The sequence below is a fragment of the Mesoplodon densirostris genome, chromosome 11 (assembly GCF_025265405.1).
Source record: "Mesoplodon densirostris isolate mMesDen1 chromosome 11, mMesDen1 primary haplotype, whole genome shotgun sequence".
NCBI classification, from domain to species: domain Eukaryota; kingdom Metazoa; phylum Chordata; class Mammalia; order Artiodactyla; family Ziphiidae; genus Mesoplodon; species Mesoplodon densirostris.
The window spans coordinates 103,951,760-104,095,938 of NC_082671.1; the positions used below are offsets into that span (position 1 = coordinate 103,951,760).

The window sequence follows — 144,179 nt, forward strand, 5'->3', positions numbered from 1 at the left end:
GAGATCACTTTTATGGTATTCCAGCCAAAAATTCATAATCAGAATCTAATATGAGGAAGCCTCAGAAAAGGCCAATTTGAGGAAAGTTCTATAAAATAATTAGCCTATAGTCTTTAAAAAGCCATTATCATGGGCCTCCTGGGTGGCGCGGTGGTTGGGAGTCCACCTGCCGATGCAGGGGACGTGGGTTCGTGCCCCGGTCCGGGAAGATCCCACATGCCGCGGAGCGGCTGGGCCCGTGAGCCATGGCCGCTGAGCCTGCGCGTCCGGAGCCTGTGCTCCGCAACGGGAGAGGCCGCAGCAGTGAGAGGCCCATGTACCGCAAAAAAAAAAAAAAAAAAAAAGACATTATCATGAAAGACAAATGGAAGTCTGAAGAACCATTCTAGGTTAAAAAGACTAAAGATACATAACAACTAAATGTACTATATGATTCTGGATTGGTTTCTAGGCAGGAAAGGGTTGACTCAGCAGGCCTGGGTTGCCCAAACCCTGCACATTTCAAAGAAAGGTCTGTTGTCAGGACTGGCCCTTTGTTGGCTGGCTCCTGGGAAATAACCTCTGGGCCCTTGGAATATTCTGCTTGGTATCCCTGAGGTTTGGGGCCATACTGTATCAGTCTGACTAGTTTATCCTGATAATGTGATTTATGGTGAATACCTGTTTTTACTGGTGTATGGGGATGGTGGGGGGAGATTGGAGTCTTAGTAGCTGAGATCAGTCAATCAGGTGCTACATGCTTATGTGACTGACCCCCAGTAGAGGTCTGGATACCAAAGCTTGGGTGAACATCTCTGGTTGGCAATACTTTACATGTGTTGTTACATATCATTGTTGGGATACATATTAAGTGTGTTCCTGTACGATTCCAATGGGAAGAGACACCTAGGCTTCTGCTAGACTTTGTCCTATGTGCCTTTTCCTTTTGCAGATTTTAGTAAGTATCTTTTCACTGTATTAAACTATAACCATGAATATAATAGCTTTTCTGCATCCTTTGAATACTTGTAGAATCATCAAGTTTGAAAGTGGCCTTGAAAACCCCTGACACAGTTCCTATATTGGAAAAATTGCTATGAAGAACATTACTAGAATGATTATTGAAACTGGAATATGGATTGAAAATTAGATAGAAATATTATATCAATGTTAAAATTTCTGAATTGATAACTGTACTATGTGCAAGAGATTATCTTTGTTATTGGCAAATGCACATTGAAGTATAGTGGGGCCACAGGGCAAGATGACCACAACCTACTCTCAAATGCTTTTTTTTTTGTATATGCATAAGTAGAGAGAAGAACAAAGCAAATATGTCAGATATTAAGAACTGACAGATTTGAGTAGAATGCATATGGTCATTCTTTGTATGATTCTTGCAATTTTTCTGTAAGTTTCAAATTATGTCAAAATACAAAGTTAAAAACCTCTACAAAGGATTATATATATACATACATATGTGTGTGTATGTGTTTAATCTTCATTTATAATTTAATGTGAATTCACTATCTGAGCTTTCTAAATATTACCCAAGGACTGCATTTAATAAGTAACTAGAAGGTAGAGAAAAAGTTCAATAATTTAACAGACAATTAAATGATTGGGCAGCTGGATGTTGACCTTAAGGTGGAAATTGTCACTAAAAAGAGAAACAGAAGGATTGAATAGAGATGTCAGTTGTCAGAATGGGTATGTGGTCTCTGATAAGGTGGGCCAAAGATAAACTGGCACACCCTGGGATGGAAGCAAAGATTTGCGGACTAAGTTGGCGAAGACAATGGTGACTATCCAGTTTTCAGTTAAGCATGGGTTTCAGAGAATATGATGACCGACAATGATCCAGATATGCAGATTGGTGGTGTTGGAAAGTCTAGGATGGGACACAGAAAAGGTTTCCAGACAGGTGGCAAAACATAGGTATAGGGAGTCAGAGAACAGGCAGTTTCTAAGGGATCCAGACTAAGTTGTAAGTATCATATAAATTTGGAAGAAATTAACAGACATCCAATGGTGGTGAACGTTTAAAAAAAAAAAGAAAGAAAGAAAAGAAGAAAGGGACTCCAGGCTTCAGAAGTATTGGTAAGAAGAGAGAACAGTATTAGGACCTAGGTACCAATTGATGGGATAGATGGAAAGGAACCTAATCAATTCAGTAATTAAGCTTATTGAGGTACAGAAACCCAACAGAATTGATAATATGAAATGCTGAACAATCAACTGTTGGCCTAGAGCTTTTTAAATAGAGGTTCCCAGCTGCTGAGAAGGGACAGAGATTGCAGGTGGGAATTAAGTGGTCCCAGCTGGGGAATGTGGAGGACTTCAAGAAGAGAGTGCCAAGCAGTCACTGCAATTACTTTTTCCAAAAAAAAAAAAATTCCTATGACTGCCAAATTAAAGAGGTGCTAAAGAGGAACATGGAAGAAAAATGCATTTGGGATTCATATAGATCTGCATGTAAAACTTGTCTCTCCCACTTACTGCCTATGTGAACTTTATCAAACCTCATACTAGTATCTAATTCAGAGGACTAATTTTAGAAATAAAATGAATTAAGCAAATATGTAAGCTTTTGGTCCAGTGCTTGGCACAGAGATTGCACTTAGTAAATGATAGATTTAATTATTATGGATGGAGCAAGAGATTGCATAATATTCTCTCTCTTGTTGCCAATTGGTAAGTGACAGAGGTAGGCATACTCTGATTCCTAGCTTCATTGGCCAATACTTAAAACAAAAACAAAACAAAACAAAACAAAAAAGCCAACAGGTAAAATAAAAGTCTTCTTGTGATACAAAAACACTGCATAGTGGTAGCCTGCTTCTGAAGTTTGCTTTCCCAATGAGAGATGGGTATACACATAATGCTGACTTTAAGGTCTACCAGGTGGACTGAGAGTTAAAGTTGGCTGGTGTCTCAACTGTTGTGGGAAAACTTAAATGTAAATGAGATCTTACATTCTGCAAATTTGAGGCCGACATACTGCTGGGAGGAAAACATTAAGCCATATGATAATGAAACTCTGTTGAAGCCTCCAGTTGTAAATGCCAAAGAATGTCATTCATATTTACACTGGGCCTAGAATCTCACCCAGCTGGGAATCTGACAGTAATATGAATTATATATAATTGAAATATGTAAACTGTGGACTGAAAATGAGAGAGTAGAAAAATAATTACAAGTAAACAAGGTTTTTAAAAAAATATTATAGCACTTTGTTTTCTTGTTCCACTTCTTCAACTCTTTATTTTCATAATTGTCTATTTGTAGTCATACAGAAAATAATCTGTTAAAGCTGGAAAATATTTTTGTGTGGATAATTTACTTTTGTTCACTTTATCTCATTTGATTTTTGTAGCAACTCTGAGTTGTGAAGGGCATATGATATTCCCATTTTGTAGCTAAAAACCTGAAGTTCAGAGAGTTCATAAGAATTGCCCAAGGTCACACAGCACATAAGCCAAATCTGGAATGCAAGTTCTCACTCCAAAAGAAGCATGGTTTCTAATTCATTATTCTAACAAAATGTCGAACAGCTCAAGGCAACATCCCTAGGATGACCCTAGCCCTCGTTAAGTGCTTGCCTAAGGAAACTCAAGGCTGTCAAAGGAATTTACTGTTTGTTTCAGCCCACGCCAGAAGATAAGGCCCCATCTCCCAGTCTCTATGGAGGGTAGGAGTCTAATTTAGATAAAGGCCAGTTAGCACATGGGTTTCACAGGGACCAACATGCCCTTCCGGCATTTTGTAATCTTTCACTTGCCTGACTTTACTGAGACTCCACTCATCCCCTCCCCATTTCTTCATCCTCCCTTTATAATGCCCAGTCTTCTCTATACAAGTCGAAGTTGAGGTCAGTTCACGCTGGACAGACTGTTCCCTACTGCAGTCGTGTCGTGCTGATTAAAATCTGTCCTTATCACTCTAACTAGTGTTCAACTTCGTTCATCTTTGACCATAACCACTAGATTGAGAAGAATTAAAAGCTTTAAATATATAAGCATACCTTGTTTTATTGTGCTTGGCTTTATTGTGATTCAGATACTGCTTTTTTATTTCCCAAACTGAAGGTTTATGACAACCCTGCATCAAGCAAGTCTATTGGCACCATTTTTCCAACAGCATTTACTCACTTTGTGTCTGTGTCACATTTTGTTAATTCTTACAATATTTTAAACGTTTTCATTAATATTATATTTGTTATGGTGATCCGTGATCAGTGATCTTTGATGTTGCTACTATGACTTGTTCAAGGATCAGATGATGGTTAGAGTTTTTAGCAGTAAGGTATTTCTTAAGATAGAAAGCAAAAAATTCATGTGTCTCGCTTTAGTGCAATATTCACTTTATTGTTGTGGTCTGGAACCTAACCGGAGATATCTTTGAAGTATGTCTGTTTTAAGTGTTGGTAAGGATAGGATCCAGTGCAAACACTCCTACATGCTGGAGGACTATAATTTGTACTCTAAATTGGACAGTTTTCAACATGTAGTAAAGCTGAGAGTTCTTACCCTGTGACTCAGCATTTCTTTTCCTGTCCTTTACAGACTTCCCTACCAGGACAGTTACGTAGAAAATACTGTTGCACACATGCATCAGGATGCTTGCATAAGAATACTACATGTGGGGCTTCCCTGGTGGCGCAGTGGTTGAGTGTCCACCTGCCGATTGAGGGGACACGGGTTCGTGCCCCGGTCCGGGAAGATCCCACATGCCGCGGAGCGGCTGGGCCCGTGAGCCATGGCCGCTGAGCCTGTGCGTCCGGAGCCTGTGCTCCGCAGCGGGAGAGGCCACAACAGTGAGAGGCCCGCATACCACAAAAAAAAAAAAAAAAAAAAAGAATACTACATGTGGGAAACATCTAGATACAAACTAGATGCATAAAAACAGAGGGAGAGACAAAACATGTCCAGTGCATTCATAATATTCATACAATGGAATATTTTATAATAATAAAAGTAAATGAACCACAGCTGCATTTATCAATATTTGTGACTCTCACAAGTATAATATTGAGCAAAAATTTATAGAATTCATGCAATATACCATTTGTATAAATTTTAAATCAGTCACCAAAAGAACAATAATACTAATAATATAAAGTATATAAAGAGAATAAAAGAATGGCAAAAGGGGGAAAAAAAGGAAAAATATTCAGGATGCTGGTTCCTTCAGGGCAGGAGGAGGAATCCAAGAAGAGATATATCTTAACCTGGGTGGTAGATACAGTAGTCTATTATGATATGTTTTATAAAGTGTATAATTATGTATGTGTATGCTCAAAATGAAGTTAAAGTCATAGGTCATAAATTAGACTTAAAAATCATAACCTAATATTCATAAATTATGAAAATGGGATATTTCTTATATACTTGTTTTTAAACTAAAGTCCATACCCCAACACATCAGTTCTGAGCTCTCAGCAAGTTCACAAAATCTTTGTAGTAAGCAGAGTCTCCCCCTCCACCCACCCATCCTCGTTGAAGAATGAATGTTTATTCTCTAGAAAAGTTGAACAGGAGGGATTATGGACACAGGGAGAGAATCTTGCTGAAAGCAGCAGGATTTAACAAAACTGTGTATACTGCACCAAGAGAGTCTGACTCTGAGAACAGAGATAACTAGGAGTTCATTGTCCCCTCATTCCCCTTGTCTTTCATCCCAACTTCTGACTGGCAGGACTGATGATTCATTGAAAGAAAAACTGAACAGTGTAAGAACACACCTTACTAACAAACCCTTTCAGGAAATAAAAAGATCACTAGATGACCCTACAAGAGTTTGCTATAGTGGCTTACTCTTAAATATGAGGGAACAGCCAAGTATTTTCAGACCATGAGGAAATTCTCTAATATTAATAAATGAGATTTTTTAAAAAAGAAAGATGCTCAAAGGAATTGAAGAATAAAAAAGTAATGAGGTTGGGCAGGGGGAATGTTGATCTAAGCTTATTTTTTCATATATATTTTTTCATAAAGTAAAAGGTAAAAATAAAAGGTAGAAATATTGGAATATATATATATATATATACACATTGCAATATATATATGTTCCAATATTTCTACCTTGTATTTGGGGATTAAAAAAAAGACTTTGGCATTTAAAGAGAATTTAATAAGTTTTATCATTCATTATTTTAAATCTTATTATTCATTCTACTGATGAAATTGATTATATGATTATATTAGGAAATTTTAATACCTTTATATACTACCAAATTTAGATTTATTTTAGATTATTTTATATCTTTTAATACCTTTACTATCCTTCTTGTCATTCATTAATTTTCAGATTTCAAATTCATATTCGTCTATTACTCCTCTTCTGTACAGGCTGTGTCTTCTTACATCATAATGATGTACTTTTTTTTTTTGTAAATTTTCTTTAGTTTCTTAATAGTAAATAATTTTCAGGGCTTTCATTTCCTGTGTGTCTCCAAGGTGCTGTTTCCTTCCTTCGCCGTGTGGTAATTCTTCCTGGGCCTGTTGTTTATTCTTGGCTGTACATTTGTTCTTCCTATTCCCAGTGAGGCAGAGATTCAGCCAAGCTCGGCATGTTCTGCTATTCAGGTTGTTCAGATGGATTTCTGTTCAAGTAGTTTTTTCTTGTTTTTTCACAGTAGGCTTGTTTCATTTCTGTGTAAGACTTGTAGCTGGACAGCATGTTGATAATCACGTGTGACCAAGTAGGCCTTAATGTTCTTCTCAGGTTGGCTAACCTTTAAACACGCTTCTTCCTGACTCTTGGCACCTGACGTCCCTTTTCTTACAGCATTTACTTTAGAAAGCTTGTAATTTTAAATCTCTTCTCTGCCCCTTGGAGATACAATTGTTTTTAAAGGCCTCTTGCCCATTTTACAACCCAAGAGTGTCTTTTTTAAGGACCTGGGAGCCATCTCTTTGAAATGTAATAATCAAGAAAGATAGCTCCCTACTTCCTGAGAGGCACCTTGCTCATAGTTGGAAAAGTACCTCCTGTCATGAAAACATGACAGAGTTTACTTTTCCTTAGAACAAGGCCAGTTTAGCAAACACAGGTGGCCTGTGATTCCACTGCCCCCTCAGTTCTTAATATTCACCAGCCCTTTGGTGCATTGGAGTTGAGCCCAGGACTCTCTCCCTTATAGCAATAATCTGGAATAAAGCTTTGCTTGCCTGTATATCTTTGGTATAATTTTTGCTTCGACATGTGTTATGACTCAGTTGTCCTAAGCTTTCATGTAGAAAGGTTATGCTGACTTCAGAAGAGATGGTCACTAACTATACCGAGCTATGTATCTAACTAAAACAGAGCTATACACAAGAAGTATATGAAAAAAAACAACCCCAGTAGACATGGCTCCCAGGGTTTTATTTCTTGTTTTACTTTCCTATGTTTGTTTGTTTCTTTTACTTTTGGCCTGTTTATTCTCAGGATGAAATACAGCTCTCCAGTTTTGTTTCCCTTGTCATATAATCTCTGAGTAGATGCAGAAAGAAGTATTAAGTTAGTGGGAGAAGAATTCTCCACCTTCCCCCTAAAGCTTCAGCTGTACAGTAAAGAGATAAAAAAAATCTCAAATTTCTTTTCTTCTTTTTATTCCTTTTTAAATTTTTAATTTCATAAAGCATCTCTAAAGAGAGGAATTGCTGCATATACTTAGTCTCTAGGACATTCAAATGTGGGGATTAACACACATCAATTTATTCCCTGCTGTTCTAAGTTCATGGGTCACTTCTTACAAATTAAGAGAACTAAAAATGCTCTTGAGAGGTCTGATTTACACTTACATTTAAATCAAAGAAAGCTGGAATATTTCAAAGAGAGAAGTAGAATTGTAGTGGTTCCTGGCTAGGAACAGGAGATCATTTCAGATACCATTATAATTATACCAGTGAGTTAATAAAGGCTTTAACTAAAGATTGGAAATGTAGCTGAATATAATAAGATAGTTTCAAGAGGCTTTTGGAGATAGATTTGGCATGAATCTGTGATTGTGTTTGGTGGATGAGGAAGAAGGGGGGAATAATTATGTCTAAACTTTCTATGTTGAGTCGTGGTAGATGATCATGAACAGAACAGGAGTCCGTATGTGGTATATTGGAAAGATAATTTGTTTCTAATATTGGATCTGCCTCAACAAACTGTATGACCTTATAAAAGTCTATTAAAAGCTGGAGTCTCCAATTCTTCATCCAGTTTATCTTGATATTCCTTTTCAGCAGTAAAGATCTAGTGTTCTTAAGGTAAATTAATCACCTTCATATTGAATGATCTCTTTCAAATCGTTAACAGGCACTTATATCAAGCATCTATTGTGGTTGCTATAACATTGAGAATTAAGAGAGACACAGAGTAAAGACAGTATATGTATAAAGACAATGGAAGAATAACCTGCACAATGCATTTATAAATTAATAAAGCGATATTATTTAAATTCTAGTATTTATGTTATAAGAAGGTTAATACTATGGAAATTTAATCATTGCAGGAAAAATTAATAAAGAGGTCATCTTCTGCATAAAAATTACCGTGTAACACACACAAAAAGACTGCTTCAAAGTTGCCAATTGCGAAGAGATTTAAGAACTGAGATACAGAGAAGAACAATGACAACACATTTTTTAAGTTTAGTGACTGGTAAAGAGAAGGCCACGTTTTAATTCAGACAGGTCCAATTCCAAAGCGCATGCACTTTAATCTATATCTTATTAGATTTTAGGATTACATAACCTATTTTCAATAGTGAAAGATTGTTGCTTTCTTACTTGAAGCATAACAAATACATTGGCTCTAATCTAAAAATGTGTGCAACATCTATTTCAGATGAACTAATATATTACTTCAAGATATTGTCTTGTCATGAAAGGTTTTGAAACAAATATTAGAAAAAAAAACCCAAGCTCCAGTTGAAATGTGTAAGAACTGAGTTATGCTGCCATCTAGTGATCATTTGGTTGCTGACATCCCTTGAGTACCAAAATAAATAAATAAATAAAATCAAGGGAATTAAAGATCTGTATATGTGCAAACGGTAGGCTAACAAAGCTAATAAATAGGCCAGTGTAGGTTTATATGGTTAATTCCATACAAGTTGAGATGAGGGTAAAAATATAAAATAATAATGAAATAAAAATATTAGTGAAAAAATTTATTATTCTAAAAATTTTTCTTCTTAAAAGCAGAAACTGCATTAGTTTACATAGAAACCTAAGTCCTTCAGTAGAGTTTCCACACATTTCATTATATGGATTCTAGGGTTTTTTTGTCTTATTACTTAAAGTACATATTCTTTATAACTTATATGTAGTCTCAGTTTAGAGAGATTATATTTTAGGGAGACATATCTTTCCACCTAAGCTGGAAGTGAGAATAAGAGCTGAAGACAGTTGGATAAAGAGAGGTGATCTCAAGAATGTCACAGGCAGAGGAGGAAGCAGCATGGAAAGTGGAGAACAAAGAAGATTTGTTCTTAAGGTCAATTGTGCTCAGTGTTTTAAGGAGCTCAATAATTGCTGGGGAACCTTTAAGAAAACATTCAGTGGTAACCAAGTAGCAGAGGTCTCAAAGCATTTTACATAGTTTGGTATATTACACAAAATAAATGTACAGGGTTTTGATTCCAAACAATCATATCTGGAAAAACTCTAGGAATATTAGATATTGATTCTCATTTATGTGTGACTCTTACATGAAGATAAAGGTCTATAGGCTTAAAGTCTTGAGGGTAAAGAGTATAAGGACAGAGAAAAAAAGATTCTACATTCTAAAATGCATTCATTTACTTGTTCAGAGAGTTGAAATCACTTAGATAACATATGAGATGCTAAACCATGTGTTAGGTAGTGTTACATACTAAATTCTCCCAGCACTTAAAAAATTTATAATTAAGTGACAGAGAAACACACCTATAAATGATTGAATATGCCAAACGTGGAGCAATAAACAGAAGACAACTTTTTTTTCTCTCTTATCATTGTCCACACACCCACTCTGCTGCATCTCTCTTCCCAATTTATTAGGGACATTTTTGGCAAATCATGACTCTCTGGTAATATTGGGGTATTCGAATAACCTCATTGTTGGGTTTAAAAGTTTACCTCAAGATATAAACTAATCGAGGTTAAAACCTTACTATCTCACTTAGTTCAATGTTTCTTCCCTAAGATCAGCTCAGCCTTTAAGTGGCACGGGAATCAACAGTGGGGCAAAGGCAAGACTTACAACTTTATTTTTTCTTGTGCTCTCCTTACTTGATTTCCTTTCCTACCATCTCTTCTCCCACTGACTTCTTCACGAGAGCATCAGGAGAAAGGATAATAGAAGTTTAAAAGAAATGTCTTTTCATTAGGCTTGTGCTGTTTGTTCTCTCTGTTGTGATAAATACTCAAATGATGGCATTCTATCACAGTGAAGTTCTGGAAACTTCAGAGACACCCCACACCACATTCTGTTAACAGGCAAGACCATCCTTTTACTTTGTGACTTTAAACGTTTAATATCGCTCGCCATGTTGGCTATAAGCTCCATGAGGACAGAGATGGAACATTCTGTCACTGCTATACGCTGAGCACTAACGCTCTGTGTCTATGTTTGACCATTCAAAGAATCAGAGAATCATGAAACTTCATATTGAAAAGGGTCTCTAAAGCAAAGGAGAATGAAAAATGGGCTGTAATTCAGGTGCAAGCAAACTGAAGACAGTTTGACTAGAAACCTTGAAATACATGCTCATCTTTCAACACATGTATGGTTATAGGTTTTATGGATGTCTGCTTATGGATTTTGGCTTGTTGATTGGTCAAGTCTGAGTTCCTCTCTCCACCCCTGTATGGAGCTTCACCTACAAAACATATCCTGGAAGGTGAGAAAGGATGGTCCACCTCTATGGTGGCTCCGGGAAAAATAACCTCAAATCGAATTTAGGTTAAAATTCATCTTATCATTCAGGAACTCTTGGGGGGCAGCATTTGGTTTGGTAAGGCCTGATTTGGGCTCATTTTGGAACATTACATGAATTTACAGCGATTTTTTTTTTGAAAACAGAACTACACATTTATTCCAGCAGTGGAGCAAAGATAGATTGAAAAATTGAGTCTGTCATCAGACAAGGTAGATGTGTTTGTAAATAATAAATAAATAAATAACAAGTAAATCTTTGTACAATAAAATTCTACAAAATATATATTAAAAGGAAAACAACAGAATGGGAGAATTATGTCACCAATATTACTGTGAAGAGCTTATTTATATATATATATATATATATATATATATATATATATATATATATATATATATATTTATTTATTTATTTATTTATTATTTATTTTTGGCTGTGTTGGGTCTTCATTGCTGCACGCAGGCATTCTCTAGTTGCAGCGAGCAGGGGCTACTCCATTGTGGTGCACGGGCTTCTCATTGCGGTGGCTTCTCTTGTTGTGGAGCACGGGCTCTAGGTGCACGGACTTCAGTAGTTGTGGCACACAGGCTCAGTAGTTGTGGCTCACAGACTCCAGAGCGCAGGCTCAGTAGTGGTGGTGCATGGGCTTAGCTGCTCCATGGCATGTGGGATCTTCCCAGACCAGGGCTTGAACCCGTGTCCCCTGCATTGGCAGGAGGATTCTGAACCACTGTGCCACCAGGGAAGTCCCTGTGAAGAGCTTATTAACAAAATTATTAAAATTGGTAGAACTGTGTAATGAACAGGTCTAGATGCTCCTCTCAGAAGCGAGCAAAGACGTAGCCAGCTGGTACTCAGGGCCGCCAGGAGCCGTGGTCTCGCCTAGAGAGAGCCTCGGACCCGTAATGAGTCAGAGTCCACACATCCCAGTTACCTAATGAGCCCACATCTGTCTCTTCACATGTAAAATGCATATAATTATATCTACTTTGCAGGATTCTTACAAGGATAAATTAGAGGGCCTGTCACTATTGTGAGCATTCAAGAAATGGGATTATTATTATCATCAGAGGGTAAAAATGCACACCATTACTGGCAATTAAAGAAATGAAAATTATGACAATTTAAAGGTAACATGACATATCTATTGAAGTAGCAAAAAGATGTCCAAATTCAGAAAAGGACTTGAACAAGAATATTCATAGCAGATCCATCCACAACTTCCAAATCCTGGAAAGAGCCCAGGTGACCATCAGTGGATAAACAAATTTTGACACATTCACACAGTGGAACATTTCTCAGCAACAAAAAGAATGACTCGCTGATACATGCAAGAATGTGGATGAAGAGCAAAATCATCATGCAGAGTGAAAGAAGCCTTACCCAAATGATTTCCTACTGGATGATTCCATTTTTATGGAATTCCGCAACTCTAGAAAAAACTGATCTGTGGTAGAAAAAGTCAAAATAGTGGTTGCTTTTGGAGGTGTGGGTCAGGGATTGACTAGGAGGGGGCATGAGGGAATTTTCCGGACTATGGAAAGGTTCTATATCATGACATTGTACAGCAAATTTTTTAAATTAAACACTTCCAACTAATTCTACATACAGGGATTGCAAGAAAACATAAATAAAAAGAAACATTTGGAGAAGAGGGATTGGCCACCGCTCTACTGAATAGACCTCTGAGGTCCAGTACAGTAGCCACAACCAAACATGTCTGCTGAGCATTAGAATGTGGCTTGTCCGATGTGATATGAGTGTAAAATACACGCTGGATTTTGTACAAAAGTAAAATATCTCTGCAATATCATTTGTAAAGATTACAGTTTGAAATAAGAATATTTTACATATATCCAGTGAAAAAGTATTATTAAATTGTTTTTACCTATCTCTTTTTACTTTTATTTATGTGGCTACTATAAAATATAAACTAACATGTATTATATTTCTATTGGACAGTGCTGGTCTAGAAAGTAATCTCCTGGCTGGAAAAGCCAGAATTTTCGGCCCTTAAAGAGGGATTGTTTCCTTATCCTCTGACCTGGGGATTTCTCTGTCTTAATAAAATGCTGATTGCTTTCCCTGTTTTCCCTCCCCTCATTTAAGGCCTCTACTTTGTTTCTTCCTTAAACTCACTCTAAATAATTTCTCCTCAAGCCCAGGCTGCATGCAGGTACATCTTGGAATGTGTATTTTGACCTTAAACTCTAGAGAAGAACTTCTAACCTGTGGACACCTGTATTTTTCAGTGTTTTTAATTCCTGCTTCTGGAAAAGAGATTGTAGGAGATTCAGGAAAGTCTTGATGTGTTAACATTTTCCATCCTTGACGTCAATGGAACTTACACCTATCTGAGACTAATGGAATGGAGAGTTTAGGCCTTCAAGCATTAATTACAAGAATTCTGACCATTTAATATACTTCCTATACTAGATATATTTTCCCATTGCATTCCTTGGTAATGTTTTGCTTGCAAATGATAGTCAGAACTCTATCTAGCAGAAATATAAAAAAATTAATTACAAGGATATTCACGTCCTGTAAAAAAACAAAGTTGTATGTAAGATAGGCATACAGCAAAACCACAGGAAGACTCAGAAGATTTGGAAGTTCATTAAAACTCTTTCTCCATTTTTAATATTTAATTCTCCCTCTCTTGTCTGTTAATTTTTTCTCTGTCTCTTGACCGATTTTCCCTAAATGGCAGAAAACATGACTGTTAAGTCTTAAGGGGAAAATTTATTTTGGTTCATTATTCTCCTACTATTCACCCAGTTTCAAAACTTCGTATTTATCTCTAAATGTACATTCTTCTGTAATGTAATTAACCTAATGATCATCTTTCTCCTTGCAGCTCCCCTTGACTTTCCCTTCCAGTTTCCACCATCCCAATCCAAGACTGCTGTACTCTTCCCCAGACTTCTCACTTTGCTTTCCACCTCCACTCGTTTTCCTCTTCCTGTGTATTGATATTCAGATTTTAAATCTTCTAATGGTAATAACTGACTTCACTTGAAGATTCCTGGAATGAGTGGATAAAGTTAGTATTAAGAAAAGATACAACGTGTTTTACAGATTCAATGTAATCTCTATCGAAATGCCAATTTTTTACAGAAATAGAAGAAAACAATCTTAAAATTCATAAGAGACTAAAGAAGACCCTGAATAGCCAAATAAGTTTTGAACAAGAAGAATAAAGTTGAATAAAACTTCCACCTTTCAAAATATGTTACAAAGCCACACTAATCAAAACAGTATGGGCCTCCCTGGTGGCGCAAGTGGTTGAGAGTCCGCCTGCCGATGCAGGGGATACGGGTTCGTGCCCCGGTCTGGGAGGATCCCATATGCCGCGGAGCGGCTGGGCCCGTGAGCCATGGCCGCTGAGCCTGCGCGTCCGGAGCCTGCGCTCCGCAACGGGGGAGGCCACAACAGTGAGAGGCCCGCATACCGCAAAAAAAAAAAAAAAAAAAAAAACAGTATGGTACTAGCATAAAAATGGACATATAAGACAATGGAACAGGATGGAAAGACCAGAGATAAACGCATGTATATATGGCCAACTAATCTTTGACAAGTGTGCTAAGAATACACAACAGGGAAAAGATAGTTCCTTCACTAAATAGTGCTGGGAAAAATGGATATACACATGCAAAAGAATAAAATTGGACCCTTATCTTACAACATACACAAAATTGCCTCAAAATATATTAAATATTTAAATGTAAATCATGAAACAATGAAATTCAAGAAGAAAACTTTGGGGAAAAGCTTCTTGACATTGGTCTTGGCAATGATTTCTTAGATATGACACCAAAAGCTGAGGTAACAAAAGCAAATATAGACAAATGGGATTACATCAAACAAAAAAAGCTTCTGCACAACAAAGAAAACAGAGCAAAAAGGTGACCTACAGAATGGAAGAAAATAGTTGTAAACTGTACATCTGATAAAGGGCTAATATTGAAAATCTATAAGAAACATTTACAACTTAGTAACAAAAATAAATAATCTGATTTAAAAATGGGTAAGGAACTGAATAGACATTTCTCCAAAGAAGACATAAAAATGGTCAACAGGTACATGAAATAATGCTCAACATCACCAATCATCAGAGAACTGCAAATCAAAACCACAATGAAATATCACCTCACACAGGTTAGGATGGCTATCATAAACACACACACACACACACACAATAACAAATGTTGGTGATGGTGTGGAGAAAAGAGAACACTTATGCATTGTTGGTGGGAATGTAAAATGGTACAACCACTATGAAAAGCAGTACAGAAGTCCCTCAAAAAACTGAAAATAGAACTACCATATGATCCAGGAATCCCACTTTTGGATATGTACAATGGAATTGAAATCAGGATCTCAGATATCTGCACTCCCATGTTCATTACAGGTTAGTCCCAACAGCCACATGGAAGCAAACTAAATGCCCATCAATAGATAACTGGATAAAGAAAATGTGTTATATACATGCAATGGAGTATCACTCAGTCTTAAAAAAAAAGAAGCTGTATGACAACAGGAAGAAACCCAAAGGACATTACACTAAGTAAAAGAAGCCATGATTCTTCCTGCATGATTCCACTTATATGAGGTATCTAAAACAGTCAAACTCAGAATAGTGACTGCCAAGGGCTGGCAGGAGGGGGAAATGGGGAGTTGTAGTTCAACAGATGTAAAACGTTCCAGTTGTGTACAATAAGTAAATCCTAGAGATCTACCGTACAGCACAGTGCTTACAATTAACAATACTATATTATGAATCTAAATATTTGCTAAAAGAGTAGATCTATGTTAATAGTCTTATCACAAAATATAATAACATATAAATAAATACAATAATAGTAATAATAGTAAAAATAAAGTGGGCAGGCAGAAACTTGGAAGGGATGGATATGTTTATTGCAAAGATAGTGGTGATGATTTCATGAATGTATAAGTTATCCCTAAATCAAGACGTTGAATACATTAAATACAAACAGCTTTTTGTGTATCAATTTATACCTCAGTAAAGTGGCTAATAAAAAGATAAAAGAAAAAAATATATATTTATAAGTCATTGAAAGGAAAAAAAAAGAAAATGTTGACTTTTGCAAAAGAAAAAGCAAGAAACAATACTTCACTCTTGAGTTATATGAGTTTCACTATAAATGAAGTCAGCCTTCAGTACCTTAATATAATCAGAAGAAAAATGTTGTATTTAAAGTCAATTGATTTCAGAATAAAACTTCCGCAAGAAGGATAAAGGCAAAGTATTATTGAATCTCAGGCAAGTCTTTATTTGTAAATACAATTTCTCAAATATGTTTTCATCCAGTTTGGTCACAGCTTCTGGGAAGTTGTTTGGTGACATATGTCTGTGCTTGAAAAGCTACTGGAAAAGTGGAAACAGAGCTGCTTTTTTTAAAGCTGCTAAAATGATATAGACACACAGGAGAAAGGAACCAATTATTTACTTTCTCTAAAGGTTAAACTACCAATCTGGAGGTAATAACAAGTTTTGTGGGTATTGGTAACATTTTTCATCATATGTTTCCATGCATGATTTATCCTCCCTATTTTCCCTTCAATAAGGTGAATTGCTTTTCTGATGAGGGGTCATTAGGTAACATTTGCACAGGTTATAATAAAATAGCTAATGATTAGAACTACTGAATATAGTCAATATAAGCAGACTTTATTAGCTGAAAAGAGAAAATGGCTTGAATATCTAGATGCCTTTTACGTTATCTATAGCATCATGAAAATCTGCTTAAAATGCAAAACAGATTCCTTTGACAGTTTGGTTGTAGGTTTAGATGAGAGGAAATGCCTGCTCCTTCACTTCCCAAAAGGTGCACTGGATGGAAAAATATTTACCCTGGGAGACAAATGAACATCGATCAGCTCAGATCAGGGACTTGGTTGGTTTGGGGCAAGATGATAGATATTATTTGGAGATTGATTTTAGAAGGATACATTCTTCTTAAGAGAAGGGACCAAATTATATTCACCTTTCTTTTCTTCATGTATATACGTACACATCCTTTGTCACTCAGATATATTTATTTTTACATAAATTAATATAAAATACCTGGATAACTCACTTGATACAGTAAGGGCTTTTGGACTAACTAACAATCATTATTATTCTGAGAGATTTAACATGTAAGAAGAAGTTTGGTGTGAATTATTAGTATGATCATTTTTATTTTGAGAATTATTATACTATGTAGCTTTTTGTGGTGGACATCTTTTTAAATTTATAACTACTTAGCCTTTGATCCTCTGACTCTATCTGGAGAATTCCTTACTTTAAAAGTATTGGTAGAGGGGAAAAAAATACCCTCCTTCTATAGAAGCTAAAAATGCTAGCTACTCCTGATCTAACCTCTCCCCACCACTGACATTGACTCAGTAGCTTGTAAACAAGCAATTCCCTTTCTTAGCTAGTGAAGATAGTAGTAAATTATGAAAGGTGACATTTACAGAAACAGAAGTGTCCAATGCTTGAAGAAATGTTCTTCAACATACCAGTTCTGCAGAGTGGTTTTATGCATTGTTCCTGGTGATTAATTCAAAAATTGGTTCTTTGGTCTTTCCAATGATTCTTTTAATAAAGTTATTTTCTTCCTTTTTAGATAGAGCCAGTTTCTATTAATTGAATAAAAACCCTGATCCGTTCCATTGCATACTTTCATTTCACTGTGACTTTCCTTCCTTTGGAATTTGTAGAGAATGTGACCTATATGTGTCTTTATTTCTCTATTTAATCATAAACTGCTTGATCATGGGGCTCTTATGTTATATATTCTTTGTATCATTCATAGTATTTTAGCAAAATGCCATCTTTCAGATGCTTGAATGAAATTGAGGTTACATAGAAAAAGTATAGACTTGAGAAATACTCAAAATGAACACTACTCTGCTAAAATCTTACCTTGCCTAAGCCACAGTATATGCCTGGGTCACAGATTCTTCACATAAAAAAAAGTCAGATAAGGTTTATGGTTCTAGAAATCTATGTCTAATTATATGTCTTAGCTTGTTCTGTTCAGTAGCTCTTGAAGTTAAGGACCCTTTAATATGATACTCCTTAATAAAATTTCAGGAGCAGGTATGCCTAAAATAGATGCACAGCCCAAATTTAATTCATATTTCTTTGTTGTTTTTCTGCCTGTAAACTGAGGATTGACTACACATGTGCCAAAATAACCTCAGCTTAGGGGAAGAGAGTTAATTAGACTATTGTCACCTCCCATTATTATCTGGGTTCCTCCAGATTTTCCTGAGACTGGGAAGCTCAACAATTATAGCAGCTTAGTATCCTCTGGATCTTACTTTCCTATAATTATTTATGTCTCCAATCCCCAGTTGCCACTCCCCAGCTGCTTCTTTGTTCTTCTCTCTGCTTGGGGTCAAAATGGGTGACAGGCATATCCAGACTCCCCCTCTTGGTATATCAGCATCTATCACTGATGAATAGTGTCACTCTTTCTTGCTGAGCCTGCATACGTTTGGCAAATATTCAGAACAACACTCCAGGACGTCAGTACCAATCAGGGCTGGCACAGTTTGGTGCAGACACTTTATATTAACTCACTCACTACTCACTTCAGTGCATTTGGGGTTTGCCTTCTTGAACAACAGAGGCTGGTAACCCCTAAGCTGCATTTTCCAAACATCCTTTTAACTAGGGTTCAGACATGGGAATTAGGTTCTGCTAAGCAGATGAGCCTGCATGAAATGTGGATGAGGACATAAACAGCATGAAGTAGCTGTTGCCTGTGGGTCTCCTGTGGCAGGTGTGGTAGAGTTTCCAGTTCCTACTGTAGGGGCAATGGCATGTTTTTCCATTGGAATACCCTCATGGTATGATTGGGCATTTTTCCTGGATATGTTGTCCTCATGTATCTCTCCCAGAAATGAAGTGCCCAGACTGAAAGGCCATCCTAACAATTCTGTTATGTTATTTCCACTAACCACTGCCTTAGTGAATAAACCAGCTAGATTAATTTCAATTGTCTGACACTAAGAACTATGACCTATACAAAGTTGAAATGTACTTTTTATCTCTGTCAATTAATAATGTGTTTGTAAGAGAACACCCAACAAACAGTGGTTTAAACATGGGGCTTATTTTGCACATGGTGCTCAAGGATGTCAACCAGAAACTATCTTCAGCATGTAATTTTCTACCGCATTGGCGTAAGATGCATTCCTATTTAGTCTGCACACCAGGTAGGAGGGAAGGGTGGATCAAAGCTTTCTTCTAACATTCTTTCATTTGAGAAACGATGTCATACCCAGGGACTACTGTTGACATTTCAGTGGCTAGAACTGTGTGACATGCCCTCCCTAAAGCATAGAGGCTGGTATTTCATTATCCTATTTTTATAATAGAGACAGGCAAGGAAGTGGAGATCAGAAATTTTGTTGAGGGAGACATGTTACAGTGTTTGCCACACCATCATTGCTTTAGTTGCTGTTGTCACCTAGGACTCCTCTGATAAGTTCTTTTTTTTTTTTCTTTTTGCGGTATGTGGGCCTCTCACTGTTGTGGCCTCTCCCGTTGCGGAGCACAGGCTCCGGATGCGCAGGCCCAGCGGCCATGGCTCACGGGCCCAGCCGCTCCGCGGCATATGGGATCCTCCCAGACCGGGGCACGAACCCGTATCCCCTGCATTGGCAGGCGGACTCTTAACCACTGCGCCACCAGGGAGGCCCTCTCTGATAAGCTCTTACCAAAGCCTCCTCACATATTTAGATGAAATAGTTAGTTATCAACTGGATGAAAGTAAACATACCAAAAGGCTCATCTGTTCAAAAGTGACTTCCCCCAAATCTTGTCATCAAATGTAAATTTTCTACTTCTGGAGTCACATATTTGATCACGATATTTGCCAACCAGAGAACATATGCTAGACTCTGCATATGTATTATTCAGTGATAGCAACTCAAAAACCCATCAGCACTCATTATCTTGTTACTACAGACAAGATTATTAAATGGACAGGGATATCTTCATGCAAAACAGAGCAGAATGGAGGCTTTATGAGAAAGGTAGGCCTGAGTAGACCATAAGGCAGCATGAGCAATTGGATAACAGGGATGACAAAGTAAACTAAAGAGGAAAACAAGTACAACTAAGCTTCTCCTACACAGATCTGATGAGATTGACATCTTTCTGTACATTTCTTCTACCTGAAATCCGTAGGAGCAACATTTCGCTTCCATATAATCATACTAAGACGTAACCAGTTACTGGCTACTCCAATTATGAAGGACCAAAGTCCCACATCCTAAACCTTTTTGCTATGTCTTAATATTCTTGAGGTCTGACTTAAGTTTATGTTCAATATTCCAATTCTATAATTCTGTGGCATTTGCTGCTTATTTAAAGATATGAATTAAAAATGTAGACCTACAGACCCCTGCATTTAATTTCTACAGAAATTTTTGTTTTGATTTCCATAAAATATTAAAATTCAGTAGAGAAATATTGATTTCAGTTTTATTCTTTTAAAGATTTGTAATTTACTAGGACCAAATTGGATGATTTGTACTTAATGTTTATTCATATAAATCAACATGTAATCACCCTCCTCACTTAGCAATGACAAAATAAATAATAAAATTGGTATCTACCAACTTAATCATTGCTAGAACCAATTTTTAATTTGAATTTGTTTTTTTTCTTAGTCATTCATGCACAATTAATCATTCTTGAATTGCTCAGTCCTAAAAAGGTTTGACAAATGTTGCACATAGAAACAGGTTTGTTTTCCAAATTGCATTTTCTGCACTACTCTTTTTCATTACTCAGAATATTTACGTAAAAATAGTATCAAATTAAACAAGTTGCCAATTTCATTTTAGTGGATCTGAAATCCTCTTGAAATTATTGCAAGTCAACAAAATGTAAACTTGCTTGCTTTAGCGTATACATGTTGAACAGCAAACACATCCAACTTTCTTCCCAGTGATACCTCTGTTAAAATATGCTTTATCTACTACTCCATAAAAGAACCAAAAAATATTGCTTAAAAACTACCTCAACTAACTTTTAAGTTAGTTTCTGCAAGTGCAAAACAGAAGCATTTGATTTCATGAAGCTTAAAGTGAACTTCTAGTAGATTTAGACCACTCCATCTCTCTGAGCATCACTGTGCAAAATCATTTTCAGGTTAAGTATAAGCATTGCAAAGAGTAGTCACCTGAAAAGATAATAAGAATGTAACCAAGATTGTTTTTATAGCTTCCATTTTAAAATTTCTTCAGTCCTATAATTTTTCATTTGGTTTTCTATATAGCAGCCATTAACGCTTCAGGATTGTCTCTGAACGATGTTTATTTATTCTTGTTAATATGCTATCATTCTATTTCTTTATCCATTTTCAGCCACCAAATATTCAGGCTAATGGAGACTGAAATGTGTTGGGAAGATATTTTCCTCAATTTGCTTATGAGGTAGATTTTACTTTTGAAAGTATTAACATTTTTCCCATTTTACTATCATTCTTACTAAAATAGATACTGATATTGTAGTAAAAGTGACAGACTGCTTAACTTTAGGATTTTTAATGGAGAAATAAAACTTTAGTCACAGTATATTCTCGAAGTTTCGACTTCTAAGTTCAACTTACATTTTTTCCCTCTCCATTGTCATCATCTCAGTTTTAGTCACCTAAAGCCTGGGTTTTGCAGCATCCTTTCTGCTTCTTTTAAAACCTCCAATTTCTCTCCTCTCCAATAGGACCTGCATAAATTTTACAAAATTATCTTATTAAAAACAGTTCTATTACTCTGACTAAAATCTATAAAAACCCTACCTATTTCCTGCCATATCTATTGTAAAATAATAGTTTCCCTGGTTTTTATCCATCTCTCTGTATTTTCCCTGCTAAGATATAGGTCTGATATGGATGTGCCGGTGATTCCTTAATTTTTTTAAACGCATCTGTTATTTTTATTTTCATTTTTCAAGGTCAGAAACATTATATCACAAAGTTATCTTGATTCTGAAAATATTTTCAGTTCCTTACCCTTTCATTTATTCCTTTCACAGGTAATGATTTCTCCAAGCATTTCTGACTTCAGGAAACAAACACTGCTTTTCTACTTTTTTCAGATTTATTAAGATATAATTGACAAATAACATTGTATAAGTTCAAGGTGTACAATGTGATGACTTGATACATGTATATATTGTGAATGTTTACCACCATGAGGTTAGTTAACACATCCTTCACCTCACATAATTACCATTTTGTGTTGTTGTCCTCATGGTGAGAACATTAAAGTTTTATTCTCATAGCAACTTTCAAGTATACAGGATTGTTAACTAAAGCCACCATGCTGAACCTTAGATCCCGGAACTTACTCATCTTATAATGGAAAGTTTATAAACTTTGACCAACATCTCCCTATTCTCCCCCACCTTCAGTCCCTGGCAACCACCATTCTAACTCATGAGTTCAATGTCTTTAGATTCCACATATATGTGAGATCACACAGGATTTGGCTTTCTCTATTTGACTTAATTCACTGAACATAATGCCCTCAAGATCCATCCGTGTTGTCACAAATAGCAGATTTACTTCTTTGTTATGGCTGAATAATGATAATAATAATAATAAGAAGGATGAATTAGATAGATAGATAGATAGATAGATAGATAGATAGATATCACATTTTCTTTCATCCCTTGACAGACACTTAAGTTGTTTCCATGTCTTGGCTGTTGTGAATAATGCTGCAATGAACATGGGAATGCAGATATCTCTTTGAGATAGTGATTTCATTTCCTTTGATAATATACTTAGAAGTAGGATTACTGGATCATATGGTAGTTCTAGTCTTAGTTTTTTGAGGAACCTCCATACTGTTTTTCATAGTGGCTGCACCACTTCACATTCCCACCAACAGTGCACGAGGGTTCCTTTTCTCCACATCCTTGCCAACACTGGTTATTTGTTGTTGTTTTGATAATTGCCATTTAACAGGTATGAGGTGATACTTCATCGTGGTTTTGATTTGTGTTTCCCTGATGATCAGAGATGTTGAACATCTTTTCAAGTACTTCTTGGCCATTTATATGTTTTCTTTGAAGAAATGTATATTCAGGTCCTCTGACAATTTTTAAATCAAATTGTTTGCATTTTTGCTGTTGAGTTGTAAGAGTTTCATTTATATTTTGGATATTAACCCTTTATCAGACACATGGTTTGCAAAAATTTTCTCCCATTCCACTGGTTGCCTTTTCATTTTGTTGATTGTGTGTGTGTGTGTGTGTGTGTGCAAAAACTTGTTATTTTGATGTAGTCTCACTTGTCGAATTTTGCTTTTGTTGCTTTTGCTTTTGTTAATGTAGTCAAAACATCATTGCCAAGACCAATGTCGAGGAGCTTTTTTCAATGTTTGCTTCCAGGAGTTTTACAGGTTCAAGTCTTACATTTAAGTCTTTAATCCATTTGGAGTTAATTTTTATGAATGCTGTAAGATAAGGGTCCAATTTCATTCTTTTGCATGTGAATATCCAATTTTTCTAACACCATTATTGAAGCGGCTATCCTCTCCCTACTGAGTATTCTTGGCTCCTTGTCAAATATTAGGTGAACATATATGTGCGGATTTATTTTGGGGCTCTCAATTCTGTTCCATTGGTTTATGTGTCCGGGAGCATATTTTGACCCTGGATATAGTGGTACAGGTGTCAAGATGTCAGCTCACAGCACTAGGATCCACAGCATTGACATGCATGGTCCTTTGTGAGCACTGTGAGCCGCCCCACAGTAGCTACTATGGCTGTTGGACTCTCAGCGGCACCTCATGATCTAGCAGCTAGAGACCAGGGAAGGCAGTGGTTGTGGTCAGAACCAGTGCTATGCACATATTTGGCTGCAGAGCCAGCTCCAGATGCCTGTGTAGTGGCAGAGGCCTGTAGCAGACAAACACGAAGTAGTGGGGGTCAAGGTCAACTGCAGGTGTTCTCAAAGGTCCATCAATGGATGAATGGATAAAGAAAATGATATATATATATATATACACACATAAATCTGCCATAATTTTATTATTATGAGTATTATTCAGTCATTTTGGGGTACAACGTAATGTCAGAATACAGAAAAACATCATCCTAATCTTTGATACCTCAATATGCCATATGCTTTATTTACAAGAATACAATGTTACATTAAGAGTGTGAACTCTGGAGCCTGACAAGTTTTGATAAAATCCTTTACCTGTTATTTATTAGTAGTAGTATCACCCTGGGCAAGTGACCTCGTCCCTTGGTATTTCAGCCCTCTCAACTGTAAAACAGGGTCAGCAACATTGCCTACTCAAAGTGTTGTATCAGATACATGCAAAGCCTATAGAACAGTGACTTGTATACATATGTGCTATACAAAAGTTAAGCTATTACTATTTTTATTATCATCATCATCATAATCAGTGGGTGTATATTTTCTTGTCTTGTGTGGTGACTCCTTAGCATTTGAAAAGAACGATTCAGTACTTCCTTCCCCTGCCTTGGTGATTAAGGGAGCACATGTTTCTGTGAAGGCCGCTGAGCCATCGCAGAGGGAGAGCTGCTACAGAGTATCTCCTGGACCTGTGGTGTACTGTGTGCATGAAAAATAAACGTGTGCTTTTATGTTACTGAGATCTGGAGGTGGTTCTTACTATATCATAACTTGGTGTTTCTGACTAATAAATGACCCTGTTGGCAAGTCAATATAGCTTGTTAAAAATTGGCTACAGTCTTCACCAATTTCTAGCTATGTGGTCTTGGAAACTTCTCCATTGCCTCAATTTTGATCTATAGAAAATAAGTGAGACTATTATTTATTGTAAAGGATTATTGTGAGAGTAAAGAAATATAAACTTTATAAATTGCCTCACATGTAGTAACCCCTCAGTAATTAGTACTACTATTTTAAAATTTGTAATTAAAAAACCCCAAATATATTAGGGGAACTTTTGATAACTGGTTAATATTGAGAGTCTAGTTAAAACTTTTTTAGACATACTATCTTATCTGTAGCTGGTGGGAGTTGGTGGGGCTATAAAGTGGAATAGTTTCTATAGAGGAAAATTAGACAATATTTTTTCAGAATTAAAAATGATCATACCTGCTAACCCAGCATTTCCACTTGTGGGTATTTGTTCTCCACATAAACACAAATATGTATGAAAATGCCTATGTACATAGATATTCATTGAAATATTGTTTGTGATAGCAAAAGAAGGAAAAATAAACCTAACTCTAGTTAGCAATAAGGAATTGGTTAAGTAAAGAATAATAAATTCATACTCTGAAATACTATCAGGCAGTTTTTAAAATGAAGTGATCCATAATATGGAAAGATCTCTAAGATATACTATTCAGTAAAAAGTGTAATATGTGGAGAAGGTTTAATGTGTTTCTACTAATGTAAACAGAAGATGTATATGCATAGAATGTCTAGGGAGAACGGAAGGATGAACAAACAACTGGTAACACTATCTTTAGGAAAAGGAGTTATGTTTTGGGAGAAATAGTTGAATGAAAGATGTATTTTTCATTGTATTTCTTAGTTTTTTTTTTCACTTTTACAATGCAAATAAGAAAAAGTAGACAAAAGTAAAGATGATGCACCAGGCATACTTTTGTCATTATACTGTCACTAAAGGGTTGTTTATGGGTAAATGAATTGAGTGACATTGAAATGAGTTTTTTTTTGATACACTCGAGTGTTATTTTTATATACAGAAAAAGCAATTTAGAAAAATTATTTTTAAGACTAAATATTAAAATTAAACTATATTTCCCTCTTGCTTTAAGCTTATTTTACAAATTTTTAATTCTATTCATAAGTTTATCAGATTTTGATAATTATTTCTAAGGAGGATTTAAATAATGTGTACTCCTGTTTCTAAATTTAATCATGTATCCTCGAACTTTAAGCAGTCTTCTATTATTATATTAGATTTCTTTTTAAAATACTTGTTGTCTATGATAAAAATATTTCTAAGTATTTAAAACATTCTTATAAGTCTAATAGATTAAACTTATATCACTATTTAAAAATTAGTAAGGCTTCAGCTTAAAGACACTAATCTAAATCAATCACTCAATTATACATTTTTAAATTTTCTTTTAAAATACTGTCACTCTAATGCCAAACTGTCTTAAACAATATAAGTGCAAGAATGCTAATGATTGTATGAGATAGAATCTTAAGTAAGGTGGGTATTGATTTTACACATGCAGAGCAGTTAAGAAACCTAAGTTCATATAACTAAATAATAGCAAAATAGGATCGAGGTTTGTCTGATTCCAATTTCCTATAACCTTCACACTATGTTACCTGCTTTACCACATGCTAGAGACTAGCAAAAAAGAATTTTATTAACTCATGTATTTAAAAGTTCAAAAAGTAGGGCTAGCTTCTAGTGTAGTTGGATATTGGGGCTCAAAAGATAACTTCATTATCCAGTTTTACCGTCATACTCTTGCAGCTTTGCTTTTTTGTGTGTTAGCTCCATTTTTAGCTGCAGAAACAAATCTTATATTTACCTACCATCTAATCAAATGCTGGTATTTCATTTTTCTGAAATTCTCCAGCAAAGACCTCATCATATCCTGTTTCTCCATTTTTACAATAGCTGCATCCCTGAAATATAACAACTAGCCAGGGAAATAAGATATACCGATTCCCTTAGCTAAAGCAAGATCAACCTTAATGTGAGGTTCTATTTTAACAAATCATGTGGATCAAGAGTGACAAGTAGGTGAGGCGAATGTGAGGAGAAAATCTGTTATTGTTGAAGGAAATTCTGAAGTGAATCCTGCCCTTTCTGCATCTACTAGGCTTATTATTTGAAGACTTTTTAGAATTCCAGAATCACCTATTAAAGTTGAAATGTCTACTTTTAACTTAATTAACCAATACCTTTAGTGTGATCTGGGAGAAGGAGGGGAGAGTGGCCTATATTTTGGCAACACAAGCTTTCCACAGTAAATGGCCACGGATTGGCAGATAGCCGGTATGAAGAATCATAGTGAGAATTGTACCAAGAGTAGATAGAGAGTATTGGACAAAAGATGCAATAAAAAGTGACACTTCCCTTAGCGGTTATCAGAGCCCCAGTTAAGCTGCCAAGTATTTGTGCAAGGCTAAGAGACTTAGACACTAATAAGAGGAAGTTGTTACACCAGTGTAAGAGGAATTGGACCACGTGGCATGTTGTTAAGATAGACAGTAAGGGCAGGGTTCTTAGTACCAGAATTCTATGAGGCAATGACCAAGACTTGGCTGGACATCAATACAGGAGTCACGGCTAGAGTAGTGAGAGCAGATTTCATAGGAAGCAAGAACATTTGCTTTTTTTTTTTTTTTTTTTACATCTTTATTGGAGTATAATTGCTTTACAGTGGTGTGTTAGTTTCTGCTTTATAACAAAGTGAATCAGTTATACATATACCTATGTTCCCACATCTCTTCCCTCTTGCATCTCCGTCCCTCCCACCCTCCCTATCCCACCCCTCTAGGTGGTCACAAACCACCGAGCTGATCTCCCTGTGCTATGTGGCTGCTTCCCACTAGCTGACTTGAGGATATGGGGAGGGGGAAGGGTAAGCTGTGACAAAGTGAGAGAGTGGCTTGGACATATATACATTTGCTTTTAATTTAAGTTTCTTCTGCCTAAGGTCAGAATTAGTTCTGATAAAAATGGCTCCTGGAAACTGGCCTCAGACTTGAAAAAATGAACTTTGGAGAAGTGGGACCTGAAAGCTTCCAATCAAAGCACCATGTGTCCTCAGGATTCTTCTCTTGGTCCCTTCTTTTAGAACACAGCTTGCCTTCATTTTCCCAAATATCATGTCTTATATTTTTTGTCCTGGGGATTTTTTCCAGCTTTATTGAAATAAAATTGGCAAAATAATAATAATAATAACATTGTATAAGTTTAAGATGTATAATATGATTACTTGATGTATTGTGAGATGATAATGTTAGTTGACACATCCATCACTTGACATAGTTACAATTTTTGTGTGTGTGGTGAGAATATTTGATTTACTCTCTTAGCCAATGTCAAGTATACAATACAGTATTGTTAATGATAGTTACCATGCTGTACATTAAACCCTCAGAACTTATTCATCTTACACCTGAAAGTTTGTACTTTTTGACCAACATCGCCCCATTTCTCCCACCCCTGGCCCCTGGCAACCACTAACCTACTCTCTGTTTCTGTGATTTCGGCTTTTTTAGGTTCCACATATAAGTGAGATCATACAATATTGGTCTTGCTCTGTCTGACTTATTTCACTTAACCTAATGCCCTGAAGAAGATTCATCCATACTGTCACAAATGGCAGGATTTCCTTCTTTTTTATGACTGAATAATATTCCATTAGATATATTTAATATATATAAATGTTTGCACATATTTATTTATAGCTAGTAAGATCATCTTCTGTTAAATAATAAGGCACCATTTATGTATACATATATGATGTGCACACAAAGAAGCAAAGGGAGGGACTTCCGTGGTGATGCAGTGGTTAAGACTCCAAGTTCCCTATGCAGGAAGCCCTAGTTCGATCCTTAGTCAGGGAACTAGATCCTACATGTGTGCCACAACTAAAGAGCCAGCACTAAGGAACCCGCGAGCCGCAACTAAGGAGACTGCGTGACACAACTAAGACCCAGTGCGACCAATTAAATAAATAAGTGAAATATTCAAAAAACCCAAAAACTAAGTAGCTGTAGAATTCACAAATTTTGCTCTTAAGAAACAGATTGTGACTTTCAATAATAAATATTTATTTAAGAAAAAGAGAAGCAAAGGGAGCTGAAATGTACATTAGTATCTAGTAAGGGAGTTTATGTGGCAGCAACTTTACTAGAAAACTAGACTATACATGTTATTTTAGATGGAACTTTTTGTCTGTGATCTTTGGTAGAAAAAAGTCTCTTTAAGTTTCTTCACTATAAAAATGTTGCATTAGTTTAAAAAATAATATTCATATGTATTTTATTTATCCATTCATTTGTCAACAGACAGGTTGTTTCCATGTCTTGGCTATTGTGAATAATGCTGCAATGAACTTGGGGGTGCATATATCTTTTCTAGTTAGTGTTTTTGTTTTCTTTGGGTAAATACCTGCAAGTGGAATTGCTGGATCACATGCTAGTTCTATTTTTAATTTTTTTTAGGAACTGCCATACTGTTTTCCATAGTGGCTGAACCAATTTAAATTCTAACAGTGCACAAGGGCTCCTTTTTCTCCACATTCTTGCCAACACATGTTATCTCTTGTTTTTTTGATAATAGCCATTCTGACAGGTATGAGGTGGTATCCCAATGTGATTTTGATATGCACTTCCCTGATGATTCGTGATGTTAAGTATCTTTTCATGTATTTCTTGGCCAGTTGTAAATCTTCTTTGGAAAAATGTCTATTCAAGTCCTTTGCCTGTCCTAAGGATTTAAATAATCAATTGAATGTATAGGTTTGTGTTAATGTGCTTTCGTGCAAATTACCTTTTTTAGGGATTAGTTTAGGCCACCATAGATCAAGGGAATAACACTGGTGTTAAGTAGTTAATTATCAGGATGTTAGAAACATTGATATATAACCTAAATACAAGAAAATCCTTGGTCATACACACATTAGTTTAAAAGCAATTTAGATACCTATCCATTGCTGAAGGTAATGAGGATAACTCTATTCTTTCTTTAAAAAAAGTCTTGGTCAAATTTGCAGATAGAGCCTGGAGCATCTTATTATGGCAGAAAATAAGGAAATGACATAAGGGGGAAAAAAAACCTCACAATGATAGTGACAGGATATATCAAAGGGTCACAGGAGCTAACTGAAAGAGTTCCTGATGGGAAAACTTGGAATAATTCAAATAACAAAGTAAAGAATACAGACATAAGACAAAGATGCAACTAGGTATAATGGAAAAAGTATTAGATTTGTAACTGGGCAGTACAGTTCTGGTCTTAAATCTGCCATTTCATAGAGCATAACTTCTTTACCTCTTAAAGACTAACTAACTTTCATAGATGATTCACTTTAGAAGAGACCTTTTCCCATTGCTCTAGCTTCCATAAAATGGGTCTTTTTCCCTAAACACTCCTAGCCTCTTATCCTGTCCTTACTTCTTGTGGCAATGGATTGAGTTTCCTTGATGGTAGGTGACAGTCATTAATTTATGATTCTTGATTGAATGGGGATAACCTAGAAATGGTTCTAAATGGGAGGTATTTGTTGTTCTATCCTTTCTTTTCTACTCTGGACCAACGTGAAACAGCTGAACAATAGCTGAAGCATTTGCTCTTTGGGCAACATGTTCTCTTGGGATTCAGTATTTTTCTTTCTTCTTTACTGAGACTTTGTTTAAAGAGATCACCAGCACACTATATATAAACTTAAGATTCTGCCTTCTAATTTCTGAGAAAATTAGTTCTTCCAGTTTTATAAACTCTCTAGAAGAGTGGAGTGTGTGATTTGATTGCTCTACAACCAGCTAGGGAGTGAGTAGTCCCATTTGGGCTTCACACTATGTCCTCCATACTAGTTTTTATCAAACATATAGGAGATGTTTTGATTTACCTTCTGCCTTTGACTTAGTGCTCAATTGGTTCCAAACTTAGATGGGAAAAGGGAGGTGTTATTTGCTGAGACTCTCAAACCAACCTCAGCATTTCATAAAACCAAATAAAATAATTTATGTTCTGGTAGCTTGAAAATAATAAATCATCATATAAATGTAACTTATTATCATAGTAAAATGGAAGCTTTTGAAACTAACAGCCATAAGTATTCTACTTCTATGTAAAAAATATTGTTACAACTTCTGTTACTACCCAAAATAATAATGAAATTCTCAGCTTGTTTAAAGTTTTTGGCAATCTTGCTTAGCTTTATAGAGTGGACTCTTACATATTCCTAATTTGCCACTTACTTCCCTCTCTTTTTGCCCCTTACATATTCAATATAAAACCATGCTTTTAATTAACTTCTGCTCAGTAAATAGGTATTCAGATGCACATTTTGTGCTTCAGAACCACAATTAAAGCTGTAGGGTTAGTTTTTGCAACGTTATTCTAATTAAAACACTTTTAGCTGTATTTGGCATGCATTAAAATGTCAAGTAATTGACAGCCCATAAGTGAAAAATTGATCCAATTATCAAGCCAGCTAGAACTTTTTTCTTTTTTCAACTGTGAAGATTTATTACGGCCATTAGAATTACAGATGTTTATATGTTTGCTTTTAGTAATTGGAATTCATTTAACTTTGCCATGCCCTCGGTGTTGTTTCTGCTCTTCAGTGGGATATACGATTCTTCAATCTTTGAAGTGCACATTTAGAAAAAGCCTCCCAATTCTCTCTTCACGTGGAGGAGATAATCATGCTTTCATTGGAGTTTAGGGAATAGATTTTTCTTTTCATGTCTCCAGATGGTCCTTTTAGTAATGAATCACAGAGGAACATAGTTTATCCTAAGATATGGCTTCTCTACAACATCTTATTTTTTAAATTAATAATATAAATCTTTAACAAATTACTTAATTTAAGATATGCAAATAGAATAAAACAAAAGAAAATATAATAAATGTTAACTTCTAATTTCAAGTATTTGGTTAGTCTCTCCTGCAAAGTAATAAAAATATTTAATCTTCTCAATAAAAGCCAGCCCCAAACCCTCCAAAATATCAATTCTATATAGGCTTGAAAGGTGTTTAATTTAGAATGATTATTAATAAAGCAGAAAAGAAAAAGATGAGGAGGATTAATATTTATTCAATTATTTATATTGAGTTATTGGACTAGTACTGTGGGGAAGCAATACATATTATTTTTCAAGAATCTTCATCAGTAAATATTAGCCAACTAGGAAAAAAGTCACTGCAGAGTATAGGTTGTAGGTATTAAATTTATTTGTACCTGGATCTAATAACTGTAACTGGAATAAATATCAAACTGATTCATTTGTTATGTATACCATAGACATATTATTCCACTGAGGGCATTTTAATAGATATATCTAAATCCTAAACAAACCTTCCCTTACCCAAGACTTCATAATAACATGTGTCTCTTTAAAGTAAATGCAAAGTTCCCAGCTTAGTACTCAGTGTCCTTTATCACTAGACCCTGGTACCTCCACTCACTTTGCCATATTACTGGAAATCCTGAGCTAGGCCACCCAATAACATCCAACACATCTTGATCAATAATCCCAGTTCTTTGCTTTTTCCTTTCCTATTTTCTTATTTCCCAGTAGTCTTCACTCTGCCCATACAAAAGTTCCAGGAAGACCAGGCTAAAACTTACTTTCACCAAGACCATACCTTCATGAACCTATCCCAGAAATACAATTCTTCTACTTCTAAATTCTACAGTAGTCTTACAGTCTGTGCTTCACTATAAGAAAGGCATTTAGAGTCAGTCCTCATTTCATGGTAGTTATGTTCTGTAAAGTCACTGCAGATATGAATTATTGCTTCTTGGTGAAATAAAGGTGAATAAAGAGAGGTCTGGAAGCCTCTTGTCATTACAGTTTTCTTAACTGATCAATAGGTAATCTTGTTTTATGTGTGTTTCTATTTCAAGACATCTTATTTAATATACATTGTTGATTCATTAACACTGAGCTCCTGGAAAACAACACTATACCTCATGAGTGAATAAAACATTAACACCTATTTTTCATAAGGCACATCACAGCCTTCTTGGACTTAAGAACACTGGATAACACTTCAGCATTAGGCTTGGGGGTCATTTTAAACAGTAAAATTGCCAAGAAAAAGCACAAAAGTGTGAAAAATGTGGCGCTAAATAGAGCATGAAAAGAACACATTTTACAGTATGAAAGCTGAAACAAGAGTTCCGGGAGAAACCTTATTTGACCTCAGCTGAGACCGTGTGCATGGGGCAACTCAATTTTTTTGCTACACTGAGCATGTGCATGTCCATGAATGGAATGTCTGTGAAAACCCTACAGTATTGATTTTAGGGTTGCAAATAAATTTAAATTGGTGAATTCATAATAATGGAATCATGGAATTCATAAATAATGAGAATCAACTGCATATTTCTTACACCATCTTGTCTTGTCTTCAGAATTACATCCTCCCCCCAATTCTGATGATCCATTGTAATACATTTAATGATACTTGCTGAATGTGAAAATAAATGTTACTTTGACACAAATAGTATCATACATGTGATACTGCTATACAAATTAATTTGATTATGTAATCTCTGGCCTTACCTGGAAACATGGATTTAAAGTGCTCTGAGCAATTTTTTTAAGAACTTTAAAAAGTAAATATAAAAGAATAAACCTAATTATATAAAATGATAACTTTAGAGGCAAATATAATGACAGAGCAATATTATTTCAGTCTTGGTAATATACTTCTAAAATAGCTCCCAGAACAGAGACCACAGGCAAGTAGAGCAATAAGGAGGCTATTGAAATGATCTAGATTTGGAATGATGAGGGAGGCTGGATTAAGGCAGGTGCAGTACAAAAGAGGGCCATTTGAAAGAGATATTTTTTAAAATTTGATTTTAAAGTTTTTCATAAGACATTGTTTTCAGATGTCAGTTGCAAATAAAAATAATTTCTATTGCAGTCTGTGTATAGCATATGATAGAATTTAAAATGGAAGTAGAAGAAAAGATAATTCTGTTAATATAGAAAACTAACATGTACCAAGACAACCAGAGACAATAACAGCAAAGCTGACGTTTATTACTAGTGAAAAACCAGGATAATATTTAATAGATTTAATTCTCATTTTAAAAATTCAGAAAATCAAGGTTTCCCTAAAGGAAAATGAATCACATTCAAAATGTTTTTTAAGCATTTTGCTGAATTCTTTGAATTTCTGCTTATAACTATGTCCTTGGGGTGCATAAATGGGACTAGCAGATGTTAGTAAAAATGACTATGACTTAAAAGTTTCTCAAATAGAAAACCCACAAAGTTTCCAAGTCCCTAATAATGGCTTATTTGTGCAAAAAAAAGATTCTGAGTCACACGTGCATCATCCTCCCATCTCTCTCTAAACTAAGATGATCCTTCATAGACTACTAAACATTCAAGAAGCTGACAAATTGAAAAAGGAAGGATTTTTTGCCTTAATTTTCCCACGATTTGTGGGATTTTGTTTTTGTCCTTGACAAAATCCAATGGACAAGTTTAATGAACCTGATTTTCTTTTTTTTAATTTTTAAAAAAATTTATTAAAGTATAGCTGATTTACAATATTGTGTGAATTTCTGTACAGCAAAATGACTCAGTTATACATACATATATATATATATATATATATATATATATATATATACACATTCTTATTCCCTCCGTTATGGTTTATCACAGGATATTGACTATAGTTCCCTGTGTGATTTTCTTTTTTAAGTTTAATTATGCCACGGGGCTTCCCTGGTGGCGCAGTGGTTGAGAGTCCGCCTGCCGATGCAGGGGACACGGGTTCGTGCCCCGGTCCGGGAAGATCCCACATGCCGCGGAGCGGCTGGGCCCGTGAGCCATGGCCGCTGAGCCTGCGCGTCTGGAGCCTGTGCTCTGCAACGGGAGAGGCCACAATAGTGAGAGTCCCACGTACCGCAAAAAAAAATAATAATAATAATAATTATGCCACATTCAAATTTGGCAAAAATGAATAAATAAATACACAAAATAAAATGCTCTCTTGTATCCTGTTTCATTAATTCACCTATTTAGATTGTTCACCAAGAGGATTCATTGCTTCCCTTAGGTAATTAATATATAGTACAATCTAAGGACCCTAGTAGAATATCCCCCAACCTCCTATATTATGCTGATATTAGCAATAGCTGGTTTGTTTTATAACAGGTATAAAAATGAAGCTGATTGCTTTTCAATTTCTTCTCTGTCCTTTGGGAGGAGCCATTGCCCTTTAGGAATAGAAGGAAGCGTGGTTACAGAGAAAGTTGTCTCTTTGTTTTTTATTTTCATCTGGTAACTGACCTTTGTGGCTCTGGATCAAATTTTACTCTAGGAAACATGGGTGTTTCAGTATTGTCTGTATTATTACTAATTCTATTCATAATAAACAACTCCACAAAGCAGTTCCTTTTCAGTGGAGGGTGCCTAACACAATGCATGCACAATTTAACAACTTTAGAAATAAAAGAGCTACATTGATTCTAATGGGTTTGGCTTTGTTTTTTGTTTGTTTGCTTGTTTTTTTTTTTTTTTTAAAGAATAACAGAGTAAAATGGGTACTGGAAAACCGTACAACAAATTGGTCTTTAAGCTTTATGTAACTCTTTTTCAGCTTTCAGATACTTCTTCACCTCTATAAATATTTAAGCATTCTTCTTCTAGAAGAATTTTTTTAAAAAAACCTTTAAATATTTGCTTGGTTGCAAGGATTAAACTGAAAATACGAATTATTTGAGAATCAATCATATACTTAATGATTGTGCAAAATGTGAAAATACTAAATTTAGTTTGATGTACTGAAATACTATACAATTAGAAATTGAGCATTGTATTTGATATGCTTACTTAGGAATTGATCTTTTGATCTTTTTCTCGAAAACTATTTATTATGGAAAACATGATGCAAAGGAGTAGGCAGTGGGGCTTAAAGCATGGACACTGAACAGAGCCAAAACACAATACATTTTTTTAAATGAATTCAGCTTACAAACATGAAAATACTAAGACCCAAGTTTTTTCAGGAATTTAAAGGCATAATAATTTATTAGGGATAAATATATAAATATATACATTTGGGAATCAACAACACAGAAATCATATTGAAAGTCACTCAATTGAATGAGACCTCTAGTGAGAGCATTTAGATAAAGCACATGACAAGAAGACAGGCAATGATTGAAGCTTGGCACAGGCAAGGCTTAGAGGCTGAGCAGAGTCTGTGAAGGCGTGACCACTGAGAGAAGAAAACCAGGAATATGTGGTTTCCCAGAAGACAAGGTAATAGAGTATCTGATGAAGGATTTGATGGAAAGTAATATAAAAATCACAGTTCTGGTTTCTGGACTGGCATGCAAGGACCTTGGAAATCATCACTCCCATCCTCAAGACAAGAAAAAAGCTGATTGAAGTGAAAGTCTACAACTTTTCTTAGATCCAGAGAATGGAGGTCATAGGGCAAACAGCTGCTCTAAAATTGTAGACAAACGAGTGAATACCTAAACAGAAACCCTGGGGCATAAACCACTTCTAGAGGCAGTACTCGGGTAATGAAACAAACTGTAGTTGACAACTTCTGTAGGCTCAGTGTGGATAAGTTTGAGAGTTAAAAACCCCAAGGGAATCCAGTCTTAGGATGGGCTGCCACAGTTTCATAAATTTTATCTCTAGATATCTTACCAGGTACTTACAGTGAAAAATTCTCACAAAGAAAATTTTTCTCATTCTTTTGGAATAGGAGGGAAAGGTAGCTATTTTGAGATACATTCATACCATTATATTTTCCTTAGCAAAGCCTTAACCAGCATAGGCTCATTCAAAGACTGAGACCTAGTAGTGCGCCACAGCTAGCCAGGAGGGAGTCCGGGGAAAAGTCTGGAGCTGCCGAAGAGGCAAGAGAACGTTGTTTCCTGGTGCGTGAGGAGAGGGGATTCAGAGCACCGCCTAAATGAGCTCCAGAGATGGGTGTGAGCCACAGCTATCAGCGTGGGATATGGGAGGGTGGGAGGGAGGGAGACGCAAGAGGGAGGAGATATGGGAATATATGTATAGCTGATTCACTTTGTTATAAAGCAGAAACTAACACTCCATTGTAAAGCAGTTATAGTCCAATATAGATGTTAAAAAGTAAATAAATAAATAAATAAATAGGGGTTTTTTAATAAAAAAGAAGAAGAAAGTAGAAAGGAGAGGAGATGGAAATGTTTTTGAAGGTATGATGATGAAAATTTCTCATCTGATGGTTTATGGCTCCTCTGTGAAATTTGTGTCCAGTATATCTTCTGAGGGAATAAGGCAGAGGTGAATGGGTTTTGTGGAAATTGGAGAAGGTTTGAAACACTTCTGAATCAGAAAAGCACGCTGGGTAAAGAAGCAATGATGTAAACATGAAAACTCTATGGGCCAAGGAGCTTTGCTTGATTGGTTCACTTCATGTACCGCACATACTAGAATTGTGTCTAACATTTAGTAGTTACCTAATAAATATTTTCAGAATAATTAATACATAGTTTGCATGTGGTTTCTGAGCTGAGAAGGCATTTCCTTTTCCTTTTCCATCCATGTGACATACAGATTTTTCAGAGCCCAGAACTCCGTGCTGGAATATATTCTTTCTCCGGTCTACTCTGATTGCCAGCAAGCACATGAAAGGATGCTGTGTAAGTGATATCTAACTTGCTTAAACAGATTCTTATGCTTTATTCTACACATATTCCTTTCTCTAAATGACAGAGCTTACATTTATGTTTAGCACTATTTAATATTTTTAATAGATTTTTCTCTATTATAGTGTATGTAAATTTTACTTATACTTTTCATTTTGGGGTTTTCTGCTTCTTCTGTCATTTCATGTATCCCCACTTGCATCTCTGTTATATTAAAACTTTATAGCAATTCATGCCTTTACATCAGAATACTTTTTATTAATTGAAGTGTTCAAATTCATCATTTATGTTTTGTAGTTCATTATTTTATTGGTCCTTTTCAGTTCTTAATAATAAATTTTAAAATAACAAAAAAAATCCTTTACAAATGTCCAAACAAGGAGTCTGCAATTTCTCATTATTGTATTGAAACTTTCAAAATAGTCTTTACAAATGGCAGTTGAAATTGAGTATTAACAACTCTTAACATGAGCCTAAAAATGTCTCTGGTCACTTCAATGCCAACTTCCTGAGAGAGGAAGTCAGGGTGGAAAGATGTAATGGTCTTAACCAATTGCAGTTAAAATATCCTACTTTTGCAAGTTTTACAATAATACTTGGTCATATGAATACATTGTTAGGAACCTTCCCATTGTCTTAGACAGTAACTGTTCAAGTAAGGAGCACAGTTCAATTTTTAATTTACTTTCACTCAAGAGTGTTTAATTCACCCGATTCTGTCACCATTTCATTGTTTTTCCCATAGATTGTTTGTAGGTTCATAAAGCCTATGTAAAATCTTTCTACGTGCTTACTTTAGAAGAACGTTATAGGAAAGAACTACCAGATCTAGCTCCATCTATTTCTCCCCCACCCCACCCCCAAGGAACTTTCCTATACTATTAGAAATTAAAACCTTTCAGTGGTTACAGGCTCTGCTTCTATAGTTTAGGTGAAAGGTGATAAATGAAGGACAGAAAATTAGCTCTACTAACACTTACTGAACTCATATAGAAATAAACTTTATCATATGAAAGAATTATATCGTTGATGTTGAAGTAGCTGTTTGGAAACTAATGTCTCTAATGGCCATTTATGATCCACCTGGTCCTGTTTCTCTGTCTCTTTTTGCTCTCGCTCTCTCTTATTACATTTATCTATCTTTTCACCTCTCTCTCTAATATCTAAAATAGTTGGATTATTACTAAGGACTTTTTGAAGATGACAAATAATTATAGGAGGAGAGAACTCAATACATATATGCAGCCTATTATAAAAGCCTCTATACAAGAAACTATTAAGAATGCAATTCTGACGTTATCCTTCAGTCCTTAACTAAAGATTTAGTGTCAACTCTCAATGCAGTGCTGGCACTCAATATGAATCTGAAATGTTGACGATAAATAATTTCAACTCAAACCCTCAAGTTCTTTGCTTTAACAAGGAATCTGAAGCCATTCTCATCTATCTCCTTATAATTCTTGAAAAAGAGGTGTAGCCTTTTCTGTTCACATATATATATTAAAAAATGAAGACAAAAACAAATAGCTCACCATATTGAGCTCAATTTAGGTGTATAAACCAAACTAAAAATCTATGTAGCTCAGCAAAACCAAGAGGCATTGACGTTTGAACATTTTTATATAAAAAACTACCTCCTGTCTCTGGCCACCATTTCTAATTGGTTACTGATTGTTAATGATGCTTTTTTAAAAAAATAACACCTCTTCCATTTGCCTAGCCCCAAATATATTTCTCTGAAAGTTATCTGTGTTTTTTTCACAAAGATGTCTTTTTTTCCTATTTTCAATCTCTATTCCTTTGTATCCATTGTTTAAACTCCTGCCAAATTAATCTATCTAGACAATTATTTATGATATCACTTTATAGGTAAAATATGTTCAATCATTTTCCATTTTCTACCAAGTAAGTGCTAATTTCGTGATGCTGGAATTTTAGACTTTAACCTGTAATTATCATCAGATATGCTAATTTGTCCCTTGGTCAAAACATGTATGTCTAACATTGATTTAGAAGACATCTATTTTGGTCTATCCCAAAATAATTCGCACATTTTTTATAGCCAGACCCCAACTTTTATTTGGAGGGTTGCCACCCTGCAGTCTATATGTTTCTAATGTACCTAACCCTAGTCCTGGTTACATTATTGGGATTGTAACTTGACTTTCTGAGCCACAATCCCCCTCTCCATAGTAGGGATGGATATGTTAGTCAGAATTCAAGAGTGAGCATATAACCCAAGTCAGCCTTGTGAAAGCCCTATCCAGTATATTTATTTTTTATTTGTTGGAAAAGGCTTTTTCTTTTAAGATAGTCAAGCCAATAGTTAAAGAACCGGTAGCCATTAAACTATCACTGGAAGAGAACCAACAGAAAATAAAGCCACAGAAAGAATGGGTAATTGCAGAATCACCAGTCATTTTGGGGGCAGAATTTGGCTTAATTTCATCTGAATTTCAAAGGACAAGTTACACTGGCTTACACTTAAATTATACCTATTGTATCGCAATGCTTCTATCAATCTATATCTTCGCTCAAATTTACTTTATCAGATCCTTCCAACTCATTTAAATATGTCTATTACTTATCCATATTGGAAGGTTTAGTTCAAATTCATCTCTTCTGTAAAGTCTTCCATGATTTCTGTAGCTTTATGTGTTAATCAACCTCTTCACTTCCCCACGGTATTTTACATATATGTGTCATGTATCACTTTTTGCATTCTACCATGCATTATGATTATTTTTCTGCCAGCTATAGCACAGTGAAGATAGCACTTTTTGTGGTATTTGGCAAGTTAAGTTGGAACAGCTTATTCCCACTGTTTATTGTGCAACCCTGGATAAGATGCTAAATTTCTCTGAACTTCAGTTTTTATGGTGATTAAGTGAACATGGGAAAATATTTAGTTCTAGAACTATAACAGAAATACTTCAGCAACATATGTACAAAATTTTTTATTCAATAATTGAATAACTATTTACTAAGTATTTATTATGTACAAAGCACTGAGCTAAGAATGACGTTGTAACTAACACATAATATGTTCTGTTCAATCAAAGTTTGTAAAAGAGCACTCATTATGTTCCTAGTTAGAATGAAAGCCTGGAAGAAAAGGTTCATAATTTATTTTATTCATCAAAACACTTATTACATTACTCTTATCATATTCAATGATGTTTTTAATAAAATTTTAGGAGGAAATTAGAAATGAAATATTTAGAGTCAGAAAAGTTGCCGTCTGGTTAACTGTACAAAAAGAAAGACAAGTACCAGATTTCCTTCTGTATTGCTTGCTTTAAAGAATTATTGATATGTAAATATCACTAATAAAGAAAACAAATCTTTAGGGAATGGCTGTACACAGTGCCAAAATATCTAAAGAAGTTGTCATTTTGTTCATGTAGTTGTTGTTTAGACCAACTGAGTTTAATAGAAGAGTATATTATTTCAACAAATTTCATCAGTAGTATTTTCTTTCTATGTCATGTTCCAATATGGCAACTGTATCATGTTCCAGTATGGCAACTTTAAATCTTATATCAATGTAACATTTCCCTAACCACTAGAGCTTTAAAAAAACATATTCATTAGACTTCTCATTTCTCTACCATTAAAAATGCTCACAGCAATAATTATCAACAGCTCTGTGTTTGTCACCAAAAAAAAAAGCCTTGGAGGCGACTTTCATTCCCTGGAATCACTGCAAATAGACTTGGGGGGCGGCAAGGAAGCACAGTTCTTGTAAATATAGAATGGTGTGTATTTGCAGAGCGTTTTTGTAATGGATATGGTCATTTCCAAAGTATGAGGGTACTTTAGAGATAATAGATAATCTTTTTTCCAAAAGGTATGCTTTTAATCTTTTAGATATCTGGTACCCTAAGGGACAACCTTTTTAACATTTGCATTACTTATTTTACTGAATTATTTTAAAACAGGTACTTCAAAGGGTATTTTAATTATTAATATTTTTATTTCCCTTATTAACATTTTATTGAGAACAGATATTTACTATCTCTATGAAAATATTGTTTCATAGAAGTACTACCATAAATTCAATGTCATTATTTAAACAAATAGACGTGTATCTTTATAAGTTTACATATATAAACCATAGCATGTTTAAAGCAATATGTCTATATATATATATACATATATATTGTGATATATACAAAATATACTATATAATAATATAACATCTATAACACATAGTGTATATATAGTATATATTATATATATGCACCACATTTGTATCACAATGTATATGTATATATATAGAAAAATGTATATATGTATATGTCACACACACACACACACACACACACACACACACACACACACACACACACACAGAGGTTGTATTCCTGGCATTCTCTTCCCTGAGAAACACAGTTCTGATCCTATAAAACTTAAAATCAATGAAAAAAGTTTCTCAAATGCTTTTCATGTATTCTGTGGCCAAGCATATCAGCATGATTGAGAGTTAGATTCACCTGTAGGGTTAAATTGGGTAACATTTGTAAGACAGTTTCAGAAGTTCTCTAGATAAAGACATTTGAAAAGGTCATGATGTGTTTAATGTACTCTATTGCAGAAGTCAAGACCACACTACTGATTTAAAATGAAATTTGGCTAATAGCTCCCTTTACAGCTACTCTCAACAACCCCAATTCATTAAGATTTAGGCAGACTTTAAATATCTAGGTAGCTTTAAAGGAATAGAGATCATGATACCAAATACTATTAGCTAATTGAAAGCAACTATCTGGAAAAACTTTCATTCATTATTGGAAAGAAAATCTTAACCATGATAAATACTTGGCTAAGCATTTCACCATAGAACATTCAGAATATTTATTATAAAATCAATACCACCTAACTACACATAGGAAATTATTTCACAAATATTTTACTGTCAATTATTTGACTCAGAATCAGTATTAGTAAAAAAGTATAATTTGTGCAATTATCTTTCTATTATGAGATAAGTAAAAAAATACAATAGTATCAGTTTCCTTCATTCCAAACCTCTATTTTGTATATAGGAATGGACAACAGTTCTCAGAGAATAAATAGGCATACCCTGGATGATATGTGGTTGAGAATATTCTGGAAAGAGAATTATAAAAAAGTAAAATACTGTAGGCAGGGAGATGAAAAATCTTTGGTTGTAATATTTCTAGGACATGTAATTCTTACCATGTCCTTATATACTAGATTGGGTCAGAGTTCCCAATTACCAGAAAATTGCAATTGAACAAAACCCCAAAACAAGAGTAAATGGTTTTTATTGGCAACACTGAGAATGGACAAATTTAAAAAAATAAAAGAATGAAAGAAAAAAGAAAGAAATGCTTTTGAGAAAACTCTATGGAGTGAGGGGATGAGTGGGGAAGAAACTAACAACCAATAAAAAGAAAAGGAAGAAGAACATAGCTCTAACAATATCTACTGCAAAATCTAGAAGAAAATGTCAGGAACGTTTTTATTTGTATCCTCAAAAGAATTTAGAATGACTTTGGCCTCTATAAAATAGGAGCAAACAATTATTAAGATAGAAAACACTAAAATGGAAATTCTTTAAGATGAGTTGAAAAGTCAACAGGATAAAAAGGATGCTTTCAGAATGAGCTGAAAAAGGAATCTGACATGGTTATGAAAGATTGCAAGAGTATCAGCAAACACAGTGGCAAAATTAAATCCTCACTGAAATCAATAAAAGGTAAAATTTACATTGAGAAAAATCAAATCACTGACCTAAAGGTCAAGCTTGAAAAGTTCTCCAAGGTTGCAAAGGAAGAGGACAAAGAGATAAATAAGGTGAGAGATGGCGTTAAACACAAGAAAAGCGAGACGGGAGAAAATATTCTAAGGAGAAATGAAAACAAGTAAAAAATAAAATCTAGGTAACATGGATTCAACATTTTTAAAATAGGATCTACGTACTCAGAGTGCTGTTTCACCTCATCAGGACAAAATCAAAGAAAAAAATATTTGGAAATATTATGGAATATTTTTGAATGATAAGCATAATAAAATAAAACCTTATAAGGAAACACTCATTTACTTTCTTAAGTTTTCCTAGGTAGGAATAAATTTCAGGTTGGTTCTAAGACTGTTGAAAGTTTTAGGGGAAACTTGAAACAGTAAGAGACTCAAAATGAGAGCTATAGAAATGAAAAATGGAAGAAAGCATAGGAAAAATTGTGCTTTTAAACATTTTTTGTATTTTTTAACTTAAAATTTTTTAAACCTTTTTTTTAACATCTTTATTAGAGTATAATTGCTTTACAGTGGTGTGTCAGTTTCTGCTTTATAACAAAGTGAATCAGTTATACATATACATATGTCCCCATATCTCTTCCCTCTTGCATCTCCCTCCCTCCCACCCTCCCTATCCCACCTCTCTAGGTGGTCACAAAGCACGGAGCTGGCTGCTTCCCACTAGCTGTCTATTTTACGTTTGGTAGTGTATATATGTCCATGCCACTCTCTCACTTCGTCCCAGCTTACCCTTCCCCCTCCCCGTATCCTCAAGTCCATTCTCTAGTAGGTCTGCATCTTTATTCCTGTCTTGCCCCTAGGTTCTTCTGACCATTTTCTTTCTTTTTTTTTTTTTTTAGATTCCATATATATGTGTTAGCATACAGTATTTGTTTTTCTCTTTCTGACTTACTTCACTCTGTATGACAGTCTCTAGGTCCATCCACCTCACTACAAATAACTGAGTTTCGTTCCTTTTTATGGCTGAGTAATATTCCATTGTATATATGTGCCACATCTCCTTTATCCATTCATCTGTCGATGGACACTAAGGTTAATTCCATGTCCTGGCTATTGAAAATAGAGCTGCAATGAACATTTTGGTACATGACTCTTTTTGAATTATGGTTTTCTCAGGGTATATGCCCAGTAGTGGGATTGCTGGGTCATATGGTAGTTCTATTAAAAATTTTTCAATGTTAAATGGCATTGTTCATTGTGTATATTCAACATACATCATTAATTTGTATCAGTGTAGAAACTAGATTTTTATATCCTACAAATTAAACTGTGACTCAGAACTGAACACATATTAGTGCACCATGAGAATAAATTATTTAATATAAATGCTCATTCCTTTCAAATGCATTCACTGAAGTAAACTTATATAAGTTTATGAAAATATTAAATGATTGGTTTCTCTTTTAGCTATTTTTACTAATGCTATATATTTTTTAAAAGAGTAGAAAAATGTTCGGAAATGTGTCTTAATTGAGTATTTTTCTTTATATTATTTCATGAATGGAAAGAGAAAATCTCACAGCTCTTAATGGTGAAGAACACTGATGCATTCGCCTTTGATAACTTGTGGAAACAATTTCAAGTAAAATTTACTGAAAAAAACGTAAATTTGTTTTTTCCATTAAGATAATTTCTCATGAGTTACACTTGTAAGCAAAATAGAGTAAGACACAATGACCTTTTTGGCTATTTGGGACAGAATCAACTTGTTCTTTCTCTCCTCTCTCCACCAACTCCCCCCATTCCCTGCCCTCGGTTGCATAACTGAATGAGTATCAGTCTGAACTCTAAGTTACAAGACTGTAATTAATTACATCACAATTGACCTGCTGGTCAGTTCTCCATTTGCACTTGGCAACCTGAACCAATAATTTTCTACTAACAGACAAATTGCATTTTGTACTTCTTCACTGTGATGCCAAAAAAAAAAAAAAAGGCTAGTGACCCAAATGGCACAGATGATGCTAGAGAACACACATTTTATGAGAAGTCTTGACAAATCCCAAGTGTGAGAAACCAAAGTGGGGCCCATGCAGAGAATTTGGGAATGGAATTCTAAGGGAATTTCATAAATGACTTTCTACTGACAAAGTAAGACATGAACTAAGTGAGACATTACTGCTCATAGTAATCCCCTAACGAAGTCAGCATATTCAAGTTAGGATAATGCTTTTACAACTAACTAAATCAACAGCAAGAAGCAAATTTCTACTTCAGAGATTAAATAAGTGGGTACACTTGAGTATTATGTTTTATATTTTTAAGTAATAATTTTGTCTGATTGTAAGAAGATACATACATGTTTAAAATTTGGAAGCTATATGAAAGACAAATCAAGAACAACAATGCAAATTAATTGTGCAAGTATAAACACAATTATTTATTTTTGCTTTTATCAAGATCATAGTCATTCTATATAAACTCTTGTATTTGTTTTTAAATTTATGTGGACCTTTATCCACTTTTGTTTGCTTCTCAACACATGCTTTTTACATCCCTGCTCATGGATTAATCCCTATCACATGGATATACCATGTGATAGCACTGAGCATAATATCTGAATTATAGTAAGCTCTTGAAAATAATCAATTATTGTTTCCATGAGCATTTTGATTGTTCAAAATTGTCTGATATAAATAATGCTTTGATCAAAATTATGAATGTAAATATTTATCTGAATTTCAAATTCCTTTAGATAAATTATTAAAAAGGATTTATTGAAAATGATCTATTTAAGGCTCTCAATATTGAAAGTTTATGATTATGTGTCCCACTATACTCTATTGATATTATTTTTCTGTATCTATATTAACCTATAAAATTATAGGAAAATTATACCTTCTTGTCTAAGAAGAATTTATGTTATTAATAAAAATTATAGAAAATTCATTAGTTTACATTTTAATTTTTCTATGCATTGTTCATCTTTGGAGTTAATGTCTCTTTTAGAGCAAAGGTTTCTAAACTATGCTTCATGGAGATCTAGGGACCTATGTTTATGGGCCCTGGGAAGCCAGGCAAGTGGGCAAAGAAAAGGAGCCCAGTGGGTGTTCAGACTCTGGAATTTGATCTGAGCAATTCTGCCCCCACCTACTTTACAATTCGGGCTTCATCTAAAGCTAAATGTATAGAAGACTCTTGGCGATCACTACATTTTAGTGTTAGTAATTGATTACTAATTTTTAACAGCTCTACACATTTTTAACATATTAACACTGTATTCTTTTTTTTTTTTTTTTTTTTTTTTTTTTTTGCTGTACGCGGGCCTCTCACTGCTGTGGCCTCTCCCGTTGCGGAGCACAGGCTCCGGACACACAGGCTCCGCGGCCATGGCTCGCGGGCCCAGCCGCTCCGCGGCATGTGGGATCTTCCGGGACCGGGGCACGAACCCGTGTCCCCTGCATCGGCAGGCGGACTCTCAACCACTGCGCCACCAGGGAAGCCCAACACTGTATTCTTTATAAATATTTCCTAGTTTATCTTTAGTCATGTTCGATGGTTTATAATGACAAGAAATTGTTATTTTTAGGTAGGAAAATGTATGAATTTATTTTATTCATTATAACCAAAATATGCAATAGCTTTATAAGCTAAGACCGTTAGGAAGAAAAGCACAAAATCTTGCCAAGGGCTATTAGAAAAAATAGTCTTAAATAACAGGAGAGTGATAGCATGTTTATGAGTACAGATAACCACTGATATGTCTTAAGTCAGGTTATGCTGGAAACATTGTCAGAGCAAGATTGTTTGAAGGCACTTTATTGCTTTTGGTAACAACTCCAAAACACCATTGTGAGGAAATGGGAAGCAGGATTAGGTAAAGGATTAGTCCAAGCCAATCCCATGGGGATGTCTGGAGCTGGGGTGGTCCTTTAGAGTTGGCTTGAATTGAGGCAAGGGGTCTGGACCTTTGTCCCTCCACATTAACCAGGCATTGAAATTGGTGCTCTGGAGGTGCAGCTTAATCTTGAGCAACATTTAGGGGAGGAACCCGGGTGTAAACTATCAGCAACCAGTATTCCCTGCAGCTTGGGGGTGAGAACCTTCCTCTGAAAGGGGATCTGGGCTGCACATCTTAGCATCCACCCTATTGTAAGATGTTAATTTCTCTCTTATGCTGCTGTTGGCAGTATAAATTGGTATAAATTTCCTGTAAGGAAATTTTGGTAATTTATATCAAAATTTTTTCCAATTTGCTTCTGGAATTTTTTTATAACAAAATTATCAAATATACGACAAAGATTTATAGGCAAGTATGTAAGATTTACATTTTTGTTCTCTATCTACCTTTAAATAAATATAAACATATAATTATAACTAAACAACATTATGGCATATTATATTCTAGAGTATATACAGTATAATAATAGTATAATCTGATATTTTATATGCTTATATGTATTTCATATACACATATGAATCATATATATTATATATATATGGAAATTTAGCAGAAAATTTATGGAAATTGCTCCTGGATCATGAAACTTTGGCTGATAATTTTTTCCCTGCTATTTATTTTTTTGTCTGTTTTTCAAGTTACCTATGAAAACTAATATTACTTTTTAATTAGAAAAAATATTAATTAACCATGATATTTAAGCTTTAAGCTATCTCTTAGCTTCTTCATGTCAAACACACAAGTAGACCGATTTTTTAATGGTTTGGTTTCAATATTGCTCTTTTCCAAATCATAACGTAAACCATACAAACACATGAAATGAATATCTTCCTACCCAAGATGCCTCACTAGAGAATGTTGTGAAGTTATTTCTGAGAGGGGAGATAGTTGTGTGGCTATTTCTCAAATTTTGATCAGATTATCTGGAATCAACTTCTCACTGAATTTAACCTTGTCAGGACAGGCAGCTGTTGGTCAAGGTTGGTCAGCACAGGCTTTTAGCATTTGACAAATGTGACCCCATACTTAGCTCTGTCATTTGCCAACTATGTATTCTGGAGAAAGTTACACATTTAATGTCTCTATTCTTCAGTCCCATCATCTGTAAAAAGGGGATAATGCTGCTTACTACAGAATTCTGTGCATAGTAAATGAGAGAGAATATGTTGCATAAGTCCTATAATTTCAGCCAAATTTGTGGAAAGAAGTGATCAAAATGATAGCTATTTTATTATCATTCTATGGAATTTTTACCCTAGAAAATCATTGGCTCTAATCTGAATACAAACCAAAGGAAAGAAACTATGAAGTGGACTCCAAATCACAGAATTCTTATAATGCTTCGACCTAATTACTACCATTTTATGGGTGGCTGTCAACAGTTTACTTTATTCAAAGTAGAGGAAAATATAATTTCTATCTAGTTCTTTTGATAAAAATGAGATGATCACTACTATAAATTATTACATTTGCAGTTGAAAATTATGAAGGGAAAACAATTCTAAAAATGGAAACATATATTCAAATATGTTGCCCTTTTTTGTTGCCATGTGATAGAAGAATGATATATTCATGCACTAATGTGTTATAGAAAATCTTTCACACACACAAAAAATGTAGATTTCTAGTACTCTGTGTCCAATGACCTGAGTTGGAGGAAGAGATACATATACTGAGGATCTGGAAAGCTGACAAGAACCTTCATTAATAGCAAGTCATGCAGAATCTGGACAAGCACAGTGCTACCTGAAAATGTATTTTGCTGTATCAAGAAATTAGCCTGTGATTTTCCCCTTAATGATTATTTAGCAAAGGTGTCAACCAATTTTATTGTGGCTTTATTCTTTAATCATTTGAGCTACATATGACTAAATCAGAAGCATAGTCTTGTAATTCAATATGAATGGTATTTCTGTTTTACAAACGTAATCATCAGGAAACTCTATATATTAGCAATATTGTATTTCTTCAATCCTTGTGCTAGATGCTTTAGCCTTTTCACTCTAGAAACTGATTAAAATGGAAAGATAACCTATTAAGCAATTTCACAGAGTCCCAGCGATGGAGATTAGCAAAGCAGTCTTCTTCAATTAAATCTGAAGGCTAGTGAAATGAAAGGGCACTCGATTCATTCATTTCTGTCTACCCTCTGTCTATGACATGAGCAAATAAATTGTCAACAAATGGAGAGTACACATTACAGTTGCTTTGTTAATAATGTTGAATTGTGAAAAGCAATTTTTTTTTTATAACCCTTCTGGAAATAGATGAGAATTCCGCTTAGATTTCCACTTTATTTTCAAAGTAGCTCTTAGTATAATGTGTTGCATAATGTATTTTAATCTTCACGAAAATTTTCTACACCAACATAATAAAACTGCTGCTTCATTTGTTTCTTCTTCATGGTTTAAGGTTTAAGGAATAGCCTATGTTAAATTAGTCAGGCAGCTTTGTATTTTCAGCTGTAATACTACAGATTTAAGTCAGATATTCAAAAAAATCTTTCTTTTTTGTTCTTGACATACAACAATTTATTGAGAAGGAAATATAATTGGACTGAAAATCAGGAGAGATGGGCTTGAGTCCAGGCTCATTTCTTGTTTAATGTTTATTAAACCACTTGGTCCTCCAGGCTCCACATGTATTTACTTATAAAATATGGTAAAATTGTCTTTCAGTTGTTTTCTTTTCTCCCCTATCAGTTATGCTAGAAATCTAGCACTTGGTGATCTACTTGCTTTCAGGAAACACAGCGTAGATAATTTCCTGGGCGCCATTAGAATCTTCTGGGGTTGGCAACCTTATAGAATCTGTATTCAGGAAGCATGCTGAGGACCTTTTTCCTTTGGTTAATAAAGATTTACTTTTGTTATGTAATATTATATGGAAATTTGAGAACTGGGAAAGATATATAGATAAGTGAGGAGTTTTCATTATTATTCATTTCCTTTATTATGAAACATGTGGCAGCAGAAATAAAGGAATTAGAGCAACATAATTAGTATATCTATCCCCAGGTCTCTGCTTTTGAAAATCAGGAAAACTCACGTAGGAGAATACATTTTTTTTTTTTTTTTTTTTTTTTTTTGCGGTATGCGGGCCTCTCACTGTTGTGGCCTCTCCCGTTGCAGAGCACAGGCTCCGGACGCGCAGGCTCAGCGGCCATGGCTCACGAGCCCAGCCGCTCCGCGGCACGTGGGATCTTCCCGGACTGGGGCACGAACCCGCGTCCCCTGCATCGGCAGGCGGACTCTCAACCACTGCGCCACCAGGGAAGCCCCATTTTTTTTACTCTGTTTTTAAAAATTCTCTTTAAGCCTCCTAAAAATATAATTTAATTATCTATAAATTTTTAAATGGAAATTACAAAAATATTCTAACCTTCTTAACTCAGTTTTATTTGGGTATGAGTCAACTTACACAAAAAGTCTCACTCAGCTAAGTTGTGCACTTTGGGGGAAGGAGTAGCAGAGTATGCATTTGAAGACTTGGAACTGATCTCAAACTTGAGACTAATAACCAGGGTCACCGATGCTTTGTCAGGGAGCTTGGTATGCAATCTTTACAACAATGTTTTTATAAAAATTAAGTAATATAAATTATACCATGTTTTTAAATGTTATGTATGTGAAATACCTTGCAAATGAAAGATACTGTTTTAACAAATCTAATATATAACTCAGGCTAAGCCATATGTGACCAGTTGATCCAACACATATCTTCTGGTCTGCATAGCTCTAGAAACAGAACAGGAAGGAAATTTATGAGATTGCCCTTGTGTTTCATGTCATATCACGTCAAACTAAACTTTTGGCCTGTCGTGAAAATCCAGTTCCTAAGTAATTGTGAATCTATTTTCCATTAATAATCTAAGCAAAAATTTTAAATGCAGATATAGACTTTTTACAAGTATAATGATGTTGTATTAAGATAAATCAAAGAAAATATGAGATGTGAAATCGTACTGTAAAACATAAATACGAAAACATAAAAAAAATAGGAAAAAGAAAAATAAATATACTAAGCCTGGAAGCACTTAAAGGCAGGGATGTTAAAAATAAAAAGTCTGGAAAGGAATTCTCAGTGGCAGAGCATCGAATTATACAGTTAGCTGGGGGAGAATCGCTTCATTGTTTGAAAGCAGTGAAAAGCAGCTTAGGATTTGTTTGTTTATTTGCATGCAAAAATATCAGAATGACGCAGGGAAAAAGATTTGAAAAGAAGGGTTAAGAAAAATTCTGGGGAAGATAGGAACTGCCAAGTTAGAGAAGACTTGAATCTAGAGGAAATATCACCCTGGTGTTCAAGAATGACATGGAACCTGCAGTGGGATGATTAAGCCATCTAATGATGAGTTATGATCATTGCCCAGGAAATAGAGTCCTAGGACCTTAAAAATCAGACTCCATAAGCTACTATACATAGGAATTAGTAAAATGAATTTTTCTTTTTTTAAATTAATTAATTTATTTATTTTTGACTGCGTTGGGTCTTTGCTGTGCGAGGGCTTTCTCTAGTTGCCGTGAGCGGGGGCTACTCACCATCATTGTGGTGCGCGGGCTTCTCATTGCGGTGGCTTCTCTTGTTGTGGAGCACCAGCTCTAGGCACGTGGGCTTCAGTATTTGCAGCACTCAAGCTCAGTAGCTGTGGCTCGCGGGCTCTAGAGCGCAGGCTTAGTAGTTGTGGCGCGCAGGCTTAGTTGCTCCATGGCATGTGGGATCTTCCAGGACCAGGGCTCGAACCCGTGTCTCCTGCATTGGCAGGAGGATTCTTAACCACTGAGCCACCAGGGGAGCCCAGTAAAAGGAATTTTTCCCTGTTTCTTTACCTTTGTGTAATTTGTACTCAGTTTTCCTCTAGAGGCAAAATAATCTACTTAGACTACTATCTGTTGGCTTGAAGAAGCTGGTGACTTCTTGAAGAGAACATGAGAAAGGAGTGCAGTCAGAAGGCTCTGCTTTTTAGAGAATAGAGCTTTTCTAAATCCATGTCACCTATTCCTCTTACTGGTGGTAGCACCACTGAGAAGAACCAGGGACCGTCTTTCGGATGTAAGGTGCATCAATCTAATGCCATCATCATTGTAGTTTCAGTTTAATAGCTTGGGAGTTAAGCCATGTGACAAAGATATGATCTATAATACTCCAACTTGATTTTATAAACTGACAAGCCATTATGTATTGACCTCCCCCCCTTTTTTTGAAAGCTTAGGGTTTTTTTTTCTGCTGTTGCTTGTGGTTTTCTTTCATGTTTAACAAATTCAGTTTGTTATGCATCATTCATTATTTCATTAAAGTTTTCAAAAATTATTTTCCCCACTAAATTCCCTAAATTCTGGAGCTCTTGATGGACGATTAGCTAATCAAATAGAACTAGTAGAAAACAAGTGATCTTAAACCTCTGTTGTTTTTTTCTTCATAAATCAGTGCTAATTATTTAGGTCTAGTGAGGCTGCAAAATGTTAAATCCCTAAATATTAGAGGGAAGTGTTTGATTTTTATCAAGGTTTTAAAGCACTAATGCATAATTTAAAATCTGATGTAAGATTTTATATTTTACTGGCTACAGCTTTTTATAAAGCCAAGTTTAAATTCTGACTAATTCCCAAATTCTTATGCAGTTGAATGTTCATTATGACCTTGTAAAATTAACTATGAAAAAAATCTAATGAATGGTATAGTATTTACATTGTAACCATTCCTTAGAGAATTTACATTTTCCAGCAAGCCCAGGTAATTATTCATGATGGCAGAAAGGATTATTTTAGATGTCTTGTCTTTTCAGTTTATGTCTTGAATTAATATATGCCAAGAATGAGAACTAATTGAAATGAGTTCACTGTTTGGAGAAGGAATAAAAGAGATCACAAAATATCATTATAGCTACAGTTGCAAGTATTTCCATCTATATTGTGCTTAGGACAAAATATATCAAATACTATTATATTGACAATTGGGTACTCTTATTGTCTTGCTTGTAAATGTTTAGAATGTTCTTCTTGTGTAATTTTTAATCTGAGTCTTTAACTTTCTCTTTGCCATGAGGTCAACAAATGATCTAATTTGGACATGGCAGTCTTCATGTTTACCTTTATTTCATAATCTAGTATATCAGGATAGGTTTTAAAAATATATGAATTTGTAATTTTCATAAATATTCTCTTACTCTACCTCAAGCTGGAAGTTCTACCTTGACCTTTCTTGGCTTCATTACAGCAAGGTGGAGATCAAGGGTTATTTGAGGTCACAGGCTTTCCCTCTCTTTGTAGAGGGTTTAAATGATTATGCTCAATATCTAGAACAATAAACACTAAACACACACAGGTGTACAACTCTGTGCTCAGCACAATTCTAAGTGCTTCACATACATTATTCCTTTTGTTCCTATCACCCTTATAAGACAGGTCAGCACCAACATCAACTCCTTTTAAAGATGAGAAAATTGAGGCTTGTTAAGCAACCTGCACAAAGGCACGAGTTATTGAGTGGCTGAGCCGTGGTTCGGACTCAAGCACGAATTCTAGTCCCTTGGCCATAACCACTATACTTTCTGTAATATACTGGATAGTTTATGGAAGCCAGATTTGAAAGACAAAGATGGAGGATGAGGTTGTTCATAAGACTTTAAACTGTATAGCTGTTGGGGAACCTAGAGTGACAAGACCTCCAATACAGGGGCTTCAAACTCAACAAAGTTTCTAGTGTTTCAGTTGAGCAGCTTGTAGCCACTAGGGACTCACTTACTGACCATAGGGCCTCTCAGAGTTGTAGATTTCCAAGGTAGAATAATGGAGGATAGAAAGATTAAGGTTTAGTTGAATATAAGAAATGGATAGAATGTATAAAGAAATAGGCGAGGCAGGATTATACTTCATGAGAACAAATAAAGACATGATTCTCACCATTTTCATCCTTCCCCCAAACTTCAAAGACATTGAAGATTACTGTATTGATATAACATCTATATGAAGATATCAAATAGAAAGCTGAACATTCTCAGTCTTAGGGAATATGTTACAAATGGCATTATGATTTGGAGAGTCTTCTCCACATAGGTGAAGTTACCTTACAAAACTTACGATACATAGGTTATTCAGTAGTTGAAAAATCAAGGCTTTCTGCTATTACCACTCATGGAAAAACTAGATGAAATATGGTAAGGAGGGTACAAAAATTCTCATGAATCGCAGATAATTTTCTATCTGGAAAAGTCAAGATGATCAATTGAATATCTATTAAAATTAATCAGCAATGCTAGAAGTGTGGCTGCCTATATGGTTTCCTCTTGTTTTATGTCAATACAATCATATTATACATATTCATACACTAAAATAAAATATATATAAGGACACACATCCAAATGTTAACACAAGTTACCTTTAGGTTATAAGAGTGAGAAAATGTAAAAGGAAAGTTTTCAGTTTATTTATTATAACCTCTATACTGCTTGAATTTTTAAGAATAAAAGGTGTATCGCTTCATTTTAAAAAATGTAAAAAAAAAAGTAGATTTGGGGGAAAGTTGCAGTTAATTTTATCTGGAATACTGGTCACCCAGATTTAAAATGCTGAATCCTAATTCTGCCTCACCACCTCTGTACCCCAATTCCCACCTGCTTAATCAGACTTTGTCAGGATGGGCCCCAAGAATCTGTATTTTTAACAAGCTTTCCATGCTTTTTATGCACACTAAATTAGAAAATCACTACTTTAGAGGGTAGTTTCAGTACAGATGTAGAGTCACAAATCAATCTGTTGTAGCGGAAGGAGTGAATAAAAGACGTAAGTATCGAGGAAGAAAGTAAAAAGTAACATGGAAAAATTTTGAAGGAAAGAGCAAAGAGATTGGCAATTGCCATTAAGCTGGTGATTGTAAACTGCATTCAAAAATCTTTCATTAATTAATCAAGAAACTAAAATTATTAAAGAATCATATTTTTTTCATTTAGGTACAAAGGATTTTTGTTTTAACTCTGATTTTGTGCCATTGGTAGAATGAGTCTAAAGTAAAAAAATCAAAGGAGTAGTAGTTTGAATTATACTGATATAAACACCAGGATATATTTTATCTGTCTTTATTTCTCCAATAGAAAGACACATTTTTCACATTGTCCACCCTACCTGTAATATCTTTAACCCTTTTTTTACAAGTGGTGATATATGTATTTTATCCATATTAATTTATCAGAACTTGATATTTTTGCTCTTTTCAATATATGGAGGAATTCACTACTTTTAGTAAATCAGAACTCTGCTGATTTTCTTTGGGCAGCTGGTATTCGTGTTTATAACCTTAAAGGGAATGTGTGAACATCTGCGTTTGATGAATAACTCCATGTGTATTGTAGCTCCTTCAACAGAAATTGTTCAGAGGTTCGGAAGCTGGTGATAAATAATTAATGAGCACAGAAGCAATGTTCTCACTTTATTGCCAGACTTAGAGGAAACACACAGTACAAGCTATAAACCAGGCTTTCCTTCCTCTTTTGTCTTCCCTTTGACTAGTCATTTAGTTGATTGCAGGCTCTGCCATTCAGAAGACCTCCAGGCTTATAAAATATCTTCATTTTATCTTGTCTTTAATTCATTTTGTCAAAGGGATATCATGAATCTTGAAAGCTTCTGTCCTTGAAACACCACTGAGACATGACTTCTAGAGGCAATACTTAACTTGGATGTGGTGCGTATGAGCCCATCTACTTTTTATTTTTTACTTAAAAATTATTTTTTGATTTTGTAAAGCATTTTTATGACATTAAAATAAATGGAAAATTGAAAAGTTATAGCAATTAATGAAATAATTCTGTGTCATTTCTATACAAATGTTAGAATCAAAGTATGACTATATCTAACAACACAGCAGTCCCACAAATTGGTTCAAATTTGAGATTCTTTCAAGGGTAAAGTAGCTGAAATTTAATATAGGCCTTTATGGATACAATGATACAAGCACTGATAAAGAGATAATTTATTATAAGATAAAATCTGCCAAAAGATTCTGTATACTAACAAATCATATAAATAGAATCCACAAAAAAATTATTCTCTGGGCTTTAGTATAAGATATTATTAATTAAAAAGATAAATTCTGATATTAATTATATTTTTAAAGCTTGTACTATTGTAAAATTTGAACTCAACACATCCCCCAAGAATGACAGCCATTGAGACAATAAAAAATTCAGATTAGGAAAATAAGGCATATATATACTTATGCCAGGCCCAGTACATTACAAATATTATCTCATTTAACCTTCCTAATAACCTATATAAAAGATATTGTATCTGTTTTATAGATAAAGGCAATAAGGCTAGATTAGATATCTGTTTTCAGTTCTCATAACCTGTGAGTGACATAACTGTGATTGTTTTCCTCTAAAGTTCATATTCATTCCACTGTACTGTCTTGTAGAATACCTGATTTCACCTTACATGAGATTAATACTATACACTTTATGACACAAGGCTGTTTCTTGGCATCAAATATTCTAAGACATGACCTATTCTCTGGTCCACAGGAATGAGCTAACAGTGTTGTACATGTTATGGTGCTAGTGTTACAGTTAGCCCACTAACTTTATTTCTCTCCTATTTTCTTATGGTCTTTCTTTCTTTCTTCCTTTCTTTCCTTTCTTTCTTCCTTCCTTCCTTCCTTCCTTTCTTTCTTTCCTTCCTTCCTTCCTCCCTTCTGTTTCATCATCTACTTTTCTATTATCTCTCACCCTCTTCTGATCCCTCTTCCTCTCCCTCTGCCCCCCTCTCTCTCTCCTCCTCCCTCTCTATCCATCTACCTATCTGCCAAGTATTTGTGTATTTTCCTGTCTTCTTAACCATTATTGAATTTATAATGAGAGCAAAGGCCATATTATATTTATTCTTTTTTTTTTTTTTTTTTTGCTGTACGCGGGCCTCTCACTGTTGTGGCCTCTCCCGTTGCGGAGCACAGGCTCCGGACACACAGGCTCCGCGGCCATGGCTCGCGGGCCCAGCCGCTCCGCGGCATGTGGGATCTTCCGGGATCGGGGCACGAACCCGTGTCCCCTGCATTGGCAGGTGGACTCTCAACCACTGCGCCACCAGGGAAGCCCTATATTTATTCTTGTTCCTAGCACAGTGGCACTGAAATGTGTTCAGTAGAAAAAAATGTAATCCTTTAGTTATGACAGGATTATATTGGAAGGCAAATTGATGCCCAAGACTGTTGTAAATCAATGAAGCAACAGAGGAATCAAGGATTAAAAGGAATTTACTAGGTCAATTTTCAAGTCATTGACATTTTGTACTTATAAAGGGTGAAATACACATGAAGAAAAGGAGATACCTGGCAGAGAAGAAATCAGGATCTTCGTGATTTATTTTTTTCAGATGAGTCATCCTTTAAACAATGGTTTCTGCTAATATTGACTAATTCTCCACAATACAGAAGGATTATCTTTATGATTCATGCAGGTAACAAACCATATTTTCTTTTTGCCTCTTCAACCAGCTTCATTCCCTTTTATTTATTCCATTTTTCTTTGTAAGTGAAAATGCATGGTGATGTGGAACGAAAAGAAGCCAGGAATGAGAAATCCAAGTTCTAGTTCTCGTTATTCTAATTAGTAGATCTAAACTTTGGGGTGCCTCTTTGAGCCTCAGTTATCTAATGTGAGGATTATAACATATGACTTCTCTATAAAATTTTTTAATTTACTGAAAATTAATGATCTATCAAAGACAGAGTAATATATGCTGTTTTTTATATAATTTAATAATCACAAAAAATCATGTGATACGTTTATTCCCATTTTATGTTGGATTGAGTCATAGAAAAGCTAAAGAGTTTATGCAAACTAATGTAAGTAGCAGAACTGATATTCATACACAAGTATTCTCCCAAAGTCAGTGTTCTTCCTTTACAAGTAATTAGTAAATTGATTTTTGTTTTGTGTTGTTTTGGTACTTAGTATGCTTATACAATTGAAAATAACACAATTCTCCAAATCAAAATAAAAACTGGTTTTCTATGGAAATGTCTGCTGGAATTTTTCTCATAGAAATTTTGTTCATTGAATTTCTCTTCATTCTGATTAGATTTCATAAAAGGTCATTCATAGCATTCCAGACCCTCACAAGCAGCATAGACAAATGTAATCTGACCTTAGTCTGATGCTATAATAACTTCCTCAAAACACCACAGAATTGCCTGTCTAACTGATAAATGTATCCAGGTTTAGGAAGTTGTCTACTTCCTGAAGACCATTGGATTCGTAAAGGCTTCTGTTGCTAAAACTGATTCCTGGTTATTGCCGTGTAAATCTCCCCCATCTTTGAATGTTTGTTTTACAGAGTAACACAGAATAAGCCTATATTTGTTGCTCATGAAATCTTTACATATTTCAAGATCAGTATTTCATAATCCTTTTATTGTCATGGTTAAGTATCCTATGTTTATTCAGTGGGCTCTCATATTACAGGAACTTAGGTTCCTTCACCACTTTCGTAACTCTTCTTTCTGTGTTTTTCTGTTACTTGCCTGAACATGAATCCAAACTTTGCCCAGCACAGAGGTGGAGCAGGTCTATCACTTCATATTTTCTTAAAATATTATTTTGTAATGAAGTATAGAAATGACAAATTTGAGACAATGGTTCTATACAGTTGACTCTTATTAAGCTCACAGGCAATGACAAATCCTGGTTCTTTATTTGTTTTCCATACAGTCAAATTGTACTTTCAATTTTTTGCTTGTCAGTTTATTTTTAGACCTAGTTTCAGAACTCCATATTTATCCATATTACATTTCTTTTTAGGTTTATTCCATATTCAAACTAGATATGATCATTTTTGTCCAATCCAAATTGCTTGCTGTTCCTTCATAAACTGTATCTTCTAAATGATTAAGAACAAGCACTTTTTGATATACAATCAGATATCTTTTACTACTTAATATAAATACATTATTTCATAATCTTTTGGAGGCAGTACTCCACCAGTTTGTATTCTTCTAACTTTATTTCAAATTTAAATTTCTCCATTAATGTCCACATGATACTTCAATAGACACTGGTAAAATTCATGACAAAATCCAGATTATAACCAGGGACAACAAATCCACAGACAGAGATGGAATTCATAGTAGATATATAATGTTTGGACTTCAAAATGCTTAAAGAAAATAGAAATTCAGTGACTTTAGGAGAGACTGTACTCTCCACCTTCCATAGGCCTCTGTACTCCTTATTGATTTACACTTATTGCTTCACAAAATTATGTTTCTGATCTGACCCCTTAAAGTTTTAGAGTTTGAGACCCCTGAATAATTCCCCTCATCTACCAGCCTTTACCGACGTAAGTATTTGCAATAGTCAGTTTATGAGCTGGCTCCTAGGGTTTACCAGTTATCTCCATTCTAAGTACACACACAGCACTGTTAGAAAATTAATCTTTGAATATTTTCCTGGTTAAATATCAGTTACATATATACCTGGCTAAATATTACAAATCTTGCATCTAACGTCTCTACCTTCCTGAAAAGTGTGGCTCTGTTTTTTCATCTCTAATCTTCATATTCCAAAAGATTACGAAAATATTGTGGTTAGTGGTAGTAACTTCTCATGCAAATTTTTTCCAGTGCTTTGGGATTTAATTTCTCCGAACAAGAAAATTTAAACTTCATTTAGAATATCTAGGAGCAAACCTAGAATCCTGCACACATCTTGGGATTCAACTCTATCTGAATGTTTCCTCAGACTGAAAATGGCAGTATGTCCTTATTCCTGAGAAAGAAAAAGGTACAGATTAGGAGTTAAAAAGTGGTACTTTAGTTATTATTAAATCATTAGTTCCCATTGGCCAAGATGGCTTTACTATTCTAGCCTTCACTAAATTTAAGAGAGATTTCTTCCTGACAAAAGACCCCTGACCTCACTTTTCTTAGAGCTTTTACTTTAGAAAACTTGCAACTGTAAATCTTTCTCTGCCCCTTTGAGACGTAAATCTTTTCCAAGCCTCCTTGGAGGCTTGTAAAATCTTTTACAACCCAGAAATGTCTTTTTTAAGGACCTGGGAGCCATTCCTTTGAAATGTAATCATCAAGAAAGATAGTACCCCTGTCTTCCAATCTCCAAAGCAGGAACATAACTTCAGTAAGCATCAATTAGCAAACACATCGGCTTAATCACTTTGACCAAACTCCCTGCTAGTATAGGCCAGCATTTTCCTACTTGTCCAGCCCAGCATAAAACACTCTCTGCCTTTTGTTTCAGGGGAGTTAAAGTGAATCTTTTTCTCCTGTTGCAACAGTCTTGAATAATATCTTCCTTGCCTATTTGTCTGGTGCAATTTTTCTTTGATATAATTAACCCAGCTACAACTACCAAAAAACAAAATTTAAAGTATTTTTCTTCAATAGTAGTAACATATATTGTGCATTGTTTGCCAGACTGTATTTACTTCTATCTTCCTCACAATAAAACCAAAGGAAAGTCCTAGTATTGCCCCAGATTTGAAGATCAGCAAACTAGACTCAGAGAGTTTGCTTATTTGTTTAAGACTAAGTAGCAAAAGGTAAAGATGCCAACCCAAGCAGTCAACTCCAGAATTCATGCATTTCACTATTAGGCTAATCTGCCTCCTGGTTTTAAGCAATATTTAATACTGTAGATTATTCTTCAATTCAGCCTTCCTTTTTTATAATATTTACCTTCTAGCTTTGCTTATTTGTCCTTATCTCATTTTTAAAAATATATCTTTAAAATCTGAGCTCAAAGTGAAACAGGAAGGAAGGGGACAGGGCACAACCTTTAGAAGAATGACATAACCCAAGGACATGACAAACTGATTAGAACCGAATAGGTCCAAGATGGCCGTCGAGTTGACTTTCACTAGACCATGAGCTCACCATAGATGCTCACTGTAACACATCAGCAAGCTAAATGACACACTCACCAGCACCATGACAGTTCTGAGGCCCACTATCAAAGATCGAAAGGTGGATGGTGGCCCAATTACTCGGAATCCCCACCCCTTCCCCAAATTAGCTGGAATACCCTTCCCACTCATTAGCCTATGAAATTACCTACCCTTATGAAAACTGACAACTCCATACCCTGGTGCCTTTCTCACCTTCCGAGATGGCCCACACTCCATCTGTGGAGTGTGTTTCTCTCTAAATAAATCCACTTCTTACCTATTACTTTGTCACTCACTGAGTTCTTCCTGTGATGAGACATCAAGAACCTGGGCTTCATTAAGTCCTGAGACCAGGTGTCGGATCTCAGTTAAAAGACCATGGGTTCAAGTCCCAATCTGAGTTGCATGGTTTCAAAAGGAGCTTTCAGTTCATTCTTTTTTTAAAAATGATTAATAGACTTTAATTATATATTAATTCTATATTGTAAAAAGATATTCTTTTTTTAATAGATCTTTATTGGAGTATAATTCAGGGAAGACCTGGATAGACATTTCACCAAAGAAGACATACAGATGGCCAAGAGACACATGAAAAGATGCTCAACATCACTAATTATTAGAGAAATACAGATCAAAACTACAATGAGGTATCACCTCACAGTAGTCGGAATGGCCATTATCAAAAAATCTAGAAACAATAAATGCTGGAAAGGGTGTGGTGAAAAGGGAACCCTCCTGCACTGTTGGTGGGAATGTAAATTGATACAGCCACTATGGAGAACAGTATGGAGGTTCCTTAAAAATCTCAAAATAGAACTACCATATGACCCAGCAATCCCACTACTGGGCGTACACCCTCAGTTCATTCTTTAACTACCTTCATTCCAATAGTTTGATGTTCCTCTTTAAGGTCTTAGTCTACACCCATCTGTAGTCTCAACTTTTATAGTTTATCTTTCTCAAGTTCAAAGTGTATTTATTACATTCCCCCTTGGAGCTATCACTAACTTGAAAATGACATAGTCCCTTTCTCCAAAGGTTAAACAATGTGTGTTTATTTTATAAATAATGTAATGAGGCATAAAAGTTAAATTGCAGTAGGAATAGCAACAAGAACAGATGGCTGATAGGGGAAGTTTTTAGTTGTGATATTGATGACACTGTCTGTAGAATTTATTCTTTGTTGGAAATGGCAAAGAGAATAGCCTCATAGCAATCCACTAGACCATAGCAAATATCCATAGTGTGTAAGCTGATCATCACCCACTCTTGGGCATTCAGGGAACATTAGATTGCTATTTTTTGGTTTCTTTGTTACCTTGTTTAATTATTTCATTTTTTTAGTATCAGTGGTTCTTTCCAAGAATGTACCTTAACTTTAAATATGATATCATTTTATAAAATAATTTATTGGTATTTTGATTTGTGTGTTATTCACCTAAAATGCCTCACATGATGTTGTTTTATTAATTTATTTGAAGAAAAGTTTGCTATTTTTCTTTATTCTTCAAAACCATCTACCAATTGGAATAAGGATAATTTACATCTTAGTTGGATTTGTAACTGACAGATAAATATTTTTATAACTTTGGCAAATACCAGTCAGTTAAAAAAGATGCAGAGCTACACACACACAACACACACACACATACATACACATCACTACCAGAGAAACATGCTGATTTTGTAAATATATACTGCCTTATATTCAATCTTTTGATGCCTTTCAGGAAATCTCCATGAAAAATAATTTACAAAGTGGAAAAAAAATGAAAAATTAAATGAATTTTATTAAGAAAAACTTTAGCACAACCATAAGTTAAAAGCTAATTTGAAAGGGAAGCATGAAGTCTCATTTGAAGATAGGAAACTTCCTCTCTCTGAAAATACAAGGTACATTTTCTTCTGTGGAATTTAATAAGCTGATATGAATCAGTACCTTAGCACTCAGCCCAGAAGTAGAAAGCAAAATTATCTTTCTGGCCAAAATGGTGACACATAATTACTCATTCTCAAAAAAATCCTTAGCACTATAGCATTTTCAAAATGCACATTTGCTTAGACATGATATCTATCTTGAAGAGTATTATTTAATGAAGAATGTTCTGTCATCCTTTGGAATTTAACTGAACTTGCGAGTAACCAGAAAGCAAGCTCTGAGTAGATGGTCAGTACTTTTACTTATGACAATGTCATAATAATATGAGATATGGAAGGTCACTGAATAAAAAATGTACAATAATCCAGCCCAAAATATATCTCATTAATTTTTTTTAATTTGACATGACAATTACCTGTCTTTTACCTTTTTTTGTTCCATTAACCTGGCTTATAATACAGGCAATACCTTCTGTAAAAAGAAAACTCCTCATTGACCTAAATGAAAAATATTTGAAGTAAAACATAAGTGGATCTGAACAAGTGAAGGTCTATAGCGATGATATTTTGAATTCTATACTAACTAAAATTATAAACTTTTCTACATTAAGAGTGAGAAAAATTCATCATTTCGTGACCTACATTAATGCTTTACAAATTTGCCTGCTCATTTTAGCCATCTCTGCATCATTCTCAACTGGATTCAAGATGTTTCAATAGCTGTTTCAGACCATAGTGTATAATGTATTCTTACTTGAAATATCATCTTATTATGAAGGCTAGTGGTATTTTTCATTTAATATTAGGCAGAAATCCACTATGATAAATAAAAAATATTGATTATTCAAGTTGTAGTGAGCTACAGTAACCTATCATTATATTATTGTCTCCGTTCTGTGCACATAGGTCACAAATTTCTGATTAATTCAATTTTAAAGCTTATCCCAAATATATTTATTTGTAATTCAACATAAGAAATTTAGTTTTTGCCATGGATATTGTAATCCTCATTAATGTGTAGGTACATGAAGTATGAAAGGAGGTTTATAAAAAATCTCTAATCAGGCAAGTGCACCATTAAAAAATAAAACTCGGAAGTGAGTTAAGTCATACAGCATTTAAGAAATGAGTATGATGAAGAAAGCAAAGGCATTGTTTACATGTGATTTGAGAAGGATTTAGTATCTTATTCCAAGGTTCTATGTTATTAATTTGCATTGGAATTAATAGTCAGTGTTTCATAAATATTCTTTTTGTGTGTATGCTTATGATTTGTTTTCTTGTTAACCTCTATATTATTGCCTCACATTAAGAGTATTATCTGATCAATTGGGAAAAGGCTAATATCCACAGGTTTTTGAGGGATCCAAGGGATTATCATTGCAGTCCACTTGCACAAATTCCACAAATGCTCACTCCTGCCTGATAAAATAATATTTTGGTACTGGTGATGGATGGGGTGGGAGGTAAAAGTAGAGTGGGGGGGCATACAAACCATTGATACAGAGCTTGCTTTAGGGAAACACTTCAGTCAATCTATTGAAATGAGCTCAAAATTCATAGATCAAGTAAATATCAGAAAAGGGTTCGTAAGGGACACTTTTAAACTCTGATTCTTAGTCAAATTGGGTTGAAAATAGTATTGGCTAACTGAGAAATTAATTTAAATAAAGGCCCCTTATGTCCCTAAAAGTAAAACATGCCCAGGAGAACTTATTTAGAAGTATTTTAACTTCCACTTAATCATCCATTAAGTTTTTTATTTTAAATTTTTTAAAAACATCTTTATTGGAGTAATTGCTTTACAAAGGTGTGTTAGTTTCTGCTTTATAACAAAGTCAATCAGTTATACATATACATATGTTCCCATATCTCTTCCCTCTTGCGTCTCCCTTCCACCCTCCCTATCCCACACCTCTAGGTGGTCACAAAGCACCAAGCTGATCTCCCTGTGCTATGCGGATGCTTCCCACTAGCTATCTATTTTACGTTTGGTAGTGTATATATGTCCAAGCCACTCTCTCACTTTGTCACAGCTAACCCATCACCCTCCACGTATCCTCAATTTCATTCTTTTTTTTTTTTTTTTTTTTTTTTTTTTTGTTGTTGTACGCGGGCCTCTCACTGCTGTGGCCTCTCCCGTTGCGGAGCACAGGCTCCGGACACACAGGCTCCGCGGCCATGGCTCGCGGGCCCAGCCGCTCCGCGGCACGTGGGATCCTCCGGGATCGGGGCACGAACCCGTGTCCCCTGCATCGGCAGGCGGACTCTCAACCACTGCGCCACCAGGGAAGCCCCTCAATTTCATTCTTTAGTAGATCTGTGTCTTTATTCCGGTCTTGCCCCTAGGTTCTTCATCACATTTTTTTTTTCCTTTTAGATTCCATATATATGTTAGCATACGGTATTTGTTTTTCTCTTTCTGACTTACTTCACTCTGTCTGAGAGACTCTAGGTCCATCCACCTCACTACAAATAACTCAATTTCATTTCTTTTTATGGCTGAGTAAGATTCCATTGTATATATGTGCCACATCTTCTTTATCATCTGTCAGTGGACACTTAGGTTGTTTCCATGTCCTGGCTATTGTAAATAGAGCTGCAATGAACATTTTGGTACATGACTCTTTTTGAATTATGGATTTCTCAGGGTATTTGCCCAGTAGTGGGATTGCTGGGTCATATGGTAGTTCTATTTTTAGTTTTTTAAGGAACCTCCATACTGTTCTCCATGGTGGCTGTATAAATTTACATTCCCACGTACAGTGCAAGAGGGTTCCCTTTTCTCTACACCCTCGCCAGCATTTATTCTTTGTAGATTTTTTGATGATGGCCATTCTGACCAGTGTGAGATGATATCTCATTGTAGTTTTGATTTGCATTTCTCTAATGCAAATTAGAGATATTGAGCATTCTTTCATGTGTTTGTTGGCAATCTGTATATCTTCTTTGGTAAAATGTCTATTTAGGTCTTCTGCCCATTTTTGGACTGGGTTGTTTCTTTTTTTGATATTGAGCTGCATGAGCTGCTTGTAAATTTTGGACATAAATCCTTTGTCAGTTGCTTCATTTGCAAATATTTTCTCCCATTCTGAGGGTTGTCTTTTGGTCTTTTTTTATGGTTTCCTTTGCTGTGCAAGAGCTTTTAAGTTTCATTAGGTCCCATTTGTTTATTTTTGTTTTTATTTCCATTTCTCTAGGAGGTGGGTCAAAAAGGATCTTGCTGTGATTTATGTCATAGAGTATTCTGCCTGTGTTTTCCTCTAAGAGTTTGATAGTGTCTGGCCTTACATTTAGGTCTTCAATCCATTTTGAGTTTATTTTTGTGTATGGTGTTAGGGAGTGTTCTAATTTCATTCTTTTACATGCACCTGTCCAGTTTTCCCAGCACCACTTATTGAAGAGGCTTTCTTTTCTCCACTTTATATTCTTGCCTATTTATCAAAGATAAGGTGACCATATGTGCGTGAGTTTATCTCTGGGCTTTCTATCCTATTCCATTGATCTACAATCCTACTGACAAGGACCAGCTTGGCCACCACTTAATAACTACTCTGGAATGTGTGATCACCTCTCTTTAAGATGCAGACCAATACTTTTTACTCTTTGTCCTGAACTTTGCAGCCTCAGTCAATCTCCCTAGACAATAGGAATAGTCCCATTTGATACCCAGTTACAAGTATGTTGAGTATGTTGTGTGAACTAAGGAGCAATTACTTTGTAATATCTGTCTTAGTTGCCCAGAAGCCTTTTTCATTTTGTTTTATTTTATATCCTGGTGTATTTTAGATTTTCAAACTTGCAGTACTGATATGTTTCTAGTTTTTGGTAAGTGTAATGGTGTAGGCTTCCCTGTATCATTTTTTTTAAACATTTTAGATTTATGTCTCAAACCCCAAGCTAATTATAAGTGACCCACTGAATTCTTAAAATTTCTTATATTGTAATCAAATAAAATATATATTAAGTTTTCAGCATTGTTTGGAAAAGGCATTCAATATGTATTTATTTATTAATCATATGAGTTTTTCCTATGTAAATTTTTCTTCCTTTAACATGGTACCTTTTCAAGGACAATGCTTTGGTATACCCTATGTTTAAGAGGAAATATATTGGAATTTGTGTTAGAAATTCAAATGCTGCTTGATCACTAACTAGATACGAGATTTGGGGAAAGATTTTTTAAACTTATTTAAGCCTCAGTTTCCATTGTTTAAAGAACAATACCTATTTTGCCTGTTCGTAAGAATTATATGTTGCAATGAATATAAATCTTCTGAAATTCAGAAGGAGATTTATATATATTAGGACCCTTTACTCACCCTTCAATTACTTGTCCCTTATGTAAGATATTCCATTCTGAGTATTTTCTCTGAATCTGTGATGGTGATTCCTTGCTCTCAGAATAATTAATCTTTCAGAATCTGTATCACAAAATCTACAATCAATATACCAGCCACCCTTCACTCATTCGTATTATATTATACTCAGAATCCTTAGAGAACTATAAAAAATATATGCACTTGCCAGGGGCAGTATTGTTGCATTTTCTGATTCCTTCTGAAGTCTATGATGTAATTAATCTGAGCTTGCTGCTCTGTCAACTTCAATAATCCTGATGACCTTATTACACTCTCCAGTGGAGAGTTATTAAGTGAGCACCTGAGGGAATTAGATTCTACTGTCATCGTTACAAGCCAATGTTTTTAGAAACCATTTCACCCCCTTGTGTATATGAGACGTTGTATATTAAACTGAGGATGAATAGAACTGTTGCGTTTGCCAACTCATTTTCATAGCTGGGGGCTGGGTTGGGGAGGAGAGCTAGTGAGGATTCTAACAAGGAAGAAAATTAAACTGCATCTGTGTAGGTAAAACCAAGAGTCTATTTTCATTATTAAAGCTGTTTGTCATTGCAATAACCACTGGTTGTTGTCTCAGGGAAGTACTGTACATGCCCACAGTTTTAGAAAACAGCTTCTCCATTTCTCTTTGCTGCTTTTGACTTGATTGCCGGGATGGCAGCGTGATTGGATACCTGAATAATAATAAATTTTGGCATGCAGATTTGAACAGTGAAGGAAAAGGATGAGGAAAATAATGGCAGTGGTGTAAGCCCGTGTTAAATTTATGCAAAACTATGGTTAGCCAAATGATGAACAGATGCAGCTGAGTATTTCCATCATTTTTGTTAAATATCCTGCAAATGATTCTGGCTGGTTATACAGAAAAATTGCATCAAAATGAAGTGTGTACCTGAGTAAAATATTAATGACTGATCTCCATTCAATGGGCTACAGATAATACAGCTGTTTTTAGCCTACAGCTGTTTTTAGCCTCCAGCTGTGGAAACGTAACTTACTTTTTCTGGGGGTGGGCGGAAGAAATCTTCCCATTTTGTTTTATTTCCATCTCATTTTCTATTTACTTATTTTTTTCTTCCCTTAGTTTTCTGACACCTCTTTCTCTTAGAAGTACCTCCAACACCCACACAATCTTCCTGAGTAATAGGAGTCAGCACGTGTAAACTTTATTTAGACTTCTGGCAACGTGTGTCGTTCATGAGTGGTGACATCTCGGGGAGGAGCCTATTAGGGTCTCAGTGCCTGAAGTAGAGTTTAGGATGGGAGGCTACATGTCTTTGGCTCCTAAGTCACAGCTGCCATGAGGCCAGGAGTAGACAGGAAACTAGGGACTGGCCCCACTTCCCATAAAAGCTTGGCGAAGCGTGGGTGGTAATGATTAAATCAAGATCGTCTTTTTGAGGGATGAATAAAGACATAAGCAGTAAGGCAGGACGAGGGTAGGCAGAAGGCTAAAAATGAACAGAGGAAGTAGTAAGTAAAATCTGTGAAGCAGAAGTGGTTGAAAATAAACAGAAAACTCAAGTGGAGCAAAAGAGAAGAGCGAGAAGTGAATTGCTAATTTATAATAATGGCATAGATATGTAGCCAGACACTGTATGAAGATCATTTCATATACCATCTCATTCAATTATCACTGCACTCCTACAAGTACAGAATCCATCCAAATCCTATAGATGTGGAAAACGGAAGTTCAGGGACATTACAAACAAGCAAACAAACACATCCAAGATTATATAGCTGTTTGAACCCAACACTTTGGCCCCAGAGCCCATACTCTTGAGCACTGTCACCGTATTGCCTTCAGTAACACCTGTAGTAGTGAGAGAAAAGCTGGGAAAGTGACTGAGTCATAATAGTACCAGAAATGGACAGTAGGTAGCAGCTACTTTCACTGAGATCAGTTCTATTTCACAGAGTTTTCTAAATCCTTAAATTATAATTCTGGCTATGAAACTCATCCTTTTCTTCTGTGAGACCTGGCTGTATCGTCCTCAGGCCTCCAGAATTTTTACTTGTTGGAGTATTCTAAAATAATATAGGGATAGGCCTGAAAGAAATGTGAAGATATGGGGAGAGAGTGGTCCAGGCAGAGACAGTAAAAAGTACAAATGCCCTGAAATAGAAATAAGACTGTTCTAGTCTTAGCAAGAAGTCCAGTTTAGCTCTATTATAACAGAGATTCTGTGCTATCTCAAAGCCCCTAAATCTTAGAACTGTGAGAGTGACTGACATGTTGAATGAATAAATGAATGAAAAAGTACATGAACGAAAACTGAACAATATTTAGGCACCAGGCGTTGGTGAATGGAAGTCAAATGTTACCAAAATGGCAATAGGAGAGGAAAAATAGCTTGAGCATTTAACATGAGAAAACTTATTTAATTCACCAATCTGTTCTTGATTAGCCCCACTTCTTTGTTTATATTTTATTGTACCCAATAGCCTCATGCTGTTTACTTGGCTTCAGAGACTTTGTGTTTTTCCAAACAAACATACTGTTCATTAAAAAGGCCATTTCTAGCTTTTCATGAATGGGGAATAATGCCAGAATTTGACAACTTCATTTTATCAGGCTGCTCATCTGTGTAAATTTATTAGGATCATTTATTTCTAAATATCTTCCAGATTGATAGCTAAGTCAAAATCAAATCATTGCCAAATTGGCCAGAGATACATTTTAATAACTTCAGTGTTCCTTACTACCAACTCTACAGACATGCTCTTTGACTAACTCAAGTTTTATGTTAGCTAGTAATCCATCTTCAATATGAACCGTAATTATATGTAACTGTGCTCTCTAGGATATTAGAACTAACAGATTGAAAATCCACAAATAAAATACTTGACATCCACTTTGCCTTCTTTTTGATGCTTCTAATTTTCTCCCTACTCTAGTCATGTGCTTGTATTTCTTCAATGTATTGTGTGTGATCCATCTGGTGTCCTGAGTTCTGCTTCTGGGTCTGCTACTGGTGTTAAAGCTGTCAAATGTTTGCACAAAATATGGTAAAAAAAATCAATTTTTATTCACTCATTTTTCAGTGCAATCAGTGAACATTGGTCATAATGCTGAGAACTTGGCAGTACCAATCTGAGTTATAAGCACCAGGCTGTACTGAGAATCCTCCCTCTCCTCAGATGTTGAGTTATCAACCTTAAACCAAATCTCTTGGCTTTAGTGTGTAGGGACTGCCATAACAAAATACCACAGACTGGATGGCTTAAACAACAGAAATGTATTTTCTCCACTTCTGGGGCCTAGAAGTCCAATATCAGCAGGTTTGACTTCTTCTGAGTCCTCTCTCCTTGGCTTGCAGATGGCCATCTTCGTGTTATATCCTCATGTGGACGTCCATCTGTCTGTAAGTCTGTGTTGTAATCTCCTCTTCTTATGACACCAGTCATATTGGATTAGGGCCCATCTATCCCACCCATCTGACCTCATTTTATCTTAATTACCTCTTTAAAGGCCCTGTTTCCAAATATAATCACATTCTGAGGTACTGGATTTAGGGCTTCAACATATGAATTTTGAGCAGACAAAATTCAGCCTATAACAATAGTATTTCCTCATGACATATATCCTAGAAGAATTTTGATGGCCTTGCTGGACTAAATATCTAGACGTACCCAGCGTGCCTCAAACTCAAATAAGGGCCTCTGCTACAAGCAGATGACTTTGATGGTTTTCAGAGGCTAAAGGGAAGAAATCAATGAGTAGACAGTTTTGCTACTGTAGAGGACAGACATATGTTAAGTTTTAATAAAGCCATTATACACTAAGTGTGTTTGTTTGCATGCATGTATGTGTGTAATTTTTTATCTTTACAACCAACATAAAAAGTTGGTTTTATAAATCCCACTGTACACATAAAACTATCAAGGCTTAGAAAATTATCTGATGTGAAAAATGGCAAGATGATCGGCATAGGGCTGGACTTAAAAACCAGATTTCTATTATTTCAAAATCCTTACACTTGCCATTGCATAGGACCATCTCTCTAAAGGCTAAACTCAGTTTTAGCTAAACTCAGTTTTGACCAAACTCATGAAAAAATTATTAAATGAGACTCTCTGAAATATTCTTTTCGTCTTTCATATTTGCAGGCAATAACCTGGTGCTTTTGTTAAACTTACGGAGGTGATTCAACTGAGAAATTCAGTTCAGGTAGGCTGAGAGTCAAAAGAGGTTATGAGACCTAAAATCTCACCAAGGGAACAGCAAGTAAGACCGCCTGTGCTTACTACCGGTGGTAATAGCAGGGTTCTCCTGCATCTTAAAGCCACACTAATTTAGAACCATTCAACTTAAATAGGATCTCTGTTACAAATGAAGTTTTTGTCCATTTGTCTGTAAATCACATCTGGCAAAAAGAGCCAGACAGTTTTTCCCAAAATTGGAAAATATATTTGTAATGGTTCGGCATACAAAAATTTGCTTTGAGATCTATGAGAGAACTATCTCAAGGGATGAGATAGTTATCCTGTAGTGTAATAGAAATATAAATAGAGGTTGTGAGACTGCCTGTACAAAGATACATGCAATACTTACTGAGATGCCATAAATAACTAATCGTTATTTTATCTAGAACCCCCAGATCAATAGTCACCGTGACATATTCTTAGGAATACTATTTTGGTGACTCAAACTGAGAAGTTAAAATCTCCTCTTATTTGGACAGAGATATTTGTAGCATGAGAGGTAGAGTTAATAAGAATTGCCAATTCTAATTGTGCTGAGTAGGCCAGAAGTTTTAAATAAAAGGATATGCTATGTAATCCTTTCACTTTATTGTATTTATAACCGAGTATCGTGCACCTACACAAAAGCAATCCTGATAATTGGAAGAAAGTCTGTTAAGACTGAAAGCAGAAATGACTTCTGTTATAAGTGACAAGTGATGCAACAGGAAATTACTTGCAAATTAATGAATGATTATGAAGCAAAAATCATGATATAACAGAAAAATATCATATTTATTTCAGTGTACAATCTTAAATGAGATACTCTAACCCCATGATATTTATATCCTAAGGTTTTCCTCCATTTAAACTTTAGTATGAATGATTAAACTGAGTTCAATGACCTCCCCCCAAAAAGTACAAGACTAGGGAAATGAAACTTGTTTTTGAGAGATCTTTCCTCGAAGGTATGTCATAATTGTAATATTTACACTTATAAAAAATTACAGTAAATATTATGCAATATTTAAATGTAGGAAAACATTATTTTTTTAGATTTCCAAACTATGGTTTGTACATTTACATATTTTGGTTACAAGAGACCACCTACTTTTCATATTGCTAAATGATAATGGAATGGATTATTGATACAAGGAATCATTACACAACCGAAGTCCATAGAGGAAAAAAGAGGAAACACAGAAGAGGGAAACTACGCAAATTATGTAATTGTTTTTTTCCATGTTTAAAAAAAATACACGGACAAAAATTATGATGAAAGGGGTAAGTCAACTTGTTACATTTTACTGAAATTGGTATTATTTTGAGCTAGACACTTAGAATAGCACAAATATTGGCAATCTTGTGACAACAGTAGAATAGGCCTTTAGAATAAGCCGAGTACTTAATGGAGAAAACGTAAAGGGAAAGGAGAGTAAGCTCTCTTTGCCACAAGCTGTGCTGCTTCCCATGTCACACACTAAAGCTTGTTTTATAATTATACTTACACATCTTGCACACTTTAAAAAATATTTTAAGAGCAAAATAAGTTGTCAAGTTCTCTGATTCTTCTGTTAGACAATCTTACTATGAAATCACTGCAGTACATGGATACATGTCTGTTACCAAATAAAGAAATAATACATGCAGAGAATTGACTTTTTTTTCCTCTAGAGAATATAATTGTTATGTAGCCTTTGAGCACAATTAAAATTCAATGAAAGATAATACCACACTAAATAAAGGGTAATTCATGAATGTTCCAGCAGATTTCTCCTGCTGAAGGTATGAGTGAACATCAGATATGCAGTTGCAATATTCATGGGCATTGGCTGGCCTGAGGCAAATAACAAGAAGGTTATTATATGACAGGTTGAAGTCCTGTCATATTTGAGTCCGTAATTAATTCTGACATCACTGTGAAGGTGCAACGGTTGAAATATCCCTCTTTTAGAAGTGAGAAAACCTGAGTCCAAGAGACGATATGCCAAAGATCACAAGACTCCTTTGTGGCAGCGCTGTGACTACCACCTGCTCATTATAACTACTCTGGAGTTTTCACTCAATCCCAAACCTTTACTTTAAAATAATCTAAATTGATTTGATCCCTCTGTGTGATTGCACTTGAATACTTTTTTTTTTTTTTTTTAGATCAGAGGCTCTTTTCATTAAATGACACTCAGAAGCCATTTCACTGATTCTCAAGCTGAACTGTTCAGTAATTGGTTGACCTGTGGCAAAACCACAGAATTAAAAAGAAAGAACAAAATCGTTGGGGGAAAATGGAGAGCATTTAAAATCATAGCTTAAGTGATTTATAATCTAGTTATTATCTTCATAATAAATGAATTGTCTTTGTTCTCAAGTCTCAGAAATAATGTTTCCAATTTGTGAATGCTTTTGAAAAGTAATTGTTTAAAAAATTCTATTCAAAAATGACATTTATCAGGCACATGAAATTATCTGCTGCTCTAAATAGACCTGAGATTTGGCCACTATTATTTGGTCACTGAAAGAAGTTAATCAAGATTTAAAATTTCACTCAGTTTCCATAATGGCAAGAACAGATACACTGGAATTGATAAAATCTTAGGATTAATTTAATTTTAGCAAAAGCACAACTGTAAAAATAAACAGTAGGATATATGAGCAATGCAGATCAATGGAGAAATGTTTTAAAGCCAGGTTTTTTTTCTGTTCCAATGGTTTCATTGTAGCTCTCTAAGATTTGTTAGCTGCTTTTGTTGTGGTGTTGTATGTTTTGTTATAAGCTTTTCTTTTGTTGTATTCAGCCACTAAATCATAAGTTTGTTTTTCTATGTAAAATTAAAATGTACAATTTGTGACTAAATCATCATATAGTAGTCTACCTGTGCAACCTAGCATTTTAGCTTTTTACAAAAGTTGTGATCTCATTAATGCTATCCCAAAAAAAGAGAAAATAATCAAACTTTAATTGCCAAGGTACTTTCTAGAAAATGAAGGTTTTGAGATGAATAGTAAATTATCTCATTTGCTTTTTGCAACCAAACAGAAAACCTTCACGTTTCACTGTTTAAATTCACAATGTATTAGGCAAAAAAAGGACAAGTAGTAAGTACGTTGCTATACTTCTTAAAATTAATTTTAAAATGTCGTGATTTTTAAGAGATATTGAGTTTTGTTTAAAGGTGTGAAATCTTACATTTGTAAAAAAAAGTAGATTAAAAACAAAACAACTAATTTTTAGATTCTGCAGAATAAAAGCCTGGAATATACAAATATCTAGGAAGATTTTATAATTAAAATAATGGTAAAAGAATTTTGTTCCGCCTTGACAAGAACAAAATGAATCCATCGTTTTACTCTTGGAATTAACATAACAGAATATTATTCAATTCAATATTTACTTTTTATTCTATCATTTCTTCTATCAATATTTATTGAACATCTATTATGTGCCAGATATTGTGCTGAGCAGTATATAAGACAACGATCATTAGTTCTCATGAAATTTAAATTCCAATAGAAAATTCTACAGTTTGTAAGGAGTTGTGCTTAATATGCTCATCTCCATTAGTAATGGGGGAGGTGAGAATGGGTAGAGCTTTTGAGACTGGGGTGGTAGGGTGGTGTGGGGTTGGGGGCAGGGGCGTGATGATTCAAACGTGCCCAAGTAAGTGCCACAGAGAGTGGTGCTGTCACGATCTGTTGTTATTCCCATCTCACATATTACTGATAAATTTTCCCTATGAATGGAAATAAAAGTCCCTAACCAAGAGTCTTAAATATCTTGCTTCCATCAAAACAAGGCTGCAGGTCCTTGGATAACACTGTTTTTCCATAAACACTCCACGATTTGGTAGATAGGGGCTTTTTGTGTATTATTTATATGACACCTAATCACACTGAACTTGTACAACCCTGCTCCCTGAAGACCAGAGAGTAAACAGGAGATGCCGTCCTTGGAAACTCCATCCTTATCCTCATAACAGCTTAGCAACCAGGGTACTAAGGGGCAAAGTGAAAGCACAGTCTGTAAACGGGTGACTTCTAACCATGGCAGCCTCCCCCTGGTTTACACACTTTTTATAAACAGTGCCTTGAAGGGGTGCGGCAGGGCTCTCACTCCTGCAATTGAGCTACTTGTGGACTTTGTGTTCATAAAAAGGGAGATTAAGTGGGCCTGACCTAATCATGTTGGTCCTTAAAAGAGAGTGAAGCAACAGAGATGTTCTCCTGTTGGCCGTAAGCTTTCGTGTTGTGAGGAATGGGAAGGTGGGCTCCAGAAGCTGAGGGCCACTTTTTGGGGAGAGGTCGAGGAGTAGGGTGACAAGAAGGCTGATCCCACATCTCTATTTGCATGATACACCACTACCTCTGACGGAGCCATAAGGTGCTCTGCATTCTCACAGTTGTCCACGGCTCTAGACATACAGCCTTACCATCTTTGCAGAAAATGTTATTCAATAACACAACCTATAGTATTTTATGTCCATCAATAAAAGGTAACGTTTAAGGCCTGGAATAGTATCCTCATCCAAGCACCATGACTAACCATAAACTGAATATAACAAGCTGTTCTGAATTACTCCTGCTCATGCTCTGCTTAATGACACTGCCTGCCAATACCTGTGAGTTGCTAAGTGTTACCTGCCGTATAGCATTGTTTATGAGTATCACCACAAAGTATGTGATTTGGTCTCATATTACAAACTGCCTGTGGTTTTGCCACCTAGACACAGGTAAAGCTTGAAGTCTGAACAATTTGCTTTCACTCACAAGTGCTCACATGGGACTCCCAGAGCATATAATAATGGTTTAAGGTTAGATTGTTCCAATTCATCCCTGTCCATTCTTCACTTCTACTCACATCAAGCACAGAAGACCCAGTTTCAGATGTCTTTAACCCTTTGATTTTCCCATATATTTCAAATTACTCCATTAGCTAATCCACTGTACATTTTTGACTATATGTCCATGCAGTTCATACCTTTATTTCTAACTTCTGATTACATACTATTTTCAAAACAGAATGTTACAAGTAAACAACACTTTCTTTGTAGATTTGGTCTCACAACCTTCATCACAGTTTGGCCCTCAATCTCTTTTAAAAACATCTCTCAATTCTTCTGTGAGTTACGACTAGGGTAAACAGATAAATTATTTTCCAAAACATAACACTTTTGAAAGGACAGGCGGATGATATCAATAACATCTGAATAACAGTTGTAAACCAAGACTCTCCCAGGAAGACCAGGATATGTGGTCATTCTTTGGGTCTTGTTAAGGCAGTAAGTCTGATACATATTTGCACACACCCACAAGATAAAGTAGCTTAATTATCTTTTTCCACCTGAACCTAATAAATGTTCCTAATATACCACTTTCTGGGCCTGAAGTCCCCCCTTAGGCCTATCTCATAGCTTTCCCAATAGTAAAAATTGTAACTGTTATAGATCAGTTAGCATTACTTTCGTGGGGGGTGGATTTTGGACTATACTATGGCTTATTCTTTCTCTAGCTAATAAGAAACAATGTATAATTAACACTAGACAAACCAGTTAGAGTTTTTACTTTTTCATATATTCTCTGTGAGAATATTATTCTAATAGCGATGGTTTTATTAAATACTACTGTTTTTGTGGCCCACTGACATTACTCAGAAGAAAAGAGTTATTACAGATAATGTTGCTGATAAATTGATGATGACAAAAATCAAAGTCTTTAAAAATTTTATGAAGAGTCATTAAATCTATTGGGGGTAATTCACTGACTGTAAATACAAAGCTTTTGAATTAAAATTTTAGCTGAATGGGAAGTGGGAAAAATATTGATGCTGAGAAACTGGGAAATAGTATATGAGACAAGTTAAAAAATACTTTAACTGCTACACTGCAAATGCAACTGAGCAGTTCATTATAGGCAGTCATTCTGAAGTGATAAAATGATAAGCTGAATTACTTCATATTTTCCACTTATCTTTTCAGACTGCCGTTTTTGTCCACACTGTGGAGCCCTCTTAAATGAACATTAAACTCTTTAACAAAAGGATGGATCCTTTACAACTGATCTAAAGGTATGCAAACAGAAGACCAGCGCCATCTGTTGGAATATATATTGCCTTTAAATGCTTAGGGCCAGAAGGGTGATATATTTCTCATCATTCCAGAGGCAAAAAAATCTCAGGGTTATAATTTAAGAAATAAATAGTTCTAAAACATCAGTCTTTATAAAGGCATTACAGTGTGCATGATATCATGTTTTAAAATTCTCGTAATTTTAAATCAAATAATTTATATATACAAGAGCTCAGCCAAAAAAAAAAAAAAATTCCAGGGTCCCAAACATCCTAGGGATATGCTATTGGAGATTAAAAGACAGGATGGGGCTTCCCTGGTGGCGCAGTGGTTGAGAGTCCGCCTGCCGATGCAGGGGACACGGGTTCGTGCCCCGGTCCGGGAGGATCCCACATGCCGCGGAGCGGCTGGGCCCATGAGCCATGGCCGCTGAGCCTGCGCGTCCGGAGCCTGTGCTCCGCAACGGGAGAGGCCGCAACAGTGAGAGGCCCACGTACCGCAAAAAAAAAAAAAAAAAAAAAAAAAGACAGGATGAATGCAGACTTATTTTCTGCTTTCTCTCTAGGGCAGTAGTTCTCGACATTTAGAATGCACTGAGGCATACGTTGAAAATGCAGCTTCTCAGACCTCACTTTGCATAAGATGAAATATGAGGGGCTTGTGGGACACACAGTTGGAAATATATAGTATTTCCTTGGACAGGCAGATCTGAAGCAGAGATGGGAGCTTGGCTTAGAATGGCACATTTCTAACCAAAAAGAGGTGTTTGAGATCTAGAGCAAAAGCCATAGTAACAGTTTACAAAGCAGAATTACACAAACTCACGTGAAGGAGCCCATAACCTAACTGTGCCAAATTCTCTGCATTTAGATGGTAAAACTGATCTCGGGAATAAGATGACTTGGGTAGTTACCTTCAACATTTTATCATGGAATCAGAGAATGTCACAGGTGGAATGCAACCAAGAAATCGTTTCATTCGAGCTTATTAATTTATCAGTGAAGAAACTTGCCCAGAGAGATGAAGTGACCTAATTGGGGCCACAGAGTTTGTTGTCAAACTGATCATAATGTTTTCCCAATCTATTATACAACATCAAAATCAACTTTTGAATCATTGTTGAATCCAGTACTAAGCAGACATAACACAAGCACATTTAATTCCAAAAGAAAATTTAGCTGTAAGGGAAGTACTTAAGAGACCAGCACTCGTCTACCTTCAAACTATAGAAATGGCTGCTCTGCAAATATGGCCTTGGACTGTAATAGTTCATACAGCATCAAGAGCGGAAGCAGCTTAGCTAGCCTTTCTCTGAACTGGGCTTGATTTAAAGTCATTACTCCTGTGTGTATTTAAGGGTATGTGCATGCATGTGTGTGTATGTCTGAAAACAGAAGGAGCTGGGGGATAAGAATGCAGTGGGAGGAGAGTAACTTTAGGTGATAAAATCACATTAAAAGTGGAGAGGTCACCTTGTATTTAAAAATCAGCACATCATCTTGCTGATCTAAGGTTAAACTTGCAGGTGAAAGGTGTTATTATATTGATGTGAGTTTGTTTTCTTAGAGCTCTGTGGAATTACATCCCTAATTATGATTTATCTATTTACCTGATAAAATCCAAGTAAGGGGTTTATGCCAATAATAAAGATGACCATCTAACGGAATAACCCTTTCTAAGTCTGGGTCAGTTCATGACTGTATTAGTTTTCGATTGCTGCATAACTACTTATCACAAATCTAGCTGCTTAAGACAGTCCTCACTTAGGAATCTCACATTTCTCTAGGTCAGAAGTCAGGGAATGCTTGGCTGAGCCATCTACTGAGGGTCTCCCAGGCCAAAGGCAAAGTGTCAGCTAAACTGGGCTCTTATCTGGAGGCTCTGAGGAAGAATCAGCTTCCAAGCTCATTCAGGTTGTTTGCAGAATTCAATTTCTGTGGCTGTAGGTCTGAGGTACTGTTTCCTTGCTAGCCGGCAGCCAGTGGCTACTCTCAACTCCAAGATGCACCCACATTGCTTCTCACTTGGCCCCCTTCATCTTCAAAGCTAGCAACGGTGCATCAAACCCCTCTCACACTTCAAATCTCTGTGATGTCTTCTCCTGCCAGATGGAGAACACTGAGTTTTTTAAGTCCTTACCTGACTGGGGACTGGGACAAGTCTAGCCAAATAATCTCCAAATCTTAAGGTCAACTGATTTGGGATTTAATTACATCTCCAAAATCCCTTTACAGCAATATTCAGATTACTGTTTAACTGAATAACCAGAAGACAAGAATCTCAGGAGACAGTCTTTAGAATTCTGCTTGCCACACAACATTTTATCTATGGCACAAAATACTGAGAGCATTCTTTGTACTCTTGATATTTTGAAATATCTTTGCAACATCCTTTAATGTCAAGTATACTGGGAACTTCACGTCCTCTGAAACATCTTTATCCTTTTTATCACGACCAGCTTCCTCATTTATGTTGGTAATCCCACCTTCATTAATTAAGTCCCTCTGGCTGCATACCTTGGCTCTCTAGAATCAACCACTCCTATGATCAGCCATCTCCTAATCTCATCAAATCTCACTTTCAGTGTTATCAAATTAGAACTCTTTTCTTGAAAATAGGATGATTAGATGCAGAACATGATAGCAGTTAGTAAACTCTTTGAAAAATAGATGTTTCTTTTATTGCAAATTTATATTTTATGAGAATGCTGAGGGACCCAAACTCTATTAGGTAGCCAAGAAGTATATTATCTTGGGCACATTATATCATTTTCAGGCAGAGATTTCTCTAACAGGGTAGGGTAACTATTTGAAAGCAAGAGTATAAGTACCATTTCCACAGGAAATAATGCTGATGATAATGTTATTATTTTTATTAATTTATTTCACCTCAGGCCAGGGCAGAGGCTTTCTTATCTGTTGTTTCTGCAGTCAGGAAGATCTCTGCTTCTCTCCTTTTACTCTACCCATCCTTTCACTAAGGATGTAAAGATTATCTCAGGTATCTTGTATTTATGGGGAGTGTAATGAGTGGTCTCAATTTGTGATGATGGAGGCCTAATCTTCCATTCTCATGTGGAAGTTCCTGGTTTCTGTAGGTCCTCCAGTGCAGCCCCATTTTCTATTTTCACTTGTATCTCTGCTTTGTGTTTAGTGTGTGTATGCATGTGTGTAGAAGAGAGAGCTATTTCCCATACTTTCTTGGGAGGATAGCAAAACACTTAATAGCATCTTTGTTCCAGTTTAATCAGCATCCAGGTTCTTTTTGCACCGAGAAGTCTTTTTCCAATATCTAGACCATGATACACATAGAAGTGGAAGTCTAGTTCACGTTTTTGGTATACATTTTGTTACATATGTACATATCCCTAAACAATATATAGCATTGTTTTGCATATTGTTAAGCTTCAAATGAAAGGTATCAAATTATAAGAACAAATGCTTTACTAAATATTTTATTTGTGCAGCCCTGGTTATTTTCACTTCTGCATGTGACTATTTTTAATGGGTAGTTATATCACTTTCAATTTTTTCCTATTACAGACAATGCTACAAGAGGTGGAAATATTGGCGAATTGGTTATGTATATCAACTGCAATAGATATTTCCAAATTGCTTTCCCAAATATTTTTATTATATTACAGTCTACCAGCAATGTACGAGACTTTTAATTGCTCCATGTACCTGTCAGAGTTGATATCATCACCCTTTCTTAACTATTCTGAGTGGTATAAATTGGTATTTAATTTGCGTCTAGCTTGTATTTCTTCGAAACTAAGTGAACTTTTCACATCTTTTCTTTCATTTGGACTTCTTAATTCTATAAATGAGCTGTTCTTTTACTTCGTCCATTTGTCAATTGTATAATTATTTTGTCAATAATCTTTTATCAGTTATAAGTACGGTAACACTTCTACTAGCGTGTTATGGCATTTTGTTGTTGTGTTTCTAGTATGACAGTGCATAGAAATTTTACTTTTATTACGGTTCAACATATCAATCTTTTGTTTGGTGCTTTTATTTACTTAAGAAAATTTCCCTTGCCTACAATTATGAACATATCCTCCTATATTTCCCTCTAAAGGTTTGATGTATTACTTTACTACAGTAAGTCTTAAATCCTCACGGAAATTAATTTTTGTGTCTGAAGTACAGTTTTAATATTTATGGCTAATCTATTCCAGAACAACGTAACAGTTTATAGTCTACTGACTATACTACCAGTTTAGTCATACATCAAGATGACAAAAATGTGTTTGTTTTTCCATCTAATTCTGAACTATCTTCTATTCTACTGTTTGTTTCTGCACCACAACCACACTAGCTGTTCATCAAAAAGATCTTGTCGATACTTGTGCCTTGCTTTTCATATAAATCTTAAAATTAGCTTATCAAGTTCCATAAAAATGTCCATTTGGATTTTAATCAAGGTTACTTACATATATTTGGAGTGATGATACTAAGCCTCCTATCCATGAACATCCCATTTTTCTCCATTTATTGGGGTTTCCTTTCTTATGACTCTTTATTTATTTGAGTTTCCTTTAACATTCCAGATGAAATTTTTCTCATTTGCTCCACAAAATTTTACACCACTCGTTATATTACATAGGACCATATGTACTTTTGTTGCATTACATTATAAATGCACCATTTAAAATTTTTTATTGTTCTGATTTTGGATCCTGATCTTATATCCAGCAACTTTACTGCATTCTATCATTACTTGCAGTGGTATGTTCATAGATTGTACACAATTATCCATTTAGGTATAATCTGAGAATGAGAATTTTGTTTCTTCCATTCCTGCTTTTAAAGGGAATGCTTCCAAGTATTTACCATTAAGCAAAGCAGTTGTAGATCTTGATACATATGTTATCAGTGTATGGAAGTTCTTTAGCCCTTGTTTCTGTATGGTTAATGAGTATATTTGAAGTTAATAGTTGGTATTGCATTTTACAAACTATTTTTCTGTATTGAAATATTCACATGGTTTTTCTCTAATGGTGATGCAATGGGGTTTTTTTATTTGAATTTTATTTATTTTTTATACAGCAGGTTCTTATTAGTTATCTATTTTATACATACTAGTGTATATATGTCAATACCAATCTCCCAATTCATCACAGCACCACCACCACCCCGCCCCATGATGCAATGATTTTCTGAGTCAAAATCTTTCCTGGGGCCTCCCTGGTGGCGCAAGTGGTTGAGAGTCCGCCTGCCGATGCAGGGGATACGGGTTCGTGCCCCGGTCTGGGAGAATCCCATATGCCGCGGAGCGGCTGGGCCTGTGAGCCATGGCCGCTGGGCCTGCGCGTCCGGAGCCTGTGCTCCGCAACGGGAGAGGCCACAACAGTGAGAGGCCCACATACCGCAAAAAGAAAAAAAAAAAAAAAAAAAAAAAAAAAAAAAAAATCTTTCCTGGGGTTAACCTGACTTGTTGATAGGAGGTGGTTGCCTAACATCTTCATAATACACTTAGCCTATAATGATTTTCATTTCTTGCTGTATTGTTTGTAAAACTCTAAGTGTCTAGAGTTTTTTTGTATATTTGGGTAGAGATGGAATTTTTTTAAAGTTCTAGCAGTTAAATTACTACATTTATTAAATTTTAAGGTTAAAAATAAAAATTCCTTGAGTCACTTTTGATAAATTATATTGTTAAATATATTTTCCATTTTCAATGTTTTCACTGTCTTCAAGTTTTCATCAGTATCACAATTTTTTCACTCTAACTGCAATTTGTCTCAAAAAAATTAGTCCTTTCATTTATTAAAAATTTTCTTGCTTCAACAAAGTGCACTGGCCTTGCACTAGCATTCTACTTTTGCTTCTATTGCTTCTGTATTTTTGTTTTTGAACTGTGGGCAAGTCTTTGCTGCCGAACGTATTTTCTCATTTCTGAAATGAATTTAGTATTTCCTTTCCAGCTCACATACTTCCACTAAGGCTCAAGTAATAATGATTGAAGTTTTCAAAGTGGAGTGGAAAAAACAAAACCAAAGATTTACAGGTAACCTATCTACAATATCTTTCTGAACAAGTGCATCCCTTATAACAAATATTTTCTTTCAAAGCATCAGGGGCATTTTTGGGAACATGTGTAAGAATCAGAAAGCTTGTGCCCTCCACAGCAGGGTGAAACTTTCAAATGCGATGTTATCTTTGAGAACCAGCAATTCACTAACCATGATAATTGAAGACTAACATGAAAAGATGTTTAAAGGAAGCTCTTCCTGAATCCTTAACTACTTGAGTATACTTCATTTTCTTTATCAGCATCAAGCAACCATTTATTAGGTTCCTGACCTCATGCTACACGCCAGTTAAAACCAAGTATGTAGGGAGTTAAAAGGTATGTGATTTTTTTTTCTTGTTAAATATAATGATCATTAGTTAGAAAACATGAAAATAATCTCAAAAGTCCTACTGTCAAGTGGATTTAGTAGAGCACTGAGGTCTTGCAAATACCTCATTTCAGAAAATGTTGGCATGAAATATGTTAATTCAAATCTAAACATATGAAATAGGATCCAAAAGGATTTGCTGCAGCTGCATATGTGTTAGGTGACTTAACACCGTGTCACATGTCAATAAAGTCCCCTGAGATATCCTACTGCAACTGGTTTCCTCTGGTCCCATTTCTATAATTTTTATTCATCTAAATATTATTTCCAATTTGGGACTGTTTCTTTAAAGAACTAGAACATTTAGCAAACTAGTGATTTGATCAATACTAAGGAGCAATATGTCCAATTTCTAGGGAAGTGCTCCAACTTTGGATTAGGAACTGGAATAAATGAAAAAAATCTCTGAATTATCTAAAAACAAAATGACAGACCTAAATAGTTGGAGTAAAATGAAAAGTATTGGAAAAAATTACCTTTAGAAAGGCTGACTCAGTTTTGCTATGAATCATTTGCCTCTTGAGAGCAAGAGCAGTATTAGATCAAAATGGTGGTAAAGTGTATATATTAGGATAGCTTGAGTGCCATTTAAATTGAACTATCCTTCACACTGGACTTAGTGACAGGATTGTACTGTATTTATTTTACCACCTTCTCACTTGTTGTTATGGTAAAGGGAAGATTATATACAGTTTGTTTCTTTCACTGGATGTTGCAGAAAGCGAAATGCGCAGTATTTGATGGAGAAACGAAGTTGGGCAGAATTCCTCTGATCAAACTTATTCAGGAGAAAGTGACTAAGGTTCAACATCTATCTCACTATGTGAATACCCAAGAAACGTACAATTTTCAAAGATGAACAGAGTCCAAATAAAGTCATTTTTTAAAATTTTGTTTATTGTAATTGTTTACCAATGGGGAGACGCAGTTTATTTACACCAGCAGCCAGGGGGCAAGGGGAATACACAGTTAGTTAGCAACCTGTATAGGATGGACTACTTATGCAAAATTAAGACTCTCCAAAACAAAGGACAATGGTGAGCTTCACTACACTTCCCCGATGATCCCAGCATGCGATAATGCCAGGCAATGGCCCCTGGGCATGCGGTGGTGTGAACTAATGTATGGAAGAAAAAGCCACAAACCACAGAAATTTGTAAAGAACCCCTTCCCCCCCCCCATACACACACACACTCAGATACATAATAGAATTACAGGGTGATCAATACACTTAATTGAGGAGATTAGGACAGGAGTTCTGCTGTTAAGAGGAAAGATAGGGCAAGGGAGCGTTCCTAACCACTGTTAACTATATGGTAGGGAGCATTCTCTCCCCCAGAAAGAAAGGAGTTAGTTTGTCCTCTCAGGGCACCCTAGCCCACCTCACACCCAACCAGGACCGGGGGCTACTGCCCTAATAAAGGGGAGCAAACAACAAAAGCACAAACCAAGAGGGAGGCCATGTGAACCAACCATTACTCAAAACCATTGCCACGCCTCCCTCCTCCAACCAGGAGAAAAGGCCCGAAAGGCAGCAGCAGTGCCAGTCTGAGCTCCCTCTCTGAAGGAGGCGTGGCCCATGGCCTCACCTTCAGCCTCTTTCCCAGATATTACCTCCAAGTAGGCCAGAGTCTCACTTAGAGCCTCCTCCCCTTCTGCATCCCCTCGGAAGGAGACGTCTCTACAAAAGGCAAGGGCAGATAACCCCAAATGATTTCAGTTCTCGCCAAGGTTTGACGTTTTAAACAGTTATTACAACTCTTGGATTGAAGACCAATCTGTAGCTAGGCCCTCACCCTGAGCGGGACACCTCTAGAGGGAGAATGCAATAATAAAGTCTTGAGGCCCTGTTACTAGGCTTCCCTTAACCCTCTAGAGTATGTGACCCAAATCAGTCCATACAGTCCAAACAGTTCCTTCTGGGATAAGGAAGGATACATGCACAGCAAGGGTTAGAGAAAATGGATCAGAACCTACTCTGTCCCTGTGTCACTCAGCCTTTACTGCTTCTCTGCTTAGGTCCTAAGGGGCAGTATCCAAGTGGAGGTGGGAAGATGTAACTCCTCAGGAAGTAAGACACAGCAGGAAGGCATACCAGCAAGGCAGTCCTACAGAAGAAATGCTCAGGCATGACACTGCTCTTCATATACAAAAAATTACTTTCTCTTCCCATCCTAATCCCAATAGAGGGAGCCATAAGAAAGATTCTGCTCGCTGTCTCTCAAAAACAAGAAAACAAAACAAAACAAACTTAAGAGAAGCCAAGGAAAGGGACACTGGGCAGGCTTCCGAAGTAGGAGCATCAAGAGAGAGAAATGGAAACTGGTCAGCGTGAATGTAGAGCGGCAGGCAGCACCCGGGGGGATGAGCTGCACCAGACAGGCGTGGAGCAGGGGACTGGAGGAACGTGGGGCCAAGCCAGACAAAGGAGGCTGGGCCCCTTACTGGGGCACAGAATGAGGTAAGAAAACATTTCAAATAAAGCAGCACCGTTCCCGCTCACCCTGGGGCTCCCACCCCTATACACTTCATAAACTTCAATCAGGGAGTCGAGTGGAGGGTGGTTTTTGATACTCAGCTCACATTTCCCATCCTCCCCATCCCATTCCCTAAAACCAGAGGGTTTCTGGGGGCCACTTCCTGACTTCCAACAACAAAAGGACGGCTCTTGTCAAGAGGTCCAAAGGGAACTGAGTGGAAAGGGCTGCCCCTCGGGAGGGGCAGAGAAGGTGGAGACAGTCTAGATGTTCACTGCAACCGAGCTCTGTGACTGCCCAACCCAAGGAACAGGGGCGTTCAACAGGATGCTGCACAGTCAGATGAGAGCTGACCCGGTCCTGCTCCTTGGCTCCTAGCACTAACCCATTCACATTAGTGAGTGCCGCTGAAAAGGGTCCCCTCCGGGCTCAGCTTTCAAACCACAGCCTCCTGCACAGCCATGATGCTCTTCCATAGTTCACCCCTGCCCCGAAAATGGGAGGCAGGTAGTGACCTGGCACAATGACCAAGTCAGACCCATGGACTGGCTAGGTCACGAGTAACTCAGAGTAGGAAGACGCCCCACCGACCTGCTGTCCACAGCATAATACATCCAGATACGAATGCTGCGGCCCGAGAGGTCGTGCGTAGTCGCAGAAGGCCTTGCTACCTCCCCAAGGGATCACAACTTAATCCTCAGCCTGCCTGGAGAACCAAGTTATTCACCTGCTAAGCCTATGCCACCAGGTGGGGTGCAAGAAAGAGGGCTCTGTTCAGCAAAACGCTAGCCCACGTCCCCAACTCCGCTGAAGTCATTGTTAAATGCTGGACCTTTGGGAAACTGGTGGCTTTGAGCTTTTCTTCTTGTTGGCATCAAGACCACAGAGCTTCTCCTACCAGATTCAGCTGGGAATTCTTTTTCTTGGCTTTCCCAGATTGGAACGATTAATATCCAGATCTCATAACTGACTTTCATTTGTCTTGGAGAAGCCCAAATCAGAGGCTCAGAGATCAGCGGTGCAGTCCCACTGAGACCCAACAATTAAGGCCTGACCATCAGTTATGTCCAAACGGTCAGTTATCCAGAAAGCCCTTGACGTCAGGCAGACAGAAAGGCTGAGGAACCAAAGAACTTTATATGCTGACCACACAGATGCTCACCTGTGCACTGGGGACAGTACAGGGTTCTTGTGCACTGTCTGGTGTGTTTAGAAATCAACCACTGCATGGCGTGCAGGATGCACAGCACAGCTCCTCCTGTCCAGGATTTCAAAGCTGATCCAAAGGTAATACACTTATACAAGGATCCGAATTCCTAAATTCTCCACTCCAAGTTTTTAAAGGCTAGGTTCTTCAATGGGAACTGGGACTTTTGTCTGATTTTTTTTTTTTTTTTTTTTTTTACTTAGCTACCTAACTTCTCAAAACCACAGGACTGGTCTATGTTATTGTCCTGGTTACCCTCAGACTCTCATGTTGCAGCTACTGGAATTCTGGAGGTGAGCGTTGCAGCTGCTGATCAGGCCCATTCCCAGACTCTCCAGGAAGGGAGCAAAGCGGAAGGCGACACGCTCCTTTATCTTCCACTGGCTGAATGCCAAAATCCTTCACGCTACCAGTCTCTGCGAATTCCAGGTAGAAGTAGCCACACTTGACTGCCCGGTGCACCTCAAAGCAGAAGCCCAAACAGGAATCCTCTATTAGGTCTACGTATATCTCCTGAGCGATGGCCTCTAGCTTGTTAGTATCCAGGTTAGCCAACGAAATTTCCTCCATTTTAATCTGTACACGACCGTGGAGCGGGCGCTCGGATTACTCACAGCTGCACGGGCGGCAACACGTCGGGCTCGGCCGGCCGCGCCTAGGCCTACAGGCCTGTCAGGGCCGCGTCTTCAGCAGCGAGGGCGGAGGCGTCGCGGCGGCAGAGGCAGGGCAGCTGCAGCAACCAGCGGCGACTGCTCCGAGGCCCCAGGTACCTCCGTTTCTTTTGGCGTCTCCCCGGATCTGGGACTTTCAGCTCGGGCTGGCCCCAGACTCACCGCCGCCAAACGGTCTCGGCGCCTCTCTCCGCGGCTCCGGCCTCTTCCGCTTGCTGGTCCGGGTTTAGTCCCGCCTCCCCACTTCCGCTCCTCAGCACGCCTGCGCATTGGTCCCGCGCAGACTCGCCGGGTTCCTCCCTACGCGCAGCTGCCTGGGAAGCCTTGGAGTTTTAGGAAAACGGATGGGAAGAACTAAAACGTATCAGATTGTCATTATCTCTAATTGTAAAAAGATGATAAGGAGGCTGTTTTATGTTATTTTGTTTGCAGATTTAAACACTCGCTAATGAATTCTTCGTCCACGCTTAATCGATTCCCTCTTGAAAAAGACCAGTGACAACTATGTGCACATTTGTGGTAATGATCTGAAGTACAGTTTTAGGAAGTACAGTTCTCCGGATACGTTTGAAAATTTGACATATAATTGACTTGCAATCATTTATACTACTGCCGCAGTTGTCATTTAAGTCCACTAGATGGTGCAAGGAAACAAATTACACTAGAGTTTATCTTTCAGTCTTCTTTTGAAGGAAAAACTAGGCACTAAAGACATAATTCATATATATTGATCACATGAACCGAAGGCATTTATTTCATTTATAAGACCATTAAGTCAGTGTGACTATAAATAGATCATCATATACTGTACATCTCTAAAATAATTCAAAGAGAAAATTATATGTATATTTTCTATTGAAGAGGGAGGAAACCTGAAATATGATAAATACACTGGGAGGTAAAGGAATCTTTTCCTAAAATTGTGCTGCATGAATTGTGGGATCTAGAGCCAGTCTACCTGGGTTTAAATCCTAGATCCAACATTTAACAGTTCTGTTTCCTCATCTGGATAAAGCTAGTTCCCATTTAATAGTTAAGATTAAATGATATTTAAAAAAAAAGTCTTCTTGTGACAGCTTCTTACATGTAAGTAAGCATTCAGTAACTCTCAGCTATTTTAATCCTATTAGTTATGGACTTGAATATGTTATAAGAAAATTTTCCTGTATCTTGTTAGTCTCCGCCCCCACCACTGTGAAATAAATAGAGCAGCCTCTTGTACCTTTATACTTTATTAAAATATAGCTGTAGCCAAAGAAACAAAATTTAAAAAACAATACATATTTGTATCTGTCTGATTCTATAATTTCCTTTCCAGAGTAAAGGAAAATATAGACATGTATCTTTCCAGACAGATACAAATAAGAACTTTCTAATGTATATGATCATCAGAACACTATTAGTTTTAGAGTTCATTCTTAATATCTTACTCTATATTTTTATGAGTAGAAGGTTAAGTACCAGTTTAACTTATTGGTTTATGAGTACTTAGCTGGTACTTGTACCCATACAAATTTTCTGATTGTGTATTTTATCATCCTAAAAAACACAAATTGGGGGCCTCCCTGGTGGCGCGGTGGTTGGGAGTCCGCCTGCCGATGCGGGGGATACGGGTTCGTGCCCCGGTCTGGGAGGATCCCATATGCCGCGGAGCGGCTGGGCCCGTGAGCCATGGCCGCTGGGCCTGCGCATCCGGAGCCTGTGCTCCGCAACGGGAGAGGCCACGACAGTGAGAGGCCCGCGTACCGCAAAAGAAAAAAAAAAAAAAACACAAATTGGCAGATATGGAGGAATTTGAAAGCCTAAGCTATTTAAGACCCATGCATGACAAGAATATTTTTATCTGGGACATAACTTTTTTTTCCATTGCAACCTTTGTGTAATTTATACATTCTCCATTCAAAAATTGGTATCATGTTTTGATATAAGTTGAAATCTGCATATAGCCATGTGCTAAGACATAAAATATAATGATCAAGTGCATGAGTTCTTGAGTCAGACTGCCTCCCTCCTACCAGGTACTATCTATGTGAACTTACCTTATCTACTTCTGTAAATCACAGTTTTCTCATTGTAAAATGTCAATGACAATTCCCATCATAAAAGTTTGCTGTGACATTTAAACTTGACAATGAATTTAAAAGTCTTCACAAAGTGTCTGACAAATAGTATATACTATTGTTTACCTATTACATGTCTAGTTAGGTAAGAAGATACAGATGTCAATACAATCATTTCCACTCGCTCCTCTCCCACGCCTTCTCCAAATTTAATTTAAAGCAGTGATTCTCAAATATTAATGTGTATATAAACCACTCAGAGATCCTTTTAAAATGCAGATTGTGATTCATTAGCTCTGGAGTAGGACCTGGGTTTTCGCATTTCTAACATATTTGATGCTGCTGGTTCGTGGACCGTACTTTGAGTAGCAAGGAATTAAAAGGGCTTGATAGTGGGAACTGTTCTTCATAGTGATTGACTCCGATATAATTTGTTCTCGCCAAATTATCATGAGAGACTCTGCATGCTTGATTTTGACAGAAGAAAAAGTGATTATTTTTCTACCCTTTAAATCCTCCTTATATTGTGAGAGTTAGAACTCAAATCAGCAATTTATTTAATGCAGAGTGGTAGTCGATAAAGCTTACTTCAAAATATTTACAAGAGGGCTTCCCTGGTGGCACAGTGGTTGAGAGTCTGCCTGCCGATGCAGGGGATACGGGTTCGTGCCCCGGTCCGGGAAGATCCCACATGCCACGGAGCGGCTAGGCCCGTGAGCCATGGCCGCTGAGCCTGCGCGTCCGGAGCCTGTGCTCCGCAACGGGGAGAGGCCACAGCAGTGAGAGGCCGGCGTACCGCAAATAAATAAATAAATAAATAAAAAAAAATAAAAACTGATTATCATGACTTGCACGAGATTCTGAGATGCCAAAATTTGATAGTAGATAAGGGTGCCATGCTAAAATTGCAATGTCAAAAATAAATTTACGATTTTAATCTGCCCTACTAAATTGTGAAATCAAGGTGATAGTGAACTTTGGCATTTAGGACAACTCTGACTTATGCTCTACTAAAGAAAAAAACACTGTAATCCTGAGCTAAGTACAGTTAGTAAGTAGTGTTGTATGCTGATCTAAAATAACAATTTTAGGACTTAGCATAACAGTGTTTTTTTTAAAGAATTGATCTTTGATAGATAATTGATCAGCATCATTTTGATCTACGGAAAGGCTCTCTGGAATTATTTCCACATATTTGTATGTATAGGAAAATGTTGTTAAAAATATTTTTCAAGTGTTTATGACACTGCCTTTGAAGATTATAAGCTATTTCTTAAATAAAAATATAATAATTATTGCTGGCCTCTCCCTATGTGAGAGAGTCGGCCTGGTAGTGCAGAAAAGGACATCTGTTTACCTTATATATGAATATAAGGATGGGCCCAGGAAAATGGAAACTTAAACACTGAAAATCATTTCTTTTGAAAAAAAATTATTTATTTATTTATTTAGACTGTGTTGGGTCTTCATTGCTGTGCGCGGGCTTTCTCCAGTTGCAGCTAGTGGGCGCTACTCTTCGTTGCGGTGCACGGGCTTCTCACTGCGGTGGCTTCTCTTGCGGAGCACGGGCTCTAGGTTCACGGGCTTCAGTAGTTGTGGCTCGTGGGCTCAACAGGCTTAGTTGCTCTGCGGCACGTGGGATATTCCGGACCAGGGCTCGAACCCATGTCCCCTACACTGTCAGGCGGATTCTTAACCACTGCACCACCAGGGAAGTCCTTGAAAATAATTTCTGACTAGGCAATGCTGATGTGATATGGCAACAATGAACAGAGACTTTAAAAAAAAAACCTTATTTAGGAGAATTTCAAGCTTACAGAAGAGTTTCAAGACTATTACAAATAATAACTTCTATATACCTACTCTTCACCCAAGTTTACTTAACATTTTGCTCCTTCTACTTTCTCCATCTCCCTCCCTCTCTTTCTCTCTATCTCCCCTCCCCCACCCCACCGCTGCCCCCTCCTCACTGAGGTTTCCTTATCACAAACTACCCTGAACTATTATTTTTCCTAATCTATTTGGTCAGTACATTGCAGATATCATTCCCTATTATCCCTAAATATTCAATGTGTGTGTGCCTTAAGAACAGGCATTCTTTTATATCACCACAATACAATGAGCGAATTTAGGATTTTGACTTGTTTAGGAATTACCTAATATCTTAAGTCTAAAATAAACTTCATATACAAATATTTCCAATTGTCCTAATAATGTCCTTTATAGTATTTTTTTCCCTGGATCTAATCCAAGATTACATATTGCATTTACTTACTGTGTCTATTCAGTTTCCTTTAATCTGGAACAGTTATATAGCAGAGAATTTTGAGAATAAAAGGATATTGTACACAAGTTCAAATACATTCCATTTCAATCGAATATAAGTAGAATAAAAAAATATTTTTAAAGACATGTAATTTCCCTAATTAAAGCCTTGATTATGGTAAAAATATATCTTAGCAGATCAGGACACTGTAGCAATGTTGCTTGAAAATAGAGATGATGATGAAGAAAGTTCATCTACCAGAGTAAGTTTGCAATGCTGACATGTCAGGGTTTTTTTTGACAGAGATGCCTTCTGGAACTTCTATTACATCCATTTTTAGATATAGTTAATGACAGTAATACTGATTCCTTCCCTGCTAACGCATGTACTTTAGGAGATCTTGATCTCACTAACTCTAGTTTTGCCAAGCACAATACTTTTCAGAAATATAACCCTCAAGGCTGATGAAGAGTTTCTATCATGATGTATACTGTTGCTTGGGCCTGTCCTGATTAGTAAAACATGCCTTTTGGTTGCTAGTACACATCAGAGTAAACCAATGCAAAGTAACATCTAAACTTAGGAATCATTGAAAATAAAATCATGGCTTTCTTCACTTAAACACTCTAATAGTAAAAGGAGGAAACTATAATAATATATTCAGGTCTGATTTAAAAAATTAAGGCCAGAGATGTTAAATGAATTGTCCAACTAGTTGCTGGAAGAATTAGAACTAGATGTTAAGGTTTCTAACTCCGAATTTTCTTTCTGTTGCACAACGGTGTCTCCAGTACATACTTTCTAATTTCAAAAAAAGTCAGTAGTGACTACTTCCTATAATGCATTTGGTAAAAACACTTTAGAGTCAGCGTTAATACGTAATACATCAAAATCTTACTGCTAATGTAGCATGCACCAGCGGCCAAAAGCATAAAATATTTTTTAATCATTCTTTGCTTATCCACAAGGTGCTAAAACTCATAAAGTGATGCTCTACACAATGTACTCTTTAATTTTTTTATGCTAGAGCTTTAAAAGGAGAATTTTTCAGATTAAGAAACCATGTATTCCACAAAAAGATCATAAATTTAATTTAGAAATGTATTTTGAGAGAGTTTTAAGAATCAGATGTTCACAGAAGTGTTTACTGCGTAAAAGTAGTGTTATTTTTAGAAGTTTTTCAACAAATTGGCTTTAAGTTGTTCAGTGCAACATTGTTTCTTTCTATGTTTTTTCCTTCTTTTTCTGTACTTCTTTGCTTTCAAGTTATAGAGAAGTTTTCCTGTAATTAATTGACCATACTTTTTTCTAGTTTGACTAATGTCCATTAGGTTTGTCTTTATCTTTTCCCATCAAGAACTGTCTCATATTTTCTTAAGTCAAGCTGTTAGACTGGTGGGTGGGACGCTTTTACTTCTTATATTCCACAGACAGGCATCTGGCAATGGCCACCATGTGAGAGATTAATTTTCTTACAAAAATCCTGGTAAATGTAGAATTAAGAGCAAATTTAGGTACTAACATGAGGGTATCTCAGAATCTCTCACAGGTTAATTATAGATTTTTTTTTTTGCCGTATGCGGGCCTCTCACTGTTGTGGCCTCTTCCGTTGCGGAGCACAGGCTCCGGACGTGCAGGCTCAGCGGCCATGGCTCATGGGCCCAGCCGCTCCGCGGCATGTGGGATCTTCCCGGACCAGGGCACGAACCCGTGTCCCCTGCATCAGCAGGCGGACTCTCAACCACTGCGCCACCAGGGGAGCCCTTAGATTTTTTTTTATTAAAGTAACTCTGGTTTCTCTTGTTGGACTTAAACTCATTTCATATTACCTCTTTTTCCTTTGTTTACCTGAAACCGCTCTTTGCTTTTCAATTCTCAGAGGAATTCCAGAACCTTGATTTGTCCCTATTGTCAGAGATCATTAGTTGTCTTCTAGCCTCACTTTTTTATATTTGCTAAAACATCATTCTTATGTTATCTTACCCTAACTTTACCCATTTCTCAGTCTGTATGAACATCACTGTCTACTGTTATCTTACTAGTTCTCACTCTGTATGAACATCACCATTATTAATGTATTGTATATGCCTACTTTTGCTTCAAAGGCAGAGTTGAGTAGTTGCAACTGAGACCATATGGCTTGTAAGCCTAAAATATTTACTATATAGTCCTTTAAGAAAAAGTTTACCTATGCTATGGTTCTGTTAGAAGGACAAAATAATAGAGAAAGAATTATTATTATCCTTCACTTTTATTATTTTATTGCCCAACTAGTGCATTATCTTTCTGGAGGATATAAGAGGAACCTGGAGATACCATCTCTATAATCTGCTTTTAGCTTTTATTGAACACAATTGAGAATTCAGAAGTTTTCATTTTCTACCCTTAATAGCATAGGGAAGAAAATTGACAGAGGAGGATGCTTCACAATTATTAGATCAATTAGAAGATAAATTTAAAGAGACAGATAACAGTACTCTAATGATGATGGTGAAATGGATTATGGATGTGAAATGGATCGTGTAAGTGGAGTCTTAGACAATTAGACAATGAGTCTTCAGATGACAATATCTAGATGAATTTTTCTAGAATATATACAGGAACAATGTATTTCCAAGAACAAAAGGAGTAGGTGATTTAATCCAGTTGCTGTTAAATAGGAAAAACTTCATCAGGCAATGTTTTACAGTAAGGACCTAGACTATCTTATTTTGCTAAAAGTAGGTGTTTTTATCTTTATTCATCTTTTATGATGTTCGTGTGCCAAAATTTACGTATTACAAAAAAGTTTGTAATGTTTAAATTTATTTAAAATTTTTGAATATAGTTGTTTTTGACTATCTTTTTATTCTTACCTCTGTGAATTATTTATTAAATGACAAAATTATTTTTAGGAGTTCATTGGATCCAGATAAAAAATGATGGTGATAATTTTCTTGATATATTGAGGGCTAAATATTAATGACAAGAAAGAAAGAAGAAACAAATAAAAAGGAATGAACTTAGGCAAGTTAGATTTAGCGGTTTTAAGTTATAGTTTTTAAAAATTAATGTAATATTTCTGTATTTATGTTAAGCGTTTGTTTTTCTCTGAGAGAGAGCCTGTCTGCATCCCACGCACAATCTCAAGGATTCCAATATAAATAAATTTATTGGCTTTTATAAAAAAGCTTTCTTGGGCTTCCCTGGTGGCGCAGTGGTTGAGAGTCCGCCTGCCGACGCAGGGGACAGGGGTTCGTGCCCCGGTCCGGGAGGATCCCACGTGCCACGGAGCGGCTGGGCCCGTGAGCCATGGCCGCTGAGCCTGCGTGTCCGGAGCCTGTGCTCTGCAACAGGAGAGGCCACAACAGTGAGAGGCCCGCGTACCGCAAAAAAAAAAAAAAGCTTTCTTTTAAAACATACAAGTGGCATTTGCCCTTGAAATAAGTCTGTGCAGTGAAATTCTCTTCCAACCTTTTTTTTACGTGGGCCTCTCACTGTTGTGGCCTCTCCCGCTGCGGAGCACAGGCTCCAGACGCGCCGGCTCAGCGACCATGGCTCACGGGCCCAGCCGCTCCACGGCATGTGGGTTTTTCCCGGACCGGGGCACGAACCCGTGTCCCCTGCATCGGCAGGCGTACTCTCAACCACAGCGCCACCAGGGAAGCCCACCAACCTTCTTTAGATCAGACGTCAGGTTCCTGGAGTTACTTTGTTTTGTAGTTTTCCTTTGTGGGCCTGCCTTTTCACTTGATTTTTAATTCAAGCAGATGTTTCTCTAGATATATTTTCAGGTGCTTACCTCTGGTTTGATAAGTTTTCCTCAGGAATTTTAATAAAATAAAAAGGCAGCTTTTTTTCTTAGCCCCCAGATACTTGCTCCCATAAATCCTACATATATAAACAAAGTACAGTGTAGAATACAAGAAAAAGTATATATATATACCCTTAAATCAAGAAGAGCTAAGAGAAAAAGAAACTTAAACTTCTCTTCTTACACCTGAAATAATCAAGCCAATCTTTGGTACTTTACATATTGACACTTGCTGATGCAGGGGAGACAGGTCAAGTTAATGGTTTCAGGCTTAAAGTAGGCAGGTTGCAAGCTGACAAAGATTTACTCATTTTTTACCACTCTTCCCTACACCGAATACATTATAATTCTATACAGATGTCACTGTATAATGTTGATTTTTTAAAGGAACAACAAGATGGAAGAAGACAAGAAATGGGAGAAAGGTGGGAGAGATCTTATTGGTTTCTGATTTGATGCCAATAACTGCTTGCATTAAGGTCTCAAAAGAGTAAACTCATTACATGTACTCTCTAGTCTCTTTCAGCAATAAGTTTTTCCATATTCATTTTTGTTATAAAAGCATAAATGGCAGTTAAATCCAGGGACTCTGAAGTTTTGACCTGGGCCACTTACTATTTGTATGACCCTAGGTGATTCTAGTAAGAGCTCAGATTTAATTAGTTCATCTGTAAAGGAATCGTGAAAGCAAAATAAAATGTAAATTACTTAAAAGAATGTTGGGCATTAAGTATTCAGTAAACAACGTATTTTTATAGTGATGTAGGAGAAATACTGATCTTTGAACACAAATGACTCTGGTTTTCAATCACTTATTCCTATATTCAGTAAATATTGAGTTTTTTTTTTCTTTGTGTTTGGAAGTTAAGGTACAGTGATAAAGGGGTCCAATTCTTCTTTCAAGGAGCTACTTAGTGGAGATCGAGTGATAAACATAAACTCATATAATTAAGCGTTATGAGAACTCATAAAAATGTGCATAGAATTCAGTAGGCACACTCAAAATGGAGCTGTCAGTTCTGTGTGCAGAGAAGGGAAAATTTTGTGGGAATGTGACCCTTTGTTTAGGACTTAGAAGAGGAATACATATTGCTTGTCAGTAGTTGCAGGTGGAGTGAGGGACATTTTAGGTGGAGAGAGGAGCATGATAGAATAGAGGTATGAAATAACATTGTATTCGTTATCTGTTGTGTTACTCATTATAGCTAGAGTGGAGGAAAACGTGTCTATGATGGGATGGAGGAGAGGCTGGAAAAAAATTTGTGGTCATTGAAGGGTTTTTAGCGATTTTTATATTGGAAAGGTTATCTAGAATCAATGTGGAGGAATGGAATGTGAAATGAAATGTTATAAAGTCATGGGCGGGAAGGGTAACATGAAGACTGTTGTAGTCCGGGTGAGAAATCATAGATTCATGAACTAATACAACAGCACTGAAGATGGAGGAAAGGAAAAATTGTGGTAAATACATAAGGCATCAAATTGATAGGATTTGTTTGGGTTGCAATAAGAAAAACCTCACAGAATGACAGAACAAATGAAAGGAGATATTTAAATCAAAGTGCTTTGTAAAATATAAAGCTGTGTATGATTTTCAGTTGTTATCCACATTCAAGATTATATAATCAATGACTTTAAAGACAATATTTGTCCGACAAAATGTAACTGTTGTCTACTCTTAAAATTTTTAAGGCTTTAAATTGTATTATAAAATACAATCTTTCAATCTTTGTCTAGAGACTGTCCTAATAATCCTAGTATATTTGTGGGAACATATGCCACCTCGATAACTGTTTCCACATAATTCAAGCTTCTTGTATAGATACATGTTTACACACACACACACACAGAGAGAGACACACAATCGGGTTAAACTAAAGGAATTATTGAAGTAGTAGAGTTACAGACAAATTTTCATAGTGCTTTAGCTATAAGAATAAAATTTATAAGGATAAAATTGGAGGCATAATTCAAAATGGATTCACATGGTACCCATTTTTGAAGTGAGGCTTGACTTGTCTTCATTTGCATAGGTAACTAGGAAGCAGCAAGTTAATTTTTAAGTGATAATCATTTTTTTTTTTTTTCACAGCACTAGCTAAAACCTTTGGTGGCCCAAATCCTATAAACCTTGACAGACAACTACCCTACATGAACTCTAGGTCTTTGACTCATTTATTGTTAGAGGAATCCAGCCGTGCCTGGCATGAGTTTAAAAACATTCAGAGATCTCGTTCTCATATTCCACATTTTGGGGCCATTTATCCATTGACATTAGGTCTGCCACATCTGTTGATGCATTTAAATGAAAGTTAAAGACTTTCCTTTTTGATCAAGTTTTAGTGTTTTCATAATTTATATGCACCACACTACTCTAGAAAAATTTGTTCAGAGCAATTTTCTCTGTTTTATCTGTCAATGGTATTTTTATGCCTTTTATCCTGCAGCCTTTAAGATGTGATGTGAATAAAAACAGCTTTCTAAATAAAGATAGATTGTCTGGTAACAGTTACACAGTAAACAACAGTCTTCATATGAGACTTTTAAAATACATATTTTAAAATGATATAATGATATATATCATTGTTGGTTTAAATGATAGAATGGCACATATCTTAATTTATTGGAATGTACACAAAACTATCCTCAAATAGACACTAAAGTTAAATTGGGAATTTTTTAAGAAAATTTTTTTTTTTTTTTTTTTTGCTGTACGCGGGCCTCTCACTGCTGTGGCCTCTCCCGCTGCGGAGCACAGGCTCCGGACACACAGGCCCCGCGGCCATGGCTCGCGGGCCCAGCCGCTCCGCGGCATGTGGGATCCTCCGGGATCGGGGCACGAACCCGTGTCCCCTGCATCGGCAGGCGGACTCTCAACCACTGCGCCACCAGGGAGGCCCAAGAAAAATTTTGACAAACGCTTTGTTCAAATGGCTGAAAACATCTGTGTACAATGTTTTCTTAATATGGACGTTGGAACAACCATTTTATTTCCCCAAGGAGTTTGATTCTGTCCTACTGAGAGGAATATTTTTTGTTGGGATTGAATGAAATTCCCAATCGAGTCCACAGGTCAAAAAATCTGGTCTTAATTAAATTTCCTTCCCTTAATCTTCAACAATCTTTCTAACAACTTTTCAGTCTACTGAAAGAAAAGAGAGTGTTTGGAAGAAAAGCTTCTAGCTTTTCCTATACAAAGAAGTTTGTTGGATTTATATTTACGTTACTACATTAAAAAAAATATGATGTGCATCAAAGGAGTTAGATTATTTTTATTGATCCTCAGTGAAAAGTGAACTTATGCCTGTAAAAGAAAAATGTAAAATACCTTTTAAAACTTGTGGTAAAATGTAACACTACTTGGAATAAATATAAGGAATCACAATAATAAAATAAAATAATAATAATAAAATAAAATAATATAAATATATTATAAATGGAATTGCATCAATCACCATCAGAAGGAATAGAATAGGTCCAGAGATACTTTGGTAAAACAGTTCCCCCGGACTCAGTAAACACATGAACACGTACACATTTACTCTGACACACCGCTCTGGAATTTAACCAAACCTTTTTTTTTTTTTTTAACTCAAGAGAGTTCCAAATAGGGTTTGTATTTTTCCTCTCTAATAATCTCAATTTATATATTTAAGCATATATTCTACTCTCATATGTGTGTTTTAAAGACTTAGAGTAAGAATCTGATTTATCTTTTGTTCAAACAATTCCTAAATTAGATCCTGAGTTCTGATCACTTTACTGAGTTCCAGAGTAGCATGTCTACCTGCCTGGATGATATCATCATTTGGTTATCTTTTGGGTATCTCAAACATCTTTACATGTCTTAAACACAAATTTTGATTTTCCCTCCATCTTTGTCATAAAAATGCTTTTCTCTGTTTTTCCTGTTCCAGCTCATTACACTGTTCAACCAGATAGCCAATCCAAAAGTCTAGGACTCAATCTTGAGTTCTCTCTGTTAATTATCCAAAAGTCTAGGACTCAATCTTGAGTTCTCTCTGTTAATTATGTCTGTATCCATCATTTAGCATCTTGTGCACTTGACAGCAAAATGCATCCCAAATCTTACCATTTTTCACTCCTTGAATTACCACTAACTCATGACCATGCCACCATCATGTCCCACCTCAGTTGTGGCAATAGTCCCCTACCTGGTATCTCTACTTCCACACTTTTTTCTCTATAGTTCATTTGACCTAGAACAGACAGAGTGATACACACATATATACACACACACAACACACACACATTTAAAGTTCTAATATATTTCCATGACATTTAGTGCAAAATCTCAACTCTTTACTTAGGCCACAGTGTCCCGTATAATATGACAATTGGCTCCCTTTCCAACTCCACCTTGACCTTTATCCACTCTGCTCCATCCACAATGTCCTTTTTGCTGTTTCTTGACAAGTTAGCTCTCATCTCAGACAATTTAAACTAGTTATTCAGTTAGTGTGAAATACATTTCTCCCACATCTTTACAGGGTTCTCTCTCTCTGAAAATTCAGGTTCTTTTCACCTATCTCATTAGAGAGGTTTTCTCCAATGAACTTACCTAAAATAGCCTCCTGTTTGTTTTCTCTACTCTCACTTTATCTTGCTTAATTTATTTGTATACCCAGTTTCTATCTGCAACTATTCATTTGTTTATGTATTACCCTTTATCCCCCTCATTAGAATTTAAGTACCAGTAGGTCAGAGACTTCATCTTGGTAATTGTTATATCTTAACCTCATACTCAAAATATAAGTGATGAATGCATGAATTAATGGATAATTCAAACTTTATCTGGAATTAATTTTTCAGCTTTCGTTTCTTACTTTTATACTCTAACACAGGAATCAGACATGCAGGATGTGTGAAGCATGTATAGGTGCTTTGGGATTATTGCCTTTATATTGCTCTGTAACCTTAAGTACATCAATTTGATCAATTTGCCTTATTTTCTTCATTTTGAATAGTGTACATATAATTGCTTGAGAGATGAAAAACTGACTTTTGTTTCAAAGTTACAGTGAAAGTAGTATATCTGAAAAAGTTGAGTACATATGGGGAAAGCCAATTAGTAATATCATGAGTAAGGGTGTATTAAAATGCATGTATTTCTTTCAAAGCAGACTAAAGTCCAAAAAGATTACCATTCAACTTTATAAGAAATGGAGAAACTGAGATACTAAAATTTTTTTAAGAATAAAAGACCTCATCAAATAAATTATATATGAAACCATGTAGTCCCTTGGCTGTTTACTGAGAATGTTAACAACTCTGTGGGCTCATGTTTCTCCTCCTTGCACAAAGATTTGTTCCAATTATGATTTTTTTAAAGTATTTTATTAACCAATTCCTACTCCCAATTTTAGTGTTTTACTTCTGTTTTGAAAATTGCTATCTTTGAGAATTGTTTTCCATGGAAGTAATTTGTGAAAATGGGACCCTGATCTTAGGCATCATTGCCTTAATTGTCGTGACTCACAATTTAAAGAAGTTATTTTCTCTGTGGGTTAAAAATCAATCCACAAGGAAATATACATATCCACCTTTTGAAACCTAGACTTACATGTATAAACTTTCAAGAGAAGGTTCATCTAGCTTCCCATATCAAGTTACCAATGTTCAGCCTCAAGGTTCAAGCAAGGAACAACACAACTTGAAAAGTGCCAGTGTAGAATTTAAAGAATCTTTCATTCAATTAAAAAGAAAGAAAGAAAAAAAAAGTGCTATTCTCTTTGGAGAAATTATCAAGGAAGGAATTTCAGGGAGATGCTCTAGTAAAGTGTTAGGTTGGGGCTTGTTATTATGGTGGCAACTTGAAATACTGAGCTAAACTTGTTAACTTAGATTTATTATCTGTAAGTATAGCTGGAAATGTTAACACAGACAGATGGAAATACATTTAATTTCAGGGCAGAAATGATAGCTGTAACATTATCATGTAAGGGACAATTTGAGATAAATCTCTTCACAGAGTTGCAGTAACTTTATTTAAATTTGATTTAGTTATGCCTTATTCATAGTGTTGTGGTAAATGTTAAATGCAGAATACAGAACAAAATTTGTACATTTTAATGTACTGTGTAAATGTTTTTATTATTAGAATACATTTAACCGTTTCATTGTGTTCCTTAATAGATCTTTTCCCTCATAGCTATGTCTCGAATTTGAATTTCAATGGATCCTTCAGTTTTCTCCATAGTAGGCAATTTTACCTTGGGCTAGTTAGGAAGAAAGCAAAATCAAAGCTAATGGCTTGTTGCTCATATAATTTTGGGTTATATTTTTTCTCCCTCTCTTTAATTTTCTTGACATACAGAAATATGTGAGAAGGGAGAAACCCATGGCTGCTTATTGGGAATAGCTCATTCTTCACTGGCCTGCTTATTGCTGTACCAGGCAGTCTTAAGTGTGTGGTAGTGCAAGTTCTCAGCCTCTGGCCATCAAGAAAGAAAATGAGAGCTCTCTGTGGGACTTCAACATGAAACAGTCCATAGAGATGCTCTGCCTTGGGTTGTCTTGTCTGAAGATTTCATCAATTCAATTAGGAATAGATTTGACAAGGTAGGTAGGAGCTAGAACCCAAAGTTAGACTTCTAGTTCAAAATGGGTGGTTGTATATTCCCTATTTGCCTAAATACGCATCTGCTATTTTGTTAGAGGATTTTTATTTATTTTTACTGATTTCATGTGGGCACAATCTCAACACCTGATATATGCTTTATATTTTTCACCAACTTTCTTCAATGTAATCCTCATATGTGGTGGTGTAACTAAACACACTCTAAAGAACTTAATTTTTACTGGCATTACTTGCAATTATGATATGCAAATACTTATTAAATGAACGGGGAATTATCGGCAGAGTTAGAGAAGGCCAAAGATAGGGAAAGCAATGTAATATCCATAGAAGCAATTGTTCCCCTTATTTCCTAGAAATGTGTCTCCTTGAACGGAAATTATATATTATACATTTCAGGATGCATATGGTTAAATATATCCATGCTTATATTAGGTGTACTCTAAAATAATCCCTCCTAGGGCTTCCCAGGTGGCGCAGTGGTTGAGAGTCCGCCTGCCGATGCAGGGGACACAGGTTCGTGCCCCGGTCCGGGAAGATCCCACATGCCGCGGAGCGGCTGGGCCCGTGAGCCATGGCCGCTGAGCCTGCGCTTCCGGAGCCTGTGCTCCGCAATGGGAGAGGCCACAACAGTGAGAGGCCCGCGTACCGCAAAAAAAATAATAATGATAATAAAAAAATAAAAATAAATAAAATAATCCCTCCTAGTTGTTTCTTTGTTTTCCACATATATTTTCTTAAACCAAGCCAAATCATTTCTAGGATAAATGATTATGTTAAAATGTTAGATCATGTCACCCCTCTAGAGAAATCTTTCCAGTGGCTTTCTATCTAGGAATAAAGTTAAAATTCTTTGTCCTTCAAGACCCTACAGTATTTAGCCCCCATCAGTTCTCTGAAATCCTCACTTACTTCTTTCTCTCACTAGCTCTAAGTCACACTGTTCTGGTTGCAGTTCTTTAAACATACCAGACTCACTTTTGACTTAACATCTTTTTATTGGCTATTCCTTCTGCCAAGAAAACCTTCCCCAGATATCCATATTATTAACTTTTAAATCTCATTCAAGTTTTTGTTCCAACGTGTTTCCATGAGTTCTTCATTGACTGCTCCATTTAAAATTACAATCTGCTTCCCCCTACCATGGACTTGGATTCCTGATGCTGCACAACACCCCAAATTATATTACCAGGTATATTTAATTCTGCTTTTCTGAGTCATTACAATATACTTATTTCACTTATCCTGTCTCACCATAGTTCATTTATTGCTAAACCTAAGTCCTTCCGTCTAACAAATAGGAGCAATCTTTACTGAATCAGCAGAGTGGGTTAACCCCCAGTATTCTGACTCTATATAGTACATTAAACTTTCCCTTTTTGCACTCTTCATCAATTTTTTCCTTTGATTTCTGAGTAGAAGGTATATACTTTCAAATTTATGACTGCCCACAAAATCCAAAATGAGCATTATTTTATCACCCATAAGTGAATTAAACAGTAATTTTCCTTTAGCACTAGAAATAATCTTGCCAATCAAAGTATATTAGCTTCTTCCAGTTTAAAGTGGAGAGTTTTAGGACTAATATGATTCTCTCCTATTCCTCTTTCTTTAATCTCCAAAGGACACCTAAATCCAGGATGGAGGTAGGGAGGTGACCTTAAGGAAGGGGCATTTGCTTTTTGGGCTATTCTCTGTTCTCACCGAGTTCAGCCATGATGTGATTTATTTTGTCTATACTATGGCCAATCGCTGCTCTTGCTGCATATTTTTTTTTTGCTTAATATTTTAGAAAACTTTTAATTTTGAATAGTTTTAGACTGATAGAAAAGTTGCAATGATAGTGCAAGGAGTTTCTACATACCCCACACCCAGTTTCCCTTATTATTAACATCTTACATTAGCATGCTACATTTGTCAGAACTAATGAAACAATACTGATATATTATTATCAACTATTCTCTATGCTTTTTTTCAGATTTCATTAGTTTTCTCCTAATATCCTTTTTCTAATATAGGATCTTATCTAGGATACCACTTTGCATTTAATCATTATGTCTCCTTAGGCTTCTCTGGGCTGTGGTAGTTTTGCAGACTCTCCTTGTTTTTGATGACCTTGACACTTTTGAGGAGTACTGGTCAGGTATTTTCTAGAATTTCCCTCAAATGGGATTTGTCTGATGATTTCCTTATGGTTAGACAAGGCTTAGTGGTTTTGTGGAGGAAGACCATAGCACATCATATAAAGGGTACAAGCTATCAACATGATTTACCATTGGGTATGTTAATGTTGATCACCCATCTAAGGTGATGTTTGCCAGGTTTCTGTACTATAAACTACACACACACACACTTTTCATAATTTACTCTTTGGAAGTAAGTCATTTATTGGGTGGGAATTATATTCCACCTCCTTGAGAGGGGAAAATCTATATAAATTATTTGTCTTTATGTTTAGATTTGTCTTTACTCCCAAATTTACTTATTTACTAAATAATTTATATCAGTATTGACTCATGGATATTTATTTTATGTTTTAAGTTATAATACAATACTATGATATTTATTTTGTTGTGCACACTGTTCCATCTTTGGCTGTTGGGGGAACTTTCAGGGTCCCTTGACTTAACCCCAACATTTTGGATTTTAAGCACTTACTTTCTGGCACTACAAGATGCTCCAGGCTCATTTCGTATGTTATCTGCCACAGTTCCAGACTCAGCTCTTCTTCAGGGAGCCTTGGTTCCTTTTACTGAAGCATGGTATTAAAAATTAACATCTGGCTTCTAGGTCTGCTCATTGCTATTGAGTCATTGGTTCTAGGCCCTCCTTATGAACATAACTAGGACATATATGTATGTATACTAACTGATGTATAAACCTGTATCTATAACTATTTCTATACACACACACACATATATGGTGGTTTCAAAATTCTTAACCTGCACCACGAGAAAAAAACTGTAGAGCTAGAGTAAAGTTTATGTACATTTTCTTTTGTCTTCAGTCTTATGATCTAGTCATTTCCAAAGTTATTAGGTCAGCACCTCTTTTCTCCCACCTCCTATAGTTAGGTTATATCATACATTTTTAACACAGAGTTGTTTGTCACAAATCCATTGGGCACTCCATTCTAGACCCCCACCCTCTACTTGATCTTTTTTTTTTTTTCAATTTGTACACATTACGGTTCACTCTTTCTATCTACCACTAGAGAACTATACAGAATAGAATCATGGCTCTGAAAAATCCCCTGTACTTTACCTATTTGGTAGGCAGTTAAATTACTTGTGGATTCTTACTGGTTCTGTTAGTATGGTTTTAGACTTTGTCAAGATAGGTCTATTTGATTTTGTCCTTAATTAGAGGGTGTTACCTTTATTCCAAAAGAATGTCCTTTCTGAACTCTCAGTTGAATATCTGAAATCCTCAGCAATGTGTCTTCTCTCCAAATGGGCCATAATTGCAGTATTTTCCATCCTTGTGTGACCACTGTTTTCTCTATTCAGTCTTAGTCCAGCACTATCTACTTTCTGCCAAGGCAAGTAGGGTCTTTCTGTCAGCACATAGCATAGCCATCAGCCAAAAACTCAGGGTGAACCCTCACAGAAACTTCTCTGGCTCCTTTGTTCGACTTCTTCCTTTCCAGGAACCTACCCTGAAAATTCCACCCACTTCAGCACTATAGATTTCTGATCTCTGCTTCCATAGCTCGGCAATGCCACTACTTCACTTGGGCCCACCATTGCCCTGATACAAGTAAAGGAAGTATCTGTACTTAGAGTACTGCTGTGTCCCTTCTCTAAAAATCACAGTACTGCTTTGCCTGCAGTTCAGTACATTAAAAAATCCTCATATATTTTGCCTGATTTTATAGTTATTTATAGTTGGAGATTACATAAGATACCAGTTACATTTTTGATGATTGGAAATTTAATTGTCACATAAATAGACTTTTATTATTATTTCAATGCTGGAAATTTTTGAATGGTTGAAAATTAAATTTGTTGTATAACTATTAACTTGTCACTCTAAAACTTTTACAGCCAATAATATTTCCTGGCATATTTATGACCCATTCTTGGAATATAACTGTACTCTTGCTAAAGTTTTGGGAATCTTTGGTTTATAGTGTAAACTTTATGCTATAAAGATTTGCTTTTGATATTCTAAGCCAAACTTTAGGAATACCAAAGTTATTATATTTTTCAAGTACTGATCCTGGAGATAAAATGGTCAACTATTACTGAACAAAAGTCTAGGAAGGTGAGTATGTTTTCAAGACTGTTTTGGACCTTATGACCAAGAAATTAACACTATTTTTGTTATAGTTTTGGATGACGGAGTATTACCTCAAAATCTAGTTTAAATTCAAAAAAGGGACACATAGCTAAAGGTATTACTGAGAAAAAAATATACACAAGAGAATAAATCAAAATATTATCCACTAAACCAGTCTTTTCTCTAGGCTTAATATACCATGGGCATTTTATGCATACAACGTACTATCTGGGAGTAACATTAATTCTTTTTAGAGTCCTGGAATACACCTGCAGGAATACACTTTTCTGTGTATTATCTGCTTTTAACAGGAAAAAATGAGCTTGGGAAAGTAAAACTAACTTAATGTCTGTCATGCAAACTTCTAGCTATATCTCACTACATATATATCCGTACTTAGGGGAATTTTAGTATAAGAAGGAAGAATCCTAAGGATTCGGTTCACATAGTAACAACGAAAAAGTACCTCAGAAAAAAACAAGCAAAAGTTCTTAAACTATTAAATCATTAGAAGGTTAAAGCTTTATCCTGTAGTAAGGATTGTGCTGGTTACACTGTAAAACAGAGCACCTTAGTGACATGGTGATGTATTTCCCCTCCTCAACTTCAGTTTGTATTGTGTGATTATTTCCAAAGACATACTAGGTTCTGACATGGCTTTTTTTTTTTCCTGGTAAATACATTTCGAAAAAATGAGCTTTGTGTTGACTTCCTTTTCTAATATGTTTTTCTAATGTCAGTTTAAGAAATGAACCAGTATAACATAACACACCAAAAGGAGATAAAATTCCTAATGTTGACACATTGTATATCTGACCTAAATCATCATAGGTTGTGGTGTGAATGTGGTGTTACATTTACATGTTTTGATGATGACTTATTTTTAAACTAGAGGTGAAAAGGAGGCCTGACTTCCCAATATGATAATGACCCTCTCCTTGTTATAATTCAAATTATTATGGTTTTGAGAAGGTAGACATACAAATGTTATCAGAATCTTATAACAAACTAGGCTTTGATTTATTGTTGCTTTTATTACAAGTCTACTTTGAGGAATAACTAACACACAATATGTTAACCAATGCGGACAGTTTTATGAGGTTCTGTAGGTCATTGCAGTTTGTTGCATTTGAAATGACATGAAATTAATCATTATGTAATTATCACATGTGACCTTACATTATTAGTGCATTTATTAATACTTTCATATGCTAAGAATCAGCAATAATCAGATAACCAAGCAAATCAGTGTAATAAGATTGCTAGTGTTAGAACTATGAGGAGAAAATCAATTAAATGAAATAAGATGTGCAGATGGAATATTCAGTGTAACTATGAAGTAAAAGAAACTAGGAGCTTCTTTATAAATATTGCACCTGACATCATGATTATCATGTATTTTATGGAAACCTACTGCATCTGTTAAGACTAACATGGATTTGTGCTGGAAGTACTTGTGCTTCTCCTTCATTAAGAAGTCAGGGCGACAGCAATCCCACTATTGGGCATATACCCTGAGAAAACCATACTTCAAAAAGCGTCATGTACCCAATGTTCACTGCAGCTCTATTTACAATAGCCAGGACATGGAAGCAACCTAAGTGTCCATCGACAGATGAATGGATAAAGAAGATGTGGCACATATATACAATGGAATATTACTCAGCCATAAAAAGAAACAAAATTGAGTTATTTGTAGTGAGGTGGATGGACCTAGAGTCTGTCATATAGAGTGAAGTAAGTCAGAAAGAGAAAAACAAATACCATATGCTAACGCATATATATGGAATCTAAAAAAAAAATGGTTCTGACAAACCTAGGGGCAGGACAGGAATAAAGACGTAGACGTAGAGAATGGACTTGAGGACATGGGGAGGGGGAAGGGTAAGCTGGGACAAAGTGAGAGAGTGGCATGGACTTATATATACTACCAAATGTAAGCTAGATAGCTAGTGGGAAGCAGCCGCATAGCACAGGGAGATCAGCTCGGTGCTTTGTGATCACCTAGAGGGGTGGGATAGGGAGGGTGGGAGAGAGACGCAAGAGGGAGGAGATATGGGGATATATGTATATGTATAGCTGATTCACTTTGTTATAAAGCAGAAACTAACACACCATTGTAAAGCAATTATACTCCAATAAAGATGTTAGAAAAAAAAAAAGTCAGGGCGAGATAGTTCTGGGATTGTATGGCAGCTCAGCAACGACATCTAGGACTCAGTATCCTCCTGCCATCCTGGCTTGTCATTTTTTGTGTGTGGACTTTCATCTTTGTAGAATCAGTGTTGATGCTGTCTTCCAGATATTGCTTTTGCTTTTCAAGCAGGAAGACATGTAAAGAAGGAAAGAGCTGATGGCTAATGTGCCATTTCAACTGCCTAACAACTGCCTAGAGCTTTCTTCCAGGAGGAAGCTCCACCCACGTACTGATTTTTTTACCTCATGGTGAACACTGGGTCATATGGTCACCCCTAACTGCATGAGGATCTGGGAAGGTTAGTATTTACGTTTCCACCTACTTAAGGAAGGCAAGAGAGAAAGCAGCGTGTCTAATGTCAGAGCTGCAAGTTCACACGATCTGCAATCACTAGTATAAGCAAACCATGGGATGAGGATTTATTGATTTGGGGTCACCTATTGCCAGAAATAAAAAGTTGAAAATATTTGATAAATGCTGCATCTGGTAGAAAATTGCTTTTATGTTGAAACCCATTTCTGGGGAGGGGAACTTTTTTCTAGCAGTAGGTGTGTCTGTTTGTGGAATGCATGATAAATTTGCTCCCAGATGACAAGGGAAAAAAAACCCAAAACTACTCTGTGTGAGAGGAAGTTTTTAACTCTCTAGAAAAGAGGTGAGAGTCAGAGATATATCAGAGTACAAACCCTGAAAAAGGTGACCTCTTTGTATAAATCTTCAAGTCTTGAGTAAATTTACTAAATTCACAAAATGCTTGTTGCAATTTAATTTTTTTTAAACTGTAGAGAGGCTATATTTTACATTCTGTCTGACACTAGAGAAAAGTAGGAGGAGCATGTGAAATGCAGGCACTATAGAAAGGGCACGAGAAGATATCAGCCTGCAAGACTTTATATGTATCATAGAAATCTGGACTGTCTCTAAGGCATGGGGAGTTTCCTGTGAGTCAAGTATTTTTTTAAGAACTGTCAGGGCAGGGAAGACCCAGCTGACCTATAGGCTACACATGGAAAACTTGAGCTAGTAAATAACTAGCAAGTCAGAAACTTTGCAGAAATTCATGCATATGTAACTATGTAGTAGATGAATAAGAGAGTGTGTGTGTGTGTGTATATGTGTGTGTGTGTGTGTGTGTGTGTGTGTGAGTGTGAGGTTTAAATACCTTTGATATTGGATTTTCTTTTCAAGTTATCATCTCTGTTGTTGGAAGTTAAAAGGAAAACTTTTCCAGAGGGAACTTTTTTCGTAGCCATTTCTTTATTGCATTGTATCAGATAACAAACTGAAAGCCAGTTTTTTATTAATTCCTTTAAAAAAGTTTTCTTGATTTTGTCTTCTAATGAGATTATGAATTCCATTTTAAATGGTTACATAGTATCTAATGTATCTTTATAATTTATAAAATCAATTATTTGTTCATGTGCATTAGGCTTTTTTCCAACTTTTTATGAGAAACTGTACCATATGATGCATTTTTTTTGTACTAATGTAATTATTCTCCTTATGAGCATACTCCTAGGGTGAGTTCACAAGATCAAAAAGTATATGTAGTTTATATTTTTAGATAAGCTGAAAAAACTCCTACCAGTAAAGCTATAATAATTTGCCTTTCTACTATCAAATTTTATTTGCTTTTATTTGAATGTAGGAACAATAAATATCTTTTCGTGTTTGTTGGCTAATTCATTTAATTTAGGAGTTGTCTGTCTCTTCCTTTGCCCATTTTTGTCATGTTTCTAAATTAAATTCATAATTTATTTGTAAAAACTGTACATGAGAATTTTAATGTTTTCTTTGATATGTATATGTATTTTGCAATTGTTTTACTATTTCGTTATTAGCATTTTACTTATATTTATTTTATTTATTGTGACAAAGTCTTTCCATTTAGATTGTCAAATATATTGGCTTTCAACTATATCGTTTCTGGTTTTATTTTGGAGTTTTTACTATCCACTGATACAAACATGTTCAACATTTTCTTGTGGTGTTCTCGTATTATTATTGTCATTTTTATGAATGAGAAATTTATTTTGAACTGAACAGTGAACTGGGAATCCAGGTTTCATTTTCAAAATAGCTAGCTCATTGTCTTAGCACTCATTTTTGAATAATTAATCAGATCCTTAAAGATTTTAAATATACCTCCATTATATACAAAATGTCCTTGAAATCTTTTGTTGATTTCTGAGCTTTCTATTCTGTTTATTTAATATGCATCATGGATGGTCCAAGTAATTTTTCACTAGTAGCAGAAGAAGTGGTTCCCTGGCTGTGAGGAACAATTAAAATATATTATACAGTGTACACTTAATTATACAATTAAAGTTTATTATACTGCAAGAGGGTTATAATAGTTCAAAGAGAGGACACTCATACCATCATTATCTGATTTTAGTCCTGGACTTCATACTAGGATTTTTTGTTTAGGAGTTTAACAGTGGAGACCTGGTTGAACTAGGTCTCCAACATGGGACTTTATGGGGAAGGTCAGAGAGTAAAACCATGTGTTTTATGCATCTCACCTGCAGCCTTGAAACAAATTCATTACTTGAACTTAACGTTTCCCATGCCAATTTCAAATAGCAGGGCTCTGTTTTGCCCCCAAGACAGTTATATCGTAACTGGGAATGTTTCTTATTGCACAACATTTTAAAAGTTTCTCTTGTTCCTTCAAAATATAACAAAGTTTAAGACTTGTAGTGTTTGGGTTAATCAATAATCGTAATTTCTTCTACTTGTACATACACATATTTGACACTTGCTTTTTATTTGTGCAGGATTCTTCCACAAAGATCTTTTCAAGGTCTTGTTCATATCTTCTTACTATTTTTATTTAGACCCACACAATTTAATTACAGTAGTGTTACTCCTGTTTTTGAGGACTTTTGTATCATTGATTGTTTATTCTTTCTACAGAATTTGAAAATACATTCTTCCAAGAAAAAGAAAAGTCCTGTCAGTACTTTAGATTCATTGATTTGATTTTATTGTTTAATATTGGAGGAACTTACATCTTTACAATATTGAGTCTTCCTCTCCAGGAAAAAGCCATATCTTTCTATTAAAATGAATTTTTATGTCCTTCAGCAAAGTTTTACAGTTTTCACCCTATATAAGCCATATACAAGTCATTAAATTTGTAACTAAGAATTTAATTTTTTGAGCTTTTCTTTTTAATGCGCATTGTCTCATTTATATCTGTTTCTATTAACAGATGATTGTTTTTATGGAAATTTTATTATATTTCTGTATTTTTTAAGGGTGATTGATATTTTAACCAATGTTTTTTATTTTTAATAATTTTTCAGTTGATTCTCTGATATTTTAAAGTAAACATATTTCTGAAAATAATGATTATTTCTTCTTCCAATTGTCCATAATAAGCCAAGGAGAGATTGTAGTTATCCAATCATGCCACTGTATCAAGTGATTTTGCTCATTGTCAAATGACCAAACTGCTATGTCACAACTGCTCACTGACTACCACTGATATTAAGATGTCATTGATTAAAAAATATATACATAGATTTCTGAGTTATTAGAATATTAAATAAATGTGCATCTTAGAATCAATGGTTAGATTAAATGTATATGTGCAAATCTTTTTATACCACAAATCAAACATTCTTTATCTTTGAAGAATCATTTTGTTACATGTAGAATTTTTGGTTTACACTTTTCAATTTCATTTCATAGCTTTCTGATCTCCACTGTTTCTGATGAGAAGTTACCTATTTGTCATTTTTCCTATGTATATGAGGAGTAATTTTTTTCTTGCTAGTTTTACATTTTTCTCTGTCTTTGGGTTTCAACAGTTTGATTATGACTTCATTGCTTTTATCCTACTTAGGGCATTCTGAACTTGGATTTGTAGATTTATGTTTCTTTGAATTTGGGAGTTTTCAGCCATTATTTTTATCATAAATTTTAAAGACTTTTCTCTCTCTCCTCTCTAAGACTGACATTGCATGTATGTTGGCACACTGGGTATATGTCCCAAAGGTCTCTGATAATATGAAAAACTGGAATTCTCACACATTGCTTGTGGGAAGGTATAATTGAGCTGCTATTTTGTGAAAGCTTTTTTTCAGTTTAATTTAAAATGCTAAACCATTAGCCAGACTCATCAAGAAAAAGAGGGAGAGGACTCAAACCAGTAAAATTAGAAATGAAAAAGGAGAAGTTACAACAGACACAGTAGAAACACAAAGCATCCTAAGAGATTACTACAAGCAATTCTATGCCAATAAAATGGACAACCTGGAAGAAATGGACAAATTCTTAGAAAGGTATAACCTTCCAAGACTGAACCAGGAAGAAATAGAAAATATGAACAGACCAATCACAAGTAATGAAATTGAAAATGTGATTAAAAATCTTCTAACAAAGAAAAGTCCAGGACCAGATGGCTTCACAGGTGAATTCTATTAGAGAAGAGCTAACACCCATCCTTCTCAAACTCTTCCAAAAAATTGCAGAGGAAGGAACACTCCCAAACTCATTCTTTGAGGGCACCATCACCCTGATACCAAAACCAGACAAAGATACTACAAAAAAGAAAATTACAGACCATTATCACTGATGAATATAGATACAAAAATCCTCAACAAAATACTAGCAAACAGAATCCAACAACACATTAAAAGGATCATACACCATGACCAAGTGGGATTTATCCCAGGGATGCAAGGATTCTTCAATATATGTAAATCAATCAACGTGATACAGCATATTAACAAATTGAAGAATAAAAACCATATGATCATCTCAATGGATGCATAAAAAGCTTTTGACAAAATTCAACACCCATTTATGATAAAAACTCTCCAGAAAGTGGACACAGAGGGAACCTACCTCAACATAATAAAGACCATATATGACAAATGCACAGCAAACATCCTCTCAGTGGTGAAGAACTGAAAGCATTTTCTTCAGATAAAGTTACATTGAACTTTATGTCAAAAATCATTACCAGAAAAAGACACCATAAAAAAGAGCCAGCAGGGGCTTCCCTGGTGGCGCAGTGGTTGGGTGTCCACCTGCCGATGCAGAGGACGCAAGTTCGCGCCCCGGTCCGGGAGGATCCCACATGCCGCGGAACGGCTGGGCCCGTGAGCCATGGCCGCTGAGCCTGCGTGTCCGGAGCCTGTGCTCAGCAACGGGAGAGGCCACGGTGGTGAGAGGCCCACGTACCGCAAAACAACAACAACAACAAAAAGAGCCAGCAGAAAAAAATAAACAAGGGACTTCCCTGGCGGTCCAGTGGTTAAGACTCCGTAATACCAAAGCAGGGGGTGTGGGTTTGATCCCTCGTTGGGGAACTAAGATCTCACATGCCAAAAAACAAAACAAAACAAAACAAAAACCTTACTGCAAAGCATTCAGATATTGAAATCATCAGAAGAAGAATATAAAATATGTATCTAAAAAGAGTAAAATATGTATCTAAAAAGGGGCTATTGAAATTATGAGTTAGAAATAGTTAACTATAAAAAGAAATCACCAGGTAGTTTTGCCTAAGGATGGAAGAGGGCTCTTAGAAAAAACAAAAAGAAACTAGGGCAGAAATATCCTTAAAGGATGAAATAAATTATACAAAGCAAAAGGGGGATTCATAAATTGAAAGATAGGTATAAGAAATTACACAAAATGCAAAACAATGAGACAAAGAGTTAAAAATAAAAAAGAAGGGTTAAATACAGAAAGAACAGAGGAAGAAGTTCTGGCTCTCATCTAACTGGAGATCTAGAAGGAGGTAATAGAATGTGGAGAGGAAATATTAAACATGCCATCTTTATAACTGAAAATAGACAAATCATCAGATAAAGGTAACAATATATTTCTAGAAGGAGAAATGAAAAGAAATCCTTTCAAATGCATCTCTAGGTGAAAATGAATATGATTAATATAAAAGAGTTGATCTCTGAAGTAGGCAAAGAGAAAAGATAGATAACATACTAGGTTGAACCATTTCAAATTGCCTTTTTCTGTAGATTGAAAATGGTCAAATAGCTGCAATTTCACATATGGTCAATGTATTACAAAGAAACAATAGTTCAACTGTTGGGAATTTGGGAGACAAAACAATCTTTGCCACACAAGTAAAGAAAATTTGATAATGTGTAACTTCAAAAGCACCTATATGTGGTTCTATAGGCAGAATTTACAAAACAGTTATGTCTGTTGGAACCTCAAGTTCAAAAGCCATGATGAAACACTTGCTATGCAAAATAAAATGTTCAAATTGTATACATTTATTGTATAAACTTTTCAAAATTTACTAGTGATAGTAAAAGTGAAAAAAGTAATGGTCAACCTGGAAGTGTAAAACAGATTAAACCAAGGGCCAAATAAAGATATTTTACTGGCAAACACTGGCAAATTTTAGCACCCTCTTTAAAGACTTCAAAAGAATCTACATTTACATGTCCATCAACATGGGTGAGGTTCCTGGCCAAAATCCAGGACACTGACAGCACTAAACATTGGTAAGGATGTGGAACAAGAAACACTGTGGGACCTGCCTAACAACTCAACAAGAAATGATGAAAAGAGAGCTTACAGATTGTGCAAAGTATCTTTGAAAGCAGTGGCTGCAGAAACATAATCAGTTCCATTCTTATACCCCTAGTGATTTTAAGTGTCAAATAGGTTTAGAAACAGTAACAGTGTTATAAATTCTAAATTTCTGTAGCAGGAGTCCAATTCAATAAATGGCTGAATACTGTCTATCACATGGCATGATATTCTCCAAAAGCCAGATCAAGACAGAACAGATATTTTTTTCTCTTTCGCACTGTTTTCTTATGGAGAACTTTTATGATCTCAGATGTCTGTTAAATTCCGTAACTAAAACTACCATGATGCATCACTGCAACCTCAGCTAATGGTCATGAACTGGGAAGAAGAGGCTATTTTTATTCAGAGTAGAGGAAAGATAATGACAGCAAAGAATTTAAGTTTTGGATGTTCCCTATTTGCATGGAAATGTTAACAGATCTTTAAAAACATATTTGTCTGTAAGACATGTCTGTTATTTTTCTTACTGATACAAAGAAGCTATTTACTAGACTTACTCTATAGCTATGTTTCCAAAGTTGAAGATAAAGCAAAATGGTGGAATTTCTCAGTACATATTTCCAAGCAGTTGGTGATCTACAATCAGGACCATTGCTCCAGCAGGGATGCCTGTACCTAGCTAACTGCCAGTATTTCTGTTTTGTGTCACTTCCCTGGGGATGGATGGAGGAAGAAATTTGACCTTTTTTCACGCAATGACACCAGCATGAGAAGTCCCAGCTTAACATCAAAGTCACCTTGAGAGTAATGTATGCAAGTAATAACACTTTAATTCGTGGCTCTGAAGAAGCCTGAAATAATGAACAAGGAAATGATACTGCCTAAGAGAAGAGCGAATCAGGAAACCAGTTTTGACAAGTTGTCCCAAGCACTAGTCTCTGGCCCTGCTTCTGAGGTTTTTATGGATATATAATTGAGCCAGGCCTGTTATAAGCTTTCTGGACACATTTAGCTCTTAAAATGTTTCTGTTAATGTAACAACTTGTATATACACCCTGTGGACAGTAAATAATTGCTTAAGCTCTCTGCTTTACTGATTCTTCTCAGGCAGACCTGCAGGACTGCTTAACCTTTAATACTGAACAACAAGAAGTTGGTATTTATAAAGGGGATCTTGAAGTCCTAGCATCTCAAGTTATAAACAAAGAAAGTGAGATAAGAGTGTTTATGTGACTCGCCTGAAATCAGTGATGTTTGTTAATCTGCACTAGACTCAAAAGAATTGCTTGACCTTTCCCAGCTTTTGTAGATAACTAAATCAGCAGAATGAAAGTCCTTTATTTCTTTCCCATTGTAAATTAATTCCCCCCGTTTAGGCAGAAATATATGAGAGCAGAATGACACTCTTCACTAACTTAGTAGACCAGTCAGTCAAATATCGCTGTCTGTTGCCATGTGGTGCATTGTGGAGCTGACACACATTTAGCCTTTGAAGAAAGGGCATGTAATTGCATCAGTGTGCCATGAAATCCATTTTAAATCTGGCAAATGTACTGCAGTGCTTTGTTAGCAATTATAAATTCACAGTGGTAGGTGATAGGAAGAGAGACAGAAATGAGATGTCAGGGAAAATGAGGATCACTTGCTGGCAACTGTCTATTCAGTTGCCAAAAAATCAAACAGTTTGAGTTGCATTGTGGTATTAGTGCTACTGCTCAGAAACCAGCAGTTAATTTTTATACATCTCTGTCTTCCCCACGTTTGTTCTCATGAAGCAAACAAATTTAGCTTCTAATGCATAGAGTGATGCCATAATGAAAAGGGGTATTTCTCTAAAGGAAGATATGTTAAAAAGGAAATATTTCTTTCTAAGATTATTGCTTTTAAATTGCATTAACAGAGGCATAATCAGGAGAGCAAAAAAGGAGAATATTTTAAACTTAACTATAACTGTCCAATATACAACATAGTGTGTGAGAGTATTACTCTTGTTTGAAATGATAGAATTCTCATAAAGACTTTGGCAGGGCACATATATGCAAAGCTCCCAAGTTTTGAAAAGTGAAAATGGTAAGGCTAACACAATGAAAATATTGAGTTTTACACTGCATTTAATTTATAAATAGTGTACGCGGGCCTATCACCGCTGTGGCCTCTCCCGCTGCGGAGCACAGGCTCCGGAAGCACAGGCTCAGCGGCCATGGCTCACGGGCCCAGCCGCTCCGTGGCATGTGGGATCTTCCCAGACCGGGGCACGAACCCGTGTCCCCTGCATCGGCAGGCGGACTCTCAACCACTGCGCCACCAGGGAAGCCCTATCCTTGTTTTTTAAAATCAAATATAGGGATGCAATCAAAGTACATGTCTCAAAAATAGGGATCATTTCGCCCCTGCTGACAGGGATGAATCCCATGATCACTACTCAGGTGTGTAGTACCAAGTGAGTTTAACAGATGAGGTAACATAAGGCACTTTGTATAAGTCTCCTATACACATTTTAAAGCCCAAATATTTTATATGTAAATATAATTCATAACGCAAAACTTATGGAGCACTAGAGGAAAGTTCTTCACCCTCGTTTTTTTCTCTTTCTTTCCTTAACCCTAACTCTTAATCAAGTCTCTGGTTTTCCCAAACACCCTGATGCAGTGTGCAACCATTCCTCCAAATCTTCCCTCAGAAATAAATCATTATTTAAAGTTACCTCTACTTCTGTGCCACTGCAAGTTCCCAATCTTTTTTTTCTTTATAAATTTCCTATTTCAAAATACCTCCTCCTTTCTAATTCTCTCCCAACATATTTTTCCATGTTTCTTCCTCAAGAATCTACAGATGATGGCAGTAATTGCTAAATGAATAATATATGGAGTAAAATGTGATTAGCTAAAATGCCAGTCTTATTTTTATTGCATATCAGCAACTTAAATTATATTGAAGGAGACCATTTTCTTATTTCTGGATTTGGAGAATGTGTGTATTTATTTGCAACTCTAATGAGAAAATGGGAGTTATAAATCTTATTATCTAATTCTGAGACTACATTAAAACTAAATTAGGTATTTTCTCAGTATAGTGACATCATATTTCAAATTATACATCTGCAGGATTAGAGTTGATCACTGAGCTTACATATAAACATTCTTCTGTAGAATTTTTAGTAATCTTAATGGTAATCCATGATGATGAATTAGAGCTCATGGTGAACTGAAAAGCAGAATGAACTCATTAATCAATTCAATACAGTATCTGTCACAGGTGACTTTAGAATTATCTATTTCCTTTTCATATCTGAAAATGCCTAGTTGCCAGATGACTATTGATAAAATGTCATAGTGAAAAAATATCTGAAATTGAAGTATACCTACTTTGATAGGAAGTACTTGAATTATAAAAGTAGAACAATATTTGGTATTACATTAACTCTCGTAGGTACCAACAGGTCAATATTTTATATAAAATATGAAATATTATATATGAAAATAAATATTTTATATGAAATTAGAATGAAGACTTGAAGTAAATTAGATGTTAATTACATTATTTTAACTGAATAAAAGAACTACAGCATAGGCACTAAATTAATATGCTGATAACTCCTAAATCTAAATATTAAGCTTGGATCCTGAATCCCAGGTCTGTATCTTAAGCCCTAAATTCTCATCAGAACCCCAGACTTATAATCGAGCTGTCTATATCATTTCCACTTGGATGTGTACTATCTCAAATTTAGTGTAACCAAAAGGGAACTCTTACCTTTAGTCCTCAAACCTCCTTTGGCCTCAGCCCCCCATTTCAGTAAGGATATCACAGTCTTCTCTGTAGCTTAAACAAAAAAATCATGATTCTAACCTGATTATGCTCGTTTACTCACTTCTTATATCTAACCCATGAGCAAGTCATGTAGACCCATGTATATTTCCATATACTTTTTACCATTCCCACTATTGTTACCCTAATTCAAGTCATCGTGATTTCTTGTTAAGATCATGGTAAGAGTCTGCTTACAAACTTTCCTGCTTTCCTTTTTGCCCTTTCCTTCTGTTGTCCACAGTATAATCTGAATAATGGCCTAAAAGTTAAATCAGATCACGCCAATCCCTACTTAAAATTTTTTACTATTTTCTTAAAATGATTGTCAAAATCTTTCTAGACTTAAAATCTGTATATATACTGTCTCCTGCTAAATGTTCAGACCTCAGCTTGAATTACTCTCTCCTTTACATATTTTGTGCCCAAATTACTGGAATGATATTGGTTTCTTGATTTTTAGCAAGCTTGTTTCCATCTTCAGGTCTTTGCAAAAAGTATTTTCTCTGCTTAAAATATACTTCTGCTTAACATTCTCAGGCTGGCTCCTTCTTGCCATTCAGATCTCTGTTAAACATCAGTGTAAGTATCAGATTCCTTTCCTGACTTCTCAAACTGTGGTAGCCACCCAGATAATCTCTATCGAATTACTCTATTTTAATTCTTTGAGTAGCACTTACAACTACCTGGTATTTCTTAAGTACTTATGTATTTTATTTCTACTGACTGTCTCTCCCTACTAGAATATAAGCTGCATCAGAACATGAAACTTAACTGTTTTGTTCACTCTTCCATTCTCAAGGTATATAATAGTGATTGGTGCATTCAGGCATTCTATGAGTATTTTCCAAATAAATTTATTGATAAATTACATATTTTCAACTGCATAATTATTATAACTTTGTAAGTGTGAACCAGGCAGGAAGCCATCCAGAAAAAATAGTAAAAATGTTGAATCTATCTCCCAACATGTTATTTTAGAAATTAGATTCATTTTCTGTTCCATGTTGGATTGGGTTGGAATATTTACAAGTTTACCTTTTCCTTTTGGATTGTAAAAGTTTTAATATCACAACAGTTGTTGCAACCATATATGATTACTTAAAGCTTATTATGTTCCATGCAATGACTTAAGTGCTTTACACGTGTTAACTCATAATCTTTATAACATCATAATAATACAAATTTTATTTTATAGATGAAGAAACTAAAGCACAGAAAGATTAAACAACCCAAGATTATATGGCTAGTAAGTAGCAGATTTGGGAATCAAACTTAGCAGCCTGGATTGTCTGGGGTTATAATTACTAAACTATAGTGCCTCTTAACCTTGAAACACAACTTAACTCATTCAGCCAACATTCAACAATCATTTATTGATAGCTTATGTGTTAATGACAAAGTACTAAATATTTTAGATGGAAAGACAAATATTGCAATTATAGTCTTCAGGAAACTTTTATTCTTAATGGGCTGGTAGAAAAGTTAAAAATTAGTGAAGTGTCTGTTATAATGAGTGTGGAAATGTTTGAATAATAAAAGAGGTAGGGGCTAAGTGAACTCATAGAAACACCTAGAAAAGACATCTGACATATATTGAAGAAGGGAATTTGTCAGCCAAGGGATCTTAGAGTTTATGTTTACGTTAAATCCAAAAGCATCAGTAGGAGTTACCTGGGAGAAGACTAGACATGTTCATGGCAGAGGAAAATAGCAACTAGCAAAATATAAAATTAAGGTCTGACCTTGCATATGTTTTGTGTGACAGGGCTACACTGAGATATTAGACACTCTCAACATGACTGGCTCCCCTGTTGGTTGTCAGTAATATATATTCTTATGCAAACCAGTCTTCTAATTCCTACACTCAGTGGCTTTCCTGACCTACAGATTAAAAAGTCAACAGAACTATTGGTTAGCTATTAGGTTATTGCAACAGAACTATTTTTCTTATCCTATACAAAAGAAAGAAACAAGGAGGTGAAAATGACCTAAATAAAGAATTAAAACTTGTTCAGATAAACAACTTTAAAACATATAAATAAAAGAATTAATTTAAAAATGCTACAAAATAGGAACATTATTATTTTTAAAGCAATTGTCTATGAGAAAAATTTTAAATTTTAACAGTGACCAATAATATGAGTTAATACCCTTAAGGTAATTTAAATTAAGATGGCTTTTAGTAACTCCCCCCACAAGCAACTATATTGCTTAACAAATATAATAACTAACACTGAAAGAATAAATATCAAGCTAATCACCAAAGACTTGAATCTCTATTTTTTAAAATTTTAGTCAGTAATATCTGTGGATTATTACTTTACAACATCATTCCTAGAAAAAGTAATTCTACTCATCTCGAATTGTGTGTGTGTGTGTGTGTGTGTGTGTGTGTTCTTTTCCCTTGGTGAACACTTTTGGAATCAAAAGAGGTAGATAGATTCAAAATGTTTATTTTTATCTAGTGCCGTATTATCATAGAGGAATCCTTGGTAGTTACATTAATCAAATAAGAGAAAAATAAAGATAATATTAGAATACGTTCTACCATCAGATTTCAGGAAATCATTAGAATGTTAAAGACTCTAGTGTAACAAAAACCTTTAGAAGCAGTAATTTCTTTCTTTTGTATTAGCTTATTTTTTATACATTCATATGTGAAGAAGAAAACAGCAGTTCATCTCTTTGCTACTTACTGGTTCATTTCCTTTCAAGATATGAGGATCTATCTCATGATTAATTGTACAACTTTTCAGTAGTTATGGTTGTTGCTAAAGAATGTTTCATCAGAAACTTGAGAGAAAATTTAAAGACATTCATCAAAGTTTCCATTTGGAGTCTAGAGAAACAATAAAGTAGATATTGACTTCTCTTGAGCAATGGATTGTGATTTATAGATTCAAAGGGAGAGTCAATATTTACCTTCAGTGAAAATGATTCTTGATGGTCAATGAAGTGTAAAATTTAGTACATTGTTTCTAATCAGAAATATATTGGAATCTATTAAATGATGGCACTTAAATAACATTTATATTTTTCCATTTATAAAAATGTATGTGCACTCTAAGAAATTCTGTAACATATATAACACTAAAAGTAGAAAAATTCCCAACAATTTCCCATCAAAAGAAAAGAAACTGTTAATATTTTGGTGTCTTTCATGCTAGTCATTTTCTTATAAAAATATTTGGGTGTGTTTATGTATATAAATTTTGATTTTAGATATGATAAAAATAAAATATGTAGCTTGCATTATTCTTCCCAAATATGCGTTCTTTCTTCTGTTAAAAGGATTATACATCTTCACCTATTGACCTGTGACTTGCTAAACTCTTTGCACAGTAAGTGTACATCTCCAACCCATTGACATTGTGTTTGCCCATGAAAATTGCTTTGGCCGATGGCATGGGGCATATACACACTACTATATCCAAGCCTTAAGCGCCATTACACATTTCCACCAGCAATCTTGCTGTTTTCTCTCTGTCACAAAACCAACATGTACCATATGAGGGCTTCTCTTTTCAGTATGGATCTAGAATTAGAAGACATATAGAAGAGGAAAGCATCACCTCCTCACAGATGCTGACATGTAGTGTGTGCAAGAAATGTGTTTATTGTTATAAACCACTGAGATTTTGGGCTATTGCTACTGTGCAAAAGTGGCTAATACATTCAAATATGTTGGTTTTTAACATAACACAAATTTTACTAATAATAAAGGAAATATTCATAAATTCTACTACCTCAAAATTAAGAATTTTTATCAAAGTACTCCATAAAGAAAGTTAAAATAAAAGCCACATTCTCAAAGTCATTTGCCACATATGTAGCTGAAAAAGAATAAATTCAAAACACTTTCAGCTATTATATATAAGATATAAATGTGTAGTAATTAATATATATTAATGTATAATAATTAATAATATAAAAATACAAATATATTACATATAATATATATTTATAATATGTAAACAATTAAGTTCATATAAAGTTCAATAGAAAAAGAAAACTAACTTGATAGAAAAATGGGCAAAATGAATGAATGGGCATTTTACAGAGGAGAAAGATCAAATATTAAATAAACATTTAAAAATGATAAAGTTCCTTAGTGATTAAGAAAATACAAGTTAAGAATACAATAAGATACAGTTTTTCTCTCACTATATTGGTAAAAAATAAAATTGAAGTTACCCCGTGTTGAAAAAGTTTTGTATCATTTGGGTAGTAGGAATGGACTCTGTAGGTTGGAGTGTATTAGTACAGGTACTATAGTAAACAAATTGGTTCTATCATTTAAAACCGAAGGTGTACCTATTGTATTATTCAGAGTTCACTCTATGTACCAGAGAGCTTTCATACTTCTGTACTAAGAGACTAGGAAAGAGCAGCATCATTCCTAGGAGAAAACATCCAGGAAACACTAAAGTATGCTTTGACAGGAAAATGGATAGATGAACTGTTGAGCTGTTCTAGAAAACTCTTGTGTAACCATATACAAAAAAATAGGTAAATCTTAGATATAATAATTAATTCGAAAATAAGAAAGGAAGAAAAAAGAAAAGAAAGGAAAGGAAAAGAAAAAAAAGAAAAGAAAAGAAAGCCATGGATAATTAATTACATTAGGATGCATATTTATGGATCTCACACACATATGCAAAAATAATATTTTGTTTAGAAATATCTATGTTTTACAAGATGGACTTAATTGATATTTATAGGACATTCCATCCAAAAACAACAGAATACGCATTCTTCTCAAGTGCTCATGGAACATTGTCCAGGATAGATCATATCTGGGGTCACAAATCAAGCCTTGGTAAATTTAAGAAAATTGAAATTGTATCAAGTATCTTTTCGGACCACAATGCTATGAGACTAGATATCAATTACAGGAAAAAATCTGTAAGAAATACAAACACATGGAGGCTAAAAAACACACTACTTAATAACCAAAATATCACTGGAAGAAATCAAAGAGGAAATCAAAAAATACCTAGAAACAAATGATAATGAAAACACAATGACCCAAAACCTATGAGATGCAGCAAAAGCAGTTCTAAGAGGGAAGTATATAGCACTACAATACTACCTTAAGAAACAAGAAACATCTCAAATAAACAATCTAACCTTACACCTAAAGCAATTAGAGAAAGAAGAACAAACAAACAAAAAAACCCCCAAAGTTAGCAGAAGGAAAGAAATCATAAAGATCAGATCAGAAATAAATGATAAAGAAATGAAGGAAACAATAGCAAAGATCAATAAAACTAAAAGCTGGTTCTTTGAGAAAATAAACAAAATCGATAAACCATTAGCCAGACTTATCGAGAAAAAAAGGGAGAAGACTCAAATCAATAGAATTAGAAATGAAAAAGGAGAAGTAACAACTAACACTGCAGAAATACACAGAATCACAAGAGATTTCTACAAGTAACTATATGCCAATAAATGGACAACCTGGAAGAAATGGACAAATTGTTAGAAAAGCACAAACTTCTGAGACTGAACCAGAAGGAAACAGAAAATGTAAACAGACCAATCACAAGCACTGAAATTGAAACTGTGATTAAAAATCTTCCAACACACAGAAGCCCAGGACCAGATGGCTTCACAGGCAAATTCTATCAAACATTTATAGAAGAGCTAACACCTATCCTTCTCAAACTCTTCCAAAATATAGCAGAGGGAGGAACACTCCCAAACTCATTCTACGAGGCCACCATCACTCTGATATGAAAACCAGACAAAGATGTCACAAAGAAAGAAAACTACAGGCCAATATCACTGATGAACATAGATGCAAAAATCCTCAACAAAATATTAGCAAACAGAAACCAACGGCACATTAGAAGGATCATACACTATGATCAAGTGGGGTTTATCCCAGGAATGCAAGGATTTTTCAATGTACACAAATCAATCAATGTGACACACCATAGTAACAAATTGAAGGAGAAAAACCATATGATCTTCTCAATAGATGCAGAGAGAGCTTTTGACAAAATTCAACATCGATTTATGATAAAAACCCTCCAGAAAGTAGGCATAGAGGGAAATTTCCTCAACATAATAAAGGCCATATATGACAAACCCACAGCCAACATAATCCTCAATGGTGAAAAACTGAAACCATTTATAGTAAGATCTGGAACAAAACAAGGTTGCCCACTCTCACAACGATTATTCAACATAGTTTTGAAGTTTTAGCCACAGGAATCAGAGAGGAAAAAGAAATAAAAGGAATCCAAATCAGAAAAGAAGAAGTAAAACTGTCACTGTTTGCAGATGACATGATACTATACATAGAGATTGCCAAAGCAATCTTGAGAACGAAAAACGGAGCTGGAGGAATCAGGCTCCCTGACTTCAGACTATACTACAAAGCTATAGTAATCAAGACAGTATTGTACTGGCACAAAAACAGAAATATAGATTAATGGAACAGGATAAAAAACCCAGAGAGAAACCCACGCACATATGGTCACCTTATCTTTGATAAAGGAGGCAAGAATATACAGTGGAGAAAAGACAGCCTCTTCAATAAGTGGTGCTGGGAAAACTGGACAGCTCCATGTAAAAGAATGAAATTAGAACACTCCCTAACACCATACACAAAAATAAACTCAAAATGGATTAAAGACCTAAATGTAAGGCCAGACACTATCAAACTCTTAGACGAAAACATAGGCAGAACACTCTATGACATAAATCACAGCAAGATCCTTTTTCACCCACCTCCTAGAGAAATGGAAGTAAAAACAAAAATAAACAAATGGGACCTCAGGAATCTTAAAAGCTTTTGCACAGCAATGGAAACCATAAACAAGACGAAAAGACAACCCTCAGCATTGGAGAAAATATTTGGAAATGAATCAACTGACAGAGGGTTAATCTCCAAAACATACAAGCAACTCATGCAGCTCAGTATCAAAGAAACAAACAACCCAATCCAAAAATGGGCAGAAGACCTAAATAGACATTTCTCCAAAGAAGTTATGCAGATTGCCAACAAACACATGAAAGAATGCTCAACACCATTAATCATTAGAGAAATTTAAATCAAAACTACAATGAGATATCATCTCACACTGGTCAGAATGGCCATCATCAAAAAATCTACAAACAGTAAATGCTGGAGAGGGTGTGGAGGAAAGGGAACCCTCTTGCACTGTTGGTCGGAATGTAAATTGATACAGCCACTATGGAGAACAGTATGGAGGTTCCTTAAAAAACTAAAAATAGAACTACCATATGACCTAGTGATCCACTACTGGGCATATACCCTGAGAAAACCATAATTCAAAAAGAGTCATGTACCAAAATGTTAATTGCAGCTCTATTTACAATAGCCAGGACATGCAAGCAACCTAAGTGTCCACTGACAGATGACTGGATAAAGAAGATGTGGCAATAGGTACAATACAATGGAATATTACTCAGCCATAAAAAGAAACGAAATTCAGTTATTTGTAGTGAGATCGATGGACCCAGAGTCTGATACAGAGTGAAGTTAAGTCAGAAAGAGAAAAACAAATAGCGTATGCTAACAGATATATAAGGAATCTAAAAAAAGAAAAAGAAAAAGAAAAAAAATGGTCAGAAGAACCTCGGGGCAAGACCAGAATAAAGATGCAGACCTACTGGAGAATGGACTTGAGGATACGGGTAGGGGAAGGGTAAGCTGGGACGAAGTGAGAGACTGACATATATACACTACCAAACGTAAAATAGATAGCTAGTGGGAAGCAGCCACATAGCACAGGGAGATCAGCTTGGTGCTTTGTGACCACCTAGAGGGGTGGGATAGGGAGGGTGGAAGGGAGGGAGATGTAAGCGGGAAGAGATATGGGAACATATGTATATGTATAACTGATTCACTTTGTTATAAAGCAGAAACTAACACAGCATTGTAAAGCAATTATACTCCAATAAAGATGTTAAAAAAAACCCTATGTTTTATACATAGTAAAGACAAAATTCATATAGGAATTATCTGTAGGGGATGAAGGCATAGAATAGAAGTGTGGGGCACACAGAGCGTGAGTTCATTTTATGGTTATGCTTTATAACTTGTGTTATATTATTGCTTCATTCAGAGTGCAACTCGATAAATTTTTATAAAATTTAACTTTTATCTCTATGGATATTTTAAATATTAAAAATATGGTGGCGCAGTGGTTGGGAGTCTGCCTGCCGATGCAGGGGACGCGGGTTCGTGCCCCAGTCCGGGAAGATCCCGCATGCCGCGGAGCAGGTAGGCCCGTGAGCCATGGCCGCTGAGCCTGCACGTCTGGAGCCTGTGCTCCGCAACGGGAGAGGCCACAACAGTGAGAGGTCCGTGTACCGCACACACAAAAAACAAACAAACAAAAAAACATAAGGAAATCAAGGCAGAGAAATACCTAATAATTTTTTTCTTTGTCACACAGCAAGTGAGGGGTGGAACCTGGGTTCAAACCCAAGAGGTCTTGTTAAAGAGCCTGTGCTTTTAATTACTCTCTATCTCTGTCTTACTCATAGAGTCCACGTGGTATTTATTCCACTTACCTTAGGGGAGTGTTAGACTGTGAGTCATAATATTTGTGGCTATTCCTGTTTTATCTCAGATTGTTCAGGCAAAGTCCACTGCCTGCAGATCACTCTAAAGTGGTATGCTCGCTCCAAACCCAGGTGTTAAACTGGTATTCTTTCCTAAGAATTCTATCAAGACTTAGATTAAATTGACCTTACTCTGACCTATTGGTTGAAGTGGATTTCCCCTATAACAGATGAGAAGTATTATTTGTCATATATTATCAGGTAGTTGAGAATATTGTAATAAAGATTTAAAATTCCATATAAAAATTAAACTTCATAGTTTTGTTACTGGATAAGTATTTAATTTGCAATGGATTTTAGTGAGGAAATGTCATACTATTATAAATATTCACTTTATAAAATTATTGCAAATAGTAGGTACTCAGATATTTATTCAATAAATAATTTTGTCAAGAGGATTACCAATAGCAAAAATATAAGCTTTTAATATGTTTAAAACAAAAAAAAAGTTTTCTTTCAATTTGATTTGAAACTATCCCCTAATAAAAATGACAAGATTTATTTTTATTGGGTTCCCTGAGATTCATTTTATTTTGTTTAAACACTAGTATAATTATTTAATAGTTATCATTTAATTTCTTTGAAAGTACTGGTTACACACTATTTATTTTTAGCATCTCAGTTTTCAAGATTTCTTTGGTCCATGATAAATACTCAAATTAAAAAAAATTATTTGTTTATATAATTTTTCATGCCAGAGATGATTTTAATTATGGTTGTATCCATTATCATATTTCTTTTATAGCTTCACTATTATACTCTTATCATTTTATTAAAATCACTAAATAAAACTATTTGCATATTTTGACCCCCTTTGCATACTGAATTTCAATTGATTTTAATTTTTTTGAATACATCTTTCTCACATCACCCAAATCTGCTGCCCAAATATAGTTGCTCAAGCCTAAATGCACACTTGCCTTATTTCACCGGTCCCATCAGGTTGCAAGTTAAAGCCACTTAATGTTGACAATACTTTACAACTCAAGTTGCAGATTAAATGCACCGTAAATTCCTTTATTTTACAGAGCTGATCTGTGACTTCACAATTCTTTGTTAGACAGTGTGGATTTCTTCAAAATGCCTAGCTGTGATTTATCCCCAAGTAAATGACCAAGAACTAGTTTGTTATTCATAGATGGTCAAGTGACCCCCCTGTGTGATAAAAAGAGAGAAAGTGAAACCCATATCAATAATGTCGACTGTCACTAAGCTTTAAACATTGACCAAGTACAGGAAGAATCTGAAAATATAATGCAATTTGCAGTAAATCCTTACAGAAGAAAACACAAAATCAAGACACATTGGGAAAAAAAAAGCCATGAATGGAATATTGCTAGGAATATTTTCCTCAGTTATATCTTATTAAGTGTTTCTCCAAACCCAGTGTGAAGGGTGTGGAAGTTAAGAGCCACACTGGAGATTAATTCTTACATGTTTGTATATAATTATTCTACGTGAACTCTCTATTCGAATTATGCCTTTATTACATGGTATGGTTCAATGATTCTCAATTAATCCTTTCATTATAAAGTACTTAAATGACAAAAATCTTCATGCAATTGATGCATAGGCATCTGAATATGATAATCACGGATCAGTAACTGATTTCTAGAACTTGGTTACCAGTAAGGACTAGACAGCTAAGCCACATTCCAAATGGACTGCTAAAGGTACCAAGCATATTCCTGTTGGTTATGTCATATGTTGCCTATATGAACGTTAGTGACATGGTTATAAGATTTGTAATATCTCTGATAAACTTCAGAAACAATTATATGAAGAGGTTCACAACATCATAGCATTTACATTTACACTCTAATGGATTCTTATATTAGGTAATTGAGAATAACAAGCTTATCATCACTGAGGTGCATTAGAGACATAGAGGCTTCCAGATATGCCAACAGTTTTCAGTCCCATTTACCATTTTTTAAAAACAGAACTATTACTATACATAATCCATTAATAAAGCTGCCAGAAGATGCTTGTTCTTGTAAAGAATACTGCACTCTAAAGATAAGTGGCATTAATGTTACTCAGGAAACCTGAAACTTCAATCTACTCTTAGGGACAATTAGGATTCTGTCACACAAGTGCTAGATTATATCTACTTAAACTGGTTTTCTATATCATGGAAAGTAAAAAGGTAATTATCAAAATGGATGTAAATGAAACATGCATTTTAGAAAATAGCTGAACCAATTACTCTCAGAGGATATATAAGGGTTGGAAAATCTTTCACCCAATTTACTCATCCATTCAAACTTTATTTCCAAAAGTAAGCAGAGATTATTCCATAAATACTTATTTATTAGATTTATAAAATGTGGATAGCTCAACCTGCAGAAAACTGCTTGAAACAAAAATTATTTAACAACTAATGGAAGGCCATCCTTAAGAGATATTTCTGCTACAGAAGTAAACTTTTGAAAAAATCTCTGGCGCTATCTTATGAGATACTATTATAACAGCAGACAAAGTATATTCAGTGTCATTGTCACAGCACAGGACTTTTACTGAACCAAATCCTCAGACCCTCTGGAGAAAGGCAACACACGCAAGTCTTTTTTTTTTTTTTTTTAAGTGAAAGCAGGTTTATTCAGGGAGATACACACTCCATAGACAGAGTGCGGGCCATCTCAGAAGGCAGGATGCCTTGGGAGAAACACCCAAGTCTTTATTTCTATTAAAATAAGTAAATTGCATGCCTAATTATCTAGGGGCCACAGGAACATGATTATTTTACATCTGACATTCGTATTCCTCACTTATAGCCTCTATTTGTTTCCTTATAGTGAAACACTTATCCCTTATAGGAGTGAAAGGGAAAAAAAAAAGAAAGATTAATATCTTTTCTATTTGCCTTCTCTTCTCTCTCTTTACTCTTTTATAATTTTATTACACTTATCATCATCATCATCACTATAAGCTAAAAAGCAAAATGTGAATAAATGGATGGTTGAACATTAATATGATGATAAAAGGAAAAGTGAAAATGATAAAATAATACTACTGTGCATTTGAATCTTTTAGGTAGGAGTTATTTATCCATTTTCTGTTTATAATATCCTTGCGCAGTAAGAAAAGTGAAGATAAGAGAGATTACGTAACTGACTCACAGTAAGAGAATGTAGCAGTATTTACACATACGTATGGGCTTTAGTATCTAAGAATCCCAGATCCATATCTCAGCTATATTAATTTCTTTCTTGGTGATAGTTGGTGGGTTACTTAATCTCTATTCTCTAGAAAGTTTTACATACCAGTTCAAGTGACTTAGAGTTAAATTCTGAACTTTCCACTGACTCAGAGGTTTTTCCTCAATTAAATAGTATGTATTTGAAGTTCTTAGAAAGGAAAAGAGACTTTTGTGTATGTGTGTTGTTCTGGGAGTGTTGTGAACAAAGAAAAAAAATGGCAGCAAAACTGTTCTTTTACACATGGCACTATGTTAAAACATTTTTACATTTCTAAACATTCTTTCCCAAGTGATGGTATTTCCTATGACATGTAGAGTCAATGGCTCCTCGTAAACCATGACTGAGCTGTGCTGGATGATAGTATAAAATGGTGATTAAGAGCATGGGTTCTACATTCACACTGCCTGGATTTAGAGCCTGGGTGTACCACTTACTAGCTCTATGCCCTGAAGTAAACTATTTAATCTGTTTGCATCTTAGTTTATTCATCTGTAAAATGACTCTACTAATAATACTAATGCGTACATCCCAGGGTCAGTGTGAGTTTTAAATTAGTAGATATAGGGAAAGTCCTCAAAACTCTCTTGCACATAGTAAATGCTAGTTACATGCTATCTATTTTCATTATTGCCAAATCTCTCTCAGAAGTTCATGGAGCAGTGATGTTGCCATAAGAACATTATCTAATTGTCAACATCTTTCATCACATAAAGCTGCCTGAGAACATGGCCAGATTTCAAACTCTCTGTAGTAATCTTTCCCACCCCCATTGTCTGTAGTCCGGCACAGCAGGCTTATTAATGAGGTTTCCTCAGAATTGTCTGGTAGTGGATGTGGTGGATTAGTAAGTATCCTAAGAACTAGGCAAAAGAGTGCCGATATAATTTCTCCTAGCTCAAATCATTTATATTACTTGCTTTCTGGTGTGAAAACATGTCCCAAGCTCATGTTGTATATCTCTTATTCAAGACTTAATTGTTTCCTGTAACATATAATATACAGTATATATTAAGAGCTACAGATATTTCATGAGTTTTATGTTACTAATTCCTGATATTTCTAATTCAAATTTAGGACTAAAGCATATTTACTTAACCTTGTTAATCTTACAGCTGTTCCTCTGTACTTCCACATAGAAAATCTTAGTTCTCAACATGATTAGTCATTTGCATTATTCCACAATATTCACGACACTCTCAAAATGATATTAACAACAGTAACAAAAGAATACTATAAGCAGATAATTTCTTTTTCAGTTCCTTTTGTCTTTAGAGTATATTCTTGGTGGTGATTTTGCCGGCATATACCTTTGAGATATATTTCTAGAAGTGAGATTACTGTACCAAAGGGTACAAGCCTATGTAATTTTGCTAGATATTATGACTTTTCTGTCCAAATTTTATACTCCCACTAGTGAGGTATGAGTGCCTATGTTTCCACTGGTGTGTCACCAGGGTATGTTTTCAAATTTTTAATATTTGCCAAACTAATAGGTGAGAAATGGTATCATAGTGTAGTTTTGATTTACATTTCTTTTTATTATGAATGCAAGTGAGAACCAGTAGCTTACCTATGGTTAAGGACCATTTGCTTTTTTTTTTTTTTTTAGTGAAAGGTATGTTCATATATTTAGTCTCCTCAACACAGTAAAACTTCACAACATTGCAAATATATGATACATTTTATAACACAAGCTTCTTTTATGCTATTGGCATTTTTTTTTTTTTTTTTTTGGTATGCGGGCCTCTCACTGTTGTGGCCTCCCCCGTTGCGGAGCACAGGCTCCGGACGCGCAGGCTCAGCGGCCATGGCTCACGGGCCCAGCCGCTCCGCGGCATATGGGATCCTCCCAGACCGGGGCACGAACCCGTATCCCCTGCATCGGCAGGCGGACTCTCAACCACTTGCGCCACCAGGGAGGCCCGCTATTGGCATTTTTATCCACGTAGCTCCACTAATGCACTGTGTAACCCTCCTGCCAGCTCTCCACCTTCACACTCTTTTCCCAAGGGGTTAAGCCATGATCTAACATACTGTCAAATTAAGAAGTTTTTTTTTGATGATGGCCATTCTGACCGGTGTGAGATGATATCTCATTGTAGTTTTTTTTTTTTTTTTTTTTTTTTTTTTTTGCGGTACACGGGCCTCTCAGTGTTGTGGCCTCTCCCGTTGCGGAGCACAGGCTCCGGACACGCAGGCCCAGCGGCCATGGCCCACGGGCCCAGCCGCTCCGCGGCACGTGGGATCCTCCCGGACCGGGGCACGAACCCGTATCCCCTGCATCGGCAGGCGGACTCCCAACCACTGCGCCACCAGGGAAGCCCCATCTCATTGTAGTTTTGATTTGCATTTCTCTAATCATTAATGATGGATGTTGAGCATTCTTTCATGTGATTGTTGGCAATATCTTCTTGCCAAAGAAGATATCTTCTTTGGAGAAATGTCTATTTAGGTCTTCTGCCCATGTTTGGATTGGGTTGTTTGTTCTTTTGATATTGAGCTGCATGAGCCACTTGTAAATTTTGGAGATTAATCCTTTGTCAGTTGCTTCATTTGCAAATATTTTCTCCCATTCTGAGGGTTGTCTTTTCGTCTTGTTTATGGTTTCCTTTGCTGTGCAAAAGCTTTGAAGTTTCATGAGGTCCCGTTTGTTTATTTTTGTTTTTATTTCCATTTTTCTAGGAGGTGGGTCAAAAAGGATCTTGCTATGACTCATGGGAGGGAGGGAGACGCAAGAGGGAAGAGATATGGTGATATATGTATATGTATAACTGATTCACTTTGTTATAAAGCAGAAACTAACACACCATTGTAAAGCAATTATACTCCAATAAAGATGTTAAAAAAAAATTAAGAAGGAGAAATTGGTCACGCGCAGCTGGCTTCTGCTTTATCCTCTTCCTCTGAACCTGTTGCAGAGTCAGTGAGCTCTTAATTAATTTTACTTTCCTGTAAATGTAGTGTTAAAGACCTTCTTCTATAGCCTGTTACTAGGCATGGACATTTGTCCAGTTTTGGTATTCAGCAAGTAGGAGCCCAACTGTTGCCTACAAGTATAAGGAGATTATCTCTATTCCTAGGAGACACATGCTACAGTATTTAGGGATAAAAGGACATGGAGTTTGCAACATTTTTTTTCAAATGGTTCCATAAATAAAGAGCACACACACAATGATAATATTTACTATTATATTTGTATCACTTTTATCAGAGATAAAAAGCAAAGAAGATAAAGTAATAACAATGGGTGAAAGATATATGGAAGTTCATTGCATTATTATTGCAACTCTTCTCTAAATGTAAATAGTTTTCAAATTAAAATTTAAAAAATAAATAAATTGGTCATAAAATAAAAGAATAAATACAGAAGAGAAAAATAAAAGTCACTAAGACATAAGAGAAATGATAAACAGGCCCATATATTTGTGTATATGAGAGTACTGTTAATAGAAGTCACTGAGTAAATCCTATAATGATAAAATGTTATATATTTATTAGAATATTTAACAAACATCATGAATGGTAACCATATATTTCTTTTCTTGTAATTAATAAACTTAGAACTTTTTATTATGTGGCTAGATTAACACTTAGAACCAACAGCCAACAATCAGTCAAAAGTGCTTATTTTGTTAAAATCCCTTTTTTTCCTACTGAAGATAATATTGATGTTTCTTAGTTTTAAACCTCTGAGATTTCTTTAATTTTGTTTCAAATTCCTTCAAGGTCAGACAGGGGAAACAAATACTTTTATTTCATAGTCAAGCTCTGTGGAGGCAAATTTATCACTGCTTTCAAAGAGATGAGATGTTTTGACCCCATGATTTATGACCTAAGTGATTTTTATTTGATGATATACAAATGTAATTTCCTAATTTGGGACACTGAGTGTTGGGCTTTCTCTATTATTTAATGGAAATGTTAGAAAGTAGCAAGTGTGCATAATTTGTCTTCTTCTTTTATTGTACTATATCTTATATAAATTATCTTTTGGGATGAAATACAAAAGGCCATGTGGTATCAAGACCTGGAACATAGTTCAGCTTATCAAACACAAAATTATCACAAACAAAGGAACGATGTTTATATAACAAATGTCCATAAATTTTGGCCTATAAACAGGATATGTCTAAGGGTTTTATTTTTTTTGTTGTTTAATAATATGCTATCAAAAGACTTTCTCATTTTTCTCATTATCTCACTTGTAAATGAATGTGATATTATTAAGAATGAACTGTATTATGCAACATTTAATTCCATGGCAGGCCAAAAAGTGTAAAGTTCATTCTAGCTCCAGTATCTATGTTGCTTTGTTCCCTAACCTTTGACCCTCCTGGTTGCTTTATTTGGCACAATCCCTTTCGAGCTAGTTAGTCCTAGGTGGGCAGCCTTCCCTAGTCACTGATTGGGTTCCCGCACCTTTGCCCTCCTTCAGTGGAAATGCGGCACCTCTCAGTTTAACTCCCTTTAAATTGCACTCAAGCCAAGTCAGCTTCAGCCGTAGTCCTGGTCTCAGACTCTCACGTATGAGTCAGTTACAGGCCCCCATGATCCTCAGCCTTCAGGAGACTCCTGTCATGGAGGTCTCTGAAAGGTTGCCTTTACTCCTCTCTCCTTCACCCTGGAGAAGGGAACACCACCGCCCCTCACCACCCCACTCCTGATAGGGAGGATGCACATCATTCTGGGAGCTTGCTGCAAAGGAATCCCCTCTAGGATTTTTTCTGCCTCCTTTTTGTTACAGCCTAATACAGAGGAGAAAGCTAAGGGCAGAAAAAACTGTTGTACATGTCTTAGCAGGTGATCCAACACCCCAAGCTATGGGTCTTCTTGGCACCTCTTGTGTTGTTCATGTTCTTTGTATGTACTGCTGAAACTCGAATCAGAGCCAGTTTACCATCCTGTTATTTTTACGTCTACTAACCAAAGTCAGTTTCTATGTTTATGAGCCTTAATTAATATAAGCAACTTCAGAGAATATAATTTTGCTATGCAGCCAAAGTGTGTATTTGGGGGCGCTCTCTCAGAGATCATGAGATCTAAGCAAGAAGCAACCCTGGATTCTACTGGATGTAAAATAGGAGGTTTACAAAACCAAAACAACTTAAAGGAACCCTAGCCTTCTTAAAGGCTAAAGAAAGGAGGTGTTTAAGAACAATCCAGAGAGAAACGTGTTAAATTCTACTATAATAAGCTAGGTTGTGATAGTTTAAACAATGAATACATGTGATTGTGATTTGAGTGATGTGCTTCAGGAAACTGGAGGCTTCCTGAATACCTAGACTACAAGTCAGACGCGTGTTGATTCTTAGTAATCAGTTAACCTCGCAGGTTCTGATGATTTAGCTGCAAAATGAGCAAATGGAATAAATGATAACTGCAATCATATTCATTTGAAACATTCTAAACTTTCCAGTACTTTGTGACTTATTTTAAAATGTGCTCATGTTGTCATTTTGAGTCTAAGCAACTGTCTTTAATTAAATTAATTCATTCAAAAAATATTTTTGAACTTTATGTGCAGGGCCCTCTTCTAGGAATTTGAAATACATAAGGTAGACATATCAATTAGACAATCTAGACATATCTAATAGATAATAAATGATAAATACAATCAAAATAAAGTTCTAGTAAGGTAGAATGTACTAAGGGCTGTGGAAGAAAACATAGAGTAGAATAAAGGAGCTCAGGAGTGGAAGCAGCTGAGGAGATTATGGTTTAAATAGGATTGTCAGAGTAGCTCCCATGAGAAAGTGACATCTGAGTAGACTTGAAAGTGAGATAATTAACTACTGTAAGGCGGTAAGAGACAAAGAGCTTTCTGGACTGAAGTCATCATTCAAAGTTCAAAGGCCTGAGGCGAGCAACCCTAGCCTGTCTTTATAGAATGAATAATAAGTGTGCACAGCGGAGCCTGAGGGAGTGAGTGGGTCAGAAATCATAGACAAGGTCAGAGAGATAAGGGTGGGGACCGAAGCCATAGAGGACACAGTACTGAAGCAAAATGTAAAGGTCTGCAGTCTGTGGGTAGTAACCCGACCCACAGAAGATACACTGTTCTAAAAATGCCCAAGAGCCTTACTTTCAGCCCTGCTGATGGTCATTTCCTTTCCCAAGGAACAAGTATATTCAGAAAATAACATGATGTGCAGAGGTTATGTGTCTGATAATTGTTTCTGCTCAGCCCAATTTGTCCCACAGAAGTTGAAGTATAGGAGAGAGGTGAAGGGTAAAATACCGGCAAAAAAAAAGTGCAAATTAAAACCATTCCTTTAGTATCAAGAACATTTGGAAAACTGACTCTCTCTCTTCTTTATTGGAGTAATTGTCTCAGTTGTCTTATAGTATTTTAGAGAACTTAATTTCTCAAAAGTATAATTATTGATAAGTTATCAATTACTTATAATTACAAAATAAATGATATAATGTGCTTCAATGACAATCAATAATACAAGAGATCCGAGATTACCAGTATGACCCCCTCACCCGCCAGTCCATCCAGGTGACGGACAATGCTTAAATCTTATTGGATTACTAGCTCTGCTATGCTATTCAGGTAATTTTTTAGAGGATTTCTAAAAACCTCAGGTAGCTTGTTTTCCAGAAGTCAGGCAAGGGGCATTTTACTTACAAGCTGCATCTTGCTCTTTAGGATAATGGTGCTATTGGAAAACATAGAAGAGAACATTGGTATTTCTCATTGCAGGGAGTGTGGAAGTGAGGATGGGGCATGTGTCTCGTTCCATTTATGGGAAAAAGAGCACTTAAAGTAGTATCTTATTCCTCACAATTTCCTTGGATCATTTCAAAAGGATTTTTTTTCTTTTTCTTTGAAGAGAATATTATTATGCTTTTCAGCTAGACAACAAATATAGAGCTTTGTTTTAAAACAACGTTTTGTTCCACTTTGGTGGAAACTAATAGAAAAATACAACAAATAAAGTAATGAAGTTAATCATTATATGGAATGTACTGGGGTTTCATAGATATAGAAACTGAAATAGAGTAAGGTTTTAATCTCTATGTATTGGCTGGTATGAAGTGGTTGTGGAATAGGGATATATATTAGCTATCTGAACCAAGGGGAATTTCTTTCCTTCCTTTATCACAGGTAATCTCTGATAATTTACTGTTATTTGAAATATTTTAAGTATTTGCCCACCATGCACAAAAACTGAGGGTGTTTGTCTCAGAAGAATTTTATGGTAATGCATATTTTTATGTCAACTTGAAAAGAAAATGTTAAGAAAATATTATATTTCACTTCAATCTGTTTTCATCCTATGTTAAATGGTAAATATCTAGAGTAAAAAGTTACCTAAAATATGATATATCTAAAGTTGACATAATATTTTGACGTGAAAAGATAAATACAATTTAATGAAAAGCTGAATTAACATTTCAATTATCCTATGTAAATGATATATTCCTCTGATGCAGACGCATCTTTTAGAGAAAAAATATTTTCCATTTAACAATTATCATTATTATCTACAGCATAGCCATTACTTTTACTGTGCCACTCTGACATATTTTAAAACTCTGAATTATCCAACCACCTATTTATGTGAGTCTGAATGAGAAGCTTTCGTTAACTTCACAGCATAGTTCTAATACATGTACAGATACCAACCAATTAATAAAGAGGGTACCAGAGGCAAAGGCTCTTGAATTCTGGTCAGTGCTGTACTGGGTAAGAACAAGGCGTTTACCAAACTGTCTTACAGACATCCCGTTAATCTAAATGTGTCTGGATGGAAGTACCAGCAATTTATTTCATCATTTCATCACTTGTGAGGTTTGTAGTATTAGTATTTAATCATTTTAAATGCATAATTATTATCCTTTGCTCCGTGATTTCTCACAGGTCCTCTGAAGGACAGTAAAGTATTGCAATCATATTTTTGGTAAATATTTCTTCTCCCAGCCTTTCACACTGATGAATATTACTAGGAATGCAATATGTTAGCATACTTGAAAGGGGAGGAGATCAATTCTGTCCATAAATAATTAGAACGAATGCTTCTGTTTTAGTAATATATGCAATTAACTTCAAGTTTTCTTTCCATTCCTTTGTAAATTTATACCATTTCTGGTTGTGTCTTGAAGCAATGCTGAGCACCTCCATGCATATATCAATGCAAACTGTGCCCCATTTCTCCCAGTTACAATCGATGTAACACCTTTTAAAATATTGGTAAAGATTAACCTTTTAGAACAGCTCTGTAGTTAAGATGGGTACCTGCTGAATCATTAAATAATATTATTAAATATTGCATTAGTTATACAGACAGTACTGTAGTCTTGAAATACTAGTTTAATATACTTACGAGAACAAAAACATTGCCCACTTCTATGCTATGTTAAATATTCATGTTTTCTTTACCTGGGAGCCAGTCATCTCTACAGGTATTTGCAACCCTAGTAAACAGATTTTAAGATTCTAACCCTTTGTTAAATTGATGCCCTGACATCAATTGGTTTTATTCATACTTTTTTCTTTTTTTTTTTTTGCAGTACGCGGGCCTCTCACTGTTGTGGCCTCTCCCATTGCGGAGCACAGGCTCCGGACGCGCAGGCTCAGCGGCCATGGCTCACGGGCCCAGCCGCTGCACGGCATGTGGGATCTTCCCGGACCGGGTCACGAACCCGTGTCCCCTGCATCGGCAGGTGGACTCTCAACCACTGCGCCACCAGGGAAGCCCTCAAAGTGGGTCCTTGAGTGGCAAGTTTTGGAGGCTGTCATGGATCTACCACTTAAATTAAATTCATTTAGATATATAAATACAGGTTCAAAGTTATTTTACATCAACCACTTTATAATTCTTACTCAATTTATTTATTCATTTATTTTTTTACATCTGGGATTGCTGTTGAGAATTCTGATGCCAGTCTAAGTCCCACTGCTCTGTAGGTAATATTTCTTTTTTTTTCTGGAAGCTTTTATTATTTTAAGTTTATAAGTATATGTTAGTTTTTTATATAAAATACTTTGCACTCTATGAATAATGTAAATCTGAGGTCTTTAATCGTTCTTTATTTGATATTTATTATTTTATCATCTATCTCTTCCTATTTATATGTATGTAAGCATATATGTGTGTGTGTGTATATATATATGTATTTATTCATTTATTTTCTTTCTCTTTTGGAACTCACATTATCTGTATATTGGTGTCTACTTTCTAAGCTAGTCTACATATCTCTTAAGCTTTACTTTTTTTTGAATTTTATTTTATTTATTTATACAGCAGGTTCTTAATAGTCATCAGTTTTTTACACATCAGTGTGTACATGTCAATCCCAAAAGCTTTACTTTTATATCATCTACTTTTTATCCTTTTCTTTTGCCTTCTTAGAGAGTTATTCACACTGATCATCTCGATCATTTTTCTTCCATTTTATCACATCTCTTTGCTCTTTTTTCAATCATTATAATATGCATAACTCATATTTTACTTGGATATCTGTATGACTTCTTACTCCTGTTTTGGTTAAAAATATCCTCTACTGTCATTTTGAAAATGTTTACTATAGTAAATATTTATCGAAGTGTTCCAATAATCTTGCTTAATGCTCTATGTGTTATTTAGATAGTTTTCGTTCTTTTAATGTGTTTAAACTCTAGCTAAAAAGCCTATGTCTTGGGATAAAAGCTATTCTGCCCGTTAACAGTTAGTGGGGAGAGGCTGCTAGAAATGCAGTGGCAAGAAAACCAGGCAATCTCTGCTTGCAGGCAGCTTAAATCCTTTTTTTTTTTTTTTTTTTTTTTTTTTTTCCTTTGGTATGCGGGCCTCTCACTGTTGTGGCCTCCCCCGCTGCGGAGCACAGGCTCCGGACGCGCAGGCTCCGGACGCGCAGGCTCAGCGGCCATGGCTCACGGGCCCAGCCGCTCCGCGGCATATGGGATCCTCCCAGACCGGGGCACGAACCCGTATCCCCTGCATCGGCAGGCGGACTCTCAACCACTTGCGCCACCAGGGAGGCCCTAAATCCTTTTTTTAAAAAAAAAATTATTGAGGGATGAGAGACATTACAAAAAGTTAAACCTATTTAATATGTAAAACTTGATGAGCTTGGAAATAAATACACACTTGTGAAACCATCGCCACAGTCAATGCCACAAACATATAATTTATCTTCAAAGAATATGGCCCTCAGAGAAAATTCAGAGTTTTAGGCACCAGAAGTTCTGTGAGAAGGAAATATGCAAACCTGCCAATAATCTATGAAAATAATTTCCTAGTGAAAGTATATACTGGATGAGACAAGTGTTATTTTGTTTTGATAGGTTATTTAAAATGAATTTTAGAGATACATATTGCAGGTAAAAATAACTAAATTCAATGAGAGCTAGTATTAGGTTATGAACATTTAGGATATTTTTGTTACAATTTTGCAAATCAAATTATTCATTTGGGGATTTTTAGTTCTTAGGCAGTGGAGAGATTTTTTGTATAATTTCAATATATTCATTCTACACAAAAATCTTAAGAAGGGAAATTTAGGTTATTTATTCTTCACACTGTATAAAATTGGGATTTTGCATGAACCTGTTAGCTTGTCATAAGATGTTATTTTGATTCTTTATGGAGATGGCTTCTGAAATGGTTTGATATTTCTAGTTGAATGTAAAACAAGGTTTAAAATGCAAAACTGAGTTTGGCAATTCTTAATAGCTTCTGATGAAGAAGGATCACACCAGTCTGAAGAAAACATGTTCTTCTGCTGCTCCAGTTGTAGCTAGAATTTTACTAAGGGAGGTTGTAAATGTCCCATTGGGATAAAGCTATGAGAGTAAAAACACCACTATTGTACAAAGGCTGCTTGGATTTTACTCCCTTGAGAAGGTTTTTACAAAAGCAGGCATATGGGGAAAAAAAATCTGTTTTTTTTTTTTTTTTTTTTTACTGTCCCCAACGACTAGTTTTTGTCCCTGAGTTGGTAGAGCTAATAGGGATGCAATTTGAGAGGCATTGGGAAGCCAAGAATGTTCCACCAGACATGGGTCCTAAAACTTCCATGCTCATATTCCCGGGATGAGGCATTCCTCAGCACCCAGGAGCTTGGAAGGCACTAGTTTTTTTTTTTTTTTTTTTTTAGAACAGAGAAAGGAATGATTTGTGAAGGAATCATTTTTTTTTTAGAAGATGTTGGTTGGAGTTTATTAATTAATTAGTTAATTTTTGCTGTGTTGGGTCTTGGTTTCTGTGCGAGGGCTTTCTCTAGTTGTGGCAAGTGGGGGCCACTCTTCATCGCGGTGCGCAGGCCTCTCACTATTGCGGCCTCTCTTGTTGCAGGAGCACAGGCTCCAGACGCGCAGGCTCAGTAGTTGTGGCTCACGGGCCTAGTTGCTCCGCGGCATGTGGGATCCTCCCAGACCAGGGCTCGAACCCGTGTCCCCTGCATTAGCAGGCAGATTCTCAACCACTGCGCCACCAGGGAAGCCCGTTTGTTTTCTTTTTTAACAGGGAAGGCTAACACAGTGGAATACACAGGTGCTACACACACACACACACACACACACACACACACACACACACACACACACACACACACCAGTTGTGGTGGGTATTGCTGGGTGCTGCCCAGACCCTGCAGCGGCTAAGATATAGGTATCCAAAGGCTCATAGCTCAGTCCCTTCCTGGAATTGGGAGTAGCCTCACCCAGTTATAATTTTTGTCTTGGGAGTAGCCCACCTACAATGTCTGGTCCATCCTGGAATACAAATTTCCCACCCCCTTCCCTCTATTCATTACACTGCTGTTCAGAACCCTTCCTGTTTCAGAGTGCCAATGGGATTGCTTGAGTCACCTGTCTCAATTGCATCAGCAGTTTAATTTTTCTATCTTCTCAATTCTGTCTTGGAAGAATCTGACCTACAGCACACTGAGTGACATTTTCTACTGGAATTCCTTGTGTTTCTGCCACTGGAAGTCTTGGGCTTTCTCCTGTGGTTATAGTATTCCTTAGCCTTCATATCCTTCTGTACTACTGAAGCTTACTGAAATTTATCAAATAGACAATGAGAATTATCATCTGTTACAGGGCAAAGAGTACCCAGATATATGAAATAATTTTTTATGATGATCCTCTCCTGACATTTATACTTGCTACATGCTATCACATTTACCTTTCACTTCATAACTCAATATCTTTTTAAGCTAGAGCGGTTTGTTGACTAATAATTTCATTGGTTATATGGAAATTTACAGATCAACACTGTGATACTAGAAAAGGTATAAAAGGTTTATGTACATAAAACTATAACCACAAAAGTAAAGTGTTGCAGCACTGCATATGGAGGTTAGTTCTTGCTCTCAGAAAAAAAAAAAAAAAGGTTTAGATTGTTTTCTAACCTGGTTGAGATATTTTCAAGATATCTGGGCCTGAAGTTCATCTGCTTGGATTCTACCAACTTTTGTGTCCTGTTATACTTCTTACTGATTGTAGAAATGCTGTCTAGCTTTGCCCTACTTAGCTGTGTGTTTTTGAATTACAGTTGTCATTGGGTCTAGACCATATTTAAACTTGATTACCAAGATTCAAGGATAGCTCCAGGATGATTCTACATCTGTATTTGATTTCTTTGCTCCCCAAACTTTGTCACAGATCTTTCAGCTCCAGCTCCAATGTCAGTATTCATTATGCATTCCTGCCCGTGGTCCTGACCTTAATAGACTTTTTTATACTCACATATACTCCCAAAAGTATTGCTTCATTCACTCATCCATCCATCTATCCAT

The 144,179-nt window shown here is 35.8% G+C and overlaps 1 protein-coding gene across 1 annotated transcript; it reads right to left on the reverse strand.

Moving 5' to 3' along the window:
• Nucleotides 1-87,604: 87,604 nt before the first annotated feature.
• ATXN7L3B (ataxin 7 like 3B) lies at nt 87,605-88,314 on the reverse strand. Its single transcript, XM_060113624.1, has one exon. It carries the CDS (start codon nt 87,998-88,000, stop codon nt 87,707-87,709), a length of 294 nt encoding a protein of 97 aa, XP_059969607.1. The 5' UTR covers nt 88,001-88,314; the 3' UTR covers nt 87,605-87,706.
• Between the last annotated feature and the right edge of the window lie 55,865 nt (nt 88,315-144,179).

What these genes read in the sequence shown, in the direction of transcription:
- ATXN7L3B (XM_060113624.1), bottom strand. Translation starts at nt 88,000, where the DNA reads ATGGAGGAAATTTCGTTGGCTAACCTGGATACTAACAAGCTAGAGGCC.